The sequence below is a fragment of the Vidua macroura genome, chromosome 1 (genome assembly GCF_024509145.1).
Source record: "Vidua macroura isolate BioBank_ID:100142 chromosome 1, ASM2450914v1, whole genome shotgun sequence".
In the NCBI taxonomy this organism is placed as follows: domain Eukaryota; kingdom Metazoa; phylum Chordata; class Aves; order Passeriformes; family Viduidae; genus Vidua; species Vidua macroura.
The window spans coordinates 122681865-122826043 of record NC_071571.1 but is presented as its reverse complement, the minus strand read 5'-3'; the positions used below and the strand labels follow the sequence as shown (position 1 = coordinate 122826043).

The following is a 144179-nucleotide window of genomic DNA, read 5'->3' as shown; positions in this document are numbered from 1 at the left end:
ATCGATAGACCCCAGATTAGTGCAGTAAAAAAAAAATCTTTGTTAGTCTACTTGGACTTTCTACAATGTGTTCTACTTACAGAAGACAGTTTTCCACTCACTCCATAGCCATTAACATAAAAAAAAGAGCCTTTTAGTGTTCAGCAGGTTCGTGAAATCAGTGAAATCCAAAAAGTGTACAAAGAGAAGAAACCATGAAACTAGAGCAAAGCAACTCCAGTAATTTATTTTAAATATTTCTTTTATTAATCATAGAATTGTTTAGGTTGGAAAAGACCTCAGGTCCAGCTGTTAATCCGGTACTGCTGAATCCCCACTAAAGCATGTCCCTAAGTGCCACATCTACAGTTCTTTTAAATGCCTTCCAGGACAGTGACTCAATCACCTCACTGGACAGCCTGTCCCAATACTTGACCACCATTTCCACAGAGAAATATATCCTAATATCCAGTCTAAACTCCCCTGGCAGAACCTGAGACCATTTCCTCTTGTCCTATCTCTTGTTACTTGGGAAAAGAGACCAATCCCACCTCACTACGGCCTCCATTCAGGCAGTTGTAGAGAGCAATAAGGTCCTCCCTGAGCTTCCTTTTCTCCAGGCTAAACAACTCAGGATGTCCCAGCAGCTCCTCATAAGAGTTGTGCTCCAGACTCTTCACCAGCTTCATTGATCTTCTCCGGATACACTCCAGCACTTCCAAGTCTTTCTTGTCATGAGGGGCACAAAATTAAACATAGATGAAAAGATGAATGTGCATCTTCAGTACCATAATTGTGAGATAACAGTTTATTACAACTTCAGTAACTAATACTACATTTTGAGATGAAAATGTTTCAATTTTTTTAACTGAAAACAACAGACGGTTGTTAAGCAAAAGAAAAATGACTTTTTAAAAATTTTAATGCTTTTTAACCTAAAAAGTCATAGAATCATAAAATCACAGAATCTTAGAATAGTTTGTGTTGGAAGGAACCTTAAAATGTCATTTAGTTCTTCAATGAGCAGGGCCATCTTCAACTAGATCATGTTGTCGAGAGCATCATCCAGCCTAATATGAAGATTTCCAGGGTCGGGCATCCACTATCTCCCTAGGCAGCCTCTCTGGGGTCCAGTGTTACACCAGACTCATTGTAAAAACTACTTCTGTGTATCTAATCTATACCCACACTCCTTCAGGTATAATAATTTAAATCAGAGGATGCAAAGACTTCTTGTTGTAGTTACTCTGTTTAATGAGAAACACTCCAAAACAGCCCTTTCTTGTGGACATCTGTCATGACCTTAATTCTTCGTTGCACTGGAGCAGTGAAGCACCAGAGGGAGCTCCAAGACAGGCTCAAAGCCAGTGCTCCCCAAAAAGAAGAGGCTCAGGTGGGACATAACTGTGAGCACGAACTGCTATGATTGTGAGGGTTGTAGATGCCTTCAGTGCTGTCTTTCATTATTATCACTGGTGTGATTTTCTGATGTTGATAATACTGCAATTTGCAATAGCCACTAGATTTCCTAGTGGTAATACAACTGCGTTGTGCTGCCTCTCCAGTACTGCCAGAAGAGAGCTAAAAGCTGCTGTAGAATCAGGATGGGGCTTCCTGGTTGGGAGTTCAGAAAATTGAATGACTAAAGATTATTTTGTGCATATGCACAAGAGCAAATAAAGGCTGAACAAAGTGTTTTAATTCATGGCGGGTTGCTGGGGGTTTTTAGTTTGTTTGTGTGTTTGTTTTTTTGCTTCAAAAGGCTTGACTTGTAACATTAATGCTATCATACTCAAAAGAGTCTAAGAGAGGTATTTCATTTTAGGAAATGAGCAGACATTTTGTAGGCCAAAACTGATGTTGAATGCCTAATGCAAAACATTAGCAACAACTGGACTGTTTCAGTAACATATCACCTGAAGAAAGTAGGCAGATCAACATAAAGGCTTGGTTTGGTTGTTCTGAAAATTATGAGGTGCAATGCATGAGTAGAAAGTCCCATCTTTGAAATTCAGTCTCTTTAGAGGTGGTCCCAGGACCTTTCAGGATAAAGAACCAGGATTCTTTCCTTTTCTTGCTAGGTTTCTTTTTTTGTGAGGTTCTCTGTACAAAGACTTTGTCTCATTTGTACTGCGAATAAAAATGTAACAACAGTTAGAGCCCATGGGGAGGTGCTCTACAGCAAAGTGAAGAAAATAATTCATCTGCAGATGTAATATCTGCAGAAATGTATCCTTAGAGACTACTGCATCAAGTGATATGATTTTGTAGGAAAGCAGCAACTAGCAAACTTTTTAGGCAAAGACAATTACCACAAGTAGTCTTGAAAACCTTGGGGTGAGATTGATATAGCTCACAGAAGGAACTGCTTTACTCCAGCTTATTTCTGCCAGTGGTCAGTGCTACACAGTGCAATGTAAAGGCTACTAAAAGGTGTTCAGGACATAGAACCTCCTCTAGAGATTTATTTCCACAGGTTAACAATTGCTTCCCTACACCATGAGAATTTATAGCACGTAGCCTATGGAATTTTAGCTCAGCACTAAACATGGAAGCTGGCATCAGCAAATCCTGAATTCTTTTCAGAACTTTTATAAGTTCTGAAAGTACTTTAAGTAAATACAATTTTATTTACTTATTTATTTTAAGTAAATAGAATTTTATCAATAACATCTGTTGTTTTATCAATAACATTTATCATTATTTTAAATTTTCAACCAATCATCTTTCAATTCTCTTAGACCATATTAGGGGAAAAGATCTTAACAAAAAGATTACAGAAGAAACTCAACAGTTCACCATTCTGCCTTCTAATGGTTCCCCCGCTAAATTTAACAGTTCCAACTTTACTCTCTTATTCAGAGACAAATATCTGAACAAGATTTTAATAATGCATGCCTCTCTTATCTTTGTCCAGGTTTTTAGACCCATCCTCAGAAAAGAAACTTCCCTTTCAAATCTCCTTCTGGTCTTTTCACTATATGTTTTACCTGAGAAGTTCCTCTTCACCTAAGCTTCTGTGTAAAAGTTTGTTGCTCTGTAACAGCCATTCATTGGATAATGAGACCCTCCCAGTTTTACGAATAACACTTTCAACCAAGCCCTCCGCACAAAATCAACACTCCACATTCAAAGTTTCCATTGAAATCAAATATTTAAAATAAAATGAGGTTCACATCTAGACAGACCTCCAAGCTAAACAAGCAGTTTTCCCCTTCTTATAATCTCTCCCAGGTGGTTTTGCTGTTTTTCCTACTCTCTAGTCCTCTCCAGGCACACAACAACATTCTCCTACACTGCTTCATCTTATTTGGCATTCTGTGTAGGCAGTGCAGTACGATCCTCTCAGCCCTGCCTCCATCCAGGCCTCTCTGGAGATGACTGCTCATCTAGAGGGCTGTATAGGCCTTCCTAACACAGTGAATACATAATGTGAATTCCAACAGCCTCTTCCTCATGGAATCCACATTAAACTCATAAAAGCACTGATTTCCACAGACACTAGAATACTAGCATAATAATAAGAAATCTAATTTCTCTATTCTCTGATTGGCTATCTCAGAGCTTCAATTACATTTGAAAGCATCACCTTGTTCCTTCAGACACAATCAATGATCAAAAAAAAAGCTATCAATCTGTATTTAATTTGGGGGTCTTTTCCAAGTGCCATTTTAAGGTTTCAACTCCCAAATGACTGCTGCTGCTACTGCATGCTGTTTGAATATTACTATTCCTTGCAAGGACTAAGAATAAAAATTAAATATTTTGCATAACAAAAGTGTTCTCACTAGTAAGACCCAAGATTTCATTACCTACAAAATTAAAAATAATATAAAGAAATATATCAGGATGAATTAAAACTTTGAAACAAATTCTGATTGGTTGATTTCCCAGGCATACAGCAAAAATACAGCAATCAAGGAATAAAACACTCCAGACAGTGCATACTGGTATGATTACTGCATGCCTCATGTGGTACTCTAAAACTTACAATTTTGAACTTGAACCACCCAAGAAGAAGAATTAGTCCATCAGCATTGCCTGTGAAGTCAGCATGACTTTTTTTCTTTTTCTTTTTCTTTTTCTTTTTCTTTTTCTTTTTCTTTTTCTTTTTCTTTTTCTTTTTTCTTTTTTCTTTTTTCTTTTTTTTTTTTATTGTGAAGGGATGTCATAAAACGATAAAACATATTTTTGTAAAACTAGACATTGATAAGGGCATAGTAGTTTGAAATTACCTGTTTAAAGAAATAAAGAACTAATCAGGAAGACATTGAATGTCCAAGATGGGACTTCTAATGTGAGAGATCACCCTAATGTACTCCAAATGTGAGCTAATTGCAATCTCCGACAGAATAAGTCTGAGTTGTACTCAGTTCAGGAAAGGAGAGCTCTCTCAGGAGTGTACCTGAACTCCTGCTTAGTCTTGAGTAGAAAAACAGGTCCCCAATCTTTCTAAGAATAAAATTTAAAGCTCTGTTACCCAACAGGATCTCAAATGGCAATATACATTTGTGTTTGTGGTATTAGGCTGTACTTGCCTTCAGAGCCTTTACTCTCAGCACTTAGACTTTTAGATTAGAGGAGAAAGGAATGATGATAGGATAGAAAGAAGGAGAGACACAATAAAGCTTAGAAAACCCCTTTTGACCTCCAGGATCATCTCCTGCTTCTTCCAGATTGCTCTGGGCACTTCCAGCTGCTCTCATATGACCTTAGTTCTCAACAGCTGTAGGGAGCAGAACACAAAATACTTCATATGCAAGTACAGGAGCAAATGTGAAAGTAAAGAAATCATTTGTCTCAGAGTCAAATAGTTCTTGATAGCATTTGGTACAGCTGCATTACACCAGAAGTAGTGCAACAAATGCAACAGCAAAAATATCAGGCACTTCTCATTCACCAAAACCTATCAATTTAATAAAAGAAAAGGAAAATGGCAATTGCCCCTACAAATCTCTTTTCATAGTGGGTTGATAAAAGTTAAATAAAGGCTTTGCTGAATTAAACTCAACCATCAAGTGACAAAGGCTGTCCTGGCCTGTCCATGATTATTATCAGCATTACTTGGTTTTCTATTCTCGCTGGCAGAAATTACAGTCTACTTCAATCTGCAATTATTTTCCACATGATGAGCTTCAAAGAAAAACCCAAAGTGATATAAATCAATTAGATATCAGCATAAAAAGAAATCTTCAGTATCTTAATATTTATTAAATTTGCACTCTAAGCAGGAAATTGGAGTTATATGATAAAGAAACTGAGAGTCAGGTAAGCTAAGAACCTTGTTCAGCCTTCACGTCCCTGGACAACTTGTTCCAGTGTTTGACAACCATTTTGGTTAATAACCTAATTCCCTATCTAAACCTCCCCTGGCACAACTTTACACCATTTCTTCCCATCCTCTCACTTATTACCTGAGATCCCTACCTGGCTACAACCTCCTTTCATGCAGTTGTAGAGAGTGATAGGTCTCTTGTGAGCCTCCTTTTCTCCAGACTAAATAATCACAGCTCCCTCAACCATTCCTTGTACGACTTGTCTTCCAGACCCTCCACCAGCTCTGTTTCTTTTCTCTGGACATGCTCCAGCACCTCAAAGTATTTTTTTTTGTAGTAAGGGGCCCAGAACTGAACACAGTTCTTGAGGTGTGGCCTCACCAGTGCTGAGCACAGAGGAATGACCATTGCCTGCCCCTGCTGGCCACACCATTGCTGATACAAGCCAGGATGCCATTGGCCTTCTTGGCCACCTGGGCAAGCTGGATCATGTTCAGCTGCTGTTGACCAGCACCCTCAGGTCCTTTTCCACTGGACAGCTTTTCAGCCACTCTGTCCCCAGCCTGCAGCACTGCATTGGCTTGTTGTGACCTCAGTGCAGGACACAGCACTTAACCTTGTGGAATCTCTTACAACTAGCCTTGGTCCATTGATCCAGCCCATCTAGACCCTTCTGGCCCTCCAGATGCAGGGATAAGGATTAAGGAATGTATACAGGGGCAACAAAAAGGTTTTATTTTTTATAGTTGTATTGTTCACAACATTACAAGGGTGGGTCCATGGGATTCTCATGCTTTCATGTAACACTGGATAGAAAGAGAGGGGTATATTTGGGTTTCCCCTCCTTCTTCATCAAATTAAAGATTCCAGCCTCTACAGCTCCATGCAGTCACTCTTTAAATTTTTCAGGCAACGAAACTGCATTACATTAATTACATCCATATTCATGCTTCCTTTGATCTTAGGATACAAAATTAACAGGTATATCAGAGAATGGGCAGCAACTTGAATTAACCAGCAATATACAAATAATGAAATTCAAGGCTGGTTCAAACAAGCCAATTACTATAAATTATCACACAAGTTAACATTATGTACAAATAAATAAGGAACCACCTTCAACTGTCCGCAGTCATGATCATCAGAAAATGGACAACAGCTATGTTATGGGTGGGTTCAAATGAATGTTGGTATGTGTCCTGTTAAACAATTTTCTTTGGTAGCATTCACATGCATGAACCACAAAAAGACTGATGTAAGTGCAGTGATGGTACATCCAAATTGTATTTCCTCCTAGGAGACTGCAATCTGTTACTGATGATCTGTTGAGAAAATCTGCCATCACCAGCAGGGTACTTTCATCAGAGGACAGGACACAAAGGGACATGCAGCTCTGCAGAACATTTCATTCTATGAGAAGAAAATAATAGAAGTTTCAAGGTGTTCTGAAAAGGATAAATAAATGGGAATTCTGATGCAAATACTGTATGGATTGACAAATGCACTAGTCAAAAACACCCTCAGCTCACCCCTCATCATATTAGGTACTCTGGCTTCACAAGTAAGAAAGCCTGTTGGGGAAACAGCTGGACTCCTCTTACTCCATCTGACTCTCACTTTCTTTATCATAAGACTCCAACACAAGGTTCAGTTACCACATTTCAGTGAAATAAAGTGCCTCAGATGAGCTGCCAGAACAGGCCAGGAGCAACTTCCAAACTCTATCTTGCAGCAGTTAATTGTGTCCACTTGAACATCTTTTACGGAATCACAGAACATTTTGAGTTGGAAGGGACCTACAAGGACTATCTCTTAAATAAATGGCCCATACAGGAATTGAGCCCACAACCTTGGCACAATTAGCACTATGCTCTGACCAGCTGAGCAGACCTTCATCACAGTTTGAGGGCATCTTCATCACAGTTTGAGGGCGTTTTTCAGTTTGCATTTGTGATGGGCTGGGAATACTTCCCAAAATGGGTGCTGCCATTCAGCTGATGGGATATGCAAGCACTGTAACTTCATCCAGCTTGAGTCCTGGAAGCTCTAGGACATGACCATCACTCAGTTGCAAAAACCCCAACAAATAGTGATTACTGGACTCAAAGGTTATAGGAAAAGAAGATTATAAATGAAAAGCAAAAACAGAGGTAATCTCAATGTGTATGTGAAGCAAGAGTACTACAAGGAAAAAAATAGTGTATTCAGACCATTTATTTTTTTGTACAGCAGCATCCCAAGGAGATTCCCACTTCCACATCTCAGATTAAGGATGCTGAACTAGTTGCAACACCAGCAAAATAGAGACTAAAAAGAAGAGTACTTTTCTCAGGGGTAAAATAAGCCTTCTGTGCAGTAGATACCTATTTTAAATGAAATGAAAAATGAGGCCTTTGACAGGATTATAGTGGCCTAGGTGTAAAAAAGGCTGTTGGTCCTGCTAGAGAGAGATATTAGGAAACTGCATTCTCCAGCACACAATCCCTTAGTCAGTATGTATGTAGGTACAAACTGTAAACATGTCAACAATGAATTAAGAAATTGACTGAGAAAATCCCCCATCTGTTGTTTCTCTTTCACCATTGTCTCTTTACATGCTGCAAGATTAAAAAGTTGCAAGTCTTTTGCTGTAAGGAATTTAATTAAAATTCTGGTTTGAAATAATTTAGCTGCACTATCATTATCTTGCAATTACTCTGTTTAATCCGTACTGTGTTAACTAACCACAGATGTTTCCCTTGGCTCATCAGTGATTCTTTCTGAACTTATGTTCCTCTTCAGAAGAGCTGAACCCTTCCTGGAAAGCAGAGCAGAATTTCCATTTATCATGTTTTTCTCCAAGAAAGTGTTGCTGTTGATAAGTATCAGAGAACTTGACTGTTTGAACACCACATGTTCCTGCTCTTTGCTCTGAAATTATGTGTTTTTCTAAACCAAAGCTTGGTTTCATTGATGATAACTTCAATTCAAAAAGCGGATCTAAACTGGCAAAGATTGCATGACAAAGATAAGTATTTTATAGCGTCTTATGGCATCTTTCAGGATGGGATCTTAGACCTTAAACCATTTCTGCTTACTTAAACTTCACCCTTCTGTGAGGGGACAAACATCTTAAAGATGAATAAATGAATACAAAAAAGCATTTACTGTCCATGGGATATGTGCAGCTTGAAAAGAAAACCAGTGAGATTGTGACAATTTGAGGAAAAATATCTATTTTTAAATGTGTAATCCTGACCTTGCAGCATTTAGCAAGACTATTTAATGCTAACATATTTTCTTTTAATCACACACTGGTTTCAACCCATAAATAGTCAACATCCAACTTGAGAAAAGGATTTCTTAAAAAGCATTCTTAAAATAAATGCACCGTTTGCAGTCTCACTTGTTTGCCTCATTCTTTGGTTAATCAGCGGAAGACAAAGGATTCTTCAGACTTAAAAGGAAAACATGGATGAAAAAAAAGTTGAAGAATTCTTTGCAGTCACCCACATCTATTCCAAACTGGCTTTTCCCCATGTAACCTTATACTTTTGATATATTCATATATTGTTTATAAATTTACATATCCTCACAAAAGGTACAGAAAGTACAAGTGAAGTAATTTTTCAATTTAACAGCAAGATCTGATCGTTAATGAGCCTTACCCTCATAAGCAGTCAAGTCTATCGTTAACTATCTCCAAGGAAATAGAAGTTTGTTGCCAGCTGTTGATGTTACTTGCTATCAAGTTGACTAATGAAAATCAAGTGCAAATAAATACACCCCAGTACTGGAAAAGAACAAGAACTATATCTTTCTTTTCCTCTAAATAAAATATGTCAATGAGAAAAAGAAAAAAAAAAAAGAAGGAAAGGGAGATTTGAAAAAGGAGAAAAGTTTGTAGTATAAACATTCTCACATGTCATGGCAGAAATTATTACTACAGCACTACAATTGTATTTTCTTATACCAGAATAGAGTGGGAGAGCATGCTGGCAATTAGTGATAGGGTATACATTCTTAAGTTTCTACTTAAAATCCAAATGTCATTCCATTCATAAACACTGGCAGAAAATGGGATAAAGGCAATACATGCTGACAAAACAAGATCATGCCACACTAGTGTACTTTCCAAAGGAGGGAGGAAGTTGCACTTTATCATAAAGCATATATTGGGTTTTGTTAGTTATTTGTTAGTTATAATGTTAACATTCAGGCATTGAGAAATACAATACAGTGAAATTATTATAGGTTACATTAACTTGTTCATGTTGTCATGGGAAAATAGAACATGTATGGGTTTGTTTGCAAGGACTTAAGGTACCACCCACAAAATAAAGAAGAAACCATTTCCTTATAAACAATGTAGGAATCGATTGCTTCAGCTGACAGCTGCAGGTGGGATTGGAGAGAATTTAGTGTCAAACTAGTGTAAAGGGATGTCAGATCTTTACTGAGAACAGAACTTGTAGCTACTGTCTGAAAACCTGATTAATCAGCCTGTTAAATGATTCTATAATTTGCAAAAAATCCTGTCTCTGATGAAAGAGTAAGATGAGGTGATGCCTTGACATTAGATTAAAATAATGTGAGTGAATTCAACTGGCCATATCAATTCAGTTTTCCTAGTGAAAATCTGGGCCAACGTCACTGAGTTTTGGAAAGTTATACTTACATAACCAAGAGCTGCTGGCTGCCTACCTATGACTTAGGAGGCATGTCATAGGTAGGCAAACAGTCCATTATTTCTATCATTCACTGACATCATAAACCATAGGCTTCAACTCATAGCAGAGACTAGTTTAAAATTTCACTTTATAAATAGAAACAAATGACAAATACTCTATTGCAAATATTAATGTGGATTTTTTTTTTTTTTTATCTACAAGTGATGATCTCAAAAGAGGGATTCATTAAAGAACCCATTTTCAGCTTTCTCCAGTCCAAATGCTTCTTAGAAAAATGGTCCTCAAAGCTTCTATCTCCTCAGGGTCTCTCAAGGGGTATATCTTTATGCACCATGTACCAGGTTTTTACGGCTCCTGAAAAAGGAATTTGCAGTTTTGTGATGAGTAGCCCAACATTCCATTCTTATATATCAATTAAGGCACTTGATATAAAACTTGCAGCTCTGTCTTTTAGCTGAGTACCTGCTTAGAGCCCAAAGGCCCTCAAAATGACAGAAATACTTCTTTGAAGTAACTTTCAGTATTTGAAGTTGCTGTCAACACATGGTGAAGTTTTTTTCTCACTGCTTTATCCCTAGCAAGTATAAAGGGCCTTAAAGTCATCAAGTGGAAGACTCAAAACAAACAAAAAGAGAGAGTTCATACACAAAATGTGTAAGTTACAACACTGCTTGACACAGGATGGTGACAGCCAGAAATGTACATAGGTATAAAAAGACACTGACGTGTACATTGGCAAGAATTTCACAAGGGGTATTAAACACAGAGAAAACATTTCTGCCTCAGGAAGTCCCTGTGCCACAAGCCATTGTCAGCTGGGACTTTTCTCAGAACAATTTTCACTGTATCATTCTTCTAATCTTATCTTTTTTTCCTAGACATTTGCTTGAGAGCATTGTTCAAGACAAGAGAGTGACCTAGTACAGCCTCAGTTCTCTGATGTCCATTGACTTGTTTTCATATACAAAGCATAAAATGGGATTTAAAACAACAAATACTGGAATAGATGCTTATGTCATGGCCTGCTTCTCCTCTCTTCCCAAGACTTATCTGTTCTGTAGATCAAGTGAAATACCTTCTAAGTCCAGACTCTTCAGTTTCTGGTCTTTCTTTCCTTAGAAGGAATTAAGAGGGAGGTCAAGCCCTCTTCTCTCTTGGTTATGTAACTGTCTTTAAATGTTTACCAAGATATGGCTTATCTCTGGCAGTTTTTTCCTTCATTTGCTCTTCTTACAGCCCAGTGTTTAACTAAACAAAGAGCCCAACAGTCATCCCAACGGTCACGTCAACACAGTGTACTCATTAACTATTTTTGCAGCTCCTCATCCATCACTGTGGATATTAGAGCTTGACCTGGACACAGAAGTCATTGTCTTTAAGGACAAGCATCTGTGTGGTTTCATGCTCATTCAGCTGTGTGGGTTTGAAGTGATGATAAGCACAGCTGGGCTTATTTAAATGTGAAAGATTCTAATCTAAAACACACTTCAAATACGTAGGTTCAGATCTATATTTTTAAGAAGCGCAATTAACTACTAAAAATGGGCTAGCAAAGGAAGTAAGGGACTGTCTGTTTCCTGGGAACTTTATGGCTAGTTAGCTGGGAATGGTTTAATCAAACATGTGAGATACACATGTCACTTGCATCACAGGAGGAAAGTGCTGAAGGGGGTAAGAAGATTGATGCTTTATGCTCTACCACATGTGACATTAAAATGATCCATTCTGGCCTATATAAGATATCTCAATTTCAAAATCATATTCTAGTGGTGCAACCATCCCTCTAGTGTTTCCATTTTAAGCCTGATGACTTGGATCATTCATAGACCTTGTTAAATTTTCCATTAGATTACATAAATTGGTAAAACCAAATATGAAATAAGAGAAAAGGAAGGACAGTCTTTCCATTTTGCTTTTATTTATCTCTTTCATAGTTTTTTTTTATCTCCTATTAAATCCTGACCTGATAATAAATTTATCATTTAAAAAGTAGTGTCTGGTCTGCTTTTTATACATGAGTCCAAAGATTTTTCTTTTTGAGCTGCCACAATAATTTTTTTTAAAATATTTTCTAGTGATTTGTTATTTACTTGCCCTACAATTGTTCATTCAAACACTGCAGTGTTCATGAATTTTCAAGCAGCAGCTGTAACCATATTTAATATCAGAAACAATACATGTAATTATAGATGTATTTTTACCAATAAAATCCCTCTTCACTACCTGTCAAGTTCAATAAAATAATGCAATTCTACAGATAATTCAACATGTGAAGTTTCTAAGTGTATTTTTCTTGCATTGGGAAGCTGCCTATGATAAAACAAATGAAAAAAACATGTTTGGTTTTTTTTTTTTTTCATTTTAGTGTAAGTGGAAACAGTGTTTGCACCTGCAACACTGCACAATATTTGTTCTTTAAACTTTCACATGAGGAGGGAGATCATCCTCCCTCAGCTAAGGGAGTGCTCCAGCTAACCCAACTAGAACTAACTGCACTGGATTGGGCAGGAGTGGGACACAGCTCCATATCCCAGTGTCTGGTGTATTCCAGGCACCCAGGACTGGACTGGGAAAGGGACAAGTCATGTGCCAATTAGCAGAAAAATTTGAGAAGGCTAGAATTCCAGAGGGAGAAAAAAACTGAAAATGGCACCATGAACAGAATAAATAGGGCATAATGGAAATAGAGGCACAAGTTGGGTTTTAATAGCAGGTTATGAGATTTATTTAGATGTCACTAAAATTAAATATTATTTTTCATTTTGAAGAGAAGGATTATATGTACGTTTGTTCTACAAACCAAAAAGAAAACAAAATTTACACACTCATCAAAGCGTAGTATCCAAAGGAATCCCAACCCAAAACTGTTTTCTTACTTTCTACTGTTAAATAGATTGTATTTTTTCTAAAACTGTGAAAAAACAAATATTTCACAATGTCCCTAGTGGAAAATGCTTAATGCAAATAGGTCCTTGAAGTGCAATCTAGTTCAATGGCAGATATTCCAAAACAGTCATGTATTGAAAAATATGTTTATACCTACTCTGCAATGATGTACAGATAATAAATGTGATTTACTTCTGTATTTTATTAAATCTTAAGTATTCATAGATGAAGCCATGCTGTGCAGATTTCTCATTACAAAATTACCTTTTAGGGAAAAGCATTTTTCCTTTGTACAGCCAAGAGGGGACATCTTGGCACAGCAAAAGAACTGGAGAAGCACTGATTTGCTATTCATCCATACACTTAACAGTAATAACTGTTTTCTGACAACAAGCTCCTTGCCAGACATGCCTCTTCTTGTGAATCTGACCTGTGCTTTTTAACCCATTGTACTAAATTCAATCCTGAGCAAAGCTCACTGACCCATGCACTGACATGTTGGGGTTTGATTTGCTTGCTCTTAGGGCAGAATTTCTGATCCATTGGCTCAAACAGTGCTCTCCACTGAAGTGAGAAACTCAGCCTGGTGAGAAACTCAGTTCCTGGTCAGCACACATGACACCAGGGCAGTGGAGACTGGGACAAGGGGATGGATCCTCAGCTGGTGTGTCATTGCAGCTGCTGTGCCCCTGGCTGCAGGGATTCACCACACGAGTCACCAGGCACCATGTCTGCAAGGCTGCAGAAACAGAAAGCCCTGTTCAGAAACACATCTACAGCCTTCTCCTGCAGAGCTCTGTTGTGCTGATGACAGTCACTCAGGAGTGTCCCTGCCCCAGGGCTGGTGGCCTGCTGCCACAGTCCCTTAGGGGTGTACATATGCTCCCCCACAGCAGCACTCCATTCTGATTCCAAAATACACCAGCTGAGGGGCCCATGGCTCCTCCAGCTGCTCAAAGTTGTGGCACACACCGTGGTGTTCATGCTGGTCCCAGAACCATCTGTGGTGGGCACAGGGCAGTCCATGGCCCCAACAGCCTCATGCTGTCCACACCCTGCCACTCATTGCCAGCAAAGCATCTGTAGAATGGCCAAACTGAAGAACAAAATAAAAATGACACTTTCCTGATGGCAGGATCAAGCAAAGGAGTGTAGGTGTCCCATGATCACCCAGCTCAGGGACATGGTTCTCCCACAGTCACCCAGCTCCTGCTGTGTTTTTGGAAGGACTCTCCAGGCTTATTCAGTGGTTCCAGCTGATGCTCCATGGCCTCAGGAGAGATTACTGAGAACTATTAATGGGTTTTGATAATCTGGAAATTAATTACTTAGTAATATAATTTATTGCTAAACTAGGACTGAAACTATGTTGTCGTGGCTGGTGTACAGTACTCCGAAGCTGCCAATGTCACTGACACATGATGTCATCTTCTAGGCCAGAGGGAAGCTTTCAAAAGTAGGCTCTGAAATAACAATTTTTATTTTAATAATTCATCACAGGTTTCTTCATGGTCAAGAATGCCTATTGTGAATGATCACATTGTGGGGATAATTAGAACAATATGAAATAAATGGGATGAGTAAATGTGTTTTTCTAATAAAAATCAGAATTGAACAAGGAATACTCTTTTGTGACTGGGTTTCTACATACAGCAAGGGTGTTTACAGCAGTATGCATGGGTTGTGATTCAACCTTAATTTAAGTTTCTGTCTGGATCATACTCTGCATCAATAGGAATTATAGTTTGAATACCAGTCCTGTATTTAATTCCAAAACCAGTGGAGTTGTGTGTTTGTTTACATATTTTGATCCAAGATAAAATCGCAATGACAGTAAATAAACAGTGTCATGAAATCACTATTTACTTATCACGGCTAAAAGAATTCATTTGTGTTGAACTGTTTTTCTAAAAGGGTTTTTAAGGGTTTTGTGGGTTGGTTTTATTTTGTTTTCTGTTGGTTTCTTTATTTTTTCACAAGTATTTTAACTTTATTGCCATGTTACTGAAAATGCTGGCTTTGCAGTGAATACTTCTCTCACTTGTGTCCTCCTGTGTAACAGACTTTTAGTTAGTAAACACACTTTGAAAGTAAGGGTTCCAAGTACTGGTATTTGCTTACAATCTCACCTTTGGAGAAAATATTTATTGGGGTAGGGCATCCTGTGGAAATTTTCTTTTCTCCTTCCATAAAATATATTCGTTTAATAGTTTTACTCTACTATTTTGTTCTGCTATTTTTATAGGGCAATTATTGCATATAGATACATAATGGGAATATATACCAGGAAGAAGGAAAACTTGTTTAAACTGTAACAACATTAGTGGTACCCCAGGACAACTGGGTATGACTGAGCTATGAAATTTGAAAATAGCCTTAGCTTCAAAATTTTAACCATCAGAAAATCAAGGTTATACTTATTTTTGCAGTAAATGATGGGGGTCAAAAAGCCAAATTTATTTGAAGACACAAACTGCCAGAAAATTTTGACAGCAGATGACTTTTCTTGGAGGAGGAGAACATGATTTTATGTGATAAATGAAACAGGTTTCTTCCATGGTAGCAGTTTTCAAACCAACCTGTGCAAACAGCCAAGACTTTTCTGAGTATGAACTAGGAGGCCATGTTTTCAAACCATTATATCTTCAGTCTCCACAACCGAACAAGGACTTGGGTATGGCTTTGAAATGGACTTTTACAAAGGCTTGTGAAAAGGAGGGTGGAGGATCACCCTCCATAAGTTTCACAATGACACAAAGATGGGAATTTAAGGAAGCACATTTCAGTACTTTCATCATCTATGCTATGTTTTCCCTGGATATGAATGTAGGAAAAGGAGGAGTTTAAAAGAGCTGACAATGCCTTAAACAGTCTGTGCTAAGGATGTCAACTGTTGTATTAAGGAAAAAGAAAAATGCAGCAAGATCATTCCAGGCAGATCAAAACCTCTCTAGTGTCTTCAAAATACAAGGAAGCATCCAAACAAGGCCAAATTGCAACCAGTATTAACTAATAGCTTAAGGATTTAGGCCCAATTCATGGAATAAAATATCTCTTGCTCTTGTTAGTTATGCCAAAGGTTATCAGAAGATAGTTTTAGTTGAAATTATGAAACAGAGGCTATTCATTCATCCTTCTCTGATGTGCTTTTTCTGTTAAAGGTCATAAAAATAGTTTTTCAGGAATCTTACCTTCTCTTCCTCTGTATACACCAAAACATTCAGACTCCAGAGATTAAAGGAAAAATAGTTTATCAAATATAAAAACTCCCTGTTTTAAACATGGCTATTAAGGTTTATATTCTAACAGAGGGACTATAATTTGGAAAATCATCTAGTGTTTTCTTAAAGCTATTTAGGCAAACAGTGTGGAGTCACTGACACTTGAGAAAATTATGCAAATGTCTTACCCAAACACTGTTGACCATAAGCCATGTATTTGTACTGAGCTCCTTTCAATGAAGCACAGTGACCACACTTCATCAGCAAAAATTCAAGTGTAGGCAAGTAAACTCCCTAAACATTTGGCATGTCTGAGCTAGAAAGGAAAATTCCACCACTTGCACTCATCTGAAATTTAGCTGTCTCACATGTAACACAAAGTAAAATAAATAGCACCTGTAGGAGCTTACTGACCTTTCCAGGAGGAGTCAATTTCTGTTCCCAAACAGCTAACTATCTCTTCTGATGCTTGGAGTTTTTTTAATCTATCCTGTGTTCAATATTTCTTTGCAAGTGCAGAAGTGAAAATTTTAAAGTACAAACTAGAGAAGTAAGCATTTGCACTGCTGTAGAGCCTTCCACCAGGTGATGTTCTGGAACAATGGTAGAATGATTGAAATACTATTGCTAAGTATTTTAAAATACTTCCTAATCAGACCAGTAAAATTAGTTGAGTAAGATCCATGGATAAAAAAAATTTACAATTGCTACCCAGTGAATCACCTGGCAAAGGTTTAATATTGTGTTAAAATTTTCTGAATATGAGAGGCAAAAGATAAACCACAAAAAATGTTAGTGCAACTATAAAAGAAATAAAATTTTCGGTAAATTTGTGTAAAGTGAAACATCTCCTTTTGTGTAAATCACAATGACACAAATCCCAGCCATACTATGCTCTCTCAGATATGCCCATATAAGCAATTGGTTTAAGGAATTTTACATCTGAAAATAACCTGATTCTAAACCTTACCTGTCTACATGGACCAAATTATATATCATAATGTGGACATCAACCGTGGACCTGATCCAGAGGTCCTCACTTCCCACAGTCTTACTGAGTCAGGTGAGAGCTCTAAGTTCTCACAGATTTTAAGAAGCAAAATGATTAATTCTAACAGTCAGTCTCAAACAGACCATTGTATTACAGATGAGGTATTCAAGATAGTAAATGTATCTCTGTCATTTAATGTCTGAAAAATTGCCATTTTCTTTTGCAGATTACCACACAAAACTTGCAGTTATAAGTGGTGGAATTGGAGCTCACAGTATTGAAATAAGTTGAAAATATGCATATGTTTTCCTCATGGAAAACTAGTCAGTACCAAAAGTATCTGTCCCATCAATTATAGCTGATGTCAAGCAGCTACTATTACCAAGAACCCTGCTTTAGAGCACATAAAGCTTGATAAATTCTTTGCTTTCTTGAGCTCAGCAAGCAAGGTGGCCAAGAAGGCAAATGGCATCCTGGCCTGTATCAAAAACAGTGACACCAGCAGGACCAGGGCAGTGATCATCCCTCTGTTTTTGGAACTGGTGAGGCCACACCTTAAATACTGTGTGCAGTTTGGGGTCCCTCACTACAAGAAAGGCATTGAGGTGCTGGAGTATGTCCAGAGAAGGGCAATCAAGCTGGTGGAGGGTCTGGAGGACAAGTCTTATGAGGAGCAGCTGTGGTTTTTTAGCCTGGAGAAGAGGAGTTTCAGGGAGGTCCTGCAACTACCTGAAAGGAAGTGGTAACAAAGCAAGGTGGGGGGCAGTCTCTTCTCCCAAGTAATAAGTGATAGGACAAGAGAAAATGGCCTCAAGTTGCACTAGGGGACCTTCTTGGGCTATTGGGAAAAACTTCTTCATGGAAGGAATAGTCAAGCACTGGAGCAGAACACCCAGGGAAGCAGTTGAGTCACCATCCCTGGGAGTATTTAAATATGCGTAGGTGTTAAACTGAGGGACATGGCCTAATGGTGGACTTGGCAGTGCTGGTTTAACAGTTGGACTTGATGATCTTAAAGGTCTTTTCCAACCTAAACGATTCTATGATTCTAGGCTGAAACATTACACAAAGTGCCCACAGCCAGCAGGAGCTGGGGAACTGCAGGTTATACAGCAAACAGCCCAGATTAGAACCAGTCCTGTACAAACAAACATGAGATGAAGGACTGCAGTGTAGGAGAATAAAACTACTTTTAAGGCAAGGTTGTGTGGTGAGATTAATTATAATACATGAAAAAACATAAAATTTGGTAATACCTAATAAATTGTTAATGGAGGCAAGCAGGGAAATTACTGCTATCTTGAATTAGTGTTTTCAGCTGTGACTGAAGTACAGAATCTCTTGTTAAACAGAATCATTATTGAATAAGCCAATGAACCATGTAATAATAATGCTTGTCTCCTCACGTATTTCATCCCCAGCAGAGGTGTTCAGATAAACTCTCATGCACAGAAAGCAAAGTCTCTACTCCTCTACTCCATCAACAAGCAACATCTTGTGATTGCATTTCCCTCTCAACAGCAATGCACACATTGCAGTTTTGCACTTTATCATGTTTGGGTTTATTTTTTAATTAAAAGCCAAACTAACAAAACCAAATGAAGCATAAACCTTAGGGTATCAGTATATGTTAATATAATATCCCATTTATATTTCTATATAAAAATTTATATAAATCTATATATAAATATATCTATATTTATATATATATATTCCCTCCTCCCACCAAGAAGTCCTTTCTGAGTTTCCATTACTACCTTCCCTGTCTCTTTTCTCTCCCATAACATCATGGTGCTGAAGTATATCAGTATGAAGTGTGAGGCTAAAGACCACATTTCAGAATTAATTCTTGCTGAGAGCAGAGTATGAATAAGGTTTTCTTCACAAATACATCTTCAATTAATTTTCTATCCAAATTTAAACAAAATTTTTTCCTGATTCCAGAACTCAATGTGTAAGTTTTCTCCAATACATTACTCCTGGATTGACAGTACAGGTACAGTCATTGATAATGTGTAAACACCAAGGTATTCTCTCATTCCAAGTAAGAGATGCTAGGAACACATTTGGCATCTATCTGCAACCAGCTTAAGGGACTTCTGACTTCAATCACAGCCACTTCTTGCATTAGGTTTGAAGCTTGGTTTGCTTCTCCTCCCACTTGTCACAGAAGGCTGTTGGATTGCAATAAGCCTCTTTCAGTTGCTGCTGGACTTCCACTTCTGTGGGTTGCTGTGGGTGTGGAACTGCAGTCTCAGCCAATGTTGCCAATGTTGTTGTTCTGCCAACCACTTTGGGAATATTTCCATCTCTTACTTTGCACGAAAAAGACACTGTTCATTTCTTATAACACACAAGAGGCAGAACTCTTATCCATTATGCTTCACCTAAGAAAATTAAATAAGCACAGTTGTTTTTTGCATATATATATATATATGCATACAAGAAAGAGAAATCTGTTATCTTTTTATTTACTGGAGCTTCCTTGTATCACAGTTACAATTGGCAGTTAACAACAGAAAAATTAAGTCAGCTATAGATTTTTGGTTCTCTTTCAAATCCAAAGAATAAAAAATTTATGATGCTGTTCTGGAATCAGTCCTAAACATACATTCTTGGACTTGTTTTAAAAGAATTCTTTATTCCAAAAATAACTCCATATTCCAAAAATTTTGATTCAGTATATACTGCCCATATTAAAAGCTTATACAGCTTTTAAAAGCTTAAGTTATGCATATTTCCTTTGTTTCAGAAAGATACCTTGCAGCTTTCATTGTCTCTGTAACAAATAAGTTGATTAAAACAAAACTTGTCAAGGCAAAGTTGTAAAATGTGATTTATGGCATAACGACTTAAAAATCAAATTCAGATCCCATGTAAGTAGATGCACCACTACATTTTTCATAGCAATGACTCATTCCAGATCCGAATTTGGCTCTCTGTTAGAAACTGAAATCTTGATACCTCCATTACTGCAACATCAGCCAATTTTGTTTCCTCTGTAAATTTTAGTGGACTCTGTATTTTAGGCCTGTCTTTAATTCAGGACAATAGAAGGGTGAACAGTTTCTTAAGGTACAAAATTTGGACAAAGAGCATCTGGCACAGACATCCTGTGAGATCTTTGTCTCTGCAAGTATTTCTGTTTGAAGACCTAAAAATTCAAACAATAGGTCTTTCTATTTTTACTGCCTCTGACTCTAGGGTGCAATCCAGACCTCTAATTTGAATTTTTCTAGTTTGGTGTCTAGGCTTGTGTAAAGGTGTTTGAGGAGAGTTACATAGTTCAAAACATGTGCTTTCACAGTACCTGTCTGAACAGTGATCCAACTTAAATATCTGTATCAGGAAGCTGGCTTCACCATGTATTCATCAGAGACAGATATTTCTTCTTCCTTTCATTGATTACAGTTAAATAGTTGAAGTGAGTTACAACAATATGTCCCCAGAAGCAGCAATCCAAAAGCCTCTCTCCACCTGCAGGAAAGCCACACAGAGCTCGGACCACAAGTTACAGTATGGAACTTCTCTGGACAGTTTTTCCTTGGTTTTGTTTAGGCTCCAGAGTCTGGAATTCCTTCCTGTCCCCAAACCTTTGTTTTGCACCTAAAGACATCTCTTCAAAGAGCTTGACATTTGCCAACTTCTGCTAGCTTTTAAACATAGCTGGCAGAGGAAGCAGTGTGGCAGGCCCTGTTCTCCATCAAGTTGCTAGGTGACTGACAGTCTCAGCCTCCACATGTCCAAACTACCTTTTGTCAAAGGAATGGCCTCTGATTTCTGTAAAGGTAGATGTGATTTGTGCTGACAAAGAAGGAGCTTGACTCTGCAACCTACTGCACAGGGCCTGTATCAATGAGGGAGGAGTTCTTGTCTCTGCTGCTGAGTTTCACCTGTTTCATTACAAAGTGGGGGAGAAGGACTCCACTTTCTGTAAGGTGAATGTCTCAGCCAGCAGGTGACAGAACCAGTGGTCCCTCACATCTGGTCTGGCCCTATGAATGCTCTGTTTTCTGCTGCTTACAGAAACACAGGCATCATCTACTTAAATGCTTGAAGTCAGGTAACCTTTCTGAAACAAGCCTTGAATAAGCAATTTTCAGGATGGCAAAAGCTAAAGCTTTCTATTCAGTCCAAATGCAGTAGCATTCAGATTCTGATCTGGATGCTCAGCTAAAATGAAGCACCAAGTACATTTGTGTATATTCTCAAGTCCCTACAGTCATGATGTAACCAATGTTTTCAAATACCCTTATAATGCTATAAGAGTAAATTAGGAAAAAGGAACACATCTCCTCATGGCAGGGGAGTTGGAACTAGATGCTCCTTAAAGTCCCTTCCAACACAAAACTTTGTATGATGCTACAATTACATGACATTTTCATAATTTAAATGCAAATTTATTTTATAAAGGCCAGTAATACAGTAAAATACATAACTGTCAATTAGCTGTTTTTACCAAATGAAATATGAAAGGGATAAATAGGGATACTATGGTGTATATGTATATAGAATATCAATATATATTAGTATGTATCAAGTAGATTCATACTGATTTATGCTATTATGTGTTAGTTTACACAATACACTTTTATATAATTATTTATGAGTGTGTAAAACTATAGTAAATACTAAAGCTGATGTAAAGCACAGAAAGAGTTAGACCTTCAGCTCTGCAAATTCCAACAGATTCTTCCCACAACACTAAGCTTATCCATCGCCTAACTATTTTATGGTGCAACAATTTTAACTTCACATTAAATTAAGCACCATGATTGTAACTTAGAAAGGAAAACAGAAATAAAAAGGCTATTGAAGTATTGTATGAGCGAGTTAACAGTATTGTAAGAACTCTGGCTTCTGGAATTTCCTGAGTTTTGAGTGCTTGACTTTATGACTTGGTACTGCACCAAAACTAAAACTTTCTTTATAAAGAAAAGAGGCAACAAAACCCAGGATGTTTTCTTTGGGATTTTTCTACATGCTTTTGACTTCTTCAGTACATCTTATAAATTGCCTAAGCACAACCTTACACCTCTGTCTAACATCGGCTAAACAGAGAGATAATAAGGAGGCCTCAGCAAACAATAATCTGTCATACACCATATTGCAGAGCACAGTGTGTTCCAGATAGCTAGACCACTACTTTTCACCTTTTTCCATTTGCTGCTCTCTCTAATCCTCATACATTAGGGCATGACAGTCTGCTCTCTAAATCTTAGTAGCTCCTTGCTCCTATAAAATTCAGACTTAAGTAAAAAATGCCTTTAAAAATGTGACATGCAAAAGTGGATGTATGGCTTTGTGAATCTGGAAAAGGAATTTATATTTACTGTACTTACCTTTGTATTCACTCTTGCCTCTTGTCTGTTTAGACATAGGCTTTCCACTGCAAGAGCTCTGTGCACACTTCTGATTAATGCTAAATCATAAGGCTACTTCAAAGTTGGTGCACAGACTACAGGTGTCATAATCTCCTAAAACTCAAATCCTACCAGCTGTCTACTTATCCTAGCAGCTTCCCTGACTTTCAAGATACTGAGAGGCAACGCACGCAAGCCTCACGTACTATTATTTATTCATCTGCTTAACAAGGAAGGAGGCCCAATACAGACTCCTACAGTGCAAGAAAAAAAAAAGGGGGGTCTCAGTTTATGGCCAGACTAATACACATTTAGTCTCACCAAGGACATCAGTGTGAACACAGATTATGTGCTTGTCATGTACCTTACAGAAAGAAGCCCCAGCTGCTGCAGCTCAACAATGAATCAGGAACACACTCAGAAGTGTGGTGGGGTTGGATTTTTTTTAATGGATTAATAGAAAGTAAAAACCTGCTTGCCCTCCTTATTTTTTTACTTATATTTTTTTACTTTATCGAGCAGCTTCTGTTGGACCTCATACATATACAGCTCAGACAGACAACCAAAGAAACAGCACTGTTACTGCTGTTTCCATATATATCCAAGGCAATTTTTAAACTGGCTTAAAAAGTGTTCCAGGGCTTCTCTCCTTGAATAGCATCAGAGTCCTTACAGCAATACTGTGTAATTCTCAAATATGCTTTGTTTCACTGACATAGAACATATAAACCAGATTAGAAAGTAGTCTTAGAATTGATTATTATTATGCAGGTCCCACATAAAGATATGAAATACACCTGATGCATGATATGAGAGTAAAGAGTAAATGAAAAATAGAAGATTGCTTCAGTAACCAATGAAAATAGTATACAGAGCTACCAGAAAGAAAATAAGCCAGGTTGAAAAGAAACTTCACAAGCACAAAAGCTATCCTGCACAAAGAGCCAAATGCAGCATGTGTGCTTCTAAATCTCATCCTATTTTGAGGAATTTAATCATGGATAAGCCTTTTGCTGCCACCTGTACAGAAATCAATGCACAGAGTACTTCAGGGCAATGAAAATAAGTAGGATACTGAACAGTTGAACTAACAGAAAATAAGTAGGATACTGAACAGTTGAACTAACAGACATGAATCAAACCAGGGATCCAAACTTTTCTGCAGTAAAAGTTTTATCCATGCTCATTCTTGCAGATGGCAAGTTTAATTGCTGTTCAGTAACATTCATTTTTATGTGAAATATTATTTTAATTTTGGCCTCTCATTTATCCAGTATAGAAACTACACAAGCATAAGTGGCAGGTGTCAGAGAACAAACCTGTGGTAGAACCACGCAGTTGTTTCCAGAGCTCTGGAGAGAATGCTAGGGCGATGAGGGTGCTCACAACCCTCTTATACTGAGATGACAAACTTTTACTCTGTGAAAAGTAGAGTTTTCCTGCCTCAGAGGCATGCCAGAGCAGAGTCCTGGAGGTCCACTGACATCTGGTGGTCACTTCACTCTAAAGAAGGCTAAGTCATATATATTTAATTTTACTGTGACTTGATCAAATTACATTTTACAGGTGGTCTGACAGAAATACATGCCAGGGAAGAATTAAGTTACAGGTCGTACTCTGTGTTTATTTACTTAGTGGAATTTGATAGCTACAAGTAAATGCAGATGAACTGCAACACACAAACAACAAACTCAGTTAAAACTGCCAGTACATTAATAGCATTGTTGGATTAAACCCACTCTAGAGATAATAAAGCTTTTCCAAATAGAGACATTTAATTCAACAAGTTCTTGAGAACCACTGGATCATGAAATAGAATTATATAAAACTGTCTTTTTTACAAATAAAAAAGCACATTGTTTCCTAGGTAAGATGTTTCTTATTACTGAAAAGGAGTAATGAGATTTAGGTCTACTTTTGCTAGACAACTAGCACAATATTAAATAATGAGCAGGAGTATCCAATAATTTTATCTATATTGATATGTGTTAGAAGGTGAGACTGTCCAGACAGAAACTGCCTCAGTTCTCTCCAGCAAACTTGAGATTATTTTCTTGACACCTAAATGCAATTGTGCAGGGAGACCACAGCCACCAGCACTGGACCAAAAAGGTACTTAGGTCTGTTAGCACTGTTTGTTGATAGGCAAACACTTAAAGATATGCTTTGTTTGTTGCATCTATGTACGACTTGTAAACAAAACTCTGAGGCTTTTGAACATTCATCAAGCATACAAAAGTCTTACTAAACTGTCATAAGAATTTCCAGCCCTTCCAAATGCTTTTTTTTGCTGCAAAATGATTCAAAGTCTACTTTCAGGTAAATGTACATTTCTTGTTGAAAGGGGAGATCAGTTCAAAACGAATAAAACTCACAGCATCTGTTGAGTAGTAGGAAGTAATCAAATTGTTTTTCTACACCTTTCCTGCATGCTACAAGAGGGCAGTTTTGCAAAAAATCAGCAGTACAAATTGTCTCCAAACTTTCTGTGTTTGTCACTTACCATCAACACAACCCCTATCCATAAGTAAATGGATTACTAAATTACAGCTTTACCTTCAATCTAGGCTACCTAACCAGACTGATAGAATAGTGAACTATTTTTAATTAGTTATACAAAAAGGCATTGCTCTGCATATGTTTTCTAGTTGGCTGTGGCACGTTGTGAGCAAGCATTTTATAGAGACACGTGCAATTGCTAATGTTGCCAAGAAGTGTGCAAAAATAGCCAGTGCTCAGAGTGAAACACAAAAGGGTACACGGGACACTCACACAGAGGCAACTGTATCAAGCCACCCCAAAAAAAGCAGCAAATGTGCACCAAGATAGTTTGATTTGATTCTGCCAGAGTTTGAGGCTGAACCTGAAAGGCTTTTAAAAGACAGGTGTCAGGTGTTTTGCTCCCATTTGTATTTCAGCAAAATTCTAGTATCTGTTGTCCAGTGATGCCTCTGGAGAATTTCACTTGTGTGGTACATAAATCACTGATGTTCTTACCTGTTTCAGGTCTTTTCCTGTACTGCTGCATGAACATACACTTACAAAAGTGGCTTCACAAGATTATTTTTTAACACATTCCTAAAGGTCCAACTGCAAATCAACAGACAATAATCAGTACAGAGAAACTTGGTCTTGTACACAACAGGCACAATGTTCCAATTAAATCTTACTCTGAGCATTTAAAGTAAGAGCTATTTTCAGTATTTTAACAATGCTGGTTTCTGCACAATAATGCATTTCATCTACAGTGAAAAGCTGTCACATTGCTGCATATCTATTAAATAAAAGCATTTTAATTAGGTCAGCTACTGGGTAAAGGAGACAATAACCACTTTAATGAAGCACTGTCACAGTTATAGGCCCTTGGCTGAAAAGTTCATCTCTTCTTTCCTTTGTCATCCCCCCAACACATATTTTTGAAAAATATCTCAGCATTGCCAACCCAATTAAACAGCAGCAGGAGATGATTACTCTGTGGCAATGTTCTAATTCACAGACATAATCGTTCTTCTACACTTATATTTTATTGAAGATATTTTCCTGGGGGGCAGAGATGCCCTCCACTCACCACCAGGGACAGACAAGGTCTAAAAATAATTTTGCCTGGTTCTAATCGATAGCACCATGTTGGCAAATCTCTTCCGAAGACACAGGAAAGCGAGATAGCCCACCCCTGCCAGCATGCTGACCAGCAGGGTGGTGCCAAGAACCCTGGGAGCCCTTTTCTTGGCCACACGGAATGCTGTTGGCAGGACAGCTGAGATTAATATATTGTTGACGTGTCCCAAAACTTTGTAAAATGCTTTTCTCTTCACGACACGCTCATAATAAGCTTCCAGGTTGGGCCGCTTTCCATTTCCCCAGTTTCTTCTTGCTAATCCCAGAAACTTCAGGCGATGTAATGTGACAGCAAGTGACACATCTGCCAGACTGAAGAAATCACCACAGAGCCAAGGCTGATTTCCGTCTTCTAAGCAGAGATAAAACATAAAGCATACTAATAAGCACATTTTGTTTAGTGCTACTTCAAAGTACCATCTAATAAAGAGCAACAACACTTCAGCTAAAATATGACTTTAATCAATAAACATTTTCCTAATCCCTGTCCACTCTTTGCATGATCTTGTAAAGTCTTAGCCTCAGCAGCCTGGCCTACATTTGGTAAGGAAAAAAAGATCCCCATTCCAGGATCATAAATTAAAACCCACAGTAAACACTTATTTTCCTCAACTAGATTTCTCAAATCTGGATTAAATTAAACAGGATTGGAAAGGAGGAAAGCAGTTTAGCTTTTACTGAAAAGCTACCACTTGTCTGAAGAATTTATCATCTTGCCTGTGTCACTCAGCTCTATGGCATTCACTCAGGAACTAACTCCAGCTAACTTGTTGAAGGCTTTCAAGCCAAAAAGAAATGGATCAAATGACTGACTTGCTCCAAACATATCAGCCCATTGAGATGACAGAATTTGTCTACCTGTCCCTCTTTTGTGTCTCTTAGACCCCAAATTATGGGAGTTTTACACTGAGATGTTTGAGAAAGGACAAATATTCACACTGCTCACCCCTAGTCAGGAGCACAGATGAAGACCCCAGGTACTCTCCCCAGTCAAAGGAAAGAGGTCAATCTTCCTGGGATGGCTCAGAGCAGGCACTGCCAGACAGCGCCACAATTCACTGTCAGCAATCTGAACCACCACCACCTGAAAGGGCTGACATGTACTGACTATACCAAGAGCTTTTGAAACCCAGGATATGAAACCTGACAGCCAGCACAGCTATCATAGTTGCCAGCATAAGTACTCTGCTCTAGCCTAGATCTTGAATAGGGAGGACTATGCTGTTCTTGTCTCATTTGTAACTTCTGCAGTTCATCCCACACAGCAGGCATGGAAAAATGCTGGCACGAACACTCAGCAGCACCTCTCTGGAAACAGAGAAATTTTGCAGTCTTCTTTCCAACACATTTTCCACCAGAGAAAACCAACAGTTTGGCACAAAGCTGGTACCAGTCCATTTTGACTGGTTATATAGGTCTGGAAGAAAGGCTTCTGTAGAAAAGGAGTGTATCCTGGGTTGCTGAAAGGATACCTGGGAATTCATCCAGTGCATTAAATAAGATGATGGAAAAGACCTAAGAATCTATCCTGTGTGAAAGAAAGATGCCTGCAGTGGTAGTAGTAGTTGAGGGATTCAAGCAATTGCAAGAGAAGCAGGAGCTCTGAGTTTTACCAGGACCTGGAGAAGTACAGATCACAAACCTCCAAAGTAGGAATACCTCAGACAAAATTCCAAGAAGCAATAGTCCCATGTTTCACAAAATCTTGCGATCCCAGAAGCTTTCATAAGCTCATCAATACTGTATCAGTTGACCCCTTGGAAAGGCTACTTAGCAGAGAAAGGAAAGGGGTTGCTGGAAATGGTGGCAGACATAATTTGCTGAACAAAATCCTTCCATCCTTTATGAATTAAAATAAAGAAGAATCTGTGATTCTTTCACTATTGAGTCAGTAGAAAATTTAATCTAGATTTTCAACTGCTGGTTCAAACCTACAGTTGTGATAGTAACCAGTAATTATTACAACAGCTATTTATAGAGCTAAATGCAAAAAGTTATTGATTTGAGCAGATGCAGCTGATATTGACTGATGCTTCATGCAGTTCCCAGTGAAGTCAGGGGAAGGACTCCTATTAGCATCACTGGGAGCTGAACCACACGGTGAATGAGCAGAAGGCTAATTCCATTTAAACAGAATTTAGGATGCTGACATGGTTAAGTGCCTGTGGGTATAGATCAGGGGGAAGGTCAGCATTGCAGATGTCCTTGTAGGAGTGTGTTACAGACCTGCTAGCCACCACAGAGAGGCAGATGATGCATTCTACAGGAGGCTGGCAGAAGTTTCTCAATTTCCAGCCCTTGTACTTATGGGGGACTTCAGCCTGCCAGATGCCTGCTGAAAATACAACACAGTGGAAAGGAGCAGTCTAGGAGATTCCTGGAGTGTGTGGAAGAAAACTTACTCTCAACTGGAGAAGGACTCATGGGTGATGTGGTGGTCAGTGGCCATCTTGAGCATAGCAACCATGAAATGATGGAGTTTTCAGTTCTGGGTGGAATAAGGAAAGGCACCAGCAGAACTGTCACCTTGGACCTCTGCCAGGCAGACTTTGGACTGCTCAGGAGACTGATTGACAGAGTTCATTGGGAGTCAGTCCTGAAAGGCAAAGTAGTACAGGAAGGATGGGCAAGATTTTAGGAGGAATTCTTAAGGGTACAGCAACAGGTTGTCCCCATATGCTGTCAGGGAAAAAGACCAGCCTGGTTAAACAAGGAATTTAGGCTGGAACTCAGGGTAAAAAGGACTGTGTCTCACCTCTGGCAGGAGTGGAGTGCTACAAGGATGTCATGAGGTTTTCCAGGAGAAAATTAGAAAGAAAGCAAGACTTGAACTTAATTTGGGTGCTGCAGTTAAAGACAACAAAAATGGTTTTAGTAAATACATTGGCAGCAAAAAGAGGGCTAAGGAGTGTCAACCCTTTGCTGGATGAAAGGGAAAACATAGTGAGGGATGAGGGAAAGGCTGAAGTACTTAATGCCTTCTTTGCCTCAGTCTTTAACACTAAAACCCGTGGTTCTCAGGATATCCAGCTCTCAGAGCTGGAAGATGGTGATAGGGAGCTGAGTGAAGCCCCTACAACCCAGGAGAAAATGGTTAGTGACCTGTTTTGCCAGTTAGATACCCACAAGTCTATGGATAAAGATGGGATGTGCCCAAGAGTAAGAAGGGAGCTGCCAAAAACTTGCCAATTACTTCAATCATTTACCAGCAATCCTGGTTAACCACAGAAGTCTGTTGCCTGCAACTTAGCAAATGTAATACCCATCTACTAGAAGGGTCAGAAGGAGGATCCAGGAAACTACAGACCTGTCATCCTGACCTTGGTACTGGGAAATGTCATGGAGCAGATTGTCCTGAGTGTCACTATGTGGCATGTGCAGGACAACCAGGGAAACAGGCCCAGCCAGCATGAGTTTACAAAGGCAGGTCTTGTTTGGCCAACCTGAATTTCTTACGCAACCAATGACATGCTTACTGGATGAGGGAAAGACTGTGGATATTATCTAGACATCTGTAAAGCTTTTGACCTGTCTCCTAGAGCATTCTCCTGGGTAAACTGGCTGGGTGGGTACATTCTTCATTGAGTGAAAATCTGGCTGGATGTCCAGGGAGTGGTGGTGAATGAAGTTACATGCAGTTGATGGCTGGTCACTAGTGGGGTTCCCCAGGGCTCAGTATTTGGGCCAGTCCTTTCTAACAGGATAAGAGGAAATGGCCCTAAGTTGTGCCAGACGAGGTTCAGATTAGATATTAGAAATGTTTTTTACTGAAAGAGTGGTCAGGCATTGGAATATGTTGCCCAGGGCAGCAGACAGCAGGATATGGTTTAGGTGTGGTTATGATGGTGCTGCGTTGATAGTCAGGCTAGATCATCTTGAAAGTCTCTTTGAACATTGATGATTCTGTGATTCTGTGAAAAATTTGACTTTCATTTGAGTGGAGGCAGGTAACAGGACTGCTTTTCAAGAAGGTGAGGAAAGAGGGCTGCCTAATGATTAGAGCAATTATTCAGATTGCTTATTCTGCATATACCACAAATATCAGCAAAGTATCTGCACAAGATTATAATAAACCTGTGTTAAACATTAAGGTTGTGTTCATTATAGTGAACTGAAGCCTACACCTATAACATCAACATTCTGTAGTTAATCTTTTTTCTGATTTTGTTGCTAAAAGTACTAAAAAATTGTGCAGCTAATTATACTCATTTTGCTGAAAATGTGATCAAGCACTCTCATGAAACAGTGAGAACTCTCTGACTGGAACAGTAAAGTAAGCTAGTATTTAAAACAGTATTGATCCCTTCTGTAATGTATAGATCAATATACACTAAAAGTATCAAATCCGACACATTAAAAATTGCTTTAGAATGGTGCTGTCAACAAGTTTACTCAGTATCCTCAAACAGAAATATTAACAAGATCTAGCAAGAAAAATTCCTTACCTGGTGTTTCCTCATTTCGCCGCTGCAATTCAGTCTCAACCTGATCCAAAACTTTTTCCAGTTCATCCAGTATTTTCTTTAGGTATTTTATATTATCATGATCCAGCAGTTTAGACTAAATAGACATACAGGTTAGTTATTTAATCATCATACAGAGTTTATACTTTTATCAGAGAAGCTTATACTTAGGGTACTACAGTGTTTGTTCATAAAATGTGATTATTTTCTCCACATAGTCAGATAGATACTACATGGATACTGGTGACCATTCAGAAAACAGAAGAAAACTTTAGAGATGCCAGATATTAAAGTTTGCCTACCCCTGCAGGGTGCTCAACAGCCCAACACCAGCACTGATGTGTACTTACCTTTGAAGTCAGGGGGACCAGTCCAGTACTTCAGCACACACTTGAAGTGTGTAGCTGATCTGAGGACAGACTGTTTCATGCCTTGAAGGGTTAAACCACTGCATGACATTACTGGTAATGACAAGTGAAACAAATGTTTATATTGTGACCAAAAAATCTAACACTAACAAGCTCATAATAAAGGGGCCCATACAAAGGGGTTTCTTTACCTTAAGGCGCTTCTGTTTTGCTATATAGGCATCTTGAAGATCTGGATTTTCTTCTGCAAGTTTCTTCAATTCTGATTCTGTGTTACTTATTTGGCCTAATTAAAAAAGATTTTAAAAAAAGAAAAAAAAAACACAAAGCAAACAAAAAAAGGAATGACAAATATTAGATATCCAGATATACTCATAATGCAACCCACAGGAACTGATCGATCGCCTGTGTACAATATCATACCAAGGAAGTGCTGCTTCAATACAGCATCTGCACCAGGTTAGGATTTAAATACATCACATTTTGGAAAATTTGATTGCTTTTAAATTGACCTACCACACCTTCAGCTCATCAGTTTGCAATGTGACAGTGCTGGTAGGTCCACACTAGGATTTTTTGTCACTGTAGGTCAGAGGCATAATTTCACAGCAAAAGCCTAAACGCCACAGAATATGGAGCCAAGGTGTTTTCATTTAGCTAAAATCTGATGCCAGAGTCTGTGATCCTTTTGAAAATGTTCTTTAAGAACTGTGTGCATGTCCTAGAAGCACATTCATTACATGATTTAAAGACAGAATGATGTGAAAAATTTATTTTACTGATTTCTACTATGCGTGTATAGTCTTTTCCTTAAAATGGGGCTTTGCTTGAAAATGCCATACTTATAAACCTAGAATACCAAAAGACAGTGATTTATAAGTCTTCTAAAATAAGTATTTCTAATCATAAAACAAGAACAAAAGAATAATTATAGAGCATGAATCACCTCTTACTTGTACTTGATAATAAAGTTTGGTTACAATTAAGTCTGATAAATTAAACTGATAAAAATTCTTTCTAGAGAATAACAAACTCACTTTTTTATATATTCATTTCATCATGACTGTGAAAGCCATCCTTCAATATAGTGTGTGAAGAAATTGAAGGATATACTCATACAACTAAAATTTTATGTATGCAATTAATTACTTACTTGGATTCGGTATGCATAAACATAATACACAACTGGCTCATGCTGGCTCATAATATCTAGCAGTCTGAAAAAAATGGTGTTTCAAGCTGAAAATGAAACCATCTCCAACCAGGAGAAGTTTGAACATGCAAAGGAATTGCTAAGAAACATCCACAGGCTTTTCAAAAAAATGCTTCAAATCAAAAAATGTAGGCCATGCTTTATGCTTGAAAAGATAAGAAACCATCCCAATTTAGATGAGCAATAACATTACCTCTGCCAGTATGAACATGTGCAAATTGAGAACAATTTATACTAACTAGAAGCTGGAGCAGAAGAATACATACAGCAAGAAAAGTAGAAGACAATGTTGTAAAGTGAACTGTAATAAAAGCGCTGAGTATTACCATGTGAAAACAGAAAAACTATCCACAATGCCTATGAGTAAAACACAATTGTTCAATAAACAGTTAGCATCCATATTTAGGAAAAAAAAAAACCACAAAACCAGACAATGCACTGATGTAAGAAAATTATTCATGTTCTTGAACAAGGGGGAGTGGCTTTAAACTGGAGGTAGATTTAGATTAGAGATGAAGAAGAAATTCTTTTCTTTGAGGGTGGTGAGGGTCTGAAAAAGATTGCCCAGAGAAGCTGTGGACTCCCTATTCCTGGAAGTATCCAAAGCCAGGCTGGATAGGGCTTGGAACAGCCTGGTCTAGTGGAAGGTGTCCCTGCCTACAGCAGGGACATTGAAACTGCATGATCTTTAAGGTCCCTTCCAACCTAGGCCATTCTATGATTCTGTGATTTTATGACCCCATGATTCTATGTTACTTCAGTAACATCAATCATACAACTATATGGAGAATCAGCTGCCTGCCTTCACTTCTGACAACACAACAGTGTGGCTAGTAAGAGAACTGACTTACCCAAAATTTTAAGGAGAGAAGACATTTTGTTAGAAATTTGATTTCTCAAGCTAACACAATAACACTGTTTATGATATCATGGACTTATTAATAGTATAGATGTATTACATTTCAAAGACTTGCTGTATTTGAGTTTGTTTTACAAAGCATTCTAAAATATCATACCAAAAAAAAAAAAAAAATCAAAAGTATATAAACCACTGACATTGACAAAAAAAAATCAGGGATCTCAGAATGTCATTGTAAAAAGGGTCTCATCATCTAGCCCTGCTGTCAGGAGTTGATACTAGTAGTTCTAGTAGTTCTAGTCCTAGAACTACTTAGATCTTTTGTAATACATTGAAGGAAACATAAAGGCATCAATTAAAAGGTAGCTATGATACAAAAATTATCTCCACAGACACCTCAAAAATAACACTTCCTCTTTCTCATTTTCAAATACCAACAGAATACACAATCAATAAAAAGTATATGCACAAATCATCAAGTACTGCAACTAAAATTCATAAACTGTGCTCAGTATTTTGTGTTTAAGGTGGACTTAAGAAAGAAGATTAATGTAATGCAGCAACCTAAGTAACAGACATTCATAGCTACATACTACCAGTACATACTACGGATTCTGCTGGTAGCATAGGCTGGAATCATGGAGTCCACTGTTAACTCGGGGTGCAGGATGCAGCCGTGTGTGTAGGCATCCATAGGCAAGGAGTCTAAAAGCTCCCTGTAATGTTGCACCCTTGGATAATACATGCTCCCCTCTTCTGGCATTAATCTTGGTACTTCCTCTGCAAAACAAAGTTAAAAATAAAGAAAAGAAGAATCATATAATTGACCAAAATTCATTCAGTCGTGTCCAGCTGGGACAGGTGACACAGCCACAGATAAGAAAGCTTCACTTGTTCCCCAGCATAACTCAATGGTGTGATTGCAGCTTGGCGAAGTGTATATTTGTAGTTCATTTTAAAATTTTTTCTAATTCCAGTTCCTATTTAGCAACTCACACAAACATGTATTTAAAAGGCTTTCAAATCAGAAAACCACTCTCAGATCTGTTACATACATCTAGGAATGGGTGACCATGACATACAATCCTATAATGCTCTCACAGTTGGGATCACCTGAGATCCCAGGAAATTGTTAGGGCTGAAACATTTCTGCTCCCGCAATGATGTAAAAACTACAGTACAGGAATCCTACACAAAGCACAGCTGGAAGTATTCCTGCGCATCAATGAGTTTTTACCCTACCCTTGATCTACCTGGGCCCCAGCTCCTTTTTTGACTAAAAGACAGCACAAATTATGTTCACTCAACAATGAAATTTTCTTCATGCCTCAGAAATCATTGTGCTAAATCCCTGAAATACAAAATGCTGCCATCTTCACACCTATACAAAATACAGCTCTTCATTTCCTTCAAAAATTGAGGCAGGTTTTTTGGTTGTATTTGGTTTTTCAGGGTTTTTTTTAACAGTACAGGCACAAAGAACTTCAAAACCCTGCACACGATCACTTCCAAGGCTTCTCTTCCTGCTTTTTTACCTCTTCATTCCATTTTGTCTCCAAAAAAATTTGCTCATTCTACTTCCATTGTACTACAGAAGATTATTCTGAAATTAAGCATGTTTCTTCTCATCTCACAGAGAATCTGGACCTCCTTAACAAAAGCAGTCATGCAGCTCTGTTCAGTATGTTCTTTTTCATGGCAGTGTCACACCAGGGTTAGTGCAGCACGGTGCTGCTGCCATTTCTGGCCTCTCCATCCTTCCTGAAGGGCTAAGGAGGACAGTGGTAGGTTTTACTTATAAAGGTTTACTCGTGAAGGTGCAGGAAAGCCTTCAGCTCATTTTAGAGGAGCATGTTTTCAACCCAAACTGTTAGCTATTAAGAGAACCTGTTTATTTTATTCTGCCCTGAACGAAGAGTCCTGCAGTGACACAGAGCTGCCCCCAGCATTGCTGCAGCCGACAGGGTGAGGGGAAGAACCACATACTGAAATGCCTGTGCGATTACCATCTACAAACGTCGCTTCAAGGTAATCAATAATCTGCGTTGCCTCACAAATGATGTTTTCCCCATGGATCAGGACGGGTACTTCTCCAGAGGAACTCAAGCGCATGAACCACGGCTCGTTGTGCTCGCTCAGTGGCAGGTTCACATCGCGCTCCTCGCACTTCAGCGCCTTCTCGGCTATTGCCAACCGCACCTGGAACGGCACCGCCGGGGTCACCCGGGCAGCATCCCCGCCCGGGCAGCATCCCCGCCCGAGCAGCATCCCCGCCCGGCCGCTCTCCCGGCCCCGCCTCGGCGCACCCACGGCCACCCCCCTCCATTCTCCATCCCTCATCCTCCATCCCCCATCCCTCCCGCCCCGATACCGCCGCGGGCGCGCAGGGGCTGTGGGCATGGCAGAAGGCTGCGATCCGGGGCCCCGCGCCCCCGCCCACCCCTCACCTTCTGCGAGGAGAAGGACTGCGTCCAGTGGTACAGCACCAGCGGCGCCATGCCCGGCTCGGCTCGGCTCGGCCCAGCTCGGCCCAGCTGGGCCCGGCTCGGCCCGCGGCGCCGGGCGGGGCAGGAGGCAGCGCGGGCGCGGAGCGGCGGCCGTGCCCGCCCCGCGCTGATCCGCTCTTAGAAATTACCCGAAGGGGATGCCCGGGGGATGCGGAGGACAGCCCCGTCTTCCCCCCAACCTCACTGCTCGGAGGACAGCCCTTCCGAAGGGGAAACCGCCTGCACAGCCGTCTGCAGCATCCCCTAAGGAAGCGCAGGAAGATGGATGCGCAAGTAGGGAAGGTCACATGTCAGGATTTAGCCTTTTATATTTATTTGGGTTTTGTTTGTTTTTTTTTTTTTTTTTTTTTTTTTTAAACCAGTGCTTCCAATATGAATTTCAGGGACATCAGCAACACATGCCTGGGGAAAAAAAAAAATTAAAAAAAAAAAAAAAAAAAATTACCGTAAGTCATCCTGAATTGGACCCCGCAGGCAAAATTAGTCTATTGCAAAATGAGTCATAGCAAGAAGGAACAAAGCTTTCAAATAACTTCTTTTGCCTCCAGATGTGTTCTTTCAATCTCAAGACAAAGTTTCTTAATTTTTTTTTTTCTAGGCAAAATTAGAAAATCTAACAGTTTCGCAGGGCTTTTTTCATTTTCCCTGTGTGTAGCAAGGTCCTTTCTGAAAAGCATTTGATAATGAACAATGGCTTACATCATCAGGAAATGCTTCCTCTGTATTTTACACTGGAGATGGTTTAGAAATGTGATTGCTGAGAGTAACATCAGACACTATAAGCAACAGCAAGTAAATTTTAGCAAAGTAAAAAAACAGTGAGATTACAGAGTGCAGAGTATTGTTCTCTTCATTCTGACTGCTCAATTTCCAGTAAAAGCGACAACTTCAGGTAGGCCTGATAACTCAGTCCCATGTGCCATTTCTAAATAACAGATGAACCTCATGATCAGTATCTTATAGACCTGAAACTAGTATATTGAGAGCTGTATCCCAATAACAACATTTAAGGGAAATTTTTACTAATGTTAAGCCAGGGAATGGATTTAAGTCACTGAAACAAGGTAATGGACAAATCTTATAAATAAAAGGAAAGAAACAAAAAGCCATCTTCCAGCCCTGTACTGGTCATGGAAGTGGGCACAAAGGCAGGCCCATGCCTTCCTCAGAGACCACTCCCTGCTAGAGTCAGAAGTCAAAATAATCTCTTCAGAAGGTCATGCATGGTGAGAGGCTTCTGACAAATCCCAGCTCATGGCAATCAGTGTTACTGATGGTAAATCCCACATTTAGGGGAATTTAATTTAATTGTTGTTCCTCAAAAAGTTGGAGAATGTGCTTAGAACTGACAACAAGAATGCAGTTGATGGCCTTATGGCTGGATTTACTTCTCTTTAAAATACATGTCTAAGGTAAGTGCTGGAACATCCTTTCATGCACAAGGGCTTTAACCTGTGACCAATACATGGATATTCTCACAGGTCCCTGCCTAGGCTGCTGTTCCACACAGCTAGATCTTACTCAAGGGAAAGAACCAGGAACTGTTGGGGTTTATTTTTGTTTGTTTGTTTTTTGTTTTTTTGTTTTGGTTTTTTTTTGTTGTTGTTGTTGGTTTTTTGTTTTTGGTTTTGGTTTTTTGTTTTTGTTTTTGTTTTTGTTTTTTAATTTAGATGAACTAGGCACTCTTTCAGGTGTCTGTTTTGGTTTTTTTCCTTAATTTTGCCTTTAAATCAAAATGCTGTCATTTCATCAATTACCATATAGACCACTACTCTGTTTCTCTTGGTACAGCTAATTAATTTAATATCACACATAGACTTCTGTGTTTGAGTTACATTTTGTTACCTGGTTTAAATGTCTAGAAAGGCAAATAAATGCATCCATCTTATAACACAATAAACAAAGAAGAACCAGTGAGAACAGTATTTCCTTCTTCAGACTTGTTCAGACAGAGCACCTGCAATCACATACAGGTGGTCCTTCTTCCTAACCTAGTCATCCATATTGCTATGAAATACAGGAAGGATACTGACCAGTTTGAGCAGGTCCAGAGGACCAGGACCAGATAATTAGGGGGATGGAGCACCTCTCCTATGAGGAAACGCTAGGAGGGTTAGGATTGTTCACCCTGGGAAAAAGAAGGCTTACAGGTTGCCAAATTGTGGCCTTCAGTACCTGAAGGGAGCCTACAGGAAAGACTAAGAGTTTTTACAAGAGCATGTAGTGACAGGACAAGGGGGAATGGCTTCAAACTGAAAGAGCGTAGGTTTAGATTAGATATTAGGATGAGATTCTTTACTGTGAGGGTGGTGAGGCACTGGAACAGGTTGCCCAGAGAAGCTGTAAACTCTCCATCCCAATAAATGTTAAGGCCAGATTGGAAGTGACTCTGAAAACCTGGTCTAGTGGAAGGTGTCCCTGCCCATGGCAGGGGTGTTGGAAGTGGATGATCTTTAAGATCCCTTCCACCCTAAGCCATTCTATGATTCCCTGATAAATACCACCCGATGTCCATGTTTATAGTCCTGGTTCCGCTGAAGGAGGGGGTGCCTGCGGCTGGGATCCCTCCAGCCCGACAGGGATGTTCCCACGCCTGACCACACGAGGCCTCCCTTTTCCAAAATACGGTGCACCGAACCTTCCTTCTTCCAGAGATGAAGAAAAAGGGACGAATGATTCCTTTCTCTTGAGAATGAGCACCTATCCATCCACCGAGTCTGCCCCTCTACCATCTCATACCCACAGAAAAGCAAGCAAAAGGGCCAGGTCATGAAAAAGCTCACCACAACCTGGAACACCTTGTTCCACAAGCATTTACACAAGGCTTTACACAACCAAAATAAAAGTCTCCTTTAAAGGAATGTTTAATTTGTGCAATAAATACACAAGCAGCACAAATGCAAATCTGACTGGCATCTTGGCAGCTTGTGGCTTCGAGCAGACCCCTAGCTCTGTGTGATAAATCATTTTTCCTACCCCACTAATGTTCTTGCCCTGTTTCTCTGCATGGCCTCTCTTGGGCCTTTTTTAGCATCCTATAAACATTTACAAAAATATATGTATATATGCATGCCCCTCTACAAGTTTTTTTAATGCGCATATTTTTACACCATGGAAAGAAAACAGCATTTACAGCTAATGCTAAAAATAAAAAACATTTTGATAAACAGTTATATAAACTGGATCAAATATCTAGAAATCAGTATTATGGTAATTAGTTTTCTTCTTTACTTCACCTTTCACTCCATGTTATTAACAAGATACACATAGGTCGGATGTGTCATTAAAATAATTAACGCAAGTTAAAAAAATAACTGTTTTTTCTTATCAGATCAATTCATTGTGCATATTGAAACCCAAATTTATTAAGATTACAGGGGCAAAAAAAAATCTTTTTTTTTTCCTCTATGCAGCCAGAGCCATTATAGCTGAAAATTAGCTGGATTCTGTGTATGAATCATATTCAGATGCATTGGTTCAGTTCCAAGTGCAGAACCAGCCTAATTGACAGTGTTGCAGGAGTTAATACTCATTGGAAAAGTAAGGCAGGTTCTGTTCTGGACCTTCTGTCATCAATGCTTATTGACTAAATTCCACTGGCAGATGCTGCTTTACTGGTGATGATATGAGTCAAAACAACATAGCATTGAACTCAGGTACACAGCTGAGACTTAATACTGACACAAGAACGCACAAGAACTTTCTTTAGCACGACTGAAAAATTAGATATGCAACTACACAGAGAGAGCAAGAGCAGCATTATGTCTTGATAGTCACAGCTAAGACTATCTGTGCCCTAATTTAACTGCATAGAAAACCATGGAGTGATGGCAATTCTAGATAGCTGATTCATGTTCTCAGGAAATATAATTAGTCAGTTACCATTTTACATCCAACAAAATCAACTTAGAATTTATTTAGTCACTTTCAAAGTTATTTAATATATCATACTAGGTTTTCTTCAGGGATTTCACCACAAAATTCTGCCAAATTTTCCCTAAATACTATAGTATTCCTGTTCCATGCAGGAGTTTCATATGTAAATGCTTCAGAAATACTGTTTAATAATTAATTTTTATATAAAATTTTAGACATTTTATAGTAAGCCTATTTCAAAATAGCTATTAGTAATTTTGATGTAACAAAAATATTAATTATTCTAATGATATATAAATCTCAACAGTTTTATGATTGGAATGGATTTTCCTGAAATATTAGGTTTTTAACATACACAGAGAAAGAGATTTAATGTATTTTCATAAGGAGAAAAAAATTGCAGTTTCTTAGCTGTAAACCTTAAAATCTAGGTATTAACATCAAAGACTTATCAAGTCTATTCCTCCTCAAGCTTTCATGTAAACAGCATCTTTACTATAAAATCTAATATATCAGGCAGATTCAAACAATTTAAAACTTTTTTTACTTGCCCAATGTTTGTTGTCTCTGTGCACATGTGTAATATGCTGGCTCACAAACTTGGATCATTACCAAGCTTTCAGGAACAATTCTGGGTCGTCATTTCACATGTTTCTTCTTCCCCCACACTAACTTAGACGAATAACCCACAACAGTGAAAACTTTGTACCCCTGTGCATACCATTCAGGTGTTGATTTTTATACTGGTTTTAATCTAACAGTGATGACATTTTGTTTATACAGCACTGTCTGGCACACTGGCTTTTGGTTGTCCATTAAAATTCACATATTACCACAACACAAACAATGAATGTAAGAAATATTGCAGCTTCTAGCTATTATTGCCTGTGGGCAAAACCACAGTGCACAACTTTGACCTTGTAACATAGATTGGAAAGATGATGAAGCAAAGTCCACCAAAATTAGAGGGGTGATTTGTACTGGCTTCAGCAGGTCCTGTACCAGCTCTTAGGCCAGTTCAAATTCTATTACAATCACACTGGAAAATGTAAATATCAGTAACTGGATGACACCCAAACACAGAAAGCCTTAAGAAAATCTAAGGAGTTAAATACAATTTTGTAAAATGTCCTTTGAAGTCTCATGGTATTTCCATTTTTGACTGGAAAACAGTTTTGAAAATCTTTCATGAAAAATTATAGAAATTAGATTCTTTCCATCCCTGAAACAAACCCAAACTTTAATAATTTTCAAAAATTTCTAAAAATCGCGTTATACTTTCTATTGGAAATATGAACACTTTGATAAATTAATTTGTAAATAAGTTTAAACATTTAATCTTTTTTGCAGCAAACTGCTCAGAAAAATAACTTTAAGGTGCTTTAAAGCATAATCATGTACTTCCACACCTTGTTATTGACAAGTAAAAAAATAAGAGCCACTAACGAAGATCCATTTATTTTAACAACATTAATCATGGTGACAACATAGAAACATAACATAGCTGTAATTTAAATGAGGAAATTCTTGTTTCTTCAGTCTTAGTTCTTGCTGTTTGCTCATTACGTTTGTGCAAGCTGGACTAAAACTTAAACAGTAACACGCAAAATATTTCAATTAAACTCCTTGAAATCTCACTTCACGTCAGACATCTGTGTTAGACAGAAGTAAATAAAAAGGTGTTTTGAAAAGCTTAGTTGATCATCTGTCCCAGAGCACCCTGCACCAGCACAGCAGCAGCGATGGAGGCTGTTCTGTCCTGGGCCACCATGGGCTCCACGCCACCACAGGAAAATCATGGTTGCTGTCTGGGCAACACAGCTCACAAGTGCTCATGGTGGGGTGGGAGCCATGTAGGTAGGATGTTTTCTTTTGCTAAGACTTTTTTCCCCTCAATCTAAATCACATAATTTATGCATCACTATTGCATTGTGTTTTCAAATTATAGTACAGCAGAAACAACAAGGAAATCGTAGTGGTCAATTATGATACATCAATTTACTGTACATTTACTGAATTTTGAAAACTAATTAATTCTTATTGCTTTAAATAACAGCAGACTATAAAACAGGTGATTAAATTCCCTATCAAATAGCATGCAAACATAACATTCACCTAACTCCTCTCAGTAAGGAAGACCCTCATTTGTGAAAGTAAAAATAGGACAAGATACAGTTTTGGGCAGCAATAGATCTGGGCACTGAATCACTGTCTATGTTCTTTTGGCACTGACTGAAACATGCTGGCATGATTTTTTCTCAACTGCATAACGTCACTCACAAATAGTGAACAAATACCAGAGCTACTGCTCTGAAAACACACTTCCCCTATCACATTTAAAGAAATCCCAATGAGATTTTCTTAAGGAAAACAGAGGTAGGATATTAGTGCCAGCTGAAGACAGGAATACTTATTATTGAGTACTATTACTATTTATTGAGTTATCTGGAGAGGAAAAAAAAAAGGCACTATACAGAGAGAGGGATGAATTTAAATCCCCTGTGTGTAACTGATACAAATGAAAATATGAAGTTGTCCCTGTGCCCTGTGCGAGCTCAGGGGAGAAGTGAGGGCAGCAGGCGATGGTATGTGTCTGAAATAACAAACCCCCTCCACTAACACCCAAGCTAATGCACCGGTGCAGGGGCAAACCCAGAGGAGAGAAGTTGCAGAAGCTGAAACAAGCTTTTCAAATTTTACAGAGACGTGCAAACTGGTGGGGAGTGGAGGAAGACACAATGCCTTAATTCCTCTAGCGTCCTGTCAAGTCCATGAGGCAGAACATAAAGGCAGAAGTTGACCTGTGTGTTACAGACCTCGGAGCAAAACACAAACATTATAAAAGCACAGAAGTTATATTAACTTGAGTCAAATATGAACAGAGCTTTGGGACAAGGCAGTAAGAATATTCATTTGGCCCAGCGGGATAATCTATCTTTTCAAGATGAAGAAATTGACAGGGTTTAATTCTTGGCCTTGAATAATTAAAATTTCCCCTCTAACATGCTAGATAGGCCACTGCCACAGACCTTCAGAACTATCTTACTTCATTTCAATATATTGTACAAAGTGAGAAATAACTGAAACTTGAAAAAAAAATTTAATTTCAGCTTCTGATTTCACTTTACAATATATTTTAATTCTAGTTTTGACATTGTGTGTGACCCAAGACAGTTGAACAAATTGCTATTTTTCAGTTCACGTTTCCTCCTCTACAAAAGCTTCATGCTTTAGCAGTTCTAAGTCACTGGAAAACATAAGCTAACATGAAACAGCAGTCTTAAGAAGTACAGGATTCGTATCTCGGAGCAGTGTTTTCATACTGTGATTAAATTTGTATTCCCCCTAAACTGCGTTTTGTTTGAACTCCATGCCTTGTGATCCCGTTTCCTCCCATTTTCTTGATGTCAGCTACTTCAGTGCTGGCAGAAGATCCCTCTGAACTGCAGCTGCATTTGTAAATGTTTCATCAAAGGCCTGAAGGTCTGGTAAGCAGCAGACCCGGTGGGTGCTACGAATGTGATCTGGGTCTATCTCGGGGAGGAACAGCATGACCGTATTTACTGCTGCTGCTATTCTGGGGGCTGGATGACGTGCTTCTCCCCTCTGCCTGAGCAACACTTGCCCATTCGTCTTTCAACACTCACTCCCAGCATGACAGGATGAAATAAAACAAAATTTACTGGTAGCAAGCATACTTGCATATTGAAGACTTCCATTCTAACAACTTCATGCATGCACACATAGTCTTATTTCAATAATCATGTTAAAGATTTTGTACTCTAGGTAGATACGATTTTAGGTTCCATTTAAAAAAAAATAAAACCATAAGAAGATAAAGAAAAGTATTACCTCATAAAATAATTCAAATTATTATGGGGGCACAACCTTATTTGTCCCCATAAATGAACTCTTAACTCAGGATGGTGGTAACACAGTAGCTCCAGCTCTGCACAACACTTCAAAATGTGGACAGCAGCTGTACAAAACCTGTGAAAGTAGGGGGGGAAATACTGTATTTTTTAAAGCAATTGTGCATGTAGGATCACCTTTTCCAAAATCAGGCAAGTAGTTTACAAACTGAAATTCATTCAATAGCCAGCTAAATGAGCCAGGCACTTCCAGTCATTGATTAAACCAAACCTATCTATGCTAGACTTTGTAAGAGAAAGGAGTAAAAGATTTAAAAAACCCAAACAAATGAAAAACCCAACAAAATTTCTGATTAAAATAACATGCACATTTTTCACACTTCAAAGGTTATCATTTTGCCAATATATTTTTTTTTTAATCTAGAAACATGCCACTGACACCAAATAGCACAGAAAAGATCACATTTTCTTTTTTTTTTTTTTTTTTTTTTTGTCTCTTAAACCTATACAAATAATTTTCAGCACTAGAACTGGAGAATCACAAAGGTGCATGACGCCAGATTCGTTCCCTTTCTGGTTACGGAAATTTAAGGTAAGAACATCCTGACATCATAAATTTTCAAAATTGGCTGATATTTTTTTAATATTTAATTTGGCCCGATTTTGGAAATATGCAACTAGCTGGTAAAAATAAAATCTGATTTAAAGTTTCATTAGACAAAAACTGCAGTCTCAAACTTACATAAAACTATATCCCTTTACAGATGAAGACAAAACTGCAACCCCCAGCTTCTAACTTTAGCATGTTGTATCACAGAAATAGTTCTCCAGCTCTATTAAATTTTTCTTTTCATGGCAGAACTTCTTATAAGCAAAAACAGCAGCTAGATATCTGTGGGTGAATGAATAAAATTTTTGCAATGTCATCACATGAAATAAGGGAATTTCAATATCAATTTTACTGCTCAAATTGGCTGAAAAAAAAAATTTGTACCTTACATAATCAAATGCTTTGTACCTAACATAACCAAATACCATGCAGGTTATTGACAAATTTTTAAATAAGCAGTCTAAAACAGAAATTAAAGTGTTCTCCACAAAGGACTTAATAGCACAGGTGATTTTAGGCATACCTACAAGTGAACGATTTACTGATGAATACAGGCCTAACTAAACACAAATTATTATTCTGTAATTCAATTACATTTATTATGCATTCAGACATAAGAGAACATCATATAATTGTTTTTCAAATACACTGTATTATTAGGAAGACATACGTTCCATGATTAGCGCAGACACTGTCAGAGAAGAGATATTTTCATATTCTGCAGAAATCTTAGATTAAATTCCACCATTACATACTTAATACAAAGTATAGGTGATTTACAAAAAGTAATGTTCAACTAATTATCAATTAATGGATAATTTTTCATAAAGGTCCTTTTGAACAAGATCATAAATTTCTACATAAAAGGATGTTATTTACTATGACAACTGCAGTTTCAAAAGGATGATACTTTGATAAAAAGCACTACAAAACCTGGTTTAGACTATACATCTAGAGAAAAAAGAAAGAAAACATTACTTTTAAACAAAACTCAAGGCTTAACACTCTCCAAATCATACAGTTTGTTTTTAGGAAAAAAATACTGCAAATACTAATTTATCCAATGTCTAGCTTGCACTTGCCAGAAACACATAACACAGATATACCTAACTTATTCACATGCAGAGCTGCAAACACAAATTCATGTGAATTCACCATAACAAGAGCATAAAAATTGTTCTGTATCTGCACAACACAGGTTGTTGGTTGCATTGTTGGTTGTGTCTTCCAAAGTGCAGAATCTAATCTTTAAGTGAAATTTCAGTGGACAAGTACAAAACCATTTTGCAGCAATGTGGTACTACAGTAAGTGCATTTGCTAAGAAAGCCAGTTTTCAAGATGCAGTGGGGGCTGATACTGTAATCCACACAGGGAACAGGGTTTTTTATCATATAAAAACATCATGACTTTACGTTACAAGAACAGAAATGGCCAACAGAAGAGAAGCAAATGAAGAATAAATGAAATCTCATACCAGCTGGGAGGTTTAATTCATTGGTTAGGCTGATTATGATGCACTAACCCTTGCTATATTCTTTTATATAAACTTAAATATCAAAATACATTAAGGTATTTGACTTGCATGTTAGCTGTGGTGAGAAAAATTTTCTCCCCTGGGACAAATATTCCTGAAGAAGCAGAAGAGACTTATCAACACGGTGCACTTCTCAACTCAGGCATAAAAGCATCTGTTTGTCTTTTACTGTTTTATCAAAAATCAGTTAGAGTAATCCACATTATCCTCACCAAAGTTTAAGCAGATTGAGGGAGTGCCTTTCTATTAATGGTCTTTGCAGCACAGCCTGCTTAGCCCTATGGTAATGTCCTCCAAAGCTCAATTACTCTATTGCAGACTTTGTTAATGGAAACATATCTCAAAAGTGACTATACTGTGCCCAAAATATTCATATTACATTCAGTATCAAACAGCAAAACCCTCAGCTTTTGCACCTCTGGTAGCACTTGTCTTGTCTTCTCCATCAAAAACTGAAAAAAAAACCCAAACAAACAACAAACACCAACAAACCCGAAACACTGTCATATTTAGAATGACAATGACTTTCAATTAATTTCACAAATGGATTCACTCAGAAGAACGAATTATCTGAAGTATAAGAAGCAACAACACTAATTCATTGGTGAAATGCAACAGTTGTTTGTTCTGATCCAGTACAGCAAAACAGGAGTGTGACATTAGTCAAAGCCTTCAAAATGTCCTTTAAAATTAGAAATATCATATCTAATTGCTATTTTAACATTAATTTATCACCACTCATTAGAAAAAAATTAATTTTTATAAGAAAAACACCAAAAAAATTCACAAGACATCCCATGTTAAGACAAAATTAGGTATGAGTGCAGACAGACATATGGCCTCATCCCTATTTCTGATGAAATCTGCCTGATAAAATCAAGGCAGATCATAAGGAATTGCAAACTCTAGGGAGTAGCTGAAGAACTGTGGTTCCTACAGAAGCTGGGATGGGTGCCTTCTTTGAGGTTAACTCACCATTGCAAAGGTCCCATGGTGTGACCTGCAGAGCCCTGGTCTCCTTCACTGGAGTCACATGAGACAGAAACACTGCAGAGCTGTCTGTTTAATGAAGGAATTCTCTTTACCAGAGCTCTGTGAAGGTCTGTAATCACTGGTGATGAAAATGCTAACTAATAAAGGAGGATTTTCAATTAATAAGTGGCCTAAAACATGGCAAAAAGCCTAGATTTTTGGGAAGATATAAGTGGTATATAACTCTCAATAGAGGTATTCAAAAAAATAGCATGATGGTGAGCAGGAAGGCCACTGAACTTTTTTTCCCTAAGGTATTAAAGCAGTATGTATGAAAATTATTTAGTTCACAAGACAATTTACATGAAAATTACCAGGGAAATTAAGATCTCAAAAGAATGTTATTCCTACAACTTAAAAATAGCAAAGCCATGAAGTACACATCCAGGCAGAAGAGAGATGCTCTGCACATCTCTAACAAATAAATATTAAACAACCCCAATTCTTAAATGATGTGAGAGTTAATACAAATCCTCCAAACAAATAGAAAAGCTTCAATCAGGTTTTGGTCCTCCTCAGGCACCTTGAAAATCTGTAGGACATGGCAGTGTAGGACTCAAGAGCTTTGGGTGCTGCTGCTAGATCGTCAAAGCACAGAACAGGGTGAACATGGGGGACTTCAACAACCAAGGGACCTGTTGGGAAGGTACTACAGGATCATTATAGTACAAAATCATAGAATGGTTTGGGTTGGAAGGGTCCTTAAAAGACCATCCACTTCCAACCTCTACCATGAGCAGGGGCACCTTCCCCTAGACCAGGTTGCTCAGAGCCACTTCCACCTGGTCTTGAACATTTCTCAGGACGGGGAGTCCACAGCTCTTCTGGGCAACCTGTTACAGTGCCTCACCAAGCCCACAGTAAAGAATTTCTTCCTATATCTGTCTTAAACCTATGGTCTTTTAGTTTGAAGCCATTCCCCCTTGTCCTGTCACTACATACTCTTTTAGATAGTCTCCATGTTTCTTGTAGCCTTCCCTCAGGTACTGGAAGGCCATTGTACAGGGAAAAGTTTTGTTATTGAGCAGATATACATCTGACTACATCAAATCTGGAATATCTCTTTTCTAATCAACAGTGGGCAAACTGACTAAAAGTGCAAGACTGAGGGCAACTTGGGTGAAAGATTATGAAGATCTTATTTGTGATTCTTAGAAAAAGAGAATGGAATTACAAACAAACAAGGTGAACAGTAAAGCTGCCAGCTTTTCTGTATGCTTTCAATTGCATTAGGGCAATTGTTTGCATAGATGTTCTGCAAACAGAGCAATGGATTCAGCTTTAAGAGCAAACTAAAAATAAATCTTTTTGCTGGATTATTTTTAAGCTGGATTGGTTTCCTGATCCAAATCACAGCTCACTGAAGAAACAGTTGTGCTGGCAGCACAGAGGGTTGAGGCATGAGAATATTTCAAGCCAGTGTCTGCCAAGACTGCCCTGTAAAACACACAAACTTAAGATTTGGCTTCTACTAGGTTTTATTTTATTATAAAGTCCAAAGAGAGAAATCTGTGAATATAATATGAAAATAATGTGAAAATAATGTGAAGAGCATAAACAGAAACTACCTCGATGAAAAGAGAAAACAAGATGAGTATCATGAGATAAACTTAACTAAATTGAGAGCTCTTCAAGGATCCTAAAACACTAGAAGGAAGCATACACAAGTAAAAAGTAGGTCAGATTAGTAAAGGATGGGTTTTAGGGAAAAGTGCAAGTATGTAGAGGTAAAATCAGACAGGCCAAATCACAGAATGAGTCTTAGTTAGGAACAGAAAAGGAAACTGAGACAGCCCTGGAGGAGGAGGACAGAGAAGGGAAGGACTGTGCTGCTGCTCAGTGGGGAGAAAAAGCTTTCAGCCACACCAGTGAGATAAACCAAAGTGCTAAAAGCTTTTCTGTTTCAGCCTTCACTAAAAGAGATAGTATGTATTTTGACTTCAGCAAAGCTGCTGATATTTGTTAAACATTATTTAAGTAAAGCTGTAAGAGTCTACACATGGTTTATAGTTACTAAGTAATGGTTATTAATTATTAAGTTCCAAGCCTGAAGGATGTATTTGTACCAAATGCTTTAATATTCACTACTTTCATTAATAACTTTGATAGTGGAAGAGTTCAGTTATTGCACATGGAAATGTGCAAACTGTTAAAAACCTGTGAGGAACTGCAATGTGGAATTAAAACTGAAAATTAACTTAACTTGGGAGCTCAAAGGGGAATCTCAAAGGGGAAAAAAAGAGTGTGCTAGTGAAAGCCTGCTAAGTGAAAATCAACTTCACTAATAGAAAGTGGGAAGCAACTAGTTAAACAGTATTCCATGGGAAAGGATTAGGACAACAGCAAATCACAAACTGAAGATGCGTTTTTACACATCATCTTGTTGTGTGGAGGAGAACAGAATCACCACACTGCCAATTCCTGGCACCAGTGTAAAAAGAATAATGCCATTTGGGAGTCACAGAGAATTATGCTACTTTAACATGACACAATATTAGCCAAATAGTGTGGTTTGTATTTGAAATCAGACTTTAACAACTAATAACGTAACATAATTAGATAAAGTGCAGACAACAGCAACTGGGACAATCATGAGGTCTACAAGAAAATAATGCATGACAAAGCCTCCTTAGGCTAAAGATAAATGCTTAAGCAAGACTAGACAAGCCATCTTCAGAAGTGGGAATTTGCTCCAAAGGGGAAATCCATAAACCTTTCCCATCTTCCCCAAGGAAACAAGACTTGAACTACAGAAGTTGCACAATTCCTATCACCACTTAGGAAAAATTTACATGGGATAAATCTGATTTTCTAAGTCTCTTCTTATACTAATAACCTATATAATCTGAATGTTAATTTAGGGTAATCACTGGTATGACACTTTTCCTCATATCAAATGCTATAAAATAAAATACATAAGGAGTTAGGGATTTTTTTTCTTTATAAATTGATTAAGGTATAGTGATTCACTCATTTTTGTTCTGTAGATATATATAAAAAAAACCCAAATCAACCAACAACACAACTCAAAATGTTGACAAGATCCAGGAACAATATATAATATTTTTTCCACTATAATAAAATATTGTAGTATCTTTATACTTAAAAAAAAAATAATTTCAACACACTGTACCTTATTTGTATAGAGAATTCTGTTACTGTTAAAATCACTTCAAAGACAAAGGTGTTCAACATAAATGCTGCATTTGCTTAAAAAATAAACTGCACTTTTATTTCAAATCTAATTCAGTTGCTTGGAACAATGCTGAAAATAGAAGTCTGGGTACAGAACATACTCATCCTGTTTTCAAGTTAGAAGAGGATCTGTATTTTTGTTTTTTATAAGCTTTATCAGCACTTTTGCAAAGAAAATAATAACTGTATTCACTGAGTAAGCACAATATCTCTGGAATTAAATATACTGTCTTACTGGCTAAGTCCCAGCTTCAACTGCAGGTAGAACTGACATTGATACACCTAGGAGAGCAGATTCATAACACAGTGTTGCTCAAATATTATAGCAGATTTTTTGAAAAGAAAAATCCGCTAGAATTACTGATTCAGTATTTACACTAACTCACATGAATTTACAGTGTATAAGAAAAAAGTGTTATGTTCCTGTTCTAGAAGCCACACAAAATTATTTGTGGTAAAGTTATACAGAACTATGTTTAAAAACTTTAACATAGACTACAGACACAAAACTTGGAATAAAAGTTGAGGCTGTTCCTACAGATCCAGAAAAGATCTACTTGCCTTTGAAATTTCTACACTATGAGTTTTGTACTACCATTACTTCTGTATTTTTGCCTCCCACACAGCCGTTCTGTGTGCGAACTCCTCCAATACAAAGTGTGAGGCGTGGAGCTCATCAGTGAAACATCCTGCCTCCATTCTGCAAAGCACTTGAGAACAGACTTCAGAGCTTTGCTTTATTTGAGCACAGATATCTTGCAGATGTTTAATTTAAAGCTCATGTGTAGTCCCACTGAAGTAAATGGGATTACTAAAGTACTTAAAGTAATTCCCTGCTGAATCAGGCTTTTAAGAGTAAGAATAAATGTGCCGAGTTTTTATTCATGCATCAGATATCTATAGACTAATAGTTTAAACTCAGCAGTTTTGTATCCAGTTAATATTAAATGTCTGGAGTTAGTGTATCTTCACCTGCTGCACCTACCATCCCTACAGCAAGGACCTTTTTTAAATATAACCCTGCAGCACAGTTTTTGCATACATACTGTGTCATGAGGTACTCATGTTTTGCATGCATATAGTGTCATCAGACCTAGTGCTGTGATGACTTTTTTGTAAATAATTAATAAACTGCACCTAGCCCTTGTATTTTTTTGAGTGTTACATACATGAAAGATTTCAGAAAAGAACTCTTGTAATATAGATTAAAAAACTAGTGGAATTAATTCCATTTACTTTGGACAAAAGATAAACTCATTCATATACCTGTAACTGCTTACTTCCTGCATCTATGGAATTGTAGAATAATTTTAAATTTAATTCTGGGAAGAAGGAAAGGAAACAAAATCTGTGGATCTAAGGTATTTAACATATACATGCTAAAGGTTAAATATGAGCATTACTTACACTGTGGCTAGAAGCAAATATGATGTGGCTTGAACTGAAGTTGAGACCTGTCAATGCAAAATCTGTTAGCAAAAAAAGAAAACCCAACCAAAAAACCAAATAATAAATCTACAACTTCATCAGCAATGACACACCTGTTGCTTCTTATATATCGAGACCTGGCTAAGTGATGCTGGGAGTTCTCTGCAAAGCACTTCTATTCTCACATCTATTAAAATTTATCCCCGACTGAAAATATAATAAGGGAAGACTGGCAGTGATGAATTTATCTTGTCATCAAGCATCAAGTTCATTTAAATTGATTACCTCATTTAAATAAGTACACCTGGAAATATCAACCGCATGCAAAATTACCACTGATTTTAGCACCATGTGCAGGTCACTAAAAAAGGACCCACTGACACACATGTGATAACAAAGGAAAAATAATATGATTCCTTCCTGAAATTTTCACTGTTCATCTCTGGCCCACCTGATCTTGCTGGTTCAGCTAATCTAGTATTAAAAACTGGAAAATTTAAATGAAGGGGGAAAAACAAAGGACTAATAGGCAGATGCCTATTTAATTTTTGCAACATGGTACAACATCTTCTACTGTACAGACATAAGAACTTAAGGCAGCCCTGATTAGCTATAGGTTTGGGATACCTTAAGAGACAGAACATCAACAGCTTTAGGGATAAACAATTCATCAGTACAGTAACACATCAGGGGTGCAATTACCAAGTTTTTACAACAGCAAATCCAGTCATTCACCAATACCGAGCCAAAAGTGATATCCAGCTTGGCAAAGGGCTTGCACAACTGTGATTATTGTCTAGGCCATTGGGCAGAGGGACACAGCTGATCCTTCAAAGAAACAGCTCAGATCCACAGAGGAGCTGGGCGAATCTCCCATTCCCTCACCAGAGCACCTCTTCCACTGCCGAGGCACAGCAGCACTTGTCTGGATTTGCTAATCCGTTTCCACACCCCACCTCTGCTCCCCTCTGCGCTGGTTGTGTTCTGGCTGTGCACAGGGCACAGAATTGTTGTTCAAGGCAATTCTGACTTTACACCTCATTTCTGCACACAGCACCCAGAAACACCGCGCAAAGCAACAGTAGCCCCATAACAGACATACCCAATGGTCAGCAGCTCCAGTTCAATTGTGACAACTTCAAAAAAGTCTGCTCATATAATAACATGCAGTTATGAATAGGCAACATAAATGCTTAGAAAATTTTACACCTGTATCACTTATTATGCATGCTGACTTCCAACAGGGGGTTCCCCAAATCATATAAAGTGTTTCAATCTTCTATAATTCTGTTCAAACATTACAGGACTTTATCTTCTGTCAGAAGAAAGAAAACAGAAAATAAATTGAGTGAAAATAGTAAACTCCTCAAAGCACATGTGTCGTCACCACTATTGTTTCCAATCTTTTTCTTGAGGAAGAAATGCAAGACATGTAGGGCATAAAACTCAGTAAGCTCAAGCAATACTCAGAGAATACTGCACTGTATCTTCTTCAGCAATCCCACCCACTGCAACATTTTCAGACTTCCCCTCCATTCCCAATAACAGCTTTCCAAAAATACCATATTGCAGTGAAGGCCTCAGTCCTTAACTTCAGCACACTGTGTAGCCTTGTCCAATGATACATGGAAGACTGCATGTCTGTGTTACAGAAACAACCTTTTTGTCTGGTTTTCTACACTCCAAAACTATGGAACAAAATTTTCTGGGCTCAAAGGGGCATTGAAAACTTCCCCATCTTCTTGTGAAAAGGCACAAGTCTTTGACTGTGTCTTTTGCTCTTTGTATGTATGTGTCCAAATGTGAGCACTGTCTTCTATCTCCACATGTTCAAGCAGAACTAGAAATCCTCTTACAGCACAGAAAGAAGGCTTTGAAGCACACACTTCTTATGATGACAGGAGACAGCAGTATCAGTTATGGTGCCCAACTCTCCCCTAGAAAGAGCAGAAATATTTTGGCACTAAACTGTGTAAACCTGGCATAAAAACGTACACAGAAGAGTGTGTTGTGAAGCACAAAGTTCGAAAATTTATTCAAGTAATATGGGTATGTTTAGTATGTGCAATACTTTAATTTCATTTAGGTTTAAGTCAAAACTGCTTACATTTGGGCTGAATTTGGTATATTTCTGAAGCTTGACTGTTTCAATTTTTAATGTCTTGAATTCAAATCTTCCACTTGCAATTATATTTCTAACTACTAACATAGCCATTGTTATTTCTCTGCTTTTCCAAATAATCTGTGGCCAGATAGTACTATGACCCATGAGTAACAAATATGATTCATGCTTCTAACAAAATCCCCATTGAAAAAGGTTTTCTTTCATATTTTTTTTCCAGTCCTGATCTGTAACTGTGAAAGAACAGAAAGCCAGGATACTGTGACAGCAGCTTTCAGTCCCTTCCCCGCTATTCTCTCTGCAGTTTCTATGCTTATGTGTTTCTCCTGTCATTTGCCCTTACAATTTTTTATCTGATTATCAAATATCTGGCAAAGAAGCACTTGGCAGGATTTAGAGCTCTTCAGTCGCCTGATGATCACGGAGCTGATGGCATAATGGGAGGCTCCTAATGAAGTTCTCAGCCGTGCTGTCCCTGAAAAGCTTCAATACCACTCACGTTCTTTTTGTCCCGTATTTCTCCACCCGTGGAACTTGGTGGGCTTCACACATGATTTGGAAAAGGGACAAAACACAACTCGGTTGCGCTCTTCATGCACAATTTCAGCTTGAACCTCGTCTTCAAGCTCAGGGCAAGTAAGAAAAAAAAAAAAAATCAAACCAAAACCAAAACAAAGAATCACAAGTAGCACTCGGAAGCCCTCTCTTTTTGACTACTTGTTGCAGGCGCTAGCAGGTGTAGCAGCAACCTGCCCGGGAACCCGAGGGGCGGGCAGAGCCGAGGCGGGGCAGGGCACGGAACCACCTCCGCCCCCCGGGCATCGCGGGGGCCCCGGCCCGGCCTGCGCGCTCCCGGTTCGCCCCGCCCCGGGCCGGGCCGCGCTCGCCCCCGACCAGCGGGGGGCACCTTTTCCCGGGAGCAGAAAGCACACGGACACCGCCCCGGGAGCGAGCGGGCGAAGGCGACTGTTCCCGGGGGACGAGTCCGCCCAGGCGCGGCGGCCGCGGGCGCCGCCCCAGGAGCGCGCACCTGCCCCGCGGCAGCGGCGCGGCCACACCAGGGGCGGACCCGGGCGGGAGCGGAGGGGCGGGCGGGGAGGAGCGGGGGGCGGGCGCCGCTCGCCGCCGAGGGGCTGCGGCTGGGCTGGGCGCGGGCGGCCGGCCGGCGGAGCGCTCGCAGTCGCGGGGAACGCCGGGGCTGTCGGTCGGGCGGCGGGCGGGAAGGGAAGGCGAGGCAAGGCAGGCGGAGCAGGGAAGGGAGCGGAAGGCGGGCGGGAGGCGGCGGCGGCGCCGCGCTCGCCCCGCTGCCCTGGATGACGGGCGGCCGGTTCGACTTCGACGATGGCGGCACCTACTGCGGCGGCTGGGAGGACGGGAAAGCCCACGGGCACGGCATTTGCACCGGCCCCAAGGGGCAGGGCGAGTATGCCGGCTCCTGGTCCCACGGCTTCGAGGTGGCGGGCGGCTACACCTGGCCCAGCGGCAACACATACCTGGGCTACTGGGCGCAGGGCAAGCGCCACGGGCTGGGCGTGGAGACGAAGGGCAGGTGGATGTACCGCGGCGAGTGGTCTCACGGTTTCAAGGGGCGCTACGGGGTGCGGCAGAGCCTCAGCACGCCGGCCCGCTACGAGGGCACCTGGAGCAACGGGCTGCAGGACGGATACGGCGTGGAGACCTACGGGGACGGAGGTGGGCGCCGGCGGGGGGCGCCCCGCGCGCGGCGGCGCCGGGGGGCGGGAGGGAATAGGGGTGGGGGGGCGCGCGCCTGCGTGGGCGCGCCGTGGGAAGGGCCCCTCCTTCAGCCCCGCGCTCGCATCGCCGCCCTCGCGCCGGCGTCGCTTCTCCGGCCCCTGCCCGCGGCCGTGCGCCTTTCCCGGCGCCGTTCGCTCGGCGCCCCCGAGGCCCCGCTGGCGGCCGGGGAGCGCCACAGGTGCCTGGCGCCCGCCCCGCCCCACTCTCTGTGGAGCCGCCTGGCCCCGGCTGCGCTCCGAGCGCGCTGAGCTGTCCGGGCTCAGCGCTTTCTCCCGGCCAGCTGGTAGAAATCCGCATTACGGCCGCTGCAGACGGCTTTCCTTTCTCCCCGCCGAGGCGGCTCACGGGCTCCCTGCCCGAGGTAGCGATGGCCGGGTGGCCGCGCCTGGCTCGGGGAGCGCAGGCACCGCGAGCCCCGGCACCTCGTCCGCTGCGCACCGCGTTCGTGCGGGAACGGCGAGAACTTGTTATAATGGAGCCCTTGTGTCGCGCTGATGTGCGGGCTTTGTGCGCTCGATGCGCTCGGCTTGTAATCAGGAGGCTGGAGCTAATGGAGTGGGGACGCAGCTTGCGTAAAATCAATGAAACTTGGGTCCACCCTCGTACAATAACTCCTGTTTTTACCAAAATACGGGGTAGTTTCAAGCATTCTGTTCAAAGCACGAGGTGCGCAGTGCAGTCGCACAGACGTTCATCTCACACCCTTCCCCACGACAAAGCCAGTGTCCCAGGGCTGAGCCCGCGGTGGGCGTGCGGAGCGGCCATCCGCCCTCTGCTGAAGTCGGCAGCGGTCAAGTCAGGGTTCAGTGAGGTTAGCGAGCACTGGAGCTTACTTGAGTGCTCACTTACAGTTCTTGTAGCTCTGTCTCTTCATGCTCTGCACGATAAATAAGCTTGATACTCTTTAATTCAGCCTTTGCTGCTGTATTGTCATTGGCCTCGCTGGAAGTGCCACCTGCAACTTCTGCAGAGTTGCTCCTCAGCTAGGGACAAGGGAGCAGGTTTGGTCTGCTGTAACAGGAAGAAAAACGGGTCTCAGTTTTAGGATTAGAGAGTTGCTAAGATGTTTTTTTTACAGAAATGCTGCTTGCTTCAGCGTTCAGAAACATGTTCAGTTAACAGGCAAGTAATAGAATTTACCGAAATCTGAGGTACTGTTCACGTGATGTGACTAAAGGACTAACCCATGTAGCAGCTCTCAACTGATGCTTTTGCTGGTTTCTTCAAGGAATTTTGTCACATCATCTCTGGTCAAACTTTCAGGTGAATGGGTATTTTTGTATTAGGCAGAAAATTAGATATTTGCAGTTGGGCTCCTATTTTTTCTTTTCCAAAATAGAAAATATAGCAAGTTGGTAAGATTCAGTTCTTTCAGGCAAGGAAATGTGCAGTGGGTTTTGTACCTTTCTGTCCCCTTGTTTAGAGATATTTGTAGCTGTCCAAAAATTTTTTCCTGGTGTGGAAAGTTCTGATATTCAAAGGCAGCTATGTTTGTGGATCAATAAAAATAAAACAAAATTTAAAAAAAGACACCACCAAAATCAAAGTATGGAAGAGATCAGAATTTCAATTTCACTTTCATCACACAATGCACTTTTCAATTTTTATTATATTTATTTTGGCTAATTACAAGCAGTGGCTTTTTTTTTTCCTCTCCCTTCCCTTCTGGAAAAGTAAATTGCCATTCCAGTAAATCTTCTAGAAATCATTTTCTCAAAATGAAGTTGTTTTAATCCTTTTTTCTTCAGGCTTCTTATGGCATTTTAAAAAAATCTTCATATAGTGCTGGTTATTGGAGGTAAATTCTCTCAGTATTTAGACTTATGAAGAACAACATATGTCCTTAGAACAACATATGAAGGATCCAGTTCACTCCCTTAGCTGAAATCTGTTGTCATTGCTCCAGTCTTTTGCATGTTGCAGCTCATACGAACAGAGGGTGTGAAGTCCCATTGATTTTAATGAAAGTACTCATGAATGAAGCAGAGCAGTACGTCATAGATGTTTGCAGATGTGCTTTTGTTTCCATGCTCTGGGAACAATAGATGTATTTGCACACCAGAACAACATTTGAAATGGGTTTATAAGGAAACCAGATTTACACGTGTATCTTTAACATAATTTAAAACAGTTGCAGGAAAACTCTCTGTTCATGAATACCAGAGAATACCAATGTAGAGAAATAACTCATTAGACTATGCCAACTGCCAGTTTATTTTCAAACTCACTACAATGCTAGCTTTATAATGCTAGCTCTTTGCAGCTAGCTTTTTGTTTGGTTGGTTTTTTTTAGTGTATCCCCATACATTGCTTTAAAATGCACTGGTGGTATTATGAGATATCATTGAAGGAAAAGGAGAATAAGCATTGACAGTGTTCCTCAGTTTTGCACACAACATTTTTCATGACATGAGTAATATATGTCATGCTGTGTTTAGATGCTTAAAATTGTCACTCAGTCAAATCTCTGAGGAAAACACTGTGGCTTATAAACCATGATACTTCATTCATTGCATGTGATTACATTGGGCTTTCAAGTGGCCCGTCTATCTGTCCCCTGCAGCAATCCTGATTTTTGTGCCTCCCTTAAACTTCCTAGGTTTTGTTAATCTGCGTGAAGATGCAAAGCCTACCAGAGGAGTGACTATGGCCTAATTTGAAACTTCAGTATGTCTAAATTGGTTATGTATGGTCCTTCCAACAACAGCAAAAACCAATTGCATGTTGTCATTCCACAGAGGGAGATCGGGGAAAAAGCACCCTGAAGCAAAGGTCACATATGTTCATTGATTTCTGAGATGTCTCCTTTCTCGGTCTACGCTTATTTAACATTTGAGCGAAAAAAGTGTGCAAAAGTCTTAATGCAACAACAGCTTTTTTAAACTATAGAATATCTAAGTAAAGGATAAGAGCAAGTGGAGTAGTTAAGTGGGTCCTTGGCCTCTCAGTTTTTTTCACAGTGTAGTTTTAAATTTTAGCTGCAAGTGGGCAATGACATTTACAGCTGTAAGATGCACCAAGGGTGTTTTAGAAGGGATGGCACACTGTAACTAAGGAAACAGATTATGAAATTATATCTTAGAACAACTTGCCAACAAAAAGAAGAGGAAAAAAATTACACTTTCTAATAGCTCTGAAGCTTAAAATATGAACACCTTTTCAAGAGAACCAATTAAACACCAGATGGATGGTCAGCAGTTGTGGCTGTATGTTTCTTCAGTTACAAAGGATAGCAAGCCTAGCTTTTGAAAAATTAGTCCTAAACAATGTTACTATTTGTTACTATTTTATGGTAAATATAATTTTAAATTATGTTGGTAATTACAGTGTTAATTAAAATTGTGATAATTGACCTTTAGAGGAACTGCTTTGAACAACTATCCTGTAAGGTGAGACAGAATATGGTGTGTTTGTTGATGTATCATTCATATTTATCTCTATCTAGAAAGAAGGTAAATACTGCATGTTTTCATCTTCATATATGGGAAAAGCTTTTTCGTTGTGTCTTATACATTATTATATTTAATTATATTGCAATATACCTTGTCTTGCTTGTTTAAAGAGTTCTAAAATTTATAGAAGAAGGTGATGCAGTTAAAGTCTGATATAGTCAGTCAAATTACTGTACAAGGTTCTTGTATCTACATTCTGGACACTGCTCTCCATATGTCATTGAAATACTTTTCCTTTAAAATGTGAGTTGAAAAACCAAGGAAAACTAGTTGGCTTTTTAGTATTAGTATCAGAAGCCTTTCCATTGACAGATCTGTAATAGAATGATAAGTGTTACCTGCTACACTGCATAAAACTCAGCCTAAATATCTCATACATTTTTAAGACTAAATGAGTATGAATCTTCCATTTTCTTTTTTACTATTTTCTCTTTAGAAGAATCTGGCATGGGTTTTATTTCCCCCCAAAAAAGGAAAATTAGACTAGTGAATAGCAGCATATTAATTGTTCTTGTTTTAATGCCCTTAAGGGCAGCAGCAAACACTTCCCTTCTTTCTAGAGTAGTGAAAAATACAAGTCTTAAATTAATTAATTAATTAATTTTTGAGCTTTCCATTAAACATATGTTTATTAATTAAAATATTAGTAAGAAAAAGAGGCTGACCTTTTATACTTCTTTAAAATTCTGTACTGAAATAGTTGATTGTGCTTAAAGTCTGATGTTGTAAGCAGCATGGAGAGCAATAATTATGAGATGCTCCTCTAATGTAATATTGCAGTATAATTAAAATTAAACTTAGATTTATTATTTCAAAATTAACTAGTGCAGAACAATAAAGGGGTTATAATATGTAGCAATAAGTGTATGCAGCCAGATTCTTAGTTCCAGTAAGTCATTACAGATCCTAGAAATAATTAGGGACAAAATGAAGTAATTTGTGCTCATAAAATATTAATGTATTTCCAGGAATTTTCTGTTTATTAAAACAAAAAAAAATAGATTGTGGCTGTATATTTGCAGTATTTACAGAACATATCATACCAGTGCTTTGTGCTCATGTTTCTATTTGTTCTTCCCCATATGCTGAGTTTTTTTAAATAATCATGTTCCTAGATTCAGCACCCTTACAACCACTGCAGTAGTAGGTATCCAGGATACAGAGAATGAGAAAGAAACTAAGAAAGTTATTTGTTTGTTTCAGCAGCCATCTGTTAAAAACCTTCCACTTGGTAGAATTTTCAACCAACATGAAATAGTTACGTTTTGGAACCTTTCTAGTATTATATAATAGCAAAAACAGACTTAGGAAATTTAATTTTGTGTTAACACTGAAATACAAGTTAGCAGAAGAGGTAAAGAGTAAGTCAGTACTTGATAAATGTGGACACGTACACAACCAAACCAGTATGTATATATAGAAGAGATTGAACCTCAAAGCAAAGCAATCTTGGATCTACATCTTTAACTGCAGGTACTTCACAAATATTTTCACAAAAATGTTAACAATCACTGAATTTGACATTTGATATTTAGTTCTCTGACTAGTTAATAGGTGCTCCAACTGAAGTAGATCAAATTTTTTTAAAAAATTAGATTGCTTATTCATCCCTCTGTAAAAATATTCAAAGTAGCTTCTAAAAAAAAAAAAAACCAGCACTAGGTGGGTGAGCAACTTCATTTTAAGGAGCTTAAAGTAGTTTAGTGGGAATTAGAGTGAAATTACATCACAAAATAAGTTATCTTCTACTTGCTAGTTACCGTATCCGTGCAACCTTCCTTTGGAGCCTCTGTTAGAAATGGCCTTCAGAGAGCAGACACTGGCAAGTGTCAAAATGAAAATGCCTTTCAAGAATACAAGAAGAAAAATTGCTGTAGTAATCTGATAAAGGTGGGGTTTGGCTCCAGTGCAACTTTGCATGGCCATCTATGACTTTTCATATTGCATACCATATTCCCTCCTTATATTGCTGTTTAAAACTTTTTACAAGAGTAGTTACAATTAACTGTTTGCTAGAATGTTGTGCAGTGTTTTGTTATGCCTTGCCTTTCTTACATACTGCAGAACAAATGAAAGGCAAAAAAAGGGCTAAAGATCCTTCTGTCAGAGAGCATAAGACAGAATGCAGTGCATGTTTATGTACTGGGGATACCAGAAAGTGTTGGTATAAAGAGCTCATAAAGAAAAAGGTGTCCTAAGGTTTTGTTCATTCATTCAAATCCGCACAAAAATTTTAAAATATTTAATTTTACAATGGAGGTTTATGACAGAGGATCCAAAAGGCCATCTGAAAACAATCTGTCAAATAGCTCCTGACAAGGCGAGGTCTGTAGTCACCTTAAACCCACAATAATAGAATGGTTACTTCTCCTACTTGCTCTTTCTGTGGGCAGCTGGGCACAAGAGCTGTAAGTGTCCTGCTTTCTCCCTTCTCTCCAGCCCTCTCTCCCTCCTCAGCTGACTACATATAATGTGTGTCTGTTTCTGCTGGCCACCTCCTATCAGTCCACCTTAAAAAAATGTTGAGAGAGTCCTGCTTTAGAAATTTCTCCCAATTTTTTTTTCTCCTGGACAGATCCATTAAAAAAACACTTATGATTATTGTTACTGTGTTACTTGCCGAAATAAATCAGCTGTGAAAGTGAAGGATTTGCTTTAAAATAATTTTAAGTAAAACAAGTAACAAAAGTAGGTTGTCTGTGTCCTGTGCATCTCTTCTTACCAAAATCAGAGCTGGCAATGTAGTGTTTCTTGTAGCATATTGGATGGAGAGGGCTAGGTAAACAGCTTCCTAAATTTAACTTCTTATTACTTTAAAAGGTACCTACCAGGGGCAGTGGACAGGAGGGATGAGACATGGATATGGTGTACGTCAGAGTGTACCCTATGGCATGGCCACTGTGATCCGTTCACCTCTCCGAACATCTCTGGCGTCACTTCGAAGTGAGCAGAGCAATGGCACTGTTCTGCATGACGTCACTTCTGACAGTCCAGCTGGAACAAGAGGAGGATTTGTGCTCAATTTTCACAGTGATCCAGAAGCCATGGGCATTAAGAAAAAAGGAGGCTTATTCAGAAGAGGATCCCTTCTTGGTAGTATAAAACTTAGAAAATCGGAGTCTAGGTCATCGATATCTAGCAAACGGAGCTCTGTAAGGAGCGATGCTGCTATGAGCAGGATTAGTTCTAGTGACGCCAACTCTACGATTAGTTTTGGAGATGGTGACTGTGATTATAGCCCTCTGGAAGACCATGTTGATGCTACCACTACAGAAGCCTATATGGGTGAATGGAAGAACGACAAGCGCAGCGGTTTTGGTATCAGTGAGCGTTCAAATGGTATGAAATACGAAGGAGAGTGGCTGAATAACAGGAGGCATGGATATGGATGTACCATGTTTCCAGATGGCACCAAAGAAGAGGGAAAGTACAAAAATAACATTTTGGTCCGTGGAATAAGAAAGCAACTTATACCAATACGAAACACAAAAACTAGAGAAAAGGTGGATAGAGCAATAGAGGGTGCACAGCGAGCAGCTGCCATGGCAAGAACCAAAGTGGAAATTGCAACCTCAAGGTAAGTTATCAAATGGAAGGTTGTAAACCTTTGTGTTAGTGAGCACTTGCTGACCTTTCAGTTTCATGTGTGTAGCTCTGTTGACTTTAGTGGCATTACGCATGTGAAACTTAGAAATTCAACTCATTTGAGTAAAGAGTTTGTGTTTGTTCCATAATATATTGTAAAAGCAAATTTCCATTCTTGTTACATGTCTGCTTTCTCTCAAGAACTGCTGCATTATGCCTTTAAATCTGTTTGGAAAATAAAACTGGTGAGGAAAGTAGTGAATTATTTGGGGGAAATGAGGTAAAGTTTGAATATTTTCCCATAAGCATGCTCCAGTTATGCTTATTTTATTGCCAGGTTTTTTGGTAGCATCTGAAACTCACTGAAGTTGCCCATTTGACAGTAGGCATCTTAAGATGCGTCTCTTTTTCTGAGAAATTGTGGTAGGAGCAGCATAAGAATAATGGTCAAGGATGTTGTGCTTAGAGGCTGTTGATGTGGTTGCCAGGGCAGTATCTGCTGAAAGAGTTCTTTATGAGGACTCTTCCATTTTGGAGCATGCTTCTCCTCAACTCATCTGATCATACAACCACCACATCAAATAGTGGAGGTCAGCTTCTCCCTGTGCCTCTGACAAATGTTTGAGATGGGAGAAGTGTATGGGTATTGGTAGTGGAGGTAGTGGAGGAAAGTGTCGTTTTCACTTTGAACTGCTAACCAACAACCAAGCGAAGTTGCTTGAAATGGAATTATTGCAAATTAAATAAGTACAGACAATTTTAATTGGTTTTGTTGTTAAGTTTGAGAGCTCTTTAAAAAGCTGTTTCATTTTTATTGCCTTCCAGTAAGTTGCTGTGGTAGTTTCTCTATTGATGGCTTTAGTTTGTTTCCTCAGGCAGACTTTTCTTGAAATATGCTTTGAATAAAAAAAAAACCAGAATCTAGAATGTGCATGAAAGAAAATCTTCATGCTATTTTAGAAAGAGGATGTCACATTACTCTTCGAGCTGAAAACTGCTTCCTAATTTAGTGTGGTCACTAGTGTGTCCCCAGTGACTACCCTTTTCCTGACAGTCATAAGAAATACAGAAAATACAAAAAACTGCTTAAGTGGGAGAGCTCGAATATATAAAATGCTCACAGCAAGAAGTAGTCGAGACACTAAGATGAAGAATGTAAGATACCGTTAAAGGACCTTTCTGAGAACTGGTCATGTAAATAACTAAAGGGTTACTTGGTTACTTTTATAATTATATGTAAGGCATTATATGACAGCATACCATATTAGTAAAGCAGATCAGTAATACCTAATTTTAAGAAAGTACTGGATCCCATTCATGTTCTGTCAGTACATAGTAAGCCCTAGTTTTAAGAAAAACCTAGGTGGGATGTATGGAAAGGGGGAGTCACCCCTTTGAGTCTGTGTAAAGCTATTAAAAAGCTGTCGTCTGAGACCATTACATTCCAAGGCACGGTGTATGCACTTCCTCTTCAAGAAGTGTCTCTGAAGTGTTTTGTTTGCTTTTCCTTCCCTTTGATTTTTAGGTGGAGGACAGAGTTCAAATTGCTTCTTTTGGAACAATTCATCAAAACAATGTTGATTTATTGAAAATATGTTTTTGAAAGTTGTAGTGCAGCTGCGACCAGGGACAATCTCTCCCTTTGGTTTCTCAGCTAAAAATCTCTCTGAAATACTCCCATGACTACCAGGATAGACAGCAAGATCACAGATTCAGGTGTTCTCTCTTTTTAGTAGCCACTGTACCAACTGTGCTGACACTGATTCAAAGGCCAAGAGACCTGACACCAAGCTGGGCAACATCAGGCATGAAGGTAATATTCACTTCTGAGGGCATGTTGGATTCCCCTAGCAAGAATGGCAAGACCTTTCCTATCTCGCAAATTTTCAGAGTTGTTTTGAGCATCTACCAGTAGGAGCAAGGCCACGGCCGCTGGTGAACTAAAGAACTGTCTTTCCCAAACTGTCTTTACCAAGTTTTTACCAAACTGATATATTAATAATACAGTCATTCTTTGGACCGTAGCATTCTTGCAATGTCTTCCTAGATGCACATGAGGATGGTGGTCTTGTCTGTCTCCCAACAATTACCACTGCACAAAAAAAGTCTAGGAGAAGTGCCTTCTATAATTTCTCTAATGTGTAATACATACAAAGGTGGTTCCGCCCATATGGCATAACCTCACTGCACAGTGGCCTTCTGTGTTTCAGACTGGACAGATGTCACCAGCACTGTGTGCTTGCTGTAGGTTCCCATACCCTTAGTTGAAGAGCTAACTAGAAAGACCTTTTCTCACCCCAAAAACCATCAAACCAAAGAGCTAGAAATCCTTACTCTCATCCAGATACCTTCCTTTTCCGTGCAGCTTGGAGTTGTATGCTATTCCTCTGCGTTTTTTATTCCCAAAATATTTGCTCAGCCAAATGGAAACAGACTATAGTCCTCTTCATAGCTCCCTGCTGGTCATGACAGGCTAGGCTAGTACTTTGACCTGTGACAGATGTCCACACAGGCTTCAATGACACCAACCACTGTTTTGCTTTATATTCCCAATGTCTTTTTATGTCTAAAAGTCATCTTTAGTAATCTGTGTAATCTTCCTTTGTCTAAAGTGACAGTTTTGTACACAGACAAAAATATAAAAGTTGGCATAAGTAGTGCTTCTCTGAACCTGAATTTACATTGGCTCTCCTGACTTAACTTTTGGGTTTTTGAGGTATTTGTACTGAGGTGTTTTGAAAATTACAGCAGCATTTTTTCAAAAGATAGCAGATTGCAACATTGTACGATGTATAAAAAACTGCTGTATCAGGGAAATAATTACTAGCTTCTGCTACACAGATGTGTATTCAAAACAGATTAGAAATCAGCAGTGAATAATTTTTTTTAAATTACAGTGCAGCTTAATAGATTTGATTGTGTATTAGTTTTACCAGCTGTATTGAAGAAAAAATGTTTTGGCATAAATATAAAAATCACAGAATTTGAGAAACTTCAAAAGTATGCTTATTACTTTCCCTTTTCAAAACTTTCAAGGTGCCTTTTAAAAAATATCATTATTAGGGAGAGTAATTAATTCAAATCCATCTTTAATGCATTGTACTAAAAGCAGTCAGGTTTATATGCCTTATTTGCGGTCTTCCTGTCTAAGAGGAGAAGCTGCTTTCCAGAAATGATTGATTATTCTCTATACATGTGAAGTGCTTTAAATGCTGGAAGATGTACTTTTGGAAGAGATTAAAAAGCTCCATGTGTTGACTCAACAAGAGTCAAGTGGAAACTCATTTTGAGGATATCATGTAATTCTCACTGTAGGGATTTTGAACTTTCTTTTCATCACTGTCATGTGTCTCATTCAAAGGAGATATCCCTCTGCAGTTCAATATAAACAGGAATTACATTAGGGCACTTCTTTCACAGTATGAAAATTACTTAAGTTCTCATTATACTGTATTATATTAACTTGGCCTTCATCAATACTTATGTACAGTATGAAACTGTATTGTTTCTGGAATTCGTTTTCAGAGTTTGAACATAAACTTACCTTATAATACTCAGTGTCATAGGGTGTTCTTAAAACACATCATCCTGTAAGTGGACATGAAGCATTGGAAGCAAAAGGAATGATGTTTGTTTACTAACAACCCTTCATGTTCCATATTCTTTCAGAAAAGTGAATTGAGCATTCAGAGCCAGGCCTTTTTCTTTTTCTTTTCTTTCAAATGTTTTCTAGCTCATTCTCCCCTTAAATGTATTTTTCTTTAAGTGTCAACTCTCTGAGGAAAAGCAAAATTTGCAAGGACACAGAGGGACATGATAAAAATACAGTCAGGGTAAGAAATATGAACCAGAAGATAGTGCATGAAGGAAAAGGGAGAAAGAAATCAAAAGATAAAAATATTTCCTTGTTGATACTTTCCTTACATTTCATTGATCTTTCAGATCATAAAAGAAACAGATTCGAGAATTTAAACTTCTTGTTTATTCTCCTTTTTCACACAAGCTAAATACTTATAATTACTTCAAAGTTTTTAGTGAGTTTTAAGTGAAGTGTATGTATTGTCATAATATGCCATGAGAACTTAAGACCACCTTAACAGCAATATTGTAATGGGTTCTCATTACATGAGCACCTGAGATTTGGTGAAGCATAATGGTTCCTTTGTGTTAGGCACTGCACAAATTATGCTGTCTGGAGACCTTGCAGTCTGGGAAAATGGCAGTGCCCAACAGATGAAAAGAAGCTGGCAAAAGACTGGATTGCGAGAACAAGATAACGGTAAAATCAGTATCTTGCTACTAATAATATGGAGCAGTTCCTCCTTGTTAATTAGCTGTCTGTGTCAGACAGCAGTGACTAGCAAGCCTCTAGTCACTCTAGTGCTCCTTTTAAGTGGAGCACTGAAGGGGGATTAACTGCCATCTTCTGCAGTGATTTCTTTTTCAGAGCATCTTTTTTTGACAGCTCAATTTTATTTTTAACATGTTTGTGTCCAAGTCCACAGATGCTAGAGCTAAATTTCAGCTTTTATTTTTTTTAATAGTAACTACTGAAACTGGGGTTGTGATCCTGTCTCACAAGCAGGCTGCTTTGTTCTGTGTGGCTCCCAAGGAGTCTTAAGTTGTTAGATGTGGGTGCAGGAGGAAGGTACAGCAGGATTGACTTGGTAGTGGAGACCCAGAATAACAATTTTGTTTGGGTGTGAACCCACCTTCACAACATGGACTTTCTTGGGTCCCTGCTTTCCCTTGCAGTCATCATGGCCTCGAACCAGCAGCTGACTTGGGTAATGTCCAGTGCTGAGGATGAGTCAGAGAACTCCAGGTTACTCTGAGTCCTGGCCTGGTGCTGCCTTAGCCTAGGCTTGGGCACTTGGCATTGGCTTCAAGTTGCTGGGCAGCACCTCTGGCTCAGCTGTCCACCCCAGAGCACCCCGGTCCACAGTACAGCAGTTACTTAAGAGCCCACTGCTTATATTTTTCATAACTTTGATTCAGAGTAAGCTTCAGTATGCTGTGCTGCATGGGGGGGTCATGTGGAGTGTGTTGAAGTCTCAGGAAACAGTACTAGGTGGTTTATTAGGCAGGTCCTTTGTTGTGTTCGTTGCCTTGTGTGACCAGTGTGCTCAGCTTGACCTGAACAAACTGTGATTTCTAGGGAGAGCTGAAATTACACGCGTGTGATAGTACAGTTTGTGTCCACACTAGAAGGCAGCTGCCCATCATTCCAAACAGCATTGAATTATTTGTGGCACACACAGCTTTCCATGATGGATTTAGCTGACTCTACCACTCTCACTTTACTCAAGAAACTAAACTGGACACTTGCAAGCCTGGTGCCTCACGCCTTGGAGATGCTTTACTTATTATAGCTGAAATATGAACATTGTGTTTAGGAATAGGATCCAGCAAATACCAAAGGTATTTATATAAGACTGCTTGCTTCAGTACAAAAAGCTGCCTAAGGTTCAAAATGAAATCACTTTTAATCAATTTGCTACATAGTTTGTTTGAAGATAACAAATGAAATGCTGTGGTAAAACTTAAAATAGGTCTTGAGCTACTACAGATAGTAATTTTAAAGTTAATTCTGTATTCTTTATAGAAAACCAAATGTTCTTTGATTCCTGTGGGAGTAACACCACTAACTTCTTTGGGGTACATACTCCCTCAGATTTAACAAACAATTTATTGGTAAAAGAATATAATCTTGGACTACTCCTCAGTTATTTGCTGGGTAGTTCATAATACACCTGTGTGAAACATACAAATCGTATAAACATCACTACAAAGATTTTGTTTTTTACTTTCTTAGTATTTAATGCACCAAGATTGCATGGCTGAAAATATGCAAAATTAGTCCTCTACCATCTCTCGGCTTGAAATTTTAAAAAGCCTCTAATATTTTGTTTTTTATCAAATTACCTATATCCAAATATACCTGCCTACAACCTTAATAGGGATTTAAGTTTTTTTAAAGCAGTTCTGGTGTGTATCCAATCTTATCTTGTGTTTGTATTAGACACAGAATTGTTACTTGAGAGTTGCTTTTCTAAATTGTTTAAAATCAGGAGATTGCTAGTACAAGATTGGAAATATTCAGTGTTTTCAGAACATAAATGAAAAAATACTGCACCACTGCTTTTAAAATAACCTTCTAAGAAAGCCTTTTTTTTTCTGTACAAACATTCTTGAAATATTTCTTTATTCAGGTGATAAGGGGTTTTTCCCCCAGTTTCCAGAATTCTTAATTCAGAAGCAGAGAGGATTTTTGCAGTAGTAGCCCAGCAGATGCACATGATAACATTAAGGCTTTTTTTTTTAATGATACTCGGATACACAAAGAGACTAGTATTTTTTGTAGCCACAGAAGATGAGTTGTTAGGTAGTTTCTCCCCTTAGTTTTTATACAGCATGTCAGTTTTGATCTGTATTACAGCAGTTGTTCCAAAGCTAAGCTGCAAATAGCATGTGTCTGTACTGACTTGCTGGAGAGTTTCTGTGATGGGAATAAATACCCATTTAAAAACCAAAATCTGGATCGTTGGTACTGGTTAGTCATGTATGAACTGTAGAGTTAAGTCATTAGGTTTATGTTATTGATTGCTATAAAAATACTCTCAAAACCAAAAAGATATTTTGTATTTCTGCTATATCCAGTACAGTTGCATACATAGGTCTAGTGGTACTAGTTGGAGCTCGAGTAATTTACTTGATGTTTTGCTCAAAGACTAAATCAACTCATATAGAACATTCCCAGCTTATTTCTTCCAAGAGATAAGAAAACTTGCTATCATCTAACTGTAACATTGTCAAACAGTATTCTGTAGAGTAGCATGTTTCTTACTGAACAGCTACAGCAGAAAAATACTCATTAAAATGGTTAATTCATGCCCCCTACATTGATCTAATTCCGTATTTCCCAAATAACAATTGATTCATTTTCTCAAAACCGGTGTAGTTCAATGAGTAGTACTGTTTGTTTGAATACTAATGGATCAGTGATACATATTATGACTTCTCTTCACATTTCTGATGATTAATACATTTTTCGGCTTTATGTAACAGATTTCAGTACATACTCGCGTACACTGACCTGCATTCTTTTGCCTGTCTCACTGTGGTCGTCTTCTTTCAGTACTCCTCTGTTTGCACTTTGTTTTTCTGCTTTTTTTGTTCTTCTTCAGTTCTTTGCTTTCGTTGTCTGTGGAGGTAGAGGCACAATCTCTTTGTGGCTAGGGTCCAGGAATAAATTTCTCCACTGAAGTTTGCCTCTCTCAAACCCATGTAAGCGTTTAACATCTGAAACAACCTATTGATTATTCCTGTTGTCCTCTCAAGATTTAGTATTCCCAGATCTGCTGAATAGAGGTAGTCTCCCAAGAGCTCATTCCCAAGGTCACCTTAAAGCTACTTATAAATAAAGTTAGGGTTGTTCTGCTTGACACATCACTCTTACACTTAAATTGAACTTCATTCACCATTAAGAGTGATCAGTGCGTTTTGTGCAGCCCTTCATTGTAGTTGTACCTCAGACTTCTCTGATGCTGCCATTTACAAATTCAGTCACTACTGTTCAAGCTTTTCCTTGGCATTTAAGAATGATGTGGGTTCTCAACCCTGAGCCCACAGTATCCAGCGTTAAACCACAGCTGAGAGAACCAGTCATTTAGTCTGTCCTATTATGTTCTGTTTCTGAATTAAATTTTTATTCATTTAAGCACTTCTTCTTTCTCTTTTTTTTTATCTTTATTTCTAGACTTTTTTGGTGAGGAATGCTATACTTCGGTTCTACTACATTAAAAGTAGGGATTGATGAGAAATGATGGTATTACTGTTTTGCATTTAAAAGCCAGAGATTTCCTTCGAGTATCTGATTAAAATGAAATCAGTTAAATGTGAATTTTCAGCTCTTTTGTTCTAGGGGGTTAAGAAGACAGGTTTCCACATCTCTTTTCTCTTACCACTCTGAATAAGGTGGGTAAGGCTTACCTTACTGCTATAATGCAGCATCTCCAATTCCTGCTTGCCTCAGATGTTACTGGCATATACAAGAAGAGGCAGAGGTCATTTTGCTACTGCTTTAGCTTTCCTTACTGGCTTTGGAGTGAATAATTTCGAAGATATTTCTTCTCTGAATTTTTGGACTACTTAATAAATAAAGGTATTGGATCATGACACTCTTAGTTTTGCAAAAAACTTGAAGTCCAAACATGGAAACAAGCAAGACTCAAAAGATTGTCACTGTTGAGGTGGCCTGTGGGCAGATACTAGCATGCATCACAGCCCTAGTGTGTTGTTATCTGGGGGCAGGATTTCATACCTGTTGCTGATTAAAAACTTGATTTCCAAAGGGAAAAGAAAGAAGACCAAGAAATCTGGATGATCACTAAACTGAAGTGACTTCCTAGGATCTGGCTGTGTCTGTGTGCACACGTGTGCATGTGTTCTGCCCAAGTTCACGTTTTGAGCTCCTTCACTTGCAGGAATTCGTGATGTCAGTTGTATAAGCATCTTAGGAATATCCTAAAAACAAAGGATATAATGCCAAGCACTAAGATACAAAACATACTTCATGAAAAATGAGGGAACCATCTCTAAAGGTGCTTAAAAGACATGTAGATGTGGTACTTAGGGACTTGGTTTAGTGGTGGACTTGGCAGGTGGATAAACTTTGTACTTGATGGTCTTAAAGGTGTTTTGCCACCTAAACAATTCTGTGGTTCTGTGAGCAAAAGTTAAGACTGTAACCAGACAGGTGCCAGTTGTCAGAATGCTTTGTGAAGATGCAGTGGTGAACCACATTAAGCATATGGGTGTCTCTTTCCCATATGTCTGTGTTGGGAGTCCTGTCTCTACCTTAATGTGTCTTGATGAAGGACATATTTTCAGTTTTACTGAAAATCCAATTATTTTTCATGTTTTAAATGTTTCTAAATTTGTTACCATTCACAACATCATTTTCTGCTTCAGAGAAGAGTTCAGTTTTAGAACTGAACAGCTAAGTTGGTGACTTATTGTGATACGCAGAAATGTTTCATTTGTACACATCTGTTGAAGTATTAGTCAGTGGTTTCTGGTGAAGAGGCTTTCTCTTTCTTCCAGGGGTGACTAGATTCCTTGTGCAAAACTTTATTCATCTTGGGAGGTCTAATGTTGCCCAGCATTCACATTTTCTTAAAGGGTATAGGTATAAATATTGTTTTATATTCTCAGTGGATAATGAAATACGAGAAAAATATCATAATGATGTGTTACAATCCCGAGCACTGTTTGATAGTATATGCCATATCAGTGAGGAGTGTTGTTTTATTTCCTAATTCAGAGTTTATACCTGTTCCAGAAATTGATTTTAAGACAGAAATGGGACAGATAAAAATTAGTGTATATTTTGTATGCTTAAAGTTTAGACCATCTGCAAGAGATGTAGTTGTATTACTTGCTCATAATTGAGCTTTATACAACTACTTGTTATCAGGAAAAGGCACTAAACATTTTCACCTTGAAGTCTGTGTCTGTGACATGCACAGATATGATGCATTTCTGATGGAAAAATGGTTGATGGAGCTCTGAGAGTGAACCTTTTTTAGCAGAAGGATTAAAGTACATAGCATTTAGCTTTTAGCTCTGCTGGGTTGGTGAGCAAAAAATGCAGAAAGCAATTAGTCAAAATTAGAGTTCTGAATAAATTTACCAAGGAGTTTGGACTAAATTTGATTTAATATTCTCTTCAAATTTAAGTTGATCAGGATATGCTTTAAATGGCTTTTAACAGTTCACTGGTTAGTTCCATCTTTGTAATGTAACAGATACTTGATTTGAATTCACTTGCTCCTTACACTTGTGATTAGATCATTATAAATGTGATCATGAAGTCTGTGTACAGTTGTGAGTTACCTGCTGAGAGATGACATGCTGCATAACATGATGAACTTTGGTTGCAGACCTCCGTGGTGAGTGAGCAGCATGAAGGAGCTGGTGTCTCTCTGAGAAAGGTAGACCTCTTTCTCTTTGAGAAAGGTAGACCTACAGATAGACCATCAGAGGTCTCACACACTTGTTTGAACACCTAGATTTTTGCTGTTTCCAGCAAGGATGAAGCCAGACTGGAATCTTTTCACTACAGAATACTGTTAAATTTTGGACCATTATTAAAAGTCCTCAGAAATGTTGAATTGTGTCCTGGTATTTAACTAGGGGTTGCACAAGGCTTGGGTCTGTGAAATGCGTGAGTTCATTTCCTCATAATGAAAGTTCTCCCATTTATTTGCTATTTCACAACATATTTAATCAGCTCTTTGTAATAATGAAGGCATTTTTGGCTGATGGTTCAAAGAACATACTGACTGGGTCTTCATAGGTCAATCTGAGAAAACTCAGCTTAAACTATCTTCAGAAGCCCTGCCTGCTTGTTCAAGGTCCCTGAAAATTTAAGAAACGCTGTTCTGCTTTTAGTGTATCTAATGTGATACTTAAAAAGATACTTTTCTTTGAAAAATATGACTAATTTCCCTGGAATTTGCTGGTACATGAAAATGTGGTTTTGGGCAGATGTATAACCTAACACTACTTAATCCATTCAAGAAAATACTTCTGGTTTTGCAGAAGAAATTCACTTTGCAGAATTAGGGTGACAGTCTCCTCTTGGATTTTCTGCTTTTATATGCTCACCATTAAACTTAAAACCATTTCCTATCTCTCTGACTCTGAAACCATTTATTGTATTTTCATTAGTGAAACTAATTCACACCTTTGCATCTTTTTTTTCTGTTACTTGACACTGAGTTGTCTCATTTTGCAAGTAGAAGTTTCAAGGGAGGCAGAAATTCAGCCTGCTGAGGTGCAAGTCAGCTGAGGAAACATTTTGTGCACAACTTTGACGCGTTCATCTATTAATAAATGAAACTTTAAAGTAGATTGAGAACTTTTAACATTACGTCCACTGTAGTTTGTTTCAGATTTCACTAAGGAGTGGTTTAACTCATCTTTTTTCAAGAATATTTGCTGTTTATAAAAATACTTCTGTTATCCTTTGGTGGTCCTATTCCCATACTTTCAGATTAAATATGCTTTGTTCCTCTCAAAATTAATATGAAATAGAATGTAAGGGGAAATAGTTTCTTTACTGTTGTTTCTGAAAAAAATACTCTTTCAGAAAAAGTAGAACTTCCTTCAGGTTTCCCAGATAGCATAAACTATCACTGTGCAACTCAGAAATTGCCTACACACTTAATTCTCTATTTATTTGATTCTCTTGAGGTGTCACCAGCTTGTTCTGCATTATGAGATTCCTATTTGAAGTGTTTCTGTGAAAGTTTTCCTTCTTTGTTTTGGTTCTTCTCTTCAATTACTTGAGTGTAAGTGTAACCCATTCCCAATCCCTGATTAACCTTCCTTAGGAATGGATGCTGTTAAAAATAATTTGAGATAATTTTTTATTTTCTAGAAGATGTAAATTCTTTGTCAATATCCTCATGTTTTGACCCTGTTATTGCTATCAGTGTAATGCATTTTCTTCTCTTGGAAAGAAATGCATTAGATGGATTAGCAAAGCACTAAAAATATCTTTGCTTAACCACCAAATTATATAACCATCCGATTTCTGTTGTCTGCTGGTCTCATACTGTGGTACGGTTTAGAAATCTACATTTTATAATCTACATCAAGTGAAAAAAGTTTTTGATTAACATCAGATCTTTCATAGTATCAAATATAACCATTTTTTTTAAGACATCATTCTTTATTCAAAAAGGAGGCTTTACTGAAAGCTTTTGATAACTCTGCTCACTTCAAAATTTGACAATGATGCTACTTTTATACCATATATTTCTTCTATTTTTTGATCACTCTGGGGTGGTATGTCTGATATTTACTTTGGGTCTGTTGCTTGTTTTGGCAGAGAGGTATTTTTAAATGAATAGTATTTAGATCAGATATCCTGCTGAGGGCCATGGTAGTCTGAAATAGGATGAGTAGCTTTTCTGGAAAGTTCTTCGTGTATGCAAGAGAAGATTTGATCACCATGACCTGGTTTAAAACTAATGTCACATTTTTCTGCACTTGCTGTATCATGTGTAATAAAGGGTTGTCCACAGCTGATCTATCTCAGAGACCCCTGTAAGGAGAGAACAAAACTGAAATTATTAATCTTCCCTTACATTAATTAAATTTTTGTAATATTTACAGTATTTTCCTCTAAATTTACTGTGGAGATCTAAAATTATTTATCTTTTAGTTTGCTATTGCAATATTTGATTGTACAAGTAGGACTAGTAGTAAGGTGATGCTGTAACTCAGTTTGTAGCAGTGAGTGAAGAAAAAAGAGGCTCAATTTAAACATGGAGATAACTGACTGAAATGCTCATAAATGTCTGTGATGAGATAACTTTGTTTGATGGCAGTATTTTATTTTCCTGTGTCCAGAAGATCATGTTGTAGTACTCCCTGCAAAAGGGCTGAAAGGTTTTGTTCCTTGTGAATGTGACGAGTCTGTCTTCTCTTGTCAAGACCTTCTCCTAAGGTCAACCAAGTGTCACCTTAGTCTGCAGTTACATCCTTTCCTGCTGTTTGTTTTTCTATTGTGTAGCTTTAATTGAAAAGAAAAAGACTTGAATTCATGAAAAAAGGAAATGATGCCATCAGAGCAATCACTTTGCATCTAAGGGAAAAGACCTGACATATAATCAGCTGGCTAAAGGGCATGAGAATATCCTGAAAGGTAATTGGGCACCTTTTGTTGAAATATTCTGATAAATCCCATTAACTTGTTCAGTGTTGCTCAGAAACAATTTCTATAGACAGAGGTACATTGCAGGGCCTTGGTTCAGTTCCAAAAGCTGCAGTTATCAGTGTACAGCCTCATCTTAAAGCTGGTACTGTTCATGTACTGCTTCTGAAAGAGTATGTACACAACGGGTTTAAACTTCTCATGACCTGTTTTTTGTGCTCTCACCCATGATGTTCTTTACAAGTGAGTGGGAGAAATGTATGGCTTTTTCAGATCCTTATCTGAATGGCTTCATACCTGCAGTAATTTTTCTTGTAGAGTATGAGTAGAGACCTGAAGATGGTACCAGTTGTTTCTGATGGGACAACTTAATATTGCATTTCTATTTGGTTTTAGTCCATTCGGTCTGCATTATTTGTCTCCACATGTTCCATTTCATCTTTTAAGTTTCATAGACTCTAGGGCCTTTTCTTCATCCATGTTTTAAATCACTGAAATGGTGGAACTTAGTCTTCCTGTGATCATGCAATTATTAGCAAAATATATACACTAATAATAAGAGGAGCGGTGAAAAGATGATTTCCTATAGAGGTTTTTTGGAAGGCTGTTGTTCTGTTTTAGTTCAGTAATACCATCTTTATAAGCATTCTGCTGGTAAGAATAAACAAGTCTGTTGGGGATTTTTTTCTCCTGCTTTTCCCCACGACTTACCAGGAAATAAATTACAGATTTCTAGTCATCAAGTCTCTAGTTTCTTCTCAAAAGGAAATAATTAACCATGGCCCATGGATGTTGTGATGTATGCAATTGCTTCTAGCCTCTAGAGAGAATGGTATGGAGGCATTGTTTTTGTCTCTTCTGTCTTTCTGCTGCTGAAATATGCCAAATATTTATGCCAAAGAAAATGGGCACACATTTCATAACAAAAACCCCCAACATAGAGAAAAGCATTATGTTGAATCTAGTGAATAAAGCAGGGGCTTCAAGAGTGAGCATATTACAGTTACAGCCCTACGTTCTTCAATAGCAAGAACAAGGAAAGATTGGCATGATTCACGTTATGGTATTTCAGAGTGAAAGCAGGAGGGTTTTAATAGGGGGGATCCTTGCATGCATAAGAGTGTATTTGTAACATTAATATGAGAAAATTATTTTCTTATTAAATTGTTTTGAAATAGACAACAAGAAGGGCAATAATATTGTGGGATTTTAATATGAAAAAGGCAAATACTTTCATATTATAATTTGAAATAGCCTAGCCTTTCATAACCCTGAAGGGTATTTTAAAGTGTACTTTATTAATCCTAGAGGGTAGTTATGAAATAAAGTTCTAGTGAGACTATAGTAGTAATGTAAGGTGTTTGGTTTTTATTGCACCTGTCATTCTGAAGGAATGAGGTGATGTTTCATGCTCTGAGCAGCAACCCCTCATAGCTGTTACTTGGCAAATTCTGAAATGAAGAGAAGCTGGGAGTATGTGTGTTGCTGCTCAGTAGATAAAGGGAGAAAATTGGTCAAGACTTGAAAACATTCATCTTACTACTAAAATAGTTCTGTGATGTTACTTTCTTTAGGAGCAGAGACAACATCCCTTTCTAATCAAAGAGCAGACAAATGGCTTATAGTCCATTTGCTTTGGACTGTACTTACTCCTGTTGCTTTGGAGGATAAAAGGGTGAGCTGATCATGACATAGGCCTCTGGTGAAATACGAGACGTTGACCATGCTGACATAACAGCAGAACTCCCACTGCTTCCAGTGATAGCAGGATATCACTGATGGAACAGTGCTCTTTGTGAGCTGCATGTTTTGTGGGAGTCTCAGGCAGTTGAAAGGCCAAAGTCAAGATACTAGAAGTTCCCAGCTGGATCAGGAAGGGATAATCAAATACAGAGACAGTTCAGTTACCACTGAAGAAAACTTTTAGGTTCTCAGTATGCTGTCCACTTCTCCTAATTTCCAGAAGAACTAAAATTCAATTATTTTATGAATTCCAGAGGAACTAATGGTACCTTCTGAAATTGAGTCTTTCCCTTTGCAAATAATGAAGTTTCTGTAATGAATCCATATGTCACAGACATTCTGTCTGCTGTTACTCATGCTGAATGCTACACTGTTCTGCATACTTCCTCAAAACCTGAGATTCGAGTATGGTACAGCTCAATATGAATAGGGGTGACAGTATTTATTCTACAAAGACATGTCAACTCACTTGCTGAGGAAATCCATATTTCTGGAATTTAGGTGAGGGTTTGCTCTGAAAAGTAACTGGGTATATAGCTTTGTGCTTTGTTGCTCTACTAGTGAATCTGATTTCTGCATTTACATACATGTAAATTAGATTGTAAACATACATGTAAACCAGATTACATAGCTTGCAGTGGAAATAGCTGATTATAGAAGTTACTGCTTCTCTATTCTTTTTGCAGTACAGCTTCTTCTGTGTTGTAAAGATGTGTACTAGCTAACCAGGTAAAAGCCTCTTATGCGAGTGAGTTTTAACAGAGTTTTAATCATGATTTGTTTTCCTCAGCATTACTTGTTCAGCCCCTTTTCTGGAGGGTCATCTAGGAAATAGTGCCAAACTTTCCCTGGCTAGATGAATGTGTCATTTACCTAGTGGCAGGGAAAGCTAGGTGGGTTATTGCATGTGCAGTGCATCAGAGGCTTCCAAGGAGAAGAGGGTGTTGAAGCCATTCAGACAGCTGGCTCCCGGCTGTGCTTTTCCCCAGAGGATCTTTAGAAGCGGGTGTGGAATGTGCTGTGAAATTCTGGTAGAGTCAGCCAGACAGCCCTGTGGTAGAGGCAGCAGCTCTGGGAAGGATAATGATCAGGAATGGGCTGCTATTACTTCCAGAGTAATTTAGTTGGAAATCCACCTGTGCTGCTCCTCCCCGGTTATTTGTCCAGTCAAAAGCCAGTCCTGGGTTTGGTGAAGTGGCTTAGTGAGGTGCATATGCTCCCAGGCCGCAGGCAGGGCATTCATCCAATGGGTCTGAACAACAGGACTTGGTTATGCGGGTTTGCTTTCCAAGCATGACAAACTTTAGTGTGACCTTTTAGCAAGAGTTAGTTACAGTGGGGTGCCATGTTAGAAATACCTGACCTGGGAACAAGTACTCCTTTAGGTTTGTATGAAAGAGAGCCAGAGGGATGTGGTGAGTATAAGCACAGGTTTTTGTGCACCAACTCTCTGTGCATACCAGGAAAAGTGCAGCCTAGATGACCTGCTCTTAAGGATAAAATCTGATGAAAACTGTTCATCTGCAGCATTGAAAGCCATATTGCCTTCTCTTAAAAAAGCAGGATATTAACTGAGTGTTTTCACTAACTCAGTTAATGGCACTGTACAATGCAGAGTGAGTTTTAATAGAATATGTATTTTAATAGACTATATATTTAGTAGAATATATCTTTAAAAGAATATATTAATAGAGTGATTGTTCCAAAGGAAGTTAAATATGTGACATTGAGTGGGTCTTCTGTATTCAAGAGTTGACCTTTTGGCAGTAGTAGTGAAATAATATACAGGAGAATCTTGTTAATTCATGCTAATGACTTAAAAGACCCATCACAGATGACTTGATTTTACAACTTAGCAAGTAAGTGAAACATGATGACAAAACTTCAGGGATGCACACTTTAACAGTATGTGCTCTGCTAATTTACCTTATAGTAGCAGTTATGCTGTAAATATATTTGTAATAGATGAGTTAATGGACAGTAGTACTATTAATTAAAGCAGTGATGATTTCCTGAAATGACACTGTAGTACAGCAGCCTATTATTAACTAGTTTCAGTGAAACAGGACTAATCTACTAGTTCTGCGAGTGTGAGGCCACTGAAATGGTTCTGAAATTAACAGATGTTGACTTTTAACATTAATAAAAATGTTCTCTCCTCATATGTGTCATGTCATTTAGAATAAATGTAGGCTAGAGCTACTTGAGAAAAGAGTTATCCTATCACAGTAATAGTATACAGGTATATATGTAAATAAAAAGTTCATAAAAATTTTTATCGATAGGTTGAATTACTTCTAGAGCCCTAAGCCTATGCTAGCCTATGATCATTCTTAAAATAGTAATTCCCAGGCTCGTGGAACATGACATATGTTCCAGTAAATTTCTTAGTCTTCAAAATAAATGTCTCCATTATAAAAAAGTCTGCAATTTTTTCTGACCATTCTATTTCAGTCTATATCATGTTCCGTGTTATGTACTATTAAGAATGCAGTTTTGTTACTGGCAGTGTATTTTTAAATAAGAAAATAAGACTTTTTCAGTATGCCTTAGAAAATGACACAAAGCCATTTAATAGTTGTTATGCTCTGAGTAAAAGAAGGAGCCGAAGTCTGTACTGGAATCATCATATGCACTTGTTACAGTGCACTTGTGTGTCAGCAGAGAAGTCTGACTAAATAAGGCAATGCATGAGTAGAGCTTATCAGTGTTTGACAGGAATACAGTCCACTAACAGCTGATACAGTAGCCCATCTTTTCTGTGCTATCATCGTCTCTCTACATGGCACACAGAAGTACATTTATCATCTGCTCAGTTGTTGATAGTGCTCAAAACAGCCCTCCACCTTTTCTTTTTAGTTAGTGTATGCTCAAAGTAATACAAGTGAGCTGAAACCCTTAGGAAGCCAAATATTCTTTTTATTTATATAAAAACATATGTGAAGTTGTCAGCTTTCAAACTTTAGAGAAGTACACTGTGCCTTCTGCTTCTTCTCCCACCAGACAGTGTATAGTGAATATTGTTTGATAATGTAAATAAAAATAAAAATCAGGAAGCTTGATACATTTTTGTGCCTCTGTGCACTAAGCAATGCTTATATAAATTATCCATTACTTCATGGAAGCAAGTCCTGACTGATGGTGCCTTCTTCACACTTGTTCACTCAAATGAATATCTAAGCTCCCAATGATCTTTCTGGGAATAGTGTTGCACCTTGAATGTTTGTAGGTGCTTTTAAAAAATATCCAGAGTAAAATACCTTTAACACTGTTTCAGTATTGCTTTTTCTGTTATGCTGAGCTTGGTTGTCAGACTTTGTCCCTGTGTTGTGCAAGAGTTTGGGATCTCACAATTTTATCCATAAAGTTACTAGGCCAATAAATATATTAAAAGATTTGTTAGCACCTGGCCTGCTACAGAATGTCCCAAAACAATTAAACTGGTGACCTGCAAATGTGTTTTTATACTGGGAGGGGATGTAAATGTGTTTGCATGTGTGGCCTTTTTCTAAGGGATTTCTGAAAAATATCAGACATTAAATTCTTATTCTGTACTATGAAGACAGGTCAGTGATTTGAGAATTCCTCCTTTTCTTGCAAATTCAAGTCATTAAACTGCAAGGCCAAGGCTGTTGAATTTCTGGCAAAAGTTTCTGTTAAAAAGGTGATCAATACCTTTTTTATCAAGCATGAATTTAAGACAGTAGTGAAAAACCCTCTTCATTTCTCCACAGCACACTTTTAATTTCGTGTTCCTACTGTCTTTCTGTGCTGTCTTCTCAAGTCAAGCAAAAAAGCAGAAAGGGAGGGATGGATGTCATCTTTATTTGTGGCACTAATTGTAGTCTTTCCACATTAATCCTTTTACACCTGCCTAAATGTGTGCCCAAATTGCTTTTAGCACATTCAACTAAAAGTAGTCTTGATAAATTACAGTTATTCTGATTTTACTGTAAACGTAAAACAGGATTTATAAACTTCTCCATATAAAATCAAATCCAGTGTACTTCGGCCTTTTTACCATATATTTGTATGACATATATTTGTATGTACTTTCTGCCACCTAGTACTCTTCTTTGGCAACTTAATATCTTGCTTATTTGTTCTTCCTTATTCCTCCATTACTGTTTTCCTGTTTTCACAACAGCATCATCAATATTCACCCTCCTCCCTTGTCCTCCTCTGTGCAGGAAGCTTGCTGAGGAATGGAGTGCTTGGCATCATTCTGAGAGCATTCTAAAGGTTCCGGGTTTGTTTTGTGGGAACCTCACATTCTGTTTAAGTGTTCAACATACTGTATGCAAAATTATCAGAGAAAGACTAAAATTCCCATAACAGTTTAGGGAAGAATTTTCTGGTAACAGTCCTGGGAAAGTGTAACAGATAAATCTGAAAAGAAAGACAGCGAGGCTTTTTGTTTTGGTTTGTTCTTCCTGCTGTCTCTTCCCTAAGCTTGGAATGAAGAATCAGGTTTCTTTCCTTCAATATTTACTTTCCAGTCAGGACAAAGAAGGGACTTGCAATTATGCCATGGGGAGAATGCTTACCTCTTGTACTGTCCAGGAGGGTATGTGCTTGAAGTGTTAGTTTCTTGCACACCACTTAGTGTCACAAAAATACAATGTGCCATTTCCTAATCAGGAACTTATAAATCTATTGGCACAGCAAGCACTCTTCCAAAGTTGGTTGTTTTCAAAGTGTCTTTTCTTCTTACCCAATGCAATGTTTTAAAAACCCAAACCCTGCAATTTCAGCTGAGATCCATCTTTTTCAGTTCAGTAAGCTGGCTTAAATACCCTAATGAGAGTTCACACATCAGTAGCACTGCTGTATGCAATATGTGTAACAGAGATGTCATTCTGTGCTCTGAGTCCATCTCTGATAATGGTCCTGAGAGCATAAGCAGTTCATTGGGATGTTTGCCAGTAGAGCACGTTGGGAGGGTTCACAGGAGATGCACAGTGTAATGGTCTGTTTGCCATGTGTGTAATAGCTCCCCTCCAAAATAAGAGACTTCTACAGTGCAAGTAAGGACACTTTCAGGCTGCCTTTTTGGCACTTTCCTGCTGTGCCCAAAATACTCCATTAGTTTTCTGGAGTGTGTCTATCATACACCTGTGTGATCTGCATGGAAAGAAATATGATGTGTCCAAAGAAATAGAAAACCTGTATAGCCCTGAATTGAAGTGCCATGACTCTGCAGACAAGCATAATAAAGCTATTAAAATTCTTTAGTCATTCAGGGGTACTTTATTTTGAGGAATTTTATTAATTACTTTCATCTTTTTAATTTTAGAAAATGCATTTTGAAAATACTTTAATTGTTGTAATCATACTAATTATGCAGACTTAGAATTTCATGTTTTCTGGTTCTTTTAAACATACTCTACTCTTTATAAATATTTTATTATGTTTTCATAGCACACAAATTTAATGAAGTATGTATCAGTTAAAAAAAGCTTGAAGCAGTCCAGGGCTCTATAAAACAGGCCTTGTAGCACCTGAATATGCGTCTATATCACAGCAAGTGTTTGGCAAGCTATACTACTATATTATGTGTTATTAATTATACATTATTGTGGAAACTAAATGTTGATAGATAATGAACTTCTAAGGAATAACTCATTCAATAGCAGTCTTTTAAATTGTTAAATGAGACAATATGATCAGCCTTTATAGAAGTTTAGTTAATGTCTACATTGCACTTAAGAAATGCATCAGCTTGGGCTATGGGCTCATAACAAATTTTTAGCCTGTGTCAATTTGCACTTTGTTTCATGGTAGGTGTGTTTGGGATATATCAAGAACTCATAAAGAGCATAAATTTAGTGTATTTTAGAGATGTAGTCTCTCTAGTTTTATGCTGAACAGTAACTCAAAAAATAAGTGCCCCTGAGAAGGGAGTTTAGTCATCAGAGATGGTCAACCAGACCCCACGCACACTATCATATTTTCTTTGTGATAATTACTTCAGGCTTAAATTTAAATATTTTCACTAAAAAGCCAAATGCATATATTGGAAAATATCCATGAATTATTTAATCTTAAAAAAAAAAAATCAACTTTCAGGCCTTCTGCTAGGAAGTTTAGAATTTGCAAGTTAGCAACAGAGGATGCCCATAAAATTACAGTTTTTAACTGTGGAAAGATATTTTTATATTGAGATGAAACACTTAACTTTGCTGTGATGAGACTATATTTTCAACATGTTATTAAAGTTTATTCTGTACTTTTATATTGTTACTGTGTAACTTCCAGTAAGCTATAAATTTCAGCTTTTCTTAGGAGATTCTAACTTTATTGCTCATTAACTATGATTTAGCTTTTGGATCACATTATACATTAACGAAATGAAGTCCCACACGTGTAATACATAATCCATTCAGAATTTCCTTCATTACATGGCAGTGTTTGCTGCTCATCCTGCAACTCCAGAAGCAGAGTCTGTGATATACAGATGTGACTACATCTTCTTAAAATGAGTGTTTTGAAGGCTTTCATTCTGAAATTTATTTTAAGAAATTGATTTATACTTTTGAAACATTAGTTCACATTCCTTTATAGTTTTGGTTAGAACAAATAAAGAAGTTTTATGAGAAATAAGTCTCTTTCAATACATTTTACCAGCTGCTCATGGACAATATTAGAATCATAGAATGGTTTGGGTTGGAATGAACCTTAAAGATCATGTAGTTCCAACCCACCTGCCAGGGAGAGGGAGATCTTCCACTCGACTAGGTTGCTCAGAGCTCCCTTCAGCCTGGCCTTGAATGCTTTCAGGGATGGGACATCCACAGACCTTCCCTGTTCCACTGCTTCACCACCCTCTGAGTAGAGAATTTTTTTCCTGATAGTTAATCTAAATCTACCCTCTTTCAGTTCAAAGCCATTCCCCCTTATCCTGTCACTATCTGCCAGTATGCAAAGTCCCTCTTCCTCCTTTTTATAAGCCTCCTTGAAGGTACTGGGAGGCCACAAGAAGGTTTCCCCAAATCTTCTCTTCTCCAGGCTGAGCAGCCACAGCTCTCTCAGCCTGTCTTTGTAGGAGCCCTCTGATGGTTTCTGTGATTCATTATTGTCTCTAATGAAACTTCTAAGCTTTTGATGGATGCAGTTTTCAGGTTGTAAGCACAAGCTCTGGTTTGTGGCACCAAAGGATTTCTCATAGGTGCCCAAGTGCTGCTTTGTCTAACTTAGACCAAGGACCTGACATGTCCTGCTGAGTATTAAAAGCTATAGTAAAGGAGAGGGACAGGTCCTGAGTGTATAGTCTGTGTAATAAAGAGGCTGAGATCTGTTTTACATTGTAAATGTATACTTTTCTAAAAATGATATTACTGCAAATGTATGGTGACTTGTTATTATTTTCTCCTACAGACTATGTTAATTTGAAATATTTTGTCTGTTTCTGCTAAAGCTGAAATTACCAGAAGAAATCCCATTGCTTTTGTGATAAAAATCTCAAACTTCTGTAATTATTTGTCTTCCTTTGCTGTAGTTGATACTGAGGAGTGAATATTGCAGTATTTTCTGTAAGGACTTTAAAGGAAGATCATTAAGAAACTTGGGTAGTTCTTTGAAATGTATGTGTGAGAGGTAATCTCTGTGAATTACCTATTCCTCCTAAGAGAAAGAGCAGTCTTTTCCTTCACTATGAAAAGTATGTGAGGTTTGTAAGGGTTGTCTGTAGTGTGCTAATATGAAGGGGTACTTTTTCTCTCCTATGCTCAAGTTACAGTATGCTAAGCAAATATTTATTAACAGACCTTTAGGAGGCTGTGCAATGTCAGCAACTGCACTCGACACATCCTGGGTAGCTAGGAAGCTTACTTGCTTCCTGCCTCTCTCACAAATACCACCTTAGTTGCCTCATTGTATCCTAACACCATACAGTAGCTCTTTGCTTACACTCTCAAAAAATAAACTGCAATTATAGGTACTGATACTCATAATCTGCTCCTTGTCTCTAATTCTTTTTCTGTGTCTCTGGGAATTTTTTTTTAGCACTTTAACAACCACAGCACCATCTCGTAGTTAGGCTTCACAGAAGCACAGAACACACTGGGTTGGGAGGGACCCAGAAGGATCATTGAGTCCAGCGCCTGGCCCTGCACAGAACAGCACCAAGAGTTCTGACAGCATTGTCCAAACACAAACTTTTGTTGAGCTTAGTGCTTGACCACTTCCGTGGGGAGCCTGTCCCAGTGCCCAGCCTTTTTCTAACATCCAACATAAACCTCCCCTGACACAACTGCAGGCCATTCCCTTGGGTCCTGTCCCTGGTCACCACAGAGAAGAGATTAGTACCTTCCCCTCCTCTTCCCCTCGTGAGGAAGCTGTAACCGCAATGAGGTCTCCCCTCAGCCTCCTCTTCACCAGGCTCAACAGACCAAGTTACTTGTGACTGTGGTAGTTGCTGCTGGGTTTTCGCTAATCATGTAACAAATTATTGTAGGGGTTTTTGCTTTTCTGCCCTGGCATTTCACACAAATGCAACAGTTTATTTATAATTATTTCTTTACCATGGTTTAATCCAGTGTTTTTTCTATAGTATAGCATGTTTGAGAATGACCTTTCCTTTATGGAGCCTTACTGTCTTACCTGTCTTTTGTAGTCCCTTTCAGTCTTGGTGTGTGGTGGCTGTCTCAGTTGTTGAGGTTTTAAATAACCAGAGTAACTGGGGAGATGCTTACTTGTGTTTTCCTGAATTTTTTAATTTTCAGGGATTCATTACATTGTCATTCTATGTTTCTGTCACTATTTCTGTTGGCTTATTTGTAGACCCTGGTAAGATGGGTACTGCAATGTGCACCTGTTCCTCTAAATCTTTCTCCTCTTTTGCATCTTGTCCTTTCTTGAAAATGCAGGGTGAGAAGGGGTGAGGGAAAGAAGATCTGCCAAAGGAATTTCTCTTTCAGTGTTGTATTTCACTTTCAAGTTTTTACCTTTGTCACTGTAAGATCATGTGCCAAAGTCTTGGCGATGCACAAGCTAGAAGTTGTTAAGAATATACTTGAGAGTGGGGGTGACCATTCAGCCTGTCTGCAGCTGCCTTCTCAGTGTCCTTGAACAACAGGGCTTAGGAGTAGGCTGAAGGGATTGTCTTGCTGATAGCAGCCCACCCCTGACTCCCAAGGGTTCTCAAACACAGCTGGGAGTGGGTAGGGATTTACTGGGTGGAAATAATGCGGATGGGAAACATCAGACTGGATGATACATACATTTTGCAGTGACAGTCTCTATCTAGCGGTGCAGTGGAGCGAGGAGCCACTACTGCCAGGTGCCTTGGTGACATGGTCCCTGCCCTGCCATGGTGGGGCATTTAGATGCCATTACACCATGGCAGACACAGTTATTTAGCAGCAATAGGAGAGCAGGGAAAGCATTTTTCTCCGCTTTTTCATTCTCTGATTTCTTGAGTATCAAGTGGTGGGCAGCAGGTTGTTGCCAAGCAGGAAGGAGCTTGCATCTGCACACAGAGAGGAGGCCCTGCTGTGTCCTTAGGCCAAGTGCCATGCCATGTGCCTCTGCTGATCTGCCCAAAACCAAGAATGAGCTTCAGGCAGAAGTAATGTGGTGTGTTTATTCTGGAAGATCTCAGCCATTATGCCGCGGCCATATCTATATCTAGGTTTCAGGATATTTGAGTGCTGTGGCAGATAGTGCCTTATTTGCATGTGTTTTTTGTGTGACAGCGTGAGCACCGTTGATCCCATTTCCCTGGAGGTGCTTTTATGCAGCCCTGCTACTGACACTCATGAGTGCTTTATGTTGGCTCTTTTATGTAGTGTCTTTTGTAGTGTTTTCTTTAGCTTTTGGAAGTGATTAGACCCTTTGTACATTAATATCTCCTTTATGTTTCTGACATAGTACTGCTAGCTAGCTTTTTTTTTTTCTGCTTTCTCTTAAGGCACTTTGATCATCAGGACTAGTCTGGCACCTACTTCTTGTAGGGAGAGTGTTTTAAGAAAACCTTCACCATTTGCTGTTTTTGGCTGCATCATTCCCAACTCTTCTGAGCTGTCTTCAGAGTAAATAACCAACTCTGCACAGATTTGCATTCACCTGTAACTGAATTTAGACTTTTACGTCCTGTGTGTTGTAAGAAGACATTTTTTAAAGATATATTTTAAATTTTAAGACATTTTAAAGATATATTTTAAAAGACATATTTTAAGGACCATTTTCCACTTTTGGATCATTTTTAGGTAAAACTTTTTCTGTCAAAAGCTTTACTGTTCTTCACACACCCTCTGGTCTGTAGGTAGTATAGACTCAAACTGGAAGCAGGCACCCACAATTCGTGTTTCACACTTCCTGAGTTGGTGTCCTAATTATCAGCAGAGACAAAAGGATGTGCGGGACTACAAACTCTGCCTTTGGCAGTGTTTTCTGAATACTGACCATAAGCCACTCATCTGTATTTAAATGCATGAATTTAGAGCTTAAATTCTTGAAAATTTTTATGGCCTGAAACTCATTATCACAGAGCTGCATAAGTACAGATGAGAGAACGTATTTTGAAAATGTCTCTGAGAATTTCCTTTAGGCAAGTTGAATTTTCCAGTTTTTTTTTTTTAATTTTCCAGTGTTTAAAGTGCTGCCCAGTACCTAAGCTGTACCATTAGATTCTCCACCATTCATGGTGAGAGGATATAAGTATTATTTCTAAGTATTAGGATTTTTACTCCTCATATCTAAACACAGCAGTGTTGAGCTTCATAATGCTTTGCTTCTGATCCCTGTGCAGTGTAAAATGAGAGCAGTTTAAATATCTGTTTTACCATGGCACTTTGAGGATGAAGTGTGCATGCTGCAGAGATGGGGTAAAAGTATGAAGTATAATAATGGGTGGGTGAATGAACTTAGTGCCTGTCTCAAAGGCTGAGTACCCAACACAGCTAATGAACACTCCAGTGTCATTCATTTTGTCTTCAGTGGCTGCTGAACAGTTCATTGCTCGCTGTGCTGTTTTCATCTTAATATATATGAACAGTGTGGACAATACTGAAGATGACTGACGTAAACTTCAAGGTGATGCAAGTTACAGGTGCTGAGGGAGAGGAATGGTGGAGCAGACACAGGAAAACCAGTTAAAGTGTATTTCATTATACACACTCTTTCTGTATCACATGAAAAATAACTCCAAAGAAGGGTAGGAAAGCTCATTTAAATCATATTTTTTAAATTATCCAGAGCAGTAATAGATAACGTATGTTAGTACATACACAGTCTATATTTCTTTTAACCAAAATATTTATTTTAAAATAAGTTGATAATATAATTCAGGTTTTCTTTTAATACATGAATTGCATTGCTAAAATCAAGCAATTTATATTTTTGATTTGCTACTTCACTGGAATGTTTTATTTCTCAGTGAGACAAGCTTTTCCATGACAGAGAATGTTACTACAGAGAATTTTTAATTAAAACCATCATTATATTTCTTCTGGTACTGTATTTCTTGTCTTTGCCAGTAGGACTGACATACAATGCTGAATATAATGCTGTAGTACTATATAATTCAATTTTCACTGCATTTTTTACTGAAATAACAGAATAAGTCACTGAACTTGAGAGTTTTGAACCAATCCTGTTTACATGTGCAAGGAGGAAGAAATGATGCACCCTTCCCCCTTCATTGTTAAGTGGTAAATTGTTGCTATGGTGATCATTCTTTCCATCTCATCAGCTATAACCTGGTTTTCCACATCAACTGAATTGCTTCAAGCAACGCATGATCTTTATTTATATATATATATATATCAGTTAATATTGTTTTGCTACATAGTTATTGTCTTGGGACTTAATGTCAGCAAGATTCAGTGAATGTAAGCAAGATAGTTTTAATTTTGTTGTGTATAAATCTGTGTACTCATTAAAACAATCTTTGTGTAGCTGCCAAGAACTTTTTAAGTAGATTTATTAAAGGAAGCTTATTTTTGGTGTGTACAGCTGATTATTTTCCTTTCATTATTTCAGAGTCTATAGACTTCTGTAGTAAATATGTGGGAAATCTGGTAAATCTCTGAATAATATCTCAGTTAAGCCATATGATTTTTATTACCTAAGGTGATGGAAACAGGATAGTTGTAGTAAAATTTCTCATAGCAGTTTTATTTCCTTGCAGTGAGAATTGGTACATATGAATTAAATGCAGAGAGATTCCTGTATTGTAGTGAGAGTAAGCCAGGTGACCTATTGCAGAGTCACCAGAGGTAAAAAATGGATGAATATGGTCTGTATGGGGTCCTATGCATATACACAACAGAATTGTGTCAAGAGAAAGGGCAGAATGAGCATGTGGCCCATCACAATATTGCCTTGAAGCCAAATGTGCATTCCCTTATCACCAGCACCAGGTTTTTCAGGAAATGAATAAACTTTATATTATGGCAAGTTTTGGAGCCATAATTAGGACACTGGTGTATAGAATGATAAACATGTAATTTAGAATAACCTCTTTGAACTTAAGTTAATGCTTTTAAAAGGCTGTTTGTCTAAACTTACTAATGTATTGTTCATTACAGTCAGTCTTTCCTTTTCTTCTAAGATGGCAAGCTCTTAAAAACGTAACTATATTGTGTCCTGCATTGCTGGACAGCATATGAACAAGTCTTGTTTTTATGATTTTACTCATGTTCCAGTTTTTGGTGTAGTTTTCTTGGTTTTAGGGTGGTTTTTTTTTGTTGCAAACTTTTCCCTCTGCTTTTCATCTGCATCACTTGTGCCTGTTTTAAGTTGTGTGTCAATAAAGCAGCAAGATCATATCTTATCTTAAATGAAATTTTACATTTATTACTGGGTTTAAGATCCACAAAATGACCTGAACAACAGAGAAGTATTTGAGTATGTAATATCATGTAAAATGATTCTTAATTATCTTAGATGAAAATGCAAGTAGAATCTTGGTTTCTCTCCTAGTGGTCTTTTTAGGTTCTTTATAGGAAAGAAGAGACGTGTTTCTCATATCTCAAAATATTGTGCTGCCATAGGCAAATTTCTAATAGATGTTCCTGACCTATATTTGCAGTAAGGGATATTATGCTAAAGAGTGTCAAAGATCATCTCTCAGTAGATCAGTCTCTTAAAAGATAGGGTGAAAGTTGTAGTATAAACATAAATGCACTACCTATGGAGCCAAATGAGGAACTGGATTGATATTTCAAGTAAGCAGGGTATCTGTGCACACTGTAAGTCTTGAGGACAGCGTCTTGAATTACTGAATTGCTTAGATCTTTTGGAAGCATTTACTGCATGACTCCCAAAGTATTAATCCTTTTGGCCAAAACACAGTTCACTAAGTAGCCTGAGAGAAAGTGGGACATGGAAGTGAAGAATGTCATATTTCCTTCCAGCTGCAGAGGATGAGAAGTTACTGAGAAAGCATACTGTACAGTTGCCTGAGCCAAAACAGCCATTACAGGCTTCTTGCAGTTACTGTTTTGCTTTGCTTGATTTATTATGTTTTAGTTCATGAATCTGCTTATCTTCGTTTCATGAGCTACCTCATTCTTTAATTCCCCTCACCAAACCTGTATAATAGTGAAAACCTATAAAAGAGTATACCCTGTGAGGTACAAAGTCCTTTCACATATTTCACAATCACACAGATAGACCAGAAAAAGACATGGTTGTCATGTACCAATCCTTTTTTGTTTTTTCGTTGACAGAGAGATACAAACAAATCCAACATTTGGAGCAAAAACTGGGGAAAGAGAAGCAGCTACTTCATGTTTTGTTGTTGCATTTTCCGAGGTAGTGTTTCCTACAAAACCAGAAATAATTCTTCTCTGAACAGGAGCTGAATGACCCAAGACTCAGTAGACCCCAGAGCCAGAAAAATAGCTGAGTTTTCTTTATACCCAGCCCTTTTATTTGCTTAAGCTTCTCACTTCCTTTTTTCTTTCTTAAAGTGGTTTCAAGTATGTTTTAGCCTGCAGTACCAGGAACCAGTACCAGGGATCAGCTGCAAACATGAGGCACAGACTGATCGGAGTTCAGGAATGGCTGAGAATGGGGGAAGAGAAGATGGCTCCTTTCAGCTGTGCTTTTCCTTAGATTGAAACATACATGCAACTATAGCCTTGTTTAACCTGATTTTTGTTTTTTCCTACACAGTCCCTTAAAGGGATCTAGTGTGTTCCTTTGTTGTATGAATGTAATCTGGAATTTGATGACCTGGAAAAAATGTATTCAGGCAAAATGCCAGCCAGAGAAGAGAATCCTCTGAACAGTAGCACTGTGCACATGGGTCTAGTATTTCTTTCTATAATATTTCCCTTTAAAACAATAGCAGGGGGTGTTTTAATGCTTCAGTTGCTATTGTTTCTGAAACCATGTACATGTTTTTATTGTATATGATTAGTTCAATAAAAGACAAATATAATTTAAAATCAGAACAAACTCATATTTGCCACATCAAAGGCCATAAGATAGCTGTACGTCATTCCACTCAAATTGTGAAAATGAGCACAGGTTGCCCTGTTTATTCTTGGTAAATTCTGTTTGTTTTCTGTAGGCAATATGCTGTTTATTTTGCCATTCATTAATTCAAATTCTCATGGATATAGTGGTAAATAGACTTTGGGGCTATGATGTGTATAGATTATTTCTAACCTATTTCTTGACAGTATTGAAATAGATTAGAGGATACAGCTACTGTATTAAACAAGTTCCATATAGTAATTTATTATCCATATATTTATATAATATATATAATCCATATGTTAAATTAATATCTGTGTAAAAATGTACCAATTTTTTAAATTACCAATTTGATCATTTTAAGGATAAACGTGCTCACAAGGGAGACAGTGTTCTCGCATTGCCACTCAAGTAAGTAAAGATAGACAGAGAAGCTATGGATGCTTGACAGAGAAGTATGTTTCTGTAGATTGAAATGTAAAGCTTCAAACAGTTTAAGCTAGAAATTTTGGTGTTAAAAAAAGTGAACACAATACATAAAAACACCACCATCACCACCCCAAAAAAAAACCCAAATGTATGCAAAACCATCTTTCCCTCTGAGACCTTGTCAAGAATTGAATTTTTTCCTCTACCCAAAGTGCCAAGGATGCAGTGTTCTGTTTGAGTGGATGTAGGACAACTCCAGAATTCAGAGACTGTCCTTAATGCTTTTCTTGCCTCTATAATTCACAAGGATAAAGACAAAAATGGCCTATATCAAAGATCATATGGGTACCAAGGACTTTTCTAAGGTCTATTATTTACTTTTTAGATTTATTGGTAAAATTTACCTAAAGACTACATTTTTCTGATTTGCAGTTTTTATTTGCTTCCTATTCACTCAGTTTCTCTCTCAGATCCTTTCATTTCTGCTGTTGTCCCCATGTGTAGCAGTTAGCTGCTTTCACAGTTTAATTGTTGCTGAGCATGTTTTGTTTCCTTACTAACCTGTTTGTCTTCTTGCCTTTTAGCATTTCTGATCTCTGGCACAAGCCTGACACTGTTAAGAGGCAATACCATTGTTCAGGGAACTTGCTTAAACAACATATGCTTTGTTCCTTTTAAGAGCTCTAAAACGACGTCCTCTGAAGGAAAACAGAAAGAAAAATTGTCAGATCTTTCATAAATATTTTTATCTGAAATAAGTGGTACTCCTTCTGTGTTCCACAGCCTTTCATCACAACAAATTATGAGAGAAAAATATGATTTTTTCCCATACAAAAAACATTAGGAATAAGGGAAACAATAAGGGAAAGAAAAAAAGGTGGTTTAATTTTAAAAAAAAGTGATTTGGGGTAGGTAAATCAACAGACAACACCAATGCAGAAATTGTTTTCCTTAGCTAAATTATTTTTTAGCTGTATAAAATTTCCTCTATATAAAATATTCTGGATTAGCTATGTATAGTTCATTCATGCACTTCAGAATAACAGTGCCTTTTCCTAGTGTGTTTTGAAAGGTCTTGATGCAGAGAAGGCAGTTGGCTTCATTATTTACTCAAACTAATTGTTACATTTTACAATGAAAACAAACCTTATTCTGAAATAATTTGCAGATGTAGGAAAGAAGACAACTGAAGAGAATAGAAGGATAGCATTAGTACTGATTATTAGGCATTATGCCATGTTAATTGATCCAAATAACATTATTTTTTACTTCAGTTTAATTCAAGGATAGATGGATACCAGATATCTCTTTTTAAAAAAATTAAAAAATAAGGGTATTTCAGTTTCTGGATTCCAAAGTTCACTTTGTCAAAGTTTCTAAAGCTTGTGTTAGATGTAATTCATACTCTTTAATTCAGACATATTGTAGGAGGAAAAGTAATTAGCTGGAGGTGGACTCTGCTTAATTATCCCATCTCCAACAGGGCTAAATTCAGCTCTAACATACGCTAGCAAAAATCTCATTCACACAGCAGCAACGCTGCAGTACATCATGCTCCAGTCTCACCAGATGGCACTTCTTCTTCAGGTGTGTGTCACTGTAGGCACATACACACCTCAGCCAGGTTAGACAACGGAAGCTGGTCGGTTTGCTTTCCATAGCAGCATATTTTCTGGACCTAAATCCAGCTTAGCCCTTTTATACTTCCATGTAGAATAGCAAAGTACAAGATGTGTAAAGCTTCCAAGTAGAAGGATAGCATAGAAGGGGCCTTATTTCCCCCTCACTGTGAGCAAATGTGATGGATATTGAAAATGTTTGTTATCAACCCAAACATTCCCAAAGCCTTCCAGAACATACAGAATCATGATTCTACCCTGATCTGTTATTCTCTGATTCAGATGCCCCCAGCTCGATGATAATAAACTTTAAATTTAGTTCACCTTTCAATTAACATACACTTCCTGCACAAGATAAAAAAGTCAACAATTCTTCCACTAGGGAAACTGCATGTTCAGATTTTCTGTATGTCTTCCCTTATCTGCTCTTATTCACAGAATATGAGGTTGATGACTGAAACTGTCTTCTGCAGCAGCTCATAGCCTCATCAAACCTTAAGCAAGCTCCAGCATTTTGACTGCAAGCAATTACTGTCCATTAAGTACACCACTGAGAGGACTAATACCAACTGCCAGAGCAAAATGTCACAGAATAATATAGAGTTAGCAACATACTGATGCCCTTACACCCTGCTGAGGTATAAAAATTTCAGAATGACAGCACCACTGATGCTCCCAACATGGACATCAGTAGCCATAGTTACTGCAGCATGGGTAACTCATCATTGATCCCAGTTGCAGGGAGATAGATCCACTTAATGTGGTCCATCACTGAATTTGAGATAGCAGCTAGCCCAATAAAAATTGTAGTACCAAATGCACTTTATGCAATGTTCCTGGAAGAGGTTTGGTTCTCTGGTCTTTGCCCTACCCACTGAACAGGGAGCTCTTCCCCTGTGCTGTGGGGTTTTCTACCCAACCCCAGCTTATTTGGCATCTTACCAGAGTGTCTTGTGAGTGTTTCTCAGGATTGATTGAAAGAGGGCAATTCAGCTGTCAACTGCTGTTTCACTTTTTCCACTGGCTTTTGAGAATTGGTGTGCACCAATTAGAGACAATAGTCTTACCCTGGCATCCTCTGAGGGCTTTACCATTGAAGAATGTGTATGTAGAAGAATTGGGTCTCATGACACATCATTAATGAGTGTGGAGATTCAGAAGACTGAGGCATACATGGATGGTTACCATCAGGGAAGTCATGGCAACTTCTTATTCATACAGGGTTATCTTCCATATCAATGGGTGACTGCTAGATTCAGTGAAAACAGTGTAGTAAGCACAAGCCAAAGAGATGAGATTTGTAGAGCAAGGCAGTAAAAAGGAGCTTGAATATTTTTAGAGTGACTCCAGTTGAGCCTCCTAAGTGGTGTTAGAGGCATTCTGACAAGCAGAAGCATCTAAGGACAAGGACCCCAAATAACTTGACCTTTCTGTGTGGAAACTGTACTTCAGTTTTGCTACAGTTCTTTGGCTGACTGTTAAGTCTTGCAGGCAAGAAATCATCATTTCTTGTAGGGTGGGAAGATACCTTGTTCACATGACAGCAAAAAGCTCAGTTTTGGTGAAACAAAAGGGTCCAGCATTAGCCAAGTAGCTTTGCAGGAATAAATGGACACGTTGGATTTCCTGACCATTTATCATACAACTGTGTAGCTTCAGGTGCTCTGGAGGAAGTGTGACCTTTTTAGAGCATGGAGATTTGGTACCATAGACTCACTAAAAGAACTGGGATCTCTTACCCTGAGCAGTGGGGGAGCAACACACATGTTCCCTAACCTAGACTGTATAGTTACCAAAACAATTGTCCAGGCATTGCAAACATTTTTACAAATGTTTCTGCATTGCTGCTGTGGGAGTCAGCCTTCCTTGTTCTTTGGCACTATTCTTGTTTCTGGGGTAACCTGATAGATTTAATAAAAAAGCAGGTAACTGTTTTTAACCAACACTAGAAAATAGAGTCTCTCACACCACATCTTGCCCTATTCCCTCAAGACTAATTGTTAGGATCTCAGATGACTGGGTCTTTAAGTGCCATTTTTCCTGACTAGTCCACTAAGTTTCAATTTTCCATGCCAAAAACATTTTTGTTTCCTTTCCTTCACCAATGACTTTTTTTTTTCTCTGTGAAGTCTTTCTCAAACAAAATTGACCCTCTTGTTTCATGTAAGATCTTTAGATGAGGGTCCCGCTTTCTTGGCACTGGAATCTGTATTTTCTCGAGGTAGATAAGAAAGACAGTTTCTTTCCTTTCAAAAAAAAAAAAAATCCAAAGTTCTCCCTATGCTGTCTCACTTTTGGCTAGTAATACTTAATTTTATCATACCATGTTTAAAGTGTAAGACCTGAAATTATCAATAAAGGATGCTGCATCTATAACTTTCCCATGATGCCCACACTCTCTGTAAAATATATGATGTGTTTAAAATAAGGAACTCACTTCTGGTTTTGCCTAGTCAGCTAGGTGATAAGAAAGAAATACAGTGCACTGATAGATGATACAGTGTGACCTGTATGCTTTCTGTCCAGATATTACAGAGTTGAACAGCACTGCCATTTGAATTGTTATTCAAATCTATTAAAAGTGGATAAAAGATACTGGTTTTTTCTGCAGTGAGGGCTTTCCTCACAAACCTAGAGAAAGGTTGAGTTTCTGCATGTATAAACTCTGATCCAAGTACATGAAGATCCTACACCTAAGAACTTCTAAAAGCTTTCTTTGTATGTCTGCCCATTCTGTGGAATGCCAGGCTTGGTTGTCGGGTAGAACTCTATCTCCCGTACTGACCCTTCAAAAAGAGGTCATTTGTATCTTACTTTCTCAGTATTTGAATACTGAAAACAGGGCTCTGCTTCTAGAAATGTCAATCATTAAAGCAGAAGTAGTTTGCAAGATTTTGTAGCTGGACTCACTTGAATAAGAGGTAGAAAAAAAAACTGTCAAAAGCAAATTTCAGCCTCTGCTGAAGCATCTCTTCATAACTGCTGGCAAACTAACTCATTGCAGTAGTTCAGCAAGTGTTTTAAGCACTGGAGTTTGTAGCAAAAGTTTGGTTTATTTCGGGAGGACTTCCACTACACATCTATCTCACAGAGAGTGGAAATGTTAGTTATTTATTTAATAAGATTGCAGAGTAAGTCTCTACTTGTTAAAAAATGATTTCACCTTTCCAATGAGAAATCATATCCCATGTGCATCCACTTGCTTCTGGAACATGCTTGTGCCAGAGCAGCAAGACTGCTACATGGAGCACACCCTCACATTTTGTTCAAGAGTATCAGCTAAGCATAATATGAGGTCATATTCCATTTTCAGTAGACATGCACTGCATCAGTAGATCTAGCTGGAATTCTGACATTTGTTGAGGGAGAGATTTTTATTAATGTTATTATTTTGCTAATTACATAAAATGGGTTAGTCTTTGAATTACCTTGCACTTATCATATTGAATTATCAAATTCTCCAAGAAAGCATGTGTTCATTTTCCCTGCCCTTCCAGTGGCTCTTAAAGTATGTCCTCCATTCCTCCTTTAAGCCCCCAGCAATGCAGGCTTCAGCAGAAGAACTGAGGCATGACTGAAGCCTCCCAGTTGATGATCTTCATATTTCCCCATGGGATTCATAAAATAAGATACATATTCACATGAAGGTGGATCAGTACAGACTCTAGGAAGGACCATCTTGGTGTACAACCTGACAAAGTAAGTTGTTGTTTCAGTGATTTAGCCCAGGGGAAACAAGGGTCCAGGAAAATCTTAAAGCAGCTTTCCAGTACCCAAAAGAGGCCTGCAGGAAAGGTGGAGAGGAACTCTTTTATCAGTGAGTATAGTGATAAGATGGGTTCAAATGGTAGATTTATGTAGAGTATTTTTGGGATAGATTTAGATTACATATTAAAAAGAAGTTCTTTACTGTGAGGGTGGTCAGATGATGAAACAGGTGGCTCAAAGAAGTTATGGATGCCCCATCCCTGGAAGTGTCCAAGGCAAGGCTGGATGGAACTTTGAGCAACCTAGTCTGGTGGAAGGTGACCCTGGCCATGACAGGGGGTTGAAGCTGGATGATTTTTAAGGTCTCTTCCAACCTAAACCACTCTACGATTTTGTGATCCTAGGATAAGTCATCCAGCCCACAGGGTTATTCCAGGACACTGCTTTCCCAGAATTTATCAGGCCTTTCCCTGCCAAGATACATGCCCTTGACATGGTGAGTCTGCTTTAATGTCCTCAAGAAAAGTAGCAGGTGCAAATATTTTCCTGTCACTCCCGGGTGTTCAGACCTTTGCAGTTACCACTGGCTGTCAGCAACATGAATTGCTCTAGTAGCAACACTTACTCCTGTAGTGTTATTTATTGAAGACATAACAAGTGCAGGACTTAGATGGGTGTGTGTTTAGTCATGGCCAGCACTTCTGGAAAGCACTGCCATGTGCGTGCAGCCCCGTTATTCAGTGCAGATTGAGCAGGTCCAGTGCTTCTGGCAAGCCTTGGTAGCCCTGCTATGCAAAAGGGAGCAACATGTGGCCCTTCTCTGATGCTCTTAAAAGCTCAAATACCTGCAGTTTAGAAAGATGACTTTGCTAGGAGACTCATTTTTGAAGCTCAGGAAGCGCTTGCCAATCCTGATCTCAAGCACCAGCTCTCAATATTGGGCCTCAGTAGGAGCGGCTTTTTGGTGGGAGAGGAAGCGCTTGGTATTGCCTAAGAGAAGATCCTTGTCTTACCAGCTGTTCCAGTGTCACAGCTGTGTCAGTAAAACCCATCAAACTTTAGATAGTCTTGGAAAGTCTGATAAATCTGTGTTGGTGTGAAGAGAGGGCAAAAAGACATTACAACTGATTGTTTTGGGATTTCCTTTCTTATTCATGGCATGCAGTAATGTTTACACTAAAATTCTGCTATTAGTGACTCAGAAAAGAAAGCGCTTGCTTTTCAGAGTTGACTGGGAGAGAATGTCAGGGCTCCAGGCAAGGCCTGTGGTAAGAAAGAAAAAAAAAAAGGAACAAATAGACCATGACCAGCTCTTTTCAGAGGGTTTAAAACAGTAGACTTTCATAAGTCTGGAGTACGTTGTTGCTCTCACAAATGGTTATTGCTAAATATGTAATACAGCAACAAATACTCAGCTTTACTGTGCAGATCTGCATGACTTCAGCTGAACAAAGCAGTCAAGGACTGCTCTAACCAGGAACAAATAAGCTGCTGTGAACTCTCAGCAGTCTCTGGATGCCACAAAAGCGTTCTAGGCATCTAGGCAAGATCATCAACCCTGTGTGAACCAGAACAGAGCAATATTCCTGGGTTTTCAATTTTTCTGGTAGCTGATAGGACATGGTGGTTGTTTATTCAAAGCTATATTGGCAGCATTATAGATAACTACAGAGCGTAAACATATGCATAGTTGTTTATTGGAGGGGGTATGTATATGAGAGAAGATTATTTTAAAGCTGTTAACTGCATTTGTCATAAAGTCAGGCTTTGCATTTCCTTCATGCTGGAGATAGCAAAACCTGTGAAGTAGCTGTCAGCTGCCCTGTGTCTGAAATGATCTGATGTTATTTTCAATCTGCAGTGCTCTTTAGTTAAGAGGAATTATTGTATGTTTACAGATGGAAGGATCATCAAAGTCTTTCCTCTGCTTGTTTAACCTGTTTGGTTTCTTGATGTTTAATATATAATATGAACAGCCTGATTCGTATCTGTCAGCCTGGAGAAAAGGCAAATTACTTACAACCATCCCTACACTTGAGTACTTGTCTTTCATGGAGAGTTTAGGCCTTTCTAATTAAGCTGCTCAATTGTAATATATGTGTGTTATCTGTTACTCACATATTCCTGTGGATTTTGTAACAGTTATCTTTAAATAACCGAAAAGGGAAGAACTTATTCCAGAGTGGTTTGCTAGACATTTTTCTATCAATGCTTTTTTTCTGGACATCTGGCACCTAATCAGGGAACAGAAACGAACCATGCGAAGAAAGATAAGCCCAATTTAGTTTTGGCTCTTAGATTGTTAAGGGCACAGAAAGTAAATTTAAACATAGTTAATGCCTTTAAAAGGCTGAGAGTATTGCACTAGATTTTAATGCCCAAAGATTTTAAAAAGCTGTTTAAAAAAACTCCATAACATTGCCACAGATTATTTGAATTCATGGCAATATGTTTATCATTTAAATAGTTTCATTACACCACATTTTTTTTTTAGTTACAAGTGCATAAATGCCACTGTTATATCTCATAAAAATTTATTTTGTTCGTAACTATGTTCTAGGCAGTATTTTCATTTTGTATCATTTTCTAGACAATTTTGCACAATGCCCGAAGCTCTTCAATGTCTGTTCTATGGTCAGTGTATCCTTTCTGTTCTCATTTGTTATGAAGATTTTAGTTTCATAATATTACTTTATTTTGAGAAAATGTAAGCAAATGTGTGTGCTGAAGCTTTGGTAATGGAGAAAACCAAATAAGCACCAAGACACTAAGCATGTACTAAAACAGCAATATAGTAAATACAGACTGTCGAAGTCAGTTAGAAAAAGCATGAAGCATGCTCCTAGAAATACTCATGATTGGGGAGTTTATCTTGCACTTTTTGAAGCCAGTAAACCCCACAGAATTTTAACTAATTTTTCACATTTTCCCTCGCATTTCTGGGAATGTAGTTCACATGCAACAAGTGTGTTGCAAGTTACATATATTTTGGTGTTCAGAGAGATCAGATGTTGGTCTTATATTACACATGTTACTTTCCAAAAGCTTTGGTATTCTTTGTTAAAATATCTCTAACACTGTGGACTTCATTTTCATTGAAATTTAAAAAAAATTAAAATAAAACATATTAACTCTGTATAAGGGAGAGATTAAGGAACACATTGTCATGGATGACATTTGACATAGTTTTTCTGAGTATGTTTACTGATTAGTAGAGTTTCCAAAAGTTTTCTAACTATAACTATTCTATCAAAAAACAAATTCTAAATAATGACATTTGATGTCATATTTTGGGACTTTTTTAAAGTAATTTAAAGTGGTAAAAATCAGTAGAACACTGAAAAAGATAATGTTTTGAATGGATAAAACAGTCCATTTGTATACAAAAAAATTTCCTAATCTCTTCTTGTAAGCTTTTCTTATTTTTCATCTAGATGTATCCCTGGAACAATGTTATTGCTATCTTATACGTAAGAGTGTAGAACAGCTTCCAGATATTGGTGCTGATGATAGCAGTCATCATACCTACCATTTTATTTTATTTTTCCCAGATGGAGAACAGTTTTTTTTAAAAAAAATCTGTGGTGGGGGGAAGTGCAATGCACTAAATATACCTTACAAATTATCTAAGCAAATGATCACAGTGGTCCATGCATTCCTATTTCCTTGAGTAGGATTGCCTTCACTCTGCAAAATCATTATTACATTAAGTTCTTCTTTTCATGAAGCTTGTAAACTGTGATGAAGGGAGGAGAAACGTATTTATCTCTCTTGTGTTTTTCTTCACTTAACTATGTCATCAGGAGCAGCTGAAGCTCAAGGGGTTATCTCTTTTCATGCTTCCAGCTAGATTCAGAAGCTCTCTTCAGCCAAGCAATATAATTTGCTTTAGTGATTGGAAACAACAAATTGTTTGCAGCTATTCCCTTATCCCTTTCAAAACATAGTCCCTTCCTGTCTGCAGGAATTAATATTATGGAGTCAGGGAACTGGAAGAAAATACTGCTCACTAAGGAGGCTTAGTAGTAAAATAGAATAGAATACAATCTGTCCTATAAAGTAAGATAGATAAATATACATCAAAATCTATGTGACAATAAAATACCGTCAATGACTCACCATTGGCAAAAATGGGAGAAAACCCCCAATGAGCATAGTATACAAAAGTGTATTTTGTCCAAAGTGTAAATTTTCCCACAGGAAAACTTGCATTCTGCTTGAAGGGCTGGTGCTGATCTTGACAAAATTGAAGACTGTACCATCTTTAACGTATAGGGAGGTGGGTGTCAATATTTTTCTCACAGGTAACAAGCAGGAAGACAAGAGGAGACCATCTCAGGCTGCAACAGGGGAGGTTTAGAGTGGATATTAGGAAAAATACCTTCACCTAAAAGTTGCCAACCATTGGAACAGGCTGCTCAGGGATGTGGTTGAGTCACTATCCCTGGTGGTATTTAAAAGTCTTCTGGATGTGGGGCACTCAGAGATGTGGTTTTGTGGCAGACTTGGAAGTCTTTGGTTAGTGGTTGGAATTGATGGTCTTAAATTACTTTTCCAGCCTAAATGATTCTGTGATTATAGCCAGTGCTATAGTCAAGTGCTATAGTCAAGTAAATCAATATGAAAGCAAAACTCATTCATTCAAACTACTGACAGAGTAGTTTGAGCACCGTCACATGAAGAGCCAGCTCCTTTTGACAGCAGCAGAGTATCTGGTGTGCTTATAAATAATGCTAGGCTAGTGGGACACCTAAAGTTAAGGAGAGTGCCATGTAAAACAGCCTCTCTAGTGATGCAAATTCAAACAGCAATTAAAAAAAAACTTTGTAAATTCAGACCTCTCCATGTGAGTCTTTTTCCAAACAGGTGAGCAAGAGCGAGGGCCTGAAAGACAGACTAGGGAGATTGAACTAATTTATGTCAATTGTTGAAAGTGGATTTTCAGAAATACATTCTTTTTAGGATACTGTTCTTCATTCACCTAAAAAATCTTTCGAACCACTGTGTATATGTGACTGGTATTACAGAAATTAGTACCTTGGCACTCCTGAGTTGCTGAGCTGTTCTGGGTTTATTGCTATGGACCCTAGAGGTCTGAAGGAGAATACAAATATGTTATAAATCTTGGCATAAGAAGGCAGCTGATTCCTCAACAAGCACATAGATTGATGTTTGCCATATTTTTAGGCATAGCAGGGCATGTTTATGCTCAGCACTGCAGGAGTCTGACATTTGTACAGTTCAGAGAATCAAACTGAAAAAGTTTCTTATTTTAGTGGAGTAAGATGGGTGTCTCCAGTGAGATGATTAGACCCCTTATGTCAGCTGTCTGAAATACCTAATGTAAACAGTCCCAAAATCAACTAATCTCACTTCCTGTAAACAAAAGACTATGTCATTCTTTTCTCAGAAAATGGATTAAAGAGCACTTTTATTACAGTGCTTAATATCATTGCAAAGGCTTGGAAATATCCATCATTTTCTCTCTAAAATACACCCATAAAGTTTCAAGGTTGACTGTGCCCAAATTCAGCTTCTAATCATGGGAGCAGTTACATCTTTGTTTCTATATTTCTAGTCATGTTTCTATGTCTGAAACACTTCTCTTCCCCATTATGTCTTCCCCATATTTCGCTGTCAGATACCTGTGTGTACACCTTGGTAAGTGGCCTCTCAGTGTTTTTTTTCAAGAGCGAGTAGACAGAAGGCTCAAGAAGTGTAAGTTTTTTTAGATCCACAGTTATTCTGTGGTCCCGACATTACTTTTTCCTTCTTGGGATGTGGATGAGCTGGGCATTGTTCCCTTTGTGGTTTTATGGGTGCTGGATTATGTAGTAAAGCAAAAACAAACTCCTTAGCTTACTTGATTTTTGTCTCTAAATGTATCAAGTGCACATTAACACTTTCTTTTGTGGCAGTGTGTGGGACCAGCCAGCGGGTGTCATCTGCCTTTGTGCTGCTTTCCATGGCCTCTCCAATACTGGCTAGATTTTTGTTTCCCATTGTTTTGTTTTGGTACACTTAAACACAGTGGGGTTTGGAGTTGCTCTGATTGAACTTCATGTTGCAGTAAACTGTAGATTACAGTAACTTTAGATTACAGTAAATTGTCCTTGGGGTTTTTCAGAATTCAGAAGTTGTGTAACTTGCCAGCTCTACCACAGTATGTTTTAGCTTGTATTGAGACATTCTAAAAATGAAATATTAAACAATTCTGGAACAAGAAACTAGCTCCTAAGGTAAAAAGAGCATGGTCAGCCATTTTCTTTGATGTCTTCTGCATTAAGCTTTGAAATGTGTCACAGTTAGTTTTTAATCCATTTTGATGTACGTCATTAATTGCATGTAATTTATGCTATTGTTTAAATACATTGCCATAGGGTACAAAATCAGAAACCTTAAAAAAAATAGTCCAAGTATGTTAAATCAAGGTAAACAAGATAAGATACAAGACCCATAATCTTTACATGTGTATGAAGTGTTTGGAAAATACTTTGTTGAAGTATGATGTCTGGCACAGTACACTGTTAGCCTGTAAATCTCTGTGGACATAGACCTAATTTATTTATGCTGTTATTTATGCCTAAAACTGACATCTGGTTTACCAGTCATTAGCCCCAGGTTATGTTTTCAAGTACTGAAACCAGGTTGGCTGTTTGCCAAATGTAAGGAATTTCCTCCTTTTTTCAGGCATTACTAACTAAAGATTAGTGGTTTTTAAGTTCTTCTGAGTAAGGACTGAAAAATATGAAAAATTAATTTAGGCTGGGAAGGAGGAGTTTTCAGAAGCAAATTCCATTAGGTAAGGTGATACAGATTGATGTGCCAGCAGTGTTTGCATAATAGACCTGCTCATGCTTTACTACATCAGACTTCACTGGTAGGACCAAGCTAGTCCAGTTACTGAGTGAAGTCAGTTCATAAAGAAGGAGTGGCTGGTTGAGATTAAAAATCAGTAAAGCACAAAGGAGGTAGGTAAAGTAAAGTTAGCTGAGGGCATATGTCTCATTTTGTTAATTCAATCTGAAGTTTAGGATCACTTTAAATTACTTACTGCTTGAAGCTCTTGTATTACATTATCTATTAGTCAGTCTTTTTTCTCTTTCAGTTTCTCTCAGACACCCCCATTTCTTGCTGGTATTCAGCAAGTGACCTACTCTCATTTCTAAGCTATTACAGCAAAGAGTTGCTGAGAGTTATGAAGCCAAGAGTTCTTAGGTAGCTCTACAGAGTCATGCAAGTATGTATTTTTAATTCTACCATAGCAGAATATTGGTTTTCACCCAGTATTATCACTGAAAGAAGCTGAGAAGAATGACTGCCACCCTTGATAAATGCCAGTCTCTCACTTGCAATGTTAAAAAATGCATAGATGTTCTATATATATTAAGCATTCATTGCTAATATATAATATCAAGAGAATATAGAAATAATATGGGGCAAAGAAGAAATTTGTCTACCAAAGAACTTCCCTTACAGTCTTTCCTCCAGCTCATTTTACCTGGAAATGCTACAGATCTCTGTACCAATCTTGCCAGAACTTGGTTTTGCAGATTGTAATTTTTTTCTTTGACAGATAGAAACAAATGTGTAAATGTTGGAAAGCTTTATACTTGGGAAAAAATCTCAGCATAATACTCTCTGCTTCCTGGAACAATCACTGCCTTTTAGAATTTAGGAAGGCAGAATTGTTTTTAGAGAAATCCAGTTTCAAGAAGGATAGTAATTGGTAACATTATATATACAGTATATAATGTTACACAGATAAACCTGAAAGCTGTCATCAGTAAAAAATATCTCTTGAGAACTTCATGCAGGTTTGGTAATTACTGATATTTTTATTCTTACAATATGGAAATCTGTTAATTTAACATTGTAAATATTACTAGTTTAGGATAATGTAATAGGAGCATAATTCTGTGTCATATATTTGGCAAATGGAAAGCAAAATTATTTTTAGAATTTTAAGAATTAGAAAGCAAAGCCCTGGAAAGCTTTATGCTGGATTCACTGTGTTTAATAAAATTTGAAGAATGAAACAAAGTAAACATATGCTGCTTACATTTTTAGTTGACTCTGAATGAAGCAGCATTACAAGTGCTTTGAAGGATACCATGGAAATACAAAATAATCTGGAGGGTAATGGACAGCTCTAAATGGGTTTTAAATTTAGATAAACATTACATCATGCATTCCAGGCACATGGCATTCTGTATAAGCATTGTTGCTGCAGAAAGGGAGATAATATTGTTTAAGCTCTTCAAACCTCAGCACTCCTCCTTCAAGTTATTTTTCATACATAAATAGAAATCTGACCATAGTATTGCTGAAAGAAGGAGCTGCTTGTAAGAAGCCTCTGGCTCTGTGCTTATAATTTTTGAGTGTAGTTGATATGATGTGTTCCTGTCTACCTACCCAGTGAAACAGAGAAAAGAAAGTTATCACTGGTGATACCAGTTGTCCCACAAACTAGAAAACTTAGGCTGCTCTAAAAATCACACCCTGGTATGCAGTTTCTCAGGTTTTCAGTCAGGCATTGGTTCCCCAGCCCTCACTCACTGATCACAGAGATTGGTGCTATCTGGTGCCTACCAGCTATCAGATACACTGGTATCTACCAGTATCTATAGGTACTCCACATGCTGCCATGTCGTACCAGCACTCCCCATGAGCTATAGTTACAAATTCCTTTTAAATGTAAGTACAGTTTGATTTCTGCCACAGATACAACTTAATTTGAAGCCTCTGTCTTTGTTAAATTTACCATCGCTGTGCATTCATTAGGGAAGTGGTGGATTGTCCCTCTAAATATGAATTGATTTTGGTAAATACTTTTAATTTTTGTATTCATTTGAAAGCTTTCAAGTGTGTGTTTGCCACATCATGTGCAATATTAATGATAGTCCTGATATTTTCTTGGACAAATACACATATGACCACACAGTAATTCAAAAGTTACTTGTGTGTATTAGGTATTACAGTTGCTGAGAAATAATTTTTTACAAAGAGCCACCTATTCACTTAAAATCATTAAAGGTCATTTGCTATGGATTAGAATGCAGCATTGCAAAGCAGGTACTTATCTTTCTGTAGTCTTTTGCAATCTGTGGATTGCTGCCATAATTTCTATTATGCTGCTGAAACATGAGATCAATCCTTCCTGGAAAAAATCTACCACAGTCTTTTTCTTGGCTGGGGAGAGAAAAGGAGACTTTTTTGTGTGTGTGTGTTTTGCTTTCAAGAGTTCTCATAAAGATCTCTTGTCATAGCAAAGGACATAGAGTTCCCTGGAGGAAAAAAACAGTTCTCCAGTAGATGGTGGTCATTCAGTTGTGGGTCATTTTGACATGATATATCACAGACTTAAATTTCTATAAATAATCGCTGATAGCAAACAAAACTTGGAGACCTTACAGTGACAAATTTACCCCCAAAATTAAAGGTAAAGAAAGCTTTCCAAAAGTGTGGGAAGCATAAATGGAGCAAATAGATTGTATTTCTGCTTGGATAGTTCTCCTTTACAAACACTGTCATTCAAAACTAAAATATTTCTCCATAGTTTCTGGTAATACTAGTCTGATAGTGTGTGGGTCAGTTCAAGGCAGAATAAAACAAGTACAGACAAAATGTAGTATCAAGCAGCAGTAATTGTAAGCAATTCATCTGGAAAACATACAGGCAGATGAAATGTGGAAGTCAGAATAAAAAAACACAGGGAAATAAATAACAACAGAAAAATTATTTGAGTCTGACACTTAGAATTAAGTGTGCAAGAAGTTAAAAAATTATCTAAGTATGCAGTTGCAAATGGAGATGATAAAATACATTTTGCTGAAGTCCAGTGAAGCAGCCAAATGCCAAGGTGATAAATAGCAAACAATTGCACGAAGCGAAGAGCCTGCGTTCCCGGGCAGGGCACAGAGCTGCTGTTCTGTGCAGGAGGATCAGCTCTGCCGCTTTCTCCCGTTCCTGTCGCTTTTGTCGCCGCTTGTCAGCGGTGAAGAGGCTGTCAGGAAAGTGTCTCAGCACAGACATGTGCACACTCTTCAGTCTGGCTGTCGAAGGCCTGCTCAGGAGCGTAAACATGTTCTTGTGCCTTGCCCTCCAGTGCTGGTCTCTCAGCACTGAGCTCTGCTCCTGTGTGTCACTGTAGGACATGCCTTGGCAGTGCTCGCTCCTGTTCTGCTCTGCTGGAGCTCCTCGCTGAGAGTACAAAAGGGGCAGAATAGCAGGAAGTGTGAGTTGAAAAAAGAGGTGTGAGATAAGGCAGCCAAGGAAAGCTGTGCTCATTTACCTTCTGTTCCTTTGGCTTCTTCCTGTTGTGACCTGCTCTGCCCAGCCTCATGTGACAAAATTACACTGGCTTCTTACTCATATCCCCACTTTATTCCTTAACTAATTGATACTGTACTTTTCATCAGAATGTCTGTTTTGCTTTTTGTATATAATAATAGAGAAAATTCATAGGCATCAATAAATAAATGTATTATCCTGGCAGTATGCTTTCCTGATGCTGGTTGTTTAGTATATTAGCTTTTAAAATGTCCGTCTTAGCAGTAGCAATAGTATTAGACTATTTTTATATGGGAGTAGTCTGGTTCTTTCATCACAAAAAGATGACCAGTGTCTGGTTTATCTATGAGCAGACTACATTATTGTCTCACAAAACAATGTCCCAGTGCTAGGACTGCTTCATTAGGTTTATGCTACATAGACATAATTATGCAGCAGCTAAGAATAGCTCATCTAATTGAAAATAATGATTGTACAGAAAGAACAGGTTTGATTACTGGTACTAAGCAGGGACATTCCATACACCCATTCATGAACTGCACAGAACACATATGGGATTATGCAGTGTATTTGTTTTTATTAACAGTTTCTTTCCCCCATCCTGAGTACAAAGCAAAGGTGTTACAATTCATTTGCTCATTATCTTTTTTCTCATAGGCCTAGGGGGACCTTCAAGAAGGCAGCATAAGCTAATATTTATCCAGTAAATTATGACAAGCTAAGCTTTGAAAGAATATTCAACATTTATCCCCACACACATTTTAGGGAGGATGTAACTTAAATAAATCTTCTCCAGGCACCACAGATGAAACTGTCTATGTGGTTTTTTTATGTCTGTGTTTATACTAGTACCCTACGGGATTAAACATCCTTTTAGAAATGCAAAGTCTGGCATACTGTTAATCTCTCGATGCTCATTCTGGTTAATGCTAACATTTAATTCTTCTTTTATCTAAAACACATAGAACCCTTCTTTATGTCTTGAAAATGAAGCTGAATGTTTACAGTGATATTGTTAGAAATTTTCATTTATTTAATTACTATTCATTGCTGTTACCAGGCACATGGGATAAAATTTGGTGTTGTTGTTGTCCTGTTAACTAATTCTTTCCTTTTTCTTTTCCTTTTCTTGTCAGTTTTCTACTAGAATGTTATGAGAAAAGTGATGAGATCATGAAATTTAATGTATTTTGTTTAGAAATGTTAGTAATATCTTTAGAATCTCAAAATATTCTGCTGGTTTGCCATGTTTAGCTTCCCCTCTGTTCTAAACAGCCATTTCATAGCTCTAGGCTATGTGCTAATGCTATAGAAGCACAGAGAGATCACTACCATCAGGAATTTTTAAACAGATGACTGTTTGGAAAATGGGGAGGGAAGATGGGGTATGTAGTGATGCAAACCTGCAGTAACACAACTGTCAGTTTGCAGTCTGGAATCAGAGGCCTTTACAGAAGCTGTTCTTGGGAGTTTTTGAGAAATAGCAAGAAGAAAAATGTGGAAGCAGAGTGCAGATTTCTTTACCAAAGTATTCCATACTGTTGTCTCGACTTCAGAAAAGTTGCCTTTTCAGATTGTTTTTGGATTTGAAATACAGTGAGTTACAGGAATTTAGGACAGTTAAGTTCCCTTTTCTACAAAAGCCTATTGAAGTGTTAAAACACATTTTCCAGGCTATTCCTTGCCAATATGATCTGATTATGGAAGACATTTCCTATTTTTTGGGCCAATATACTTGAATTTTGCCCTTCAAAAATTTTCACATGGTACCCTGCACTGACCCAGCATTAACTTTGAAATGTGGTAAAGGTAGTAGCATTCCTCAGTCCCTTTGAACACCAGGTGTCCTGAACTCCCAGAACCCTGTTTAGGAGTCAGTGTGGTGGCCCAGTCTGACCTTCTGTACACTCCTGTACACATTCTGGTAACATGTAAATAAATCCTAATCCCGTGTTTCTGTCAGATACTATTCTTTCCTTCTATTTAGAAATTTTAATTACAAGCTTGGGCTGTAAATTGTGTTCCTCCAAGTAAATATGATCCAAGGATGAACAGGACTGAAGAGCTGAGAGGAATAGTGATTTAATCCTGAAACACTTCAGTGACTTACAGTTCCTCACAACAATTTGTCTAAGAGTGCACTGTACAGGATAGCTGAGGTCCTTTGCTGTCACATGCTTGATGCACCTGCTGAAAGACTCCTCTGCATATAAACTGTTTTCTGCTTTGTACAGAACCGCACACGCAAGAGCTAAAGCTGATGCTGCGGATCAGGCTGCTCAGGCTGCTCGCCAGGAATGTGATATTGCAAGAGCAGTTGCCAGAGAACTTTCACCAAATTTCTACCAACCAGGTAATTTAGATTGGGGTTTTATGTGGCTATTTGTTTTATTGCAGTGAAAAGATTTTGTGTTAAGTTAAAGTTGATTCCATCTTGAATGTTGTGTTTTAATACAGAAGTCATGTGTATGTCATAAAGAGTGTACATTGCTCAAGGAGATTTTAGTTTCCATTTTTAATAATTTGGTGATTATTTCTTTATATGAAAAGAGTTGAGTGTTGAAAAGTCAGTATCAAGCATATAATTTTGCCTCAGATTAATAGTTTATTCAGGACAGTATCAAAGACAGACTTCAGCAATCATAAATTGACAGAAATTTGGATTAATTCTGTAATGTGTTTATTAGTGGGAAGAGCTATAGGTTTTTTACTGTCCAGTGGAATTCCTGACAGTCTTGGTTGGCTGAGGTCTGAATTTTGGAGAATGCTTTACCGTTAGACATGCATAACCTGTAAGGGAATCTTCCTCTGTTCTGCCTGGGGTGTTCTGTAGAACATTAGTCCCATATTCACAATGGCATAGAATTAAGTCTGTCCCACTTACATCAGCGTTGCAGCCCATTTTCATCTGTCACAGGGTTTGGAAAGTTGCTATAGGAAGAAGCAAAGTTGGTTTTGCGTTGTTTTTCTGCTGTCTTTCCATGAGGTTCATATTTCTGTGTACTGCTCCTTAGCTTAAAATTGGATGGATAAAATGGAACTCCATTTGCCAGTTTAATGTCTTCTCATGTCTGCCCTTTCTTTCACCTGTCAAATTGGGTTGAGTCATATCTTGTTATTACTTTTCAAGGATCTGCCTGTACTCGCATGCTAATGCAGATTATAACTCTGAGATTCATTTTCACTTACTGTCATTTTCTGCTCATCCTTGTTTCAGACACAAACTTATTTATCTTAAATGCACCCATATAGTGAATGCAGGCCATAATGACCTACAAAAGCAAAGACCCACGTTCTGCAACATTTTCTAATAACACACCTATTTACTTCAATTTTTAGTTCAAATGGTCACTATATATAACTTGTTACTAAATCTTTCCTGTCAGTTACCTAATAGAATACTTGTTTTCTTCTTTATTCCTAAGTATTTGGTTGTAGAGAGAGAATGTGTTTTGGGGTTGGGGGGATTGAGGACCTCTTTTTGTATTCATTTAGTGCCTAAGTCAAGGATTGTTCACCTGATTGGAATTTTCATTCCCTTTACCAGTCTTGCAGACTTTCTTTATACATATCCTAATATAAATTCATCTTTTTTGAACGTGGCCATCCAGAACTGTTGGCAAAACTCAACAGAACTTTTTCCAGTAGTAAGACTTTACTAGCTTTAAAACAGCATAAATATATACTTTTCACTATTGGAATTACCTCACTACTACCTCTCCTGTGGATTTGTTTTATTGGCCCTTACTTATTGCTATCATAGTCAAGTTTCTTTAATTTTTCATTATTTCATTCTCCACCATGATGATAATGATAAGAGCTGAAGAAATCCTAGTTTACAGCAGCAGGCCATCTTACCATCTTATGAATATATTAAGAAGTGATAACCTTAGCCATGCAAAGAATAGAAGCATTTGGAAAGAAACTATTGGAAAGCTGCCAAACCCTTCAAATAAAGAAATTACTAGAGTACTTGAGTGAAAATGCCAACATCTGACAGTATGAAATTTGACACAAAGAAATCACCTAGATCAAGAATTCCCAGGTGTCTTTTTACTCCCTGCCACAGGAATTGAAATAGCATTGCTGACAGATCAGCTGAGATATGGGAGAGAAGGTGTGGGGTCTTATTTTCCTCTCATTTGAAACTTTTATTCTATTTGCAGAAGAGGAGAGTTTGTATCCCTTCCCCAAGTGCAGCTGGATATGTGTGGAATGACACAGCAAAGCATTTCTCAAAGTTTACTTACTCTTTTCTCTGTGTGGAAACATCTCTCAGTTAGATAGCTCATAGCAAAAGATAAATACCTTTCATGGACTCTAAATTTTGAATTCTCTAATTGTTTCCAAGATAGTCAAGTGCAGCATATTTGTATACATTGGGAAAAAAAAATCTATTCCCATTACATAAACAACTTTTAAATGCCAAGGTGTTAACTAAATCCCAGTTATCCCAAATAAACTCCTGCAAACCACCAGGTTCACAAGTCATTGTGATGGTTTCAAGTACTGTCATGTCTGAGGCGCTTTCCAGGCTAGGTGTATGTGATACCTTTTTCAGATGCACTTTTTCTGTGTGGCACTATTAACCCACTCACTTGTACACATACTTGTTTGTTTAAGCATTTCCCAAGAGTCATACCTAGAGTAACTGGACAGTGTTACTGTTAGCTTTTGTCATTTATGATAAAAAAATAGATAAATATTTCTAAGTATTTACATTCACTCACACAAACAGAAGTAAATATCTGCTTTTCAAATAGCATTTTTCATGTATTTGAATGAAAAGAAGGTAACTGTTATTGCTTCCTAATAGCAACTTCTTGGTTTTCTTTTGTTGCTTGAGGTTTTTATTTTTACAATATCTGTAAGTGCTGCTAAAAGGTATCAGTAAGAGTCCTGTCTCATTCTCTGAAGCTATAGTTAAGTGAAAGCTTTCCATTGTACTAAATTGTCTGGAAAATAGGTTATGATGAGAAAGTGTGATTTTGCTCTTGTTTCTTTAACTGCTTAGTATGGTGGGCAAGTATGATGTCAGCAGTATATTATGTAGCATATCAACAAGCCTCTTGAAACAGAGACAAAAAGAAGTGAAATACAAATACATCTCTAAATAACAAAAGCATTCTTTTCTGTGTTAATGAGTGATCTCTGAATTACTTGTAGCCTGAAACCATTTCAATATTTGAAAATATTTTGATAAAGCTCTTAAACTTCAGGGTCTTAAAAAGCAGTTTTCTGGGCCATATAGCCTAGTATTACACACAAATTATAATTACAGTGAATATTCATCATTCATTGTACCATGGCAGTTCATACTTCCCAAATACTTTCTCTCATGTTTCACCTTTATGTTCATTAAGACATTCCTCAGAAGCTGCCAAGTGCCTCTACCTTTGTAATGTAGTTTAAAAGGAGACTAAAAGGAGAACAAAGCAGTAGGAAGTAAGTAGCATCCAGCAGGTAAGAATAATAATGAGGTACTGTAGAAATCTTGAGATTCTGGTCTCCCAGTGATTGATTGCCTTAGTATTTGCATATAAGGAAAGCCAAGTATGACTGAAAAGGTCAGAGCCATAGTGTAAGGACTTAAATAAGGTTGCACAGAGCTGTTTTCCCTGAGTTTGTTCATCCTATTCTCAGGCAAGACCCTGCTTCTACTGCTGTAGCAGATATTTGGCTAGTGATTAATAATTAGGGGGATGTGTGTCTTTGCAGAGCCCTACCCACCATGCTCTACATTTTGAAGGTTCAACAAACATTGTACTCTTTATAGAGACCATATTTTACTGGCCTTTTTATCAACAAACAAAACAAATTTTGAGAAATTTCAGCTCTGACCTGTTTGTTTCCTCCAGGCATCACTAAACTTGTGGATGTGTCAAAAGAGAGCACACCAGGACAGGAAACAAATGAAACCTGAGTCATAGCCTCATTCAAGGGAGTCATCCAGGGACAGTTTGAGATCTGTCTTTGCTTAAACAAAAAAATAAGTGCTTTTTTCTGTCTCTTGTTAAAACCTAGAGAAGAACAAATGACTGATGGAAATACTGTATCAAAGGTGTAATAGAAAAGAAAGGGTTTTGACACTCAGTGAAAAGGGGCAATATTGTTCCAGTCTTGTGCAAGGTTAGTGGATGCTTTGACTGACACATTCATTCTAAATTCACAGACTGTCTTTAGGATGTGGTCTTGTAAACACACTATCAGATGGTAAACTGAAGTATGGACTTGCACAGACTGGACAGCTAAGCCATAATTGTCTGTGTGCATATATATCCTGTAGCAAATGGATACTGCTCTTTCATTCAGTTTGAATGAATAACATTTTATTACATGAAAGAAGGGTACAACTACTTTGCTGCAGGGTAAGAGCAGTCTGGGCACTTTACCACAGATTAGTTAAGGTCTGGAAATTCAGATCTGAATTGTTTTCTGGCAGATTATTTGTCAGGCCAACCAGCTGCCAGATAAACATACGTGGATCACCAGAGCAATTCATCCAGCCTTTGGCCTCCTAAACAAGGCATGAGAGAAATCAAGGAGCAGTTTATAAATTAAATCTGCCCCCAAGTTTAGAGATGGACAGAATTTCTTGAGGTGAAATATATGAGCAAAGGCATCCTGATGATGAGAGTAAGAATTTGGCAAGATTTACTAGTATTTTTTGCTATAAGATTTGGTTACTGTTAAAGTGTCAGTATTAACATGCTGAACATTACTAGTTTCAGAAATAAGCATTTTAAGTTCATTACAAGGCAATTTGTAATGGCCACTAATGCCTTAAAGAGGAATTGTGGTTTACATTCTCTTTTGACCGGTGGTAGATGTCTGTAGCTTAAGAAAAAAAAACATCCTTCCCATCTTCCTCTTCTCTGCCATCACCACCTCCTCGAGTTTTCAAAATGCAAACTCCATATGGACAGGAAAGAGAGATTTCTGGCTGATGCTAATTAGCTGGAATGTCCTGGCTAAATGCATGTGTGCCAGACCAGATAGTTTTATTTAAAAAGCCAATTACAATGAGCATTTTGCCTGATTAAAGTTACCAGCCATACCAGTTTGTGCCTTAAAGCATATGGAAGCTCACTCATTATTCTTAGTCATACAAGAGCCTGTTCATTTTCTGAATTTATTCTACATATGACTTCATTATCCTCACAGATCTGTTAACTAGGTTTCTTGCTATGCCATTTTTTCTCTACAATTTATTGCTTCTGTCCTCTTTCTGCGGAACTCTGGAGAAGCCAGAGCCTGTAGACATATCCTAATGCATTTCTGTTTCCAGTAATCAAAGAAAGAAGGTGCACTAAAAGAAAAGGTGCCAATTTCAAGCTTTATTCTTGTTCTCCCCTTTCTTTTTATAAGTCATGTCATACCAGTCTTCACAACATGACTTCCAGATTTATCACCTGTCTCACCAAGCCCTAGGTACAGATGCCCCCACCTTTCCTTCCACATTTTTCCTCTTGCCCAGGGTGAGGGCCATCCAGCTTGCTGGGAGTCTGCATCCGTCCTGATGCACTGCCTAACACACCTGCTGGCTCAACCCACTCCTCAGTGTTCCTGCAATGCATCTGGGACAGGAGAGCATGCCTGGGAGAAGGCAAAGCAAAGTGAGTTTGCAGAGGCATAGCCTTAATTCTTCAGGATGCTTTCTCAGTCTCTCCAAGATACTTTTGAGTCACATAATCAAATTATTTGCTCTGGAAAAAATACGCCTTATTAGTTTTGAGCAAATTAACTTTTAAAACTAATAATAGAGAACCAGTTTCCTGTAGAGAGATAAAGCTGTTACAATCACTGTAATTTTCACAGACTTGCATAAGTAGTGAGCTAGTTAATTTGCATCCAGATGAAATTCGTGGTTGCTTAATAAAGGCTGCAGGATCTGACTATGAAACTAGTTAGAATCCTGGACTAACTTCAGTGCTGTCTCAGCTGTGTTGCTATCTTGAAGTAACTTTTCATATTCTAGCCTAGGTGTATGTATCTAATCTGGCACTATGGGAGCCTTAATTACAGGTATAGTCTGAGAGGGAGAGGTCAGTGCTTCCTTTCTCCTGTTAAAAATCATTCATTTGCTCTGAAAAAGAACCATGCTTTCCAGGACACGGTTGGCCTGCTCCAGTGAATTTCTATATTGGTCTGTCATGGTGTCCAGCCAAGGACAAGATGAAGTAGGGTCTATCACATGGGAGTATTATCACAGTGTCAAAATTTCCATTATAAATCCTATTTATAACCGTGTCATAAATATTTCTTCCATGTTGAAATTCAGCTGAGATCTTTCCTTACAGTGCTAATTTTCAGTTGAATATTGTGATCTGTTTTGAATGGATTTTATTATACTAGTGGAGATTTAAATTATGTTTAAAAGGTTAGGTTTCTCCTGTTACACTTTTAACATGTGATGTGGACCATTAGAGAAAAATAATCTTTGCAGCTGCATTCTGTGTTTGTCAAGGCCTCAGAAATAGATGGCTAATATACATGACCTTTTATTCCAAGAAAGTTTAAGACTTACTTAAAATTAGAGAGACCCTAGGGAGATACCGAAAAAAGAAAAGTCTAATTCATATTATAGACCTGAATAATGTAGAGTAATGTTCAGTATGATGTGGAAGACTATGTTGAGCATTTGGAGGAGATGAATATTTCTGCCTATTAGTTAAGTAATAGTTTTTCATTCAGATCATTGTCTGAGCAGGAGTAAAACCTGGAGCTGAAACACAGCCAGCATGTAATTGGTGGTGAAATTAAACAGGATGAAAATTGTAAAAGAAAAGTAGAAAGTCCAAGAACAGAATAATCAGAGGTTATTTTCCTTGAAAGTGTGGTTTAAAAATGAAAGAAAGATGCGGTTGAATTAAAAGGATAAATCATAGATGGTAACAGATGAGACTTGTTCCAGAAGAGGAGAATGGTCACCTGTGTCAGGCGTAAGCAGGGTAAGAGTGGAGTACTGATCCTGAAATATGACTAAGAAAATCCCAGAGGCTCCTCAAAAAGAATCAGATGAAGAGCAGGAAGTATTTTGGTAGTGGCAGTTGCCAAACTGAAGAGTACAGGATAGATTTGGAGGAGAGGAGCAATAAATGGGTATTGCAAACTTAGAATTGAGAAGTGAAAACTTAGAGCACTAACGGGAAAGAGAAGAAATGACACTGTGTGAGGTCAGAATGGTAAGTGGCATGATGAGTGGGGTTTCTCTTAAAATGCAAAAGAGCATATTGGAAAGAAGCTAGATTTGGATGCAGAACTAAGCAGCTCACTTTCCCTAGTTTTACCAGAATTAAATTGATTGTTGTATTTCTCCAGTTCTGCATTTGCAGTGCAGCAGTCACGCCAGGCTCTTATATTTTATAATTAATTTCAATGCTAGATACAAAAAAATTAATTTTGCTGGAAATGTGGTACAGCTTAATGAGTACTGGTTTTGAAAAATACTGGATTAGCCCTCAACCCTCCAAGAAAATTCATAAAGCCATATATTTCAAAAGCAGTACATTTCAAGTCTCTTTATTTTACTCCTGTTCATAATTTCCAATGTATTTTCTATAAACACAAGGCGATAAAGGAGACTTCTAAAAAAATTAGGTCTGACATCATATCATATAATCATGAATCCCTTAGAAATATCTGGAGTTTTAATTAAAGGTAGTAATGCATTTCTAGATCTGTAGAATCCGTGGAGACTAGACTGAAACTGTCTAGTTTTTTCCATGTTATTTTGCCTATCTATATCTATGCCTATATATTCAAGAGTAATGTTGGTTGTTTGCTAAATGCATGTATTTACTGTCTTCCTGGTTTTGAACCTTTTTGGAAGATACTCCACAGGCATAAGAAATGCTGACATCTACAACCCAAGCCCTGAGTGCATATCCAAAGCTCTGCCTTTTTCTGGAGTGGAAGAACAGAAGGGTGTTCTCAGAAAAAAACAGGCACTGTCTCTTTATGAAATAAGGATTTAAAAGAGGCAAAGGTTAGAAGGGCTTTGGCAAAAAAAATCACTTGTTTATTGAATTTACTGAAAAACAGTTCTTAAGACAGGCTGACAGCCTTGGCCAGTTGGACAGCAGACATGAACCTGCTCCTGTTGAGGTCAGTTGCCAAACTCCCATGGAGCAGAATGATAGCCATGCACTTGAAATGTGATAAGAGAAGTAAGAGAAGTAGCCAATACCCTTCCAGGCTGTATATACAGAAGCACGTCATGGAGAATGGTCCCTTCTCTGCATGATCCCAGTGACACTGAGTCTGAAATACTGTGGAGAACTTTGGGAATCATCATGTCAGAAAGATCTGGACACGCTGGGAGAAATGTAAAGAAGTGTGAATTCTACTGAGTAAAGACAGTTATTATGCCACATTAACAGTCACCCACTATATTTAAAATTCATCTTCTCAGAGAATATGAGATATATAATATGCAATGAGAATTGGATTACAGCCTTTCACTTCTGCCCATCCTTTAGAAGCTAAAAAAAACCCTACTTTTGCAGTTAACAGCTGCCCTAGTGCAGTTCAGAAGAAGTAAAGTAGTCTCTAGGTTTTCTGTGAAAAAGCTAAAAATTTACCTTCTCAGTTATCGTCTGTTAAGCAGCCTGAAGGCTTAGAAGCATTCAAGTAGATTATAGTGTGTGTGTTATTTGGCTAGAATCATTCACATTAAATACAATGTCTGTATATTATCTACCCTGGAAAAATGAAGCCTGTCCTAGATACAGGAGTCATATGCATCACCATGTAATCTTGACAGATATTTTTTGAAGTTCTGTCAGTATTCATCAACAGAAAGGCAGGGTAAATAAAGCAAGCCATGATTAAGATTGCTGGTCATGAGCAATTTCTATGTCCATAAGCTGATGTGCCGGTGAGGTGTTAGAGATAGTTGTGCAGCACTCATAAGTGCTCTCTACCAGGTAAGATAAATTTGTTACATTTTTCTGATGATATTGAATCCAAAAGTATAAAGGCTTACACACTACTATGCAGATGCAGTTAGGAAATGTTGCCCTGTTTTGGAAATACCACAGCTACTTCAGTCACCTGCTAAAGCAACTGCTTTAGCAACAGGAATGGAGCAGAGATTGGGTACATAGAATAAATTCATTGTTCTTGGTGCTGACTCCAGGCAGTTTTTGAAATTCATTAGTGTGTCTGCACTTTAATGATGCATTTATAAACCCTTAGAAGAAGAAAATCTTAATTTTAGGGATTCTTTTATGAATCCCTTCTTATGATTCTTTAGTTACTGGATAGTACAAAAATGCAAATTACAAAAACACTGTTTAGGTTCTGTATGCAGGTGTGTTAATGGTAGGGTAACTCAAATTAATTTCAGATTTGGATGAACTGACATGGAGAGAAGAGGCAGTCTGGTTTTTGTTCCAGTAGAAATTGCATTAATATCTGTTTCATCATCCTACTGCTAGACTCAAAAGTTTGTGATGTTACCTATGATGTGAATTGTTTGGCTGAAGTCCATTTCCTTTTCTGTTGTCATTGCTGTTGCTGGCAGCTCGAGTGTGCTTGAGTAGACATTTTGGTATTTTCCAAAAGCATTGTGAGATAACATGGTGTCATATGCTTTTCAACAAATACCTGTGTGAAATGCAGAGCCACTAGCACTAAAGTAGTCGGGTCACACCAAGAACTGTATTATGCTGTGTAAATATCACAGCAGAGTAAACAGAGAGGCATAAAAACTAGCCTTGGGTTTGGCCAAAGTGTGTGTGTGTGTGTCTCTGTATGTGGGGCTAGTAAATATGTAACTCAAGGCTTTTGATCTCAGTCTAGTCTGTGTCAGGAAGCATTTGGTAAGGGTTTTGAGAAGGTTGTGTCACCTTCATTGACGTCAAAGTCAGGAAAATAAAACATTGGCAGATATTTTAAATATGGTAGATACATATTCCAGCAAAACTATGCAGAAGTTCAGGGTACTGCACAGAACTGTTTTCTGAGCAGGTATAAAGTAGCAACCTTGATATGCAAGAATTTATGTGTTTGGGGTTCTTCTGAACAAGACACTTAATAAACAATTTCTACCAGTGAATACTTTCTGTCGGTCCTTACCTTTACTTAGCAAGAAGGGAAGGTTGCATTTCCATTTGCTTTGAAGCCTGCTTGTATTCAGTGATGCTACCTTTTAAAGTTAGTCCTAGGTGGACTAGGACTCCTCAGGGAGACATGTATTCTGACTTTTACATCGCTGAATAATGATGTGGCTTTGTCAGGTTGTGGCAGTAGTAAAATATCACCTTACATTCTATCTCTTTGTCATATGTTTCGGTCATGTTGGTAGTACATGGTTTCAAAGACAGCGGGTTGCCAGATCAAATCAGAACAGTTCCATAAACTAAACACATGTAGGCATCAACCTCCATGACGCTCATGGATTTAGTAAGTAGCTGTTGGCACATGCTGGCTGCAGTCCTGCCTTCAGTCCAGCATGAGAAGGAGGACCACCAGCAATACTGCTTAAGGAAGCAGCAGTGCTAACAATAGATTGAGAAGCCCTGAAAGTGTAAGCTGGAGAAAACTTTGGCAAAGGGAAGATATCTTCAAAGAGGGAGGAGTAGGAAATGAAGATTTGCAATTAAGAGTGAATGTAGAAAGATTCTAAATAATAAACATTATATTGTGGAGTATTTTTTTGATTGTGCAAAAAAAGAAATTGACTCCTCTCCTTGTTTGCATTGTAGTTTGCTTTCCTAGGCCGCCACGATATGTCCATGCTGTTATATTAAGTCCAGGATAAAAAAAAAAAAGGGGGGGGGGATTTTGAGGCAGCCAAATGGAATTTTAAAATTGATCCAGGAAAGATTTTTTTTATTCGCCCTTAGCTAGGGAAGCTGCTTAATAGCGTTTAAAATGCTGATCATACCTCACCAAAATGCAGTTGCCATCAGAGGCTAAAAGTTAAATCAGCCATCCAGACTTGGATTTCTTCTACATCTCACAAGACAGTGTCAACAATGCTTCCATTTCAATTTTTTTTTCTCTTTTGTGACATGCTTTATTTTTAAGCCTTAGCTAAATGTGTTTTTTTTATTCTCTAAAGTATGTTAAAGAAAGCCCTTATTCCAGGTGGCATAACCAACTTCAGATGCAGCTGAAACAGGGCAGCCAGGCCTACATATGTGTTTTTGAATTAAGGAATTCTTAAATAACTTATCTGTGCATCATTAGGAGTCAGACATTTCTTATGTTCCTGCACATTGACCCAACCATGATGGAGCTGCACTATTCCATGCCCTATTGCTGCATCACTGCATCCACCAGAAGGGTACTGCAGACACCTGGAGTGATAACCTCTTAAAATACCATTAGGAAGACTTTCTCTACCAGGAGGATGGTCAAACACTGAAACAGGCTTTTCTAGAGGGGTGACTGATGCCTCAGGCTTGTCAGTGCTCTAGAGGTATTTAGACAATGCCCTTAGTAACAGGCTTTAACTTTTGCTCAGCTGTGAATTAGTCAGTGACTTGGACAAGATGATTGTTCTAAGTCCCTTTTGACTGAAATGTCCTGTTCTATCCTACTCATACCTAAGTCAAGCAAAAGTGTTCTCTCAGAGCCCTATTGCTCTTTTAAGTACCTTGCCTTATATCCTTTAATTTCTCTGGCAATAATTTTTAATTTCCAGACCTATTCAGTCCCAGTTCCATCTACCAAACATTACTAAAACAATAACCATATCTCTGCTCCACTGAGTTCATCAACACATTTTGCACATGGCATTGCACAGCCCTCCATTCAGCTGGGCTGAATTCAAGCCAGCAGCCTAGCACTTCAGAGGTTTTTTTTGTTCCCTGTTACCAGTATAACAGTCAGGAAATTAAGAACAAAACAGAGGAAGTACTAATGATATTAATTATAGTTCTTTCCCCCTCCTTTCATATCTCACCAATGAAGAAATAATAATAAACCCTATCTTTCCAAAATTTACTGAATATAGTTATTTGCACTTCCATAATGACTCACTGAATCATTTCTTTTAAGAGATTGATAATTGATTTTATATTTCTTCACCTACAATTACCATCCTGAGGATTTCTTTTATACTGGATATCCTATCCTGAAAAAGCCTAACATAAGGAAGAAAGATCTTATATTAATTGATCCTCTGATTGATCACTTGGTTTTTCAAAGTTTTATTAAGTTCATCAGAATAGCAAAGAAATCTTATTGTGAGAGCATACATATTGTTGCCGACAGTGACACATAAGAAAACCATCAAAAAATCAGAAGATAAACCAAATGGTTTTCACTGGCTTATTTGATGAACAGTATATATCAACCTGCAGTACCAACACTAAAGTATACATTTTCCTCTTTTAGTACAGTTCCTTTAAATACAAAAGTCTTAAGCTTTTGCCTCAACCATATCATGCTCTGGATTTGTATTAGGGCATAATCTGCAGTAAGAAACTTATTTATCATTTATTAATTCCTTCTCTCTTTGAATTCAGATTTGGCTTTTTCAGCAAGAATGCATTTATTGTAGGCAACAAACTTATGGCCAAAGTGCTGTATAGAGTTTTGATTACTCGGGAGACTTACACTCCATTCCTAGTTTTGACAAAGGCTTTTTCAGCATCTTTAGTTTTGTCAAAGATTTAGCAGAGCTTTTAGCCTGTGTAGTACTTTACTCACAGCTGAGCACTAAATTCAGAAAGGTTATTCAGATGAAACATGTGCTTTGAATCATTATTTCCTTTTGGGTTAGCTCCCCCATCACTAAAATGGGCTAGTGGTATAAACTTTAGTTTTGCGCTCATAGATTGGGAACTTTTCATATCAGGAATTCTCTCCTTTTTTTTGTAGAAATGTTGAGTAGTTCAGTAAAAAGAGGCCTCTAATCTTGGAAGGTTTGCATATAGACTGCAGTGTCCTGGTTGAGCAAGTAACTTTGATTGTGTCACCATTAGCCCACAGACAGTTGTTAAACATTACAGTGAAAATGGAGCATCCTTCCACTAACAGTTCATACATGTAAACAAAATTAGAAAGTGAAGTAGGTGAGTCACATTTGGAATTTATCAATAAGCACAACATGAATTTTCTCATAAGGATGAAATTACAATATTGTTTCTTATTTGGATTGTTCTTTATATCCCTGTCTATTTGTTAACTCTCTATGTAGCACTAAAGATAGGTTACATCACATAACGTGTACTTTAGTTTAAAAAGCAGAAATAAGCATCTGTTTATCTAATAAGAACTTATGACATACTTTGAAATTGAATCACATCACTCAGCATCAATAGTACTTTAAATAGTATGTTCTTAAAAGATTATGTTTTGGAGCCTGCATTAGTAGCATTACAGTCTTTTTTTGCTTTCAGTAGACAAAAAACAATTGTAATATGAAATGCTTATTTTTCCTGAATTGTAAGAACAGTAAGATGTTTATAAAACCACTGATGCAATTGCATGTATGCCTTTTCCCTCACTATCCTAGATGTATTCTGCCATCCCTCTCAAGCTTCGGATTTCATTCTGATCTCATGAGGCACGAGGTCTCTTCTTAGCCTTCTTGGGAAACAGTGGCTGCATTTACAGTGTCCTGCAAGATGACATTTTCAGATGCTCCTTGAGCCACAATCCTGCAATAGCCCTATGCTGCCAATACGTGTGCCTCACTAGGCCATGGGGGAAAGCATGTGGCTGTCACCTGTTTAAAAATGCTGTGGCAGAACCAGGGCATCCTTCTCTTCTCATTTAAAGGGCTGGCTGTGTTGTCACATCACTTACTGGAGCCCTTCCAGGAGGAAGGACATATTACATAAGAAATTCACAAGAAATTCTAGATTTAGAGCAAGCATGAGTGCATCTTCAACCACAGCAAAGCTTCCTTCACCCCACAGCCATCACTGAAATGCTGTTCAAGCTGACCATCAGGCTGTGTGAGACTCTGTTCATACTTTGCACACGTCCACATAGTCCTTTGCTTTCAGAGGCTATTCTCCCCAAATGCTGGCTAACTCACACTTCAATGGTGCCATCCAGTTGCTGGCATCACAACAGGTGTGTGAGCCAAAACCACCCTGTGGGTGACCTTGATCGAGTAAAGGTGGGTGCATCAATTTTGGTCCAGTGGTAGCACAGCCAGCGTGTGACCATAAGAAAACACACAGGTTCATCTTACCTTTACTTGGTTAGATAACATTTCTTGGTTCTGCTTTCCAGACCAGGTTCTCTTCAGGCGCTAGATCTACTGCTTGCTTGAACTACAAACTGAAGAACCAGAGTGCCGTGTTTATTTCCTGTCAGATAATCCCACTTTACCCTCAAATTCTATTCTGTTGCTCATTAAGATCAGCCAGCTAAGAAATGTTACAGGAAAGGATGTTAGTGACTCTCCTTGCAAATTCCCTTGGCCCTTGTTTCTTTAAACTTGTGCTGTAGATTGCTCTTACGATGAGTAACTCCCTTACCCATGTCTGTAGAGTCATGTCTTTGCAAAGGGGACAAGGTAAATCCTGACAGCTCTTAGTCTTTAGAAGGGAGTGGGAGCTGAGTTCTTGCTGCTTGGTTTGGACAGGTGCACAATCCAATTGTATTGGATACAGTGAACAGACATTTTAAAAGGATTTGGACAATCTCCAAAACGAACTTCAGCAAAGGGCCAAGAATTTCAGTGTTGGCAAGACTTGCCTGACAAGACTGGAGGCAAGGGATATATCTCTAATATCCATATGTGATGTTCTGGGGGTGGGAGGGAGGGCTGCTGTGCTGTGTTAAGGCAATGGCTGAACATCTGGTCAGACACCCTCAGATGTTACATGGATGCAGCATTCTCTGGTGAGAGCTCAGTGTCACGTAGCACCAAATATTGCCAATTAGCCAGTGAAAGTGTGGCATTGTTAGCCTGTTGAAACTTAACTTCTTTGGGAAACTCCAGATTATATTTTTGTTTTGCTTTTTAAGTTTTTTACTTTTCACTCCACAAGTCTCTTGGGGAGACATGGGCAGCTGAGACCATGGGTTTCCTTCTATTTTCACAAATTCCAGCAGCTTGGAAGTCTCTTGATGAGGGGGATTTTCTCTGGCCACCTTTGGGAGGCTTTTAGTTGATTGCAGGAAAGGATGGAGAGGGATGGCATTTCTGAGGTCATTTCTGATGTAATTTTCTGATATTTTCCTTATGAAAGTGTCTTCAGTTTGTCAAATGCTGTCAGATATTAGTAAAAGTCAGATCTTTACATATATGAGGCAGTGCAGAGTATGTCACAGTGAATTTTCAGAACTTAGGCAGCGTTGTAAGACTGAAGAGATAGTGTTCCAATTGGATGCTTTAACCACAGCAGTCATAAAGAGCAAGCTAATGTGAATATGGATCTGTCCATAATAACTAATCATTGCAATTTGACAGCTCCGTGGCTTGGGCTTAAAGATTAGTCAGAACTCTTTTAGCTATCCTTTTCTCTTTACACCCCTAATTATATCTAATGTGAAAAGAAAGTTTATGCATGTTAAACCCCTCAGCATTTCCTTATGTACCTCAGCAAAGATGGAAGGAAATCCCCAACACGATGGAGAATTTTTTGAATGGTGATCATACCTGTAACTTTATATATGGAAACTCTTAATTTGCGTTGTGCTGCCTTTCCCTTTTACCAGGAAGATTATAAAAAGCTGTGAATCAAGCCTCTAGTTCTCTCCCTCTGTGCAGGCTTAACTCCTCAAAACTTCCTCCTCAAATGTCATTTGAGAACAAATCCTGGCTTGTCTATGTCTAGCCTTCTTTCTTAACAGCTCCCTATTTCCACCCCTGGTTTTCAGAGATGCCAAAAATGTTTCCTGCTCAAAGGACCTTGCATGCCGAGTAATTCTTCTTCTCAGCAATGCTTACTTACCAGATGACTCAGTAACTTCCAAAAGCTTCATGCTGCTCTTCCTTCCTCTCATCTTCGCACTGCGTCGATATGCATATGCTTCTGGCGTCTGTAAAAACACTGTATCTGCCTGGCACAGTTAGGGCCTCCTCTAAACTCAAAAGCAGAAAAATGTGTGCAGACATTCTTCCCTGGGTGCAGAACTTCTCTGTGACTTAAAGCACAGATAAGCCTCACTTAGAGAAGGGTAAAAAAATCAAAGGAAAGTTGTGGTGCTAGCAAGGATAGAAGTGAAGAAACAGTTGAAATGTGTTTTTCAGAAGCTATTTTTGAAAATACAGGAAGATTGTTGGCAGTTCTTTGTTCACAGAGCTCCCCAACTTCTGACTTAGGGAAACTGATCCTGAAATCTGAAATGTGACCTCTAGGGAGTAAAGCAGAAAACATTGCCTACAATGCATACAGATTTACAGCAAATTTGTTTCTTCAGCAGTGTTTGCTCAAGTCTTACCATTAAACAATTAAATCTGAGAACCAAAACTTGGAGCAGAGCATGTCAAGCAGTTTCTGTTTATGTTAGCAGCTGTACAGACATGCACTTTTGAAGAGTCCTAGTAGTGAATGTACATATGGGTGTTTAGCTAGAATCTGGGGAGAGGATGTTCTTCACACTTGCTGCTCTGTAAGTATTTTCCTGATGTATGTAAAAGAATTTGTATTCCTGCCTTCTAAGCAGGAATTGTATTAGTGACTAGAGTGGTTAACCTGGCTGTTCATATGGGAGTGATTGGTTCTGGAAGACAAAGCCAGCATGTGAGAGTTCAAGGCACTTATATGTTTATATAAGACAAACTGACCTTCAACCAAAGGGGAAGTTTTTCTTGTAGCTTATAAGAACAGAAGAGACATTTCATTCTCATGGTTAACTATCTACATATCAAAGAGGTACTCTGATCATGAGAAGTTAAATCAGTGAGGATAATGAAACAAAACATCCCTCAAAACTTGCCTCTCAGAAAAGGATTGGTAGGTGGTGTAAGGTTAGTCAATCTTCAGCCACTCAGACTTCACTCAGGAGCAATTTACATACCGTGGCCCTTTGAAAAGGTGAAGATGTAGAGTGACTGAGCCAAGTTAGTAAGTATTTCCAAGAATTACCAAAAAACTGTAGTAACTCCTGTGCCTGAGCAATTTGGAGTAAATCACTGTGGATGTCAATGAACTGTTGGTAACATATACCCCTGCCTGCATTTTAGCAAGGCAGTGCAGTCTGACATTCCAGTCCAATAGTTTTACTGTGAACTTTGTTTTGATCTTATTTGTATTTCTGTTACACTATTTTTCAGGCCCTGATTATATCAAACAAAAATTACAAGAAGGAATGGATGCAAAAGAAAAATCTGAAGAAAAAGGTCAGGAGAAACCACCCACTCCAACAGAGTCACCTCACTTTTATCGGAAAGGTACTACACCCCCTCGAACCCCAGAAGCAAGCCCAAGAAATAGTCCTCCTCTTTCTTCTGAGACTTCTCCTTCAAAACAACTGAAAAGGCAAAGCTCTGCTTCTGGGGCAAGACTCAGTCAAGAAAAAAAGCTTTTAGCCACTGAGAATATAACACCCACAACAAACAAGCCTTTATATTCAAAAGCACCAGTGAAGGAGGAAGCAGCTGGGAAACACCAGCCGAAGTTCTCAGCCCAGCACAATGCCAGCAGCACAGAGAATGGGGAGCTGCATGGTCACTACCATGGCTATTATGTAAAAATGAATCCAACAGCACTTCCACAGGAGCTCAGGGAAGAAGATGAATATGCCAACCCTTCACCATCAACACTTGCACGGATACCACCCTCTCAGAAGCCAAGTCCTGCTAGATCTGGGGGTAAGCCAGATGCCAAAGAAAACAAGCCTGACATAAAAATAAAGAAACCAGAATTTGCTGCACCAAAGAACCCAGCTAATAATGAGTCACATTCAGCAATGGAGAAAGAAGTAGGAAACAGCTCGGTAAGTACTACAAGAAACATTTTCAATTTCACTGCCACTGTGCCTCCGAATGCTGAGCTTTGCAATCTAAGAACTGTCAAATCTTCATCTGAATACAGTCTGCTATCTAAAACCCACTTTACCTGGAGTGAGGAAGAAATATTCCAGTCTGGAATGAGCAAAGGAGTTCTAAAACTGCCCTTTCAGATCAGTGTGAATCTTAATTTCATTATTATTTAAAAATAATAAAATTATCAATAGCTATGCAGAAAAGGAGTGATGACTAGTAGCATTTCTATTTCCTATTAGAAGAAGATGCCAGGGTATGAAATTCAGAATCTCTGATGATGTTTCTGTGATTTTTGGGCCAAGAGAAACTCAGGAAAGCATTAGTTTTGCATACTAAAGTTAACCTTTAGTGAATGAAGAGTTCTAGATAATAGTCATAATGTTTCTCTTTTATAAATATTGTTTCTTTGAGTCATTTTTGGTGGTACTCTACAAAACAGTGTGTCATTATTGATGGGATAAACAGAATGACCCATTTAAAGAGATCCAGATAGCCTAGTACTGATTGCATGCAAAACACTTGAATAATTGGCATCAGACTTCATTAATAATAAATTTAGAAATAAAGAGGGGGAGTAATTTCCGACCAACATGAATTGTAAGTGGTCTTGTCAAACAAGTTTGACATCTTCAGGTGTGGCAGAAGAATCATCATCTCAATCAAGAAGGTAACTTGATTTGCTTTTACATGGTCATGTATTCTGACAAGGAAACCAGAGTAACTTTTTAGCAAAGGCTAAAAGTCACATTAAAAGAATTTTTTTTAACTGACTGATGGTTCTCAAAAAGTAATTAGAAAACCATCTCTTATTTGATATTATTCTGGTGAGGTCATTCTTACATTAATTCTGTTACTCTAATCACATTCTTGTTAATGACATACAAGAGGGCATGAGAATATTGTCCATGAAGTTTATAGAAGACACACAGACCAAGAGAGTGGTCTATAATGAAGGCAAATACAAGCTCATGCAAATCAACTGCTAAGAAGGCTGAAAGTATAATTATCCATGGCAGCACAGCAAAATATAATATTGTATATGAAAGACAATTTATAGAGCCTGGCAATGCAGGATCAGAACTGGAAAAGGTTGGTGGATCAGGAGCAAGAGGGGCAACTGAACATGAGCTCCCAGTCTGCTGCTGTTGTTCAGAGATGTTAATATAATCCTTAGATTTATCAACAGAAAAGATTAAGCAAGAGTACATGGGAGTCTGTTCTATCTGCTTTTGGCACAGGTGCAACCACTTCTGGGATAAAATAGTGTCTGTAAATCGGGGATTTAAAATGAGAAAAGAACCTTGAGGGGAAGTCACACAAAGAGCTGCAAGAATGATTAAAACATATCTTACAAAGAAAGATTCAAGGTACAAAAACCCCTGACATACTAAATCACTTTCTGTAAGTGTGTTTTATAAAACAGTTTCCCAGGTTAACAAGCAAATGTGTCAGAAGATCCAACAGCTAGAAGGACTAAGATAAAAGTCTTTATTTTAAGTTGATTTTAATGATCTTGATTAAATGTGCCATCAGTTTTCAGATGCCAGGGTTTTGGAGCCATCACTGAGCAGTTTGATAATGAGCATTTTGCCAAGATGATATTCTCTGGGTCTGCTGAAAGCTTTTGTTCTGTTTTGTGCGGATCAAAGTAGATGTTCACAGAAGTTTTGTAATCTGCAAATCTGTATTACAGCTGATATCAGCCCTTTAACCTTTCAAATCTCACAGATATTACTCCTATGTAGGGTAACACAAAGCTGACAGGCTTGTAAATGTTGAGTGAGCATGTACAAAGTTTAGGCTGAATTAGAATTGGTTTTTAGCTCTGGTGAAAATAAGTCACTAGAAATAGTCCTTATTTTTCCTTCATTCCAAATAATATTTTGGAGCTGAGGGAGGCTTCATCTTCACAAGTAAGCTACCTGAACAGCAGTTTATTGACCTTCTAGAATAATCAGGATAAGTACCATGAATCTACGGCCTGTTATCACAAAAGGCGTAAAAATGATGAGATATTTTCCATTAGCTACTGTTTGTTCACTGATTTCTTTCCCAGTGATATATGAGAACTCTAAGTCACTCTACTTCATTTGGAGCATCCTAATTGCATTATTCTTACTACCAGCATTCCAATATGGAAGGAAGGTAGATTTTAGGAATTCATTTTTATTGTAACAGTATCTTAAGATGTATGTAGATGTATGTGGGTGTTTTTCTATATGTGTTTGTAAATTTGCCCTTATACACTAAATTTCCTACATGCTTATTTCTTCAGATTGCTGGCAGTAAAAATTCTGAACTGATTAAAGCAAAAAAGAGTAGCCTATTGGCCTAGCAGTCTGAGGGAGAAACAGGACAGAAGGACTATTACTTTGCTGGAGACTTTTAATTTTCAGTATCACCTTTCAGCTTCAGAAAAACAGCAGCTTGTTCTGCAGTGCTCCTGGACTGAGCTCAACAGTGTGTTGGAAGTAAGCAGTGACTAAGTTAAGAGAGCACAGTTACTGAGGAGAACGTGGAGTCATAGAATAGTTTGGGTTGGAAGGGACCTTAAAAGATCATCTAGTTTCAACTCTCCTGCCATGGGCAGGGACACCGTCCACTAGACCAGGGTGCTCAGAGCCCCATCCAGCCTAGTCTTGAACATTTTCAGGGATAAGGCATCCACAGCTCCTCTGGGCAACCTGTGCCAGTGCCACACCACTTCTGTCACAGTAAAGAATTTCTTCGTAATATTTAATCTAATTTAATATTTTCTAGTTTAAATCCATTCTGCCTTTTCCTAGTTAATGTACTTCTCCTTATCCCAGATGCTTCTGAATGTTGAGAGGCATCAGAATTCTGGAGTTGCATTGGGGAATGATTTTATTTCAGTAAGAAGCTGCAATTGCTTTTTAGTCATTCCGACAAATGATTTTTGTATGCTTTGAAAGTAAGTCTGCCTTAGAACCTCCATAGAAATTCTAAAATGTATTTATTAAGAAATATAAAGAGTAAAGAACTCTCACTCTCATGAAAAGAGAATGATAAAACATGGTTTTGGAATGCAAAAAAGTGAATCTATTAACATTTATTGAGCACTTTTGTTAGATTATCTGAAAGTGCTGTATAACATTGTGCTGTGCTTTTTTCAGGTTTCCAGTGATAACTTAGAGCACAGATACAGAAGGGAAGGTTTTCAATTCTTCCTTCTACATGTCTAAATCAGAGCCATTTCTCATACCTGAATGAAACATCAGCTTTAATTTTGATTAAGAACTTCAAACAACTTCATCTGCAGCAAAGCTTGTAGCAGCTTGTTTTAGTTATCAAATTAATGTTTCATATTTTCTGTGAATGTTACATCCTTAATAATGTCTTTGTGTATCATCTGTGCAATAAGTTAGTTATAGAAAAGTCTTGATTCTTAGATATCCCCATTTCTGGAATTATACTTGAAAAATACCAGCACTTACTTCTTATGCCACACATATAAGTGTGTTTCTCTGTGTACTTACTCCCTAATGTTCAAAAATCAAAGTTTGAAATTATTCCAGAACTCACAAGAGTCACAGTTTTATCAAGGTAAAATCCTGCATAAAGCACAGTGACAAAGTCACCTGTCATTTCTGAGAGATAAATCACGCCTCTTTCAGTGAGAATGAGGCTCCTTCACATTGCCTTACATTTACCACAGTGTGAAGAGTTCACAGAGACCCTTGACCACAAACCAGTACTGTTGTTTCTAACCAGTCATTAGCAGCCTCCAGCCTCAGTTTCAGCTTGCATGCTGCTGTCCTACCTTGAATATGAGCTGATAGGAGATTCTCTTGGATTTGAGTGAAAAATAGGAATTTCACAAAACACTATTGTAGTGTACATTCATGAATACACTTTTTATTTTGCTTGATATGTGTCCGTGTGCTACCCTAGGACAAATAACAAGCCTGAGCTCAAGTGTTTTACTAAAGTGTATTTTTTTTTTTCATTTGACAGGTAAAGATTTTTAAACATGCAGTGTTTAGCCTGGTTTTTACCTGAATATTAACAAATGATTCTACTCCCATCTTTTTGTTCAATTCTCATCTTTTTGTTCACCTAACATCCATTTAGTAAGGGCTGTAAATACAATGATGTTTGAAAAATAGATCAGTATTTGTCTGATCCTAAAAAAAATCTCTGAGCAAGAACTTTAGGCTAAATCTAATGGACATTTCTAATGCAATGGTATTACAAGCCTAGTCTTATTTCCTGGCATTACATTTTAGGAAAAAAACTTCCTTTCTTCCCCAAATGGAAACTAATCATATGGTTGTATTTTGAACTACAGAAATGTCTAACTTACAAGAAGCTGAAATTCAAGCAGGACTGAAGGTTTTCTACTACAGCTTCTGTAGTGCACCTGTTCTAGTCACTCTAGGACTGTTCAAACTAATTTTGGCTTTTGCTATTTTAAGTCCTTGCAGAACACTAAAGTCTTACTTGTGGTATTTGTCTTAAAGCATTAAATGCTTATTTCATAGGTGTCTACGAAACAGGTGGTAGTTCATTGCATAATAACTGTGTGCTTCATAAATGTTGTTTGATCATTTTTTAGTGTATCAGGAAATCCTACTTTGGGCTGAAAGGTATAGTTATCAGAAGGTAAAACACAATGCACATAGCAGGCTAAAGAATATGAGCTTTACTTCTTTGTATAAAGAGATGTCTTTATGATATTTCATTATCATAAAGAGATAACACATTTTTCTATGATCTTTCATGTGAACTCAACAACCCAGTTCTTAAGGTGTTGCTTGCTTCTGTTTTGTAGATGAGACTTGTTGATTCAGAGCATAGCCCCTGAGGTTTTTAGCCTAATTTATCTAATTTTATTGTGGTGAGATTATTATACCTAACCTGACTGACAGATGCATCAAAAGAGAAATCACCTTCCCCTCCAACAAGCTTAATTGGAGCCTGAGACTGTGCACTAATAATACCAAGAGACTGCCATTAGAGCTGCAGTCCCAATTTGGCAATCAGCAAAAATCTGTCTTGCAGCTACCAGGATGCTGTTCCACGATGTATTTCAGGTAATTAACAAGTTCTTGGCTCCTGTGAAGACAATGTAGGTTCCAATTTTTTTAAGTTGCAATAAATAAATGTTATTTTCATAGATGTTATTTTCAAATATGCAAAGTCCTAGATGGCCAAATCCCAAAAAATATTAATGGTACTTGGCAATGATCTTCACAGTTCCTTGCAATTCCTGGTGCAGTATAACTGAAATCTTCAGGTGGGATTCCAGCCTCTAAAGGAACCATTGACCTGATTTGAATCACATGGTCAATCCCTATTAGAATCATAGAATTATGGAACCATAGAGTGTTTGGGCTGGAAGGGACATTTAAAGACCATCTGGTTCCAATCCCTGTGCCATGGGCAGAGACATCTTCCACTAGACCAGGTTGCTCAAAACCCCATCCAACACTTCCAGTCACGGGGCAACCACAGCTTCTTTGGGCAACCTGTTCCAGTGCCTAACACCAGAAAGAAAGATGATGAACCCACATCTTAATGGAAGTGAATAGTGAAATCAAATCACACTTCTGTAGAGAGCAAGGCTGCTCACAGTGCTGTGGTAACCATGTCTGGAGCTGTGCTTTCTTTTTATGCCTGTTCTCTGCCCCCGAGTGTCTCGTATGCTTTGGCACAGGGTGAGTCACTTCCACTAAGGAGGAAGGAACATGGTTCCACTTCTGTTCTGTGACCTGATGGTTGAAACATACCACTGGTAAGTGGGAGCTTGTTATTCAACATCACTTTGACTAAGGTGTCATTAAACCTGGTCTTCAGTTTCCTAGTGAATATTTTAGACATTCCACCATTAGGCAAAATGTGGGTGCTACTGCCAATACCGTTACCCCTATGGCATAATTTTATTGGCATTCTGATAATCTCAATCACTGTTTGAACTTGAACACGTACTTCTCAGCATGTGAACAGAAGATGCCTCTGAGTTGGTGCAAAGGGAGCTTGATGGCTGTTATGGGTAGAGGTGCTGATGAGGTTTAGAGCTTTAAGCAGTACCTGGCATAACATATTTTGTGGCTTACTCTACATCTGGCCTGCCATCTGAACTACTGTGTAAAGGTATGTTCTGACAGAAGGTGTTCAGTGAGATTGTTTCAGGAGTCCATGTGATATAATAATGACACAAGTACTTTTCCACAGCTTCCCAGTTACACTGTTGCAGCAAATTACTAATAGCAAGTTCTTACACCTTAGCTTTCCAGAAATTTGATAGCTGATGTTAGCATTATGTTGTCATGAAGGATAATTAACTTCTCCAAGGCATGCCTCATGTGATAAGTGAAAATACTGTATCATTTCTCATTCAATGTATACCTTCTTATGCAAGCTAGTGGTTCTTGTGTAGCTCACAAGATAATTTTCTGCACAGGTTTTCTAGTGGGCTTCATGATTTGTGATTTAGGAAAGTATTGTCTAAATGAAGTTTCTCTATTTCTGCTTACAGTGCAACTGTAAAATAAAAAGAGTATTAAAATCTTTGTAAAATGATGTTGTAATAAACCAGATATGTTAAAGGCGGAAGAGAACTGAGAATTTTCATCTGTTGGGACATACTTTCAAATTGATCATTAAAAAGCATCCATTTAAAAATATTAAAATATCCAAAATTGCTAAAAATAATTAAAAACTGTTCTCTGGCTTCATAGAAATACTAAAATTTTGTAATGATTTACATTTTCTAACCAATTTTAGCTCTAGCTAGGAATGGAAGGAATGGAATTTTTTTACTTTTCACTTCTTGAGTACATAGGTCTTTAAAATAAGTGTCTGAGTAAATCAAAAGTTTAATTTTGCAGCTGTAAAATGCATTTTAATCTGTAATTGAAACAGGTTTGTTAGTGCAATGGTAAGTAAATTTTCTTTTCTATTTGGGTTATCAAAAAAGTGTATTCTTTTCATAAAGCATCTTTATTATGTCTGTTTTGAAATGGGTTGGAACTGGAAAAGGAACCATGTGTAAGGATGAAGAGCAGCACCCTGGCTTCCCTAAAGTAGTTCACATTCTTTCTTTTGCTTTATTTTAAGCTGACATTATTTTTGTGTTGATGGCTTTGTTTTCATTTGTTGATGCAGTTGTGTTTGTCAGGTGGCTTCATCTCAGTGTGATTAGGAACACAGAAGTAATGTACTCTCACCTGTGTTTATCCAGCTCATTTTCACACAGATGATATTTATCTCACCTGAATATCAAGGGAAGTGACTGTGTTTCAGCAGCAGGGTCTGTTTCCTTCAGAGCAAGGTCAAAACCTGTAGAAATTGTGAAGTTGGGTCTTGTTCATTGCTGTGCCTATGTGGAAGGTTACATTAATTCTAATATCTTTATTTTATTTTCAGGGCCCTAACTCAGTCATGATCGCCCTGGTAATGCTGTTGAATATTGGTTTAGCCATTCTTTTTGTCCATTTTCTAACTTGATTGGAATTAGGAAAGGTAAGAAAAGTCTCGCTTTCATATAAAATCGCCATATCCACCCCACCTTAAATAATAAAGATTTAATTTCTTCACATACTTTTAATGTTCCCCACTTTAATTTTAGCTATGCCTGAATGTGATTCAACATAGTTATTTAATATTGTAACTGTTTTGACCCTTCAGTGAAGTCATGACAACTAGTGGTGTTAGCCCACAGTTCTCTGCAGTTGTGTCATCAGCCTTTTAAATGGCACCTGTCATACTCAGACACAGGGAAGGAGGCTTGGAATTAGGATGGGACGCAAGAGAGATGAAACTTGGAAAATTCAGCCAGGGGCCCAGATCAGCTTCTCTGCTGGTGGCTCGTGGCTTTGGGGGCCTCTGAAAGCTGAAGCAAGCAGCCATGTTGGAAAACAAACAAAATAATCTGCTGAAGCAGCCCTGCCAGTGAAGCGCGTTGGCTTGTCCATCTGTTCCAGCAGAGTGTGACTAAACTGGAAATGTACGGAGCTGCACTTTTTGTTGATGGAAGTTAACAGCTGCCTTACTATTTTACCGTCTGATGTTTTTAGTGGGGAGATGGGAAAACGACTGCCAGAGGAATGTGGTCAGAGGATTCTGTTGCTGTGGAAGTGATTCCAGCGTTCACTCCTATCTCATTAGAAGAAATAGTTAGCAACATCAGTCACCAGTCTTATTCCATTACCTGCTGCTTTTAACATCTCCTGCAGTGTTCTGGGAGATCGAATTTCATTTGCCTGTGCATGATTCTGTTCATTTGTTGTTTATGAAATTTGATGTATAGCCATAAGTAGTGTTTAGTCCAGCCTGGAGAAAGCTACCAGTTCTGCCTAGCAGCGGAAGGTGAAAATCAAATATATTTTCCTAGTCCAGGGATAAAATTCTTAAATTCATTTTCTTAAACCTGAAGAGTCATTTTGCATGAAGGTTCAGTAAATAATACACCATTACTTCAAAACTTAAAGATACTGCTGTGTTCCTTAAAATGCTCAAATATTTATGCCGATACCAAGCAAAATCTTTCATAATGAAAAAAAAAAAAAAAAAGAGAATCTTACATTGGTACAAGCAGATTCTAAACAGGAAATAGAATATCAAAGTAACCCAAGAAACGTGAGATACAGGGTTTGCATGTTGACTTTTTCTTTCTTTTTTTCCTAATTCTGGTGCTTGGTAATTAGTGATTTGAATTATTATGTTGCAACACTGAGGTATTTTGACAGCAGTTAAAATAAAGTCTTGTCTGGGTGCACATTAATGCCAATGACAGTTAGCTAATGCTCATAATAAATCATAACTTTAAAATGCTATATTTGTGTTGAATACATTCAGGTAGAGCATTTTAAAATGTTGAGTGATTGTTTATCGATTTGATGCCTTCAGTGTCTTTAAAGTCCATTTATAATTTTACCTCAGCATTAAAAAAGCCTCAAATTTTTCATTTGGAAAGTTTGTCTTAAGTAGTTTCATAGCCCTTTGTTCAAACAACGTGATCACGTTTCTTTTTATGTGCCATTATACTGTAATTATTGTACCCTATATTAATGAAACGCATGCTTATTTATTGAAGATATGTGGTGTGATCATTTGGCAAGCAAACATTTTAATTTAAAGCTGGAAAAAGCAAAGGGCTTGTATTACAGTTTATTTTATCTCTATTAGAGAATCTTTCATACAGTATAGTTTTTGAACCTGTTTGTAAACTTTTTAAGTTTTTGCATGGTTTAATGGGCAACATTCTTACAAAATACATTAGCTATTTTTTGATGCAGCGTAGTAAAGTACCGATGGTATGGACTGAATATTGTGCAGCAAAGCAGCTCCGAGCAGGGCAGTAACACCATGGTGTTTTTTACAGAAGTATGTTGAGAATCCTGTGTTTTGGCCAGTGTGGATAAAGAAGAAAGCAGAAAGAGAGCAAATGAAAATAAAACTTGTATATTTATTTTTAAAGAAAATAAAACAACAAAGTTTAAATTGTGTTTTAAATTTAGGAAAGTAATTTTTAAATAAGAACAAAATTTTAAAAGTTACTGTGTAAGCCTTGAATTAATGGATGAAATGTTCCATCCCACTGTTAAATCACCCCCTGTCTCCTTATGTGGAGAGGTAATTTTGTAACTGACATATTTAATTCCTATTAAATGTTTATTTAAAATACTTTATGCTCTGGAAATAATGGGTAACAAAGCTTATGAAAAATGTTTATAAATGTAAGTAAGCATGTTAGTACCATTTATAAATATGTATGATTTATAAGCTTTTTTAAAACAAAGCTCAAACAAATTGTTGGTATTTTTCTAAAACGTGCACAGTTGTATTTTACATGAAAGGCTATTTATAATTGGTTGTTATACTGTACACTACATTTTGGACAGCATAATGAAGCTTGCCAATGTACTTAAAAATGTCATTTTGTCTATTTAAAGTTTCTTGCTGTCAAAGAATGAACTCTTTATCTATGAGTTTCTCTATTTATAATTCTTGACCCAAAATGTACAATGCACAGTTTTCACAACTGTATTTGCTCTAATAAAAATAAGTTGGTTATTAATAGAGTTTCAGACTACTTTTTCCTGTTTAGGAATTACTTTGTTCACTCTTTGGAAGCAATTTTTTCTAACTAATCAAATAAACAGGAGTGAAGCAGGAAAATGGGTGAAATTCTAGTCCCTTTGATATAATTGTGAGTTACTGTTTCAGCAAAAGTGATTCTGAGAAACAATTAAAAATAAATTAAATAAAAAAAGGTCAAGCTTCCCTTTGTGTTTTCTTTTATCTTCCAATACAGGATTTTGTGTTGTTATAAGTGTATTATCTTAAATACACTCCCACTGCAAGGTGGTTTGATCAATTTTGTTTAAATTTGTGAGTGACTGGTCCATTAACAGCTGCTGTTGTAGGAGAATTATTTTTTTGGGGGCCTCACTGCTCCTCAGGATCTTCATAGGTTCAAAACTAACATGAAGTTTGTGAGCCAAAATTTGTCCTTTGTTTTAAAACCACAATATTTGCTGAACTGCTTAATCAGCTGCAAATTTTATTTTCCATGATTCTACTTCATACTAGTAGCCAACTGTACTGAAATCCTGATCTTTAGTTGAAGAGGAGATCAATTGTTATTAGTAGTTCTTATTTAATGGAAATATATTTTTAGGAAGTAGTCATTACTGTCGTGTTCCTTAAAGTAATTCTACAAGCATGAAGCTTACCTTTAAGTTTTTATTTTCTGCACAATACCTGCTCCATAAAGAAAATCTTTGGCTCTTTAAGGAGAGAAAAATGCATTCTCAAGAAAAATTAACAGAAATAACTTTAATGCAAAGAAATTTTAAAGTCAACTTCAGTGAAATTATTCTTTTCTGACATTTTTGATCCACAGTGTACATGTTCAGAAATGAAAGTAAAGTGTCCATGAAATATTTCTTAAGGTCTATGAATGTGATACTCAGGCATATAAAAATCTGAAAAGCAACAAGCAAAAGATGTGCATGGAAATAGAAGAAGAATGTTCTCATAATTTTCAAGTCATTTCCCATCTGAGATGATTTTACCAGTCGTTTATATTACAAATGGTGTTACGTGGCCATGCGTCTGTGTGCCTAAAGAAAGCAAACCCATGGAAACACAAGACAACTACATACTTCAACATTAGCTCCAGCATGAAAAATTTCACCCCACTTCAGCAAGGAAAGCTTTTCTCAGGCAAAATAGCTCCTCCTGGCACAGTTGTGTGTTTGCCCACAGGTGCCAGTAAGCACTGAGCTCTGTCACCCTCGAATCTGAGGCCTGGCTTCTTGGACAGCTCCATTTATCCGGTTAAACCGTATGTACAGGGCACTCAGACAGCAAGTGAGCAGAGGTGAGGTGCTGTAGGCTGAAGAAAGAAGGAGAATCTGTCATAGCTTTTAAGGCCTTTCTTTACTTAGTGTATATATGTGTGTGTGTGTGTGTGTGTCTGTGTGTGTGTGTCTGTGTATATATATATAAAATCAGTTTGCCTTTCCATCAGAAAAGCAATGAGGAACATGAAGAGTTCCAGAGGAATTGCTGGCATTTGCTGTCCGAAATGAGGGGTTCACTTTAAAAGTAGAAATTTTGAGACATGGCTACAACTTGCCTTTCAGCTATGAATGTACGTTTAAAAGAATCACAAATACAGCCTAGTGCTGACTTTAAAAGAAGCAAACACCTCTTTATGAGAGTTAAATTAAAAACCTTGAAATACTTATTTACATAACTTTTAATGATGTTCTGTGATTACATATTTATTAAATACTGTCTTAAGATACACAATATGAAAAGATTCTGACAATAACACAGATACAATTCAGCACATGCTGAGCCTCACTAACAGTCTTAGTTGTTATTAATAAAACATGGTTGTGAATTGTATCTGAATGGTTTTACTCATAGCTCATTTGAACTGTTTAGTCAGGAGGGACGGTTCTACAGGCCATTCTTCTATGGAAATGTAATTCAGTAAACAAAGCAAATTAAGAGAAGGGAGATTAAATAAGCCTTTCAAATTAAGTAGTCTTCTCATTCTCTCATTTAATATTCACAGAAACAGCCAAAAATAGAAATTATGTTAAGTCTGAGCAAGAAGCTGTGTATGCCAGCATGCTATAGCTAAGCCATCTACAGTATCTGTCTCTGTTTTTCCCCTACTCCACATAGAAACTGCAAACTAAGAAACATTACACCTCCCACTATTGTAGGAGGTAAATACAATTTCCATACTAAATATTTTTAAGAAAAACAGTCTAAAATGTCTGTGACTATAAACTAGAAGGAAAAAAGCCACTTCCTCTATCTGAACAGTTTATGTTGTGACCGTGACTGTAAGAGCAGAACAAATTCCTGACCCCCCTAAAACCAATAGCAAAAATAAAGCTGGTAGCAGAATTTGATAACAATCTCTCACGTTTCTTCCTTTTATTTGCTACAAAGAGGGGATGGGGGGAGAACAGGGAACAGACAGCTTTTTATAACCCAATAATCTAAATTTAATCATGCCAGTATGTGCTTGCTTCAGCTAATGCTTTTCACAATCTGTTGGGACTGGTTATCTAGGAGATTTTAGGTAGAAACTGACAGTATATTGAATGTCATTTCTTCAAGAGGGTTTTGAGTTTTTCTCAGTAATGAAAAAAAAACAGGATTTCCCTTACCACCAGTGAAAATGGGTTCGGTAGTACTTTCACTGTGCCATCACTGTTTTTCTAATTATCTTCTGTCCTTCACTGCCAGTGTCCACCCACCTCCCAGTTCTGACAAATTCAACTTAATCGGTTTTGCCCTGCATGTGGACTTCGCCTCAAGACTTCAGCCGCTCGCTCCAGAAACTTGTGTTTTCTGTGGGCCACTTGTTCAGTGTTTTCAGCTCTCCTTGGCTGTGCAGCCCATCTCTCCTGCAGTTTGCCCCACTGCACGTGTCATTTCGCAGTTTCCATTGGGTCCATTCTCTGCATACTGTCAATGCTGGTTTATGCAACTGTATTATAATTTCAAATCTACTCCCATTGTCTCCAGTGTCAGGACAGTGATTTAAATACAGTGTGTGGGAGCTGAAAAGAAAAATACTGAAAGTGATGCCATACACAGAGATTTCTGATGGCTCTTCGGAATTTGTAGAAACCAAGGTAATGCTGACATTATTAGGAAAAAATCTGGTATCAGCTGGGTTGGGAACTCCTCTACAAATTCCCACACTAAGATTGGGAAAAAGATTGGCCATGCAGCTGAAGCTGATTCTTAAATCAGAAGAGCAAGGAGTCTAAGGGTTGTGATTTCCTGGGACGATGCAGTAGGATGATTTCTGGACCTGATATAGATATATGTGGATTGTTGGACAGAATAAAATACTTCCTGTGTTGGAAATCTGGGGTTGCTCTCCTACCTGAGCTTACATATGTCTTCCTCCATGTCTTACACTGATTAATCAGGCAGCTCTGTGGAAGTTGGGTCACATACATTTACACAAGGACTAGATTTTACGTTCATAAGTGCCTTCAGTACTAATTAAGAGCAATAAATGATAAGTGAATCATAGGTTTTAAGGCATGGGCTTTGAGCTCTCCTTTTTTTATGTTGATTTCTCAACATAAAAAGACTGGGAAAAAATACAGGATAGAGTCAAAAGAGTAGAATTTCAGATGTTGTCTTTCACAGTAATAGGTATGTTAATCCATGACATACTTGGATTCCTTTGAGATCATGCATTAATTGGAGAAAGAGATGTGTCTTTCTCAACTTTGCAGTCTGGTCCACTGAATAGCAGCTTGACAGAGACACTGTATTAGACCACAAAACTCAGATACTGACCAAGAGTTTTGAGAATGGCTGCCTATATTTGATGCCTTACATTTTAACTTTGATATTTCTCAGATTCTGTGCTGCCTAGGTGTGTAGCTCTGAGCTTCACATGAAGTATCAGTAAGCTCTCTTCACAGAGTAGTTAAGACAAAACAGTCCTTTTCCAGCTTGAAACCAAGGACAACCCTTATGAGCTTCAGGTCCAAAAGTATAAACAACAAAGAACTGAGGGGAGCAAACAAGAAGGATGGGACTTCATAACCCGAAGCTGTAATTGGACAAGTAACTCCAACATGCAAATGGACCAAAACTTAAAAGAGTGTGAAACCTCCTGACCGGCCATCCATTTTGTGACCATTTTGGGTCCATCTTGGATGTAGCCCTGGCTGGGCTCTAGTACCATTGTATCCATTGAGGCCTTTTAATAAATACCTACTTTATTCTTTAAGTCCATCTAGCCTCTGTTCTAGGTCAGCCTTCTCAAGGCATCATATTTATGTTTCTTCATCTACAGCTAATGATCTAAATTTAAACATTTCCCAACTTCTGAACCCCCCATGGTTAGTATTCACAGACATCTTGGGAAAGGGAGAAGTCAGATATTACACTGAAAACTGCAATCCATGAAAATGTTAAATCTGGCCTACAAAATGTGCCAAAAGTTGAAAGCGTTTAGGTCTGGGTTTTGAATCAGTCATTGGAGCTACAAGCTCTGATTTTGGGATTTCAGTTAGAACCCAAATCTGGATCTGATTCCTAAGGCGTATAAGTGAAATACTTGAACCAGGAGTGCCGTTAAGGAAGCAGCTGGAGAGAGAGGGAGTTACTTAAAATCAGGCTGCTGTAACTCTGGGTTAATTAAACCATTACATTCTGTACTTTTGGAACAGTGTCATTAGCTTTATTTAACATAGCAATTTGACTATATTCAGGACGTGTTCCACAGAATACCTCAGTAAGCATCATCATTCAATGTAATGGTGCTTAATTACTTACCCAGTTTTAGCTGCAAAGTACTTTTATCATATAATACCACCAAGTCTTCAAAAATATCGTAAAGCTGCCTTCCATTTAATTATGACAGCTCAGTTCTAGATTTTGTTTAGGCCACTGACGAGAAAGTAACTAAAGGATGGGATCGGCTACCATGGAAACAGTGAAGACAAGAGTACCAGCAGCATTTCACAGGGGCTAGGACTAAAAAAGACATTCTGCAAAGAGAAGGTAATTGAAAGACATTTACATCACAGTGGATGGCTTCCATGCATTCCTGCCATTCCAAGACAAAACATTCCTGGCATAGGCTGCAACAAGCCTCCACATGCACCAGTGATATACAGCAGAACAGGCTGTATGTCAGAAAGATTGGAAATTAATCTTTAGGAACAAGGATGTACAGACATGTTGAAATCTAAAGCAGAAGAAAGAGGAAAGCATGGGGAAAAGGAAGAAAGGGTAAAGGAGAAGCTATGAGGAACCTATATGTGTTAAAAAGGAGGGGAAGAGATTGTTTATAGGGAAAAAAATGCTAAGGAAATGGAAAATATTGGACCTAGAAGACATTTGTTAGATGGGAATATGAATGGGATAGAAGACAGAGAAGTCACCATCCACAGCTGCTCTAGAAAGCTGCTTTCCAAGCCCACGGGGATTAAGAAAAAAACAGATGCACTTAAATTGCATGAAAATTGCGATCCAAGTTAAGCATAAAGAAAAATTCTCCAGTTGTAAGAATAATATCTTTGAATTTTATTACCACAGTAATGAGAATATCTATTTAATGTTTACTCTGAACAAGATTACAGATTGAAAGATTGCTGAATGTCCGTTAATGGCCTGTTTTCTGTGATTCTATGATGATTATTATGGAATGTGAAAATTAGACAGAGGTGTGGTGGGAAGGAACTGGGGGACAAGAGAATGAGTTGTTCTTTACTTACAGAAGAAACTTAAATGAGAGTGTACTGCATGAATAAAGTAGAAAGATGTTTGCACAAGGCAGATTGGAGGAACAAGAAAACGTGAGCCATGGAGAGTGAAGAAGAGTGTCGGGGTTGACAGAAGGCACGCAAGAGCAAAGGGAATAAATGGGCAAAGCCCACAAATGCAGGGTTGCAATGCAGGTAGGAATACAGATAGGAGGTGATCTGGGAAGCCTTAGACAGTCCTGCAAGAACAGCACACTGAAGCACGGCAAAAATGGCTTAGGACACAAAGACATAAAGCAACAGCAAGGAAACATCAGGTGTTCAGCAGCACCACAGGTGTCCATCTTTGTCATTTTCTCAGCTGAAGATACTCAGTGGACTTTGATACAATTTTTAAATTGTGAGAATAATTGAATTTATCAGGAAGCCTCCTTTTAATAATTAAACGTTTAGGGAAACATGTGTGTCCGAAATCTGCAAAAAGCAACATCTTGCTGTTACAGCAGGCTGGCTTGAGTTCCACTGAAAAGAGTCAGTTATGCAGACATGGTAGCAGTGCATTTTATTAACTCCTTGTGTAAAATTTCTCCAAGAAGAGTACTTTTTACAATGGGAGTTTCTTGCTTTTCATACAGATGTGATAAAACAAACAAACAAAAAATTTAACCATTGCATTATCATACTAGCTATTTGAAAAGAACCTTAATGTGAATCTGCAGGTTTATGTCTCTGAGCATCTCAAACTTCAGTGATCTCAGACTACAGAAATGTTGTTGGTATTTACAGTGATTCGCTGCTGTACCAAATGTTGCATATGCTCTATAGACTGTGGTGTTGTGAGTCACACAAATTACGTAACATTTGGAAATACATTCAGTCATCTGCTTGCTACAGAAATATTGCTAACAGATTCTTCACTCCCTTTTATCTCTACAGTCTTTACCACCCTTGTTAAATGTTATTTTCATGCAACTTCCTCAAGGGGAGATGACTCAGTGAGAGAGTAAACTATAATGCTCCATTGACACCAATGGCCATATGTGCTGGTAATCAGGTGCTGCCATTCCCTCCTCCTTGACACAGCTAGCAGTTGCATTGAGGTTTAATTGTATCCAGAGTGCTATTCCTTACTACTTACTAGTGCAAAAGTCACCAAGAACAGGGTGAGAACATAACCAGTGAAAGGCACAATCAGTAATGCAGCCCTCCTTCCAAACAAAACAGTTCTCCAAAGTATCGGCATTGTCTCCTGACCACAAACCTTTTGGCCTATCTCCTGCCTGACCATGCTGAGAGGAAATATGGGCTTTTCCCTAAAGGTGAACAAATGAGGGGTCAAGGACGACTTGTAGCCACAGACCCCTTCTAGTAAACCAGACTTCAGTCAATCTCTTCTGATTACCTGAGTACTAATTAGTTTATGCCAGGTCCTCAAAAGGCTGTGTGGGCACCTGCACACCTCTGAGGATTTAGGGCTTCATCCAAGCTCCACTGCTTTCATGGAAGGTGGGGTTGGATGGCAGGGGGTTGGAGTTTGTTGGGTTTTTGCATACACGCACGTGCATGCACTTGTTGTCTGGTGTCCATCCTTCTCAGGCAACAAGAAACAACAGTTCTACTGTTTGCTGCCAGTAATTGGTCATTTCTCCCCAGCAAGCAGCCTGAAGGCAGCAGAGACATTTCAGCGACTCAGCGTAGACATGTGAACTTCATCTTT

General features: G+C 38.2%; 2 protein-coding genes across 5 annotated transcripts; one reads left to right on the top strand and one right to left on the bottom strand.

Annotated features, from left to right (window-relative positions):
• Positions 1–18561: 18561 nt before the first annotated feature.
• Positions 18562–35685, bottom strand: GDAP1 (ganglioside induced differentiation associated protein 1). 2 transcript variants are annotated; one of them, XR_008440160.1, is made up of 8 exons: positions 35355–35685; positions 34914–35106; positions 33514–33687; positions 31027–31121; positions 30450–30564; positions 25384–26356; positions 20334–20500; positions 18562–19410 (listed from the first exon to the last, which is right to left on the bottom strand). XR_008440160.1 is itself a non-coding variant. In XM_053995688.1 (6 exons), exons 1-6 carry the CDS (start codon positions 35403–35405, stop codon positions 25974–25976), a joined length of 1011 nt encoding a protein of 336 aa, XP_053851663.1. In that variant the 5' UTR covers positions 35406–35685; the 3' UTR covers positions 23901–25973. The 2 variants fall into 2 exon arrangements, 1 of the variants encoding a protein (XP_053851663.1); XM_053995688.1 differs by lacking the exons at positions 18562–19410; positions 20334–20500 and having other exon boundaries at positions 23901–26356.
• An 18645-nt stretch (positions 35686–54330) lies between these two features.
• On the top strand, positions 54331–136976 carry JPH1 (junctophilin 1). Of its 3 annotated transcripts, none has more exons than XM_053985577.1 (6): positions 54331–54776; positions 61112–61868; positions 109057–109175; positions 126018–126679; positions 134118–134213; positions 136075–136976. In XM_053985577.1, the coding sequence occupies exons 1-5, from the start codon at positions 54398–54400 to the stop codon at positions 134196–134198; spliced, it is 1998 nt and encodes a 665-aa protein (XP_053841552.1). In that variant the 5' UTR covers positions 54331–54397; the 3' UTR covers positions 134199–134213; positions 136075–136976. The 3 variants fall into 3 exon arrangements, with proteins under 3 accessions (XP_053841552.1, XP_053841562.1, XP_053841545.1); XM_053985587.1 differs by having other exon boundaries at positions 134768–136976; XM_053985570.1 differs by having other exon boundaries at positions 134379–136976.
• The last annotated feature ends 7203 nt before the right edge of the window (positions 136977–144179 follow it).

Excerpts from the sequence above, each read along its gene's own strand:
- GDAP1 (XM_053995688.1), bottom strand. The coding sequence starts at position 35,405 with ATGGCGCCGCTGGTGCTGTACCACTGGACGCAGTCCTTCTCCTCGCAG. Across the intron at positions 35,107-35,354 it reads AGTCCTTCTCCTCGCAGAAG|GTGCGGTTGGCAATAGCCGA; the intron begins GTGAGGGGTGGG and ends GTGCCGTTCCAG. Across the intron at positions 33,688-34,913 it reads TGAAGCGACGTTTGTAGATG|AGGAAGTACCAAGATTAATG; the intron begins GTAATCGCACAG and ends TTTGTTTTGCAG.
- JPH1 (XM_053985577.1), top strand. The coding sequence starts at position 54,398 with ATGACGGGCGGCCGGTTCGACTTCGACGATGGCGGCACCTACTGCGGC. Across the intron at positions 54,777-61,111 it reads GGAGACCTACGGGGACGGAG|GTACCTACCAGGGGCAGTGG; the intron begins GTGGGCGCCGGC and ends TTACTTTAAAAG. Across the intron at positions 61,869-109,056 it reads GTGGAAATTGCAACCTCAAG|AACCGCACACGCAAGAGCTA; the intron begins GTAAGTTATCAA and ends TGCTTTGTACAG.